At 40.1% G+C, this 144,179-nt stretch overlaps 7 protein-coding genes across 8 annotated transcripts; 4 read left to right on the forward strand and 3 right to left on the reverse strand.

Annotated features, from left to right (window-relative positions):
* Positions 1 to 23,855: 23,855 nt before the first annotated feature.
* On the reverse strand, positions 23,856 to 25,277 carry LOC128741586 (proteasome subunit alpha type-1-like). The gene is made up of 3 exons (XM_053837516.1): positions 25,162 to 25,277; positions 24,388 to 25,008; positions 23,856 to 24,330 (listed from the first exon to the last, which is right to left on the reverse strand). The coding sequence occupies exons 1-3, from the start codon at positions 25,162 to 25,164 to the stop codon at positions 24,118 to 24,120; spliced, it is 837 nt and encodes a 278-aa protein (XP_053693491.1). The 5' UTR covers positions 25,165 to 25,277; the 3' UTR covers positions 23,856 to 24,117.
* An 11,229-nt stretch (positions 25,278 to 36,506) lies between these two features.
* LOC128741337 (ribonuclease 3) lies at positions 36,507 to 41,032 on the forward strand. Its single transcript, XM_053837095.1, has 4 exons — positions 36,507 to 37,229; positions 37,293 to 37,873; positions 37,943 to 39,219; positions 39,345 to 41,032. Exons 1-4 carry the CDS (start codon positions 36,618 to 36,620, stop codon positions 41,006 to 41,008), a joined length of 4,134 nt encoding a protein of 1,377 aa, XP_053693070.1. The 5' UTR covers positions 36,507 to 36,617; the 3' UTR covers positions 41,009 to 41,032.
* Positions 41,033 to 43,305: 2,273 nt separating this feature from the next.
* On the reverse strand, positions 43,306 to 44,941 carry LOC128740566 (protein maelstrom homolog). The gene is made up of 2 exons (XM_053836117.1): positions 44,588 to 44,941; positions 43,306 to 44,526 (listed from the first exon to the last, which is right to left on the reverse strand). Exons 1-2 carry the CDS (start codon positions 44,939 to 44,941, stop codon positions 43,306 to 43,308), a joined length of 1,575 nt encoding a protein of 524 aa, XP_053692092.1.
* A 13,240-nt stretch (positions 44,942 to 58,181) lies between these two features.
* LOC128743065 (ribonuclease H1) lies at positions 58,182 to 59,655 on the forward strand. Its single transcript, XM_053839582.1, is given in 4 exon segments — positions 58,182 to 58,379; positions 58,454 to 58,643; positions 58,699 to 59,015; positions 59,177 to 59,655. Coding segments are annotated over 4 exon segments (969 nt in total). The 5' UTR covers positions 58,182 to 58,290; the 3' UTR covers positions 59,550 to 59,655.
* A 7,088-nt stretch (positions 59,656 to 66,743) lies between these two features.
* LOC128742477 (uncharacterized) lies at positions 66,744 to 78,635 on the reverse strand. Of its 2 annotated transcripts, XM_053838851.1 has the most exons (5): positions 78,277 to 78,635; positions 70,522 to 71,110; positions 69,779 to 70,448; positions 69,283 to 69,537; positions 66,744 to 69,200 (listed from the first exon to the last, which is right to left on the reverse strand). In XM_053838851.1, exons 2-4 carry the CDS (start codon positions 70,663 to 70,665, stop codon positions 69,287 to 69,289), a joined length of 1,065 nt encoding a protein of 354 aa, XP_053694826.1. In that variant the 5' UTR covers positions 70,666 to 71,110; positions 78,277 to 78,635; the 3' UTR covers positions 66,744 to 69,200; positions 69,283 to 69,286. The 2 variants fall into 2 exon arrangements, with proteins under 2 accessions (XP_053694826.1, XP_053694825.1); XM_053838850.1 differs by having other exon boundaries at positions 66,744 to 69,537.
* A 1,846-nt stretch (positions 78,636 to 80,481) lies between these two features.
* LOC128740567 (uncharacterized) lies at positions 80,482 to 93,688 on the forward strand. The gene is made up of 8 exons (XM_053836118.1): positions 80,482 to 80,533; positions 90,985 to 91,148; positions 91,472 to 91,626; positions 91,693 to 91,792; positions 91,906 to 92,238; positions 92,528 to 92,642; positions 93,175 to 93,302; positions 93,359 to 93,688. Exons 1-8 carry the CDS (start codon positions 80,482 to 80,484, stop codon positions 93,686 to 93,688), a joined length of 1,377 nt encoding a protein of 458 aa, XP_053692093.1.
* A 560-nt stretch (positions 93,689 to 94,248) lies between these two features.
* LOC128743004 (thymidylate synthase) lies at positions 94,249 to 95,225 on the forward strand. The gene has a single exon (XM_053839505.1). It carries the CDS (start codon positions 94,326 to 94,328, stop codon positions 95,223 to 95,225), a length of 900 nt encoding a protein of 299 aa, XP_053695480.1. The 5' UTR covers positions 94,249 to 94,325.
* Positions 95,226 to 144,179: the final 48,954 nt, after the last annotated feature.

Below are 144,179 nucleotides of genomic sequence, written 5' to 3' on the forward strand. Positions count from 1 at the left end.
CCTACGATACTATCGACCGTGAAGAACTATGGAAAATTATGGACGAAAACAGCCTTTCCGGGAAGCTGACAAGACCGATGAGGCCACGATGGTGTGTGAGAATTTCGGTGCGTTATCAAGCCCGTTTGAAACATGCAGCGGACTTCAACAAGGCGGTGGTATTTCTTGTCTACTGTTCAACATCGTGCTAGAAGGTGTTATGAAACGTGCGGGTTCTTACATGCGAGGCACGATCTTCAACAAATCTACCTAGAACCTAGCCAATTTAGCTGTTTCGCTGACGACGTGGACATGGACGTTCCAGGCGGTTGCTGAGAAGTATATTAAAGTGAAACGTGAAGCAATAAAGGTTGGATTAGTGGTGAATATGTGCAAAATCAAGTATCTGTTAGCAGGAGAAACCGAGCGCGATCGAACTCACATAGGCAATAGTGTGGTAGTCGACACGACGGGGACGAGTTCGAGGTGGTAGACGAATTTGTATACCTCGGGTCGTTGATGACGTCGGATGACAACTGCAGCAGAGAAATACGCAGACTTGTTCTTACCGGAAGTCGTGCTTACTGCGGACTCCACAAGACCCTAAGGTCTGGTAAGCTTCACCTCCGTACCAAATGTACCATATACAAAAAGCTAATGAGTTAGGTAGTCCTCTACGGACTATGAACCGAGTTAGTTGATGGAACATTATATTACAGACCAAATCCTAAGGGACAGCGAGCCAGACTTTTTATTAAATAAAACGAACGTCGACAATATACCAATAACATTCACTAATAATAAAATTCCTCATAAACAATATTTTATGTAATAAAATTATTGTCGGGCCTAGTTCAACGGCAAAAATCGGTACGTGATTCTACCCAACAAACATTCTTGTTCAATAGTAGCTTTTTTTATGTTTTGTCTTTGACCAATAGTAACACGCACTTAATAAGCTATTATACAACAAAAATGTTTGTTTGTTGGGTATGTTTCATAGTTATACTTAAACGAATAATGCCTGCTACTAGCAACTTTATTCTCATGGAAAACGTGACAGCATAAGCAAAACGATAGTAGCAGTAAGACTTGAAAGTGTTGTAATCAAAAAGAAATCTCTAGGTTTTCAGCAAATACGAATCGGAATATTTGGCATCGGACTAGGCGCCGAAACAAGGACGACGAATGGAAATTCGGTACTTGGAGCTCGAGATAGCTGAATTTTGCAAGTGGCGACCAGGAGCTGCTCGAACAGCTTGAATCCTGCAAACTCAGTATCATAGCTCTGCAGGAAATCTGTCGCAAAGGAGAGATGGGTTAGAAGCTCCGTGTTGGAAAGGCCCTGAGCGGTGGCATTACCAACGAACTAGGAACGGGCTTTGTAGGGTTGAGATCGTGTTATCAACGCGAGGAGGTGTCTATTGAGGATAAAGCACCGTTTCTTCAATTATAGCATCATCAACGTACACTATTTGCCCGACGATATTCGCAGTGGCTTACATCACGCTGAAGAAACGGACCTTTAGGAAGCGTTCAACGCGTTGGAAGCAACGTACAATAGCTGTTCGCCACGGAACATAAAGATCGTCATCGGGGACATGAACGCGCAGGTACCGACCGGTCGGTAGGGATTTAGGGAAGAAATGTATAAACCCCACAGCCTGCACAGCGACACGAACGATAACGGTCACCGATGTATAAGCTTCGCAGCTTCTCAAGGCCTAGTGATCCGACGCGTCTTTTTCTCGTGCAAAGCTATCCACAAAGCAATCTGGAGATCATCTGATCAACATACAATGGACCAGATTGCCCACGTTTTCATAAACGACCGGTGCTTCTCTGACGTCACGAACATACGTACCCTATCTGGATGAGCCACTGTCTCCTTCCGAGGAGTTAGATGTTTCAACTCTCAAAGACGGTTGTGGCAGAGTACGCTCGACTACCGCGACACTAGGTTAAGAGCCCCGGAGCATACGAAATAACTGGTTAGGGAAAACTTGGCCATATACTGACAATCAAGGCATCAGCTGACCACGATTCTGAGGAGTAAAAAGTGCCAGAAGAAAGACAAGGATCGCAAAGAACTAGAACAACTATTCCAAGCCACGCGTATGTTTTACCAGACAGTGAACCAAACGCGTAAGGGATGCACAACGAAAATTGACATGTGTATGGAAGAGGGGAGGGAATTTAATCAAAAACGAGCGCGAGGTGGTTGTCAGATAAAAATAGCTGTGCGATGAACTCGTTAATGGCAAAATTGCAGCAGGAAACGGAGCAGAAGTTAACCTAGGGCTGCCAATGGAAGATAGTAATGCAAGAAGTTAAACGAGAATCGGGTTGCCGAAGATCAACAAAGTCGCCGATAAAGACCGCATCCGCATGCCAGCTTTATAAACATAACTGAGAAACGCTGGCAAAAGCTATACACTGGGTTGCTCCCAAGATTTGGAAAGAGAAGCTACTGGAGGAATGGAAGTAATGGTTTGTCCTATCTACAAAAAAGGTGATCGGCTCGAGCTCGACTGATGCAACTATCGTGGCATAACGTTGGTAAACTCCGCTTATAAAGTATTCCCCGAGATCCTGTTACTCCGGCTGCCACCAAAGTTAGCCAAGGTTTCGCGCAAATTCGGACAAAATTTTCACCATCCGACAGATCTTGCAGAAATGTCACGAGTACAACGTGCCCACGCATCACATCTTTACTGGTTTCAAAGCAGCATACGATACAGTCGATCGAGATCAGCTATGGTAGATAAAGCATGGACACGGTTTTCCGGACAAAGCTACGCGACTGATCAGAGCTACATTGGATCGAACAATGTGCTTCTTCCACATCTCGGTGAGGGGTGAAAGAAGGTACCAGCTTATTCTGCATGCTGTTCAACATCGCTCTTGAGGGGGTGATCCACCAAGTGTGCATCGAGACAAGAGGCACGATATTCACCAAAGGTAGCCAATTACTATGCTGCGCAGATGACTTTTATACCATATTCAGGAAGGCAATCTATGCCATCCTGACTCTATACTGCTGACGACGACGACGACGGAATACGCTTTATGTCTGAGCAAAGTATCAAAAACTGGCTTGAAGGACGAAACCTTTCTATGTTTAGTTTCAATACCATCCCAGCAGTGACGATTGTTCATCTATTATTTAGTAGGGTCCTATAGCATTTAAAATTCAACACTTAATCGCTACTAAATAAACAGAGCATATCATTTCGCCATCCTTCACATTCACCTTCGTTGGTACCAATATTTAATAGCATGGTAGCATATCGAAAAGCTCATTCCCCGATGATATTCAAATAACACTGCCCCGGGTATAACTTTGAGTGATCGTCCGGCCCGAAGATCATGTGTACATGCCTTAAGCATACTAATAACATGTTGTCAAACGTATCGAACTAATCTTTGATTAGCCATTTGGTGGGTATAGTACACAAATGCAGATCAAGTGGATCAACATTTAATTAGGGCTGTGCGCATTCGCGTCAAGATAATCAATTTTAGTTATTTTCATTTCCTACAATCATGTGGGCTGCTCGCAGCCCAAGTCATGTCACGGTCACTGGGCGGAATATAATACCCATCCCTGCAACAATGCAACGGCAGCGCAAATAGAGTGTCAATCGACGCATATAGGATTTTACTAACCACGTGAAATTGATGCTGTTGCGCAACTTAATCAAGACTGAATGCCTGCAGCTGAGCTAACTCGGTGTGATATTGAAGGGACCCGAATCAAAGAAAACATCATAACCCACTAGTTGCGTGATATAATTTGAATAGAGACACTTGCCTTTTTTCATCAATCTAGCCATTTCTGGCGGGTGTAATCCACTTCACGCAACTGGATCGCAGTCGCAGCTGCAGCACGAGAGAAAAATGCGCCGATGAGCGACGCTTGGCCTAATAAGCAGCAGGGTATCGCTTCTGCATTACGAATAATCATCGCCGTCCGTGGTATGGAAAAATCAGTGGCGTTTGGTGCAAACAATTCCGTGAGGAGTAGAATGCACGTTACCGAATCGTTCTGCGAAGCATCGCCTCACAACGCCACCGTAACGGAGGTTGACGCTTTGGTAACCACCGCTAAATGCGCTTTAAAGTAAACACCGAAGAACATTGCATACAGGTACGAAGACACGCATGGCAAAAAGCTTCCCAAAACGGAAGATGCCGATAAAATTACTACAGCAAACTCTTTTTACTACCAACCACGCGGTTGTGGTTTACTGATTCATTCATCACCCGTACACCGACGTTGTTAAATCATGCCATGGTATTTATCCATAAGTGTGGCGTTGTTGGTGAGCTGTGTTTGCCCACCGAACCGAACGTAAACAGTTGGCGGTCACAATAAGGCTTCAACCAGCCGAGCCGGGGAACCGGTAGCCGCCCGATTGTTGTTATGTGTGCAGGGAAATTGAAATAAATACCATGCATGAGACAATGCACCCATCGAGGATCGATTAGTATGTCGATGACGCCTATCGACGTGCAACTGAAGGTGGCTGGAACACGAAAATAAGGGCAGTGCCTACCGTGGAAACTGGTTCAATTGGCCAAATCGTCTAGAGTGTGTGTATTTTGAGTAGGACATATAGTTAGTTACACGTAGGACGCAGGCTGTTATTTCGTACTGTGTAACCAATTTGCTATACAATAACAGAGATACAAAAGTCGGCTAAAATAGCAAATAAATCAAGTAAGAGGAATAGAGCACGATTCGATTCTCGAGTAAACGTAACATTGCATGGTATTTGACAGCAGGGAGAACACCTTGTAGGAGGCGTTGACCAGCGTAATGCCGCGGTAGTTAAGGCCCAGACACAATGCATACGGATTTTACTACGTTGCGGAAATATGACAGAAAACCCATGGAAAAACTGTCAAATTGCCGCAACGTAGCAAAATCCGTATGCATTGTGTCTGGGCCTTTACAGCAATCTAGCAAATCGCCCTTTTTGTAGATTCCCATCGTACACCTAGCGAAAGTCGGGAGACTACGGTAGGCCGGCCACGTCGCAGGGATGCCGGACGACTGTGCAGCGAAATCTGTTTTCTTTAAGAACCCCAACGACACCAGGAGTAGCCCATGGCCGAATACAATGGAGACAAGTTCTCAATACAGCAAGAAGCAAGAGGCAACTCCCACGCTTCGTAGAAGACTTCGACGTTATTACTAAATAGGAACTTTGAAACAACGAAGGCAATCTACGCTAGACTAAAACATAGGCTACAAGAATTAGAATGAAAATCAATTTCTCTTAATCCAAATATATGATTATTGACGGTAATGAACTTTTAGTGGTAGGTAGATGAATTTATATATTTGGAATCTTTGATCACCGACAACACGCGTAGGGAGGGAAAATCAAAAATACGTTCAAGTTGGAAATTTGGCCTTCTTTGCCCCCCGCAAAAGCCATCTCGGTCAAGGGTTAACTGCAGCACCAAGCTGACGATGTTCTACGCTATGCCTGCCTGAAAGGTCGGACTAAGCAACTTTAACGTAAAATTTGCTTTCACAGTGTGTTAGTACAGGTATTCACGCTTCAGAATCTGTTAACCTAAAAAATCAGAGAGGTTGTGTACAAGATACAACCGCATATATAGGTGACGCAGGACTACGTAAGTCTCTTTGTAGTGATCATTCGATTCTTCATGTATACATTCTATATGCGTTGAATGTAACATTTACCAAAGTAGTAACATTGCATACGTGCCATTCTCAAAAGATTTCGGAGTTATTTCTATGTGCATTTGGGAACAATTTAACAAAATCAAGAACACAAACTATTGTTTTCCTGCTACCTTACAAAAATTAAAGATTGTTGTTATTACCCATGGTTCCCCATGTTGAAGGGATTTTACCAATTCAACCCTATTTTATGAACAGCACATCTTTTCACTACACTTCTAATGAAACGGCAAGCATGCGTATCCATACAGAGTCATATTATAACCGAATACTACAACTGTAGCACATTTTTCCAACACAGTCATAAAATTCGCCTAGGTTTAATCGTCTCGCAGTAAAGTATTTGCGATCTGTTGGGACAACGAACTTGTGTCATTTTTTTCTGGCACACTTCCCTAACACAGACATCAAATTGGACTAGGTTTAATCGCGTTCGTAAGAAATCTGTTGGCACGAGGGGGTTTCGTCACTCGTTCTGGCATACTTCCCAAGCAAGGACATCAAAATGGTCTGGGTTTAATCGCGGTGTTAAGAAATCTTGTTGAAATGAGTATGAGGTAACTTGGTCACTTGTTTTGGCTTACTTCCCAAGCACAGCCACAGATATCAAATTGGTATAGGTTTAGATCATCGTAAAGAATCTTCCAACCAATTACGAAGCGAGAATTCTGGTAAAACATAGGTTCATTATTTTCAATTTTTCAATAGTGCAACATCAAGAATCCATACTTTTCTTCATTTGGGCCAATTCTTAGAAGATTTTCTAATCCATTGGTGTAAGGATATTGAAAATCGTTCGGGAAACCACTGAGCTATTAACGTTCAAAACCTGACCACTTTTCGAGAAAGATTTTTTGGAATGACTCCCTATACCAGCTACCTTCCTGATAGTCCTGACAGATAGAAAATGAAAAAAGTTATTCAAATTGATTTAAACCCAGTAAGTAATTCTTGACTGAAGTTTTTGGAGCGTCTTAGTAGAATACGAAATCTGGAATTAAATAAAAAGAAAACTTCTGTTTTCGAATACACACTCAGAAAAAATTAAACGTCGAAGCTATAAGGAAACACTTATAGAATGGTGCAATAAAGGATGGTCTTTGGAATCTATTAGACACCGAACATGAGAAGTATTATTCGCGCCGCATGCATTCTATGTGATATGAGCTTTTGACGTTTATGTGTACCACACATAACTCCAATGTGTCGTCACATTTAGTTCTATGTTTCATCAACATATGATTTATAATGCAGTCGTTTACGTTATATTAAGCATGCGCAATTCTGATAAATGTAAATATAAAATATAAAAAAGTTTTTGAATAAAATACATGTTATCTATATAATAAAACCAAGTTGGTTTGTTTGTTTGTAAGGGATAAACTCAAGAACGGCTTGACGGAATTGCATGGTTCTTTTTTCAGTTATTGTGTTTTGGTCTGCGTCAGGTTTATATGTTAAGAAAAGTAATAAAATTTCACGTGAAAAGCTGGAAAATAGTAAAAATCCGATATTTTACTTTTCCCGCCATCCATTGTATAGACAATGTTTTAGATTGCTATGATTATTATCGGTGCAAATCAGCCGACCCGCATTCAATATGAAGCCGCGTCGCGACGTTGCTGGGCAAACAAACACTTTGATGAAGATAACTTGATTGAATGGTGAATTTGTGCCGAATTTTCATAGAACATCTGTTCGTTATAACGGTGCTAAACCATTAGTTGGAAATGGTGTTCTTTCCAAAAACCGAATGATTACTGCCGAATATTCATTGGAAACATGTGGAAAATGTTAATTTTTCAGTTCTTAGGACTTGAGTCAAGCCGGCTGTCAATTTGTTTGTTGTAAAAGTAAACTCGATAGCTTTTGATAACACCTAATTCCGTTCGCTGTAGTTGATTGTCAAAATGATTATATTCAAACGAAATCTTATTCTTGCTAATAAACGATTTTATGAACTTGCAAGATTATAAAATAATAAACGTTGTATGTGTTATGGGTTCAGTTTATCAAATAGTCTAACTGCCTAGAGCTAATTCTTTCACCTCATTTATCAATTGCCAAAACTGGAAACTTTCTACATTAGGTGCGTATCTAATGCATGTTTAAAATTTTTTACACACTAAATTGACTGAATAAAATATACGTTAAGCTATCTGACTGTCAAGTGAACAATATATTTTATGTACTAAAAAAATGTAAATAAAATTTTGTATTGAAAAGGAATATTGGCCGGATTAAATTGGCAGTAAAAAAGTTTTATAATGATGGTAACCCATTAGAATAAATCGTATTTGAATATTGTTAATAATTTTTTGTCTTTTTCACTTCCAAGTGGACTTCTTACAAGTACCAAAGGAATAAAGAAAACAAAAAACGATTTAAAGCAAAACAAAGGTTTAATATCAAACAGAATTAAAGATCTAATAAATATTGATATCGGATACATATCCGAATTTACACATTAAAATTACTGTGGAAATCAAAACAAAGCTCTGATTACGATAGAGGAAATGTGATCGAAAGTGTCAAAAAATTATTTGTTTATTAAACCAACAATTTGCGTAAAAAACAACATGTAAAATTTCAACCTAATGGGCGAATGCACAAAGGCAAATAGAAAGCGTTTGAGGGCGGAAATGAAAATATATTGTGGGTGGCGCAATGATTCTGTTCTCAAAAAGTTTTGAATATATATTGCATATCGCTAATCGGTTAACCGCAGAAGACGAAATTAGACGCCATCGAGTTTACTTTTCCAAAATATAAATTGACACCCAGCACAACTTTTGAGCACTGCGAATTGAAAAATCGACATTTTTCACATATTTTTAGCGGATATTTGGCAATAAATGTTATGATTTCGTAAAAATTGCTATTCCCATCAAACATTTTATTTAAATAGTAGATTATTCAACCGTTATATAGCCAATGTTATATTAATAAGCAATTACATATACAGCTTTTGTTAAACGTTTGTTGGGTTTCTAACTAATTGCTAAACGATTGTAGAAAACAGACGTTCTGTGAAAATCCGGCATTTAATTAACCATTCCCTCAAACTTCTCAAAACAAGTACAAAACGTAACTTTTAACCTATACTTTAAATACATCCGCCATTAACAATTTACTTCTTTTAATACAATTTGTGGCAGTACGAAGTTTGCCGGGTCAGCTAGTCAAATATAAAATTCAAAGTTTAAATAAAATGAAAAATACATTAAAAATGCTTAACATGTATGGTTTCATATTTTATTGTTTATATATCTGTTGTGATATATCAATGTCCATCAAAAAAGTGCACAATTTTTATTAAGCATTTATTTCCATTTTCGAGCACGTTATTCAACACTGCTTCGCCAGTAGGAACACTAGTAGTTTAGGAACTGGCGTTAGAGGAAGGATTCTGCTGTCGTTTGTTGCTTTTCCTCTAGCCCCAGGCTGCTGTTCAATACGGCGACTCATCCGGTTGTGGCTGAGAAGCTAGGTGTCTATCAAAAGACTCGCTTGCCTGCGTTTGTTGATGATTGTCGTTGATAAGGACACATGGCGGATATCTTTGTTCGAGATGCGACTTCTGGGTAATATGCAGGACAGGATCGGGAATCGCCAGATTGCCTTTAGTTTTTCTGAAGTACCGCCACGTAGTTGCTAAGACGTATCATGGTTCTCTGTGGGAAAAAAGAAATTAAAACTATTTTATAGTTTTCTTTAGGAGATTCATCCCTCCTTACTTACGCTATCTAGAACGTAACGTTGAATACATTCTTGCAGATCCAAACAGAAACCGCTCAAAACGCTAGTCCATTTTTCGCATTGCTCAATAATGGACGATTGCAACTCATAAAAAGATTCGATGGACATCGACGCTTTTGCGGTATTATTCCCTGTACCTACATGAATAGAGAAAAAAAAATATTACCAATTCCAAATAAAACCGGAGCAGTAAATTAAAAAATGTATTGCTTACTTCTGTCCATCAAGACATTACAGCAAAGTGCCCAAAGTCCTTCCGTGTTGCTCCAATTTTTCAAAATTGGAACATATTCGACATTAAGACATAGGACTGGGTGGCAATCGATGGCGGTTACTGAACTATGATTGCTGAGGCGCCGGTTGTGGAGCAGTTGCAAGCAAAGCATCTGGTGCTGCTCGAGAAACTGTGAGATCTGCCCCCTCGGCTCTAATCGACCGGTAACTCAAAGATTAATGCCATGGCGGTTCATCTCGTCCGTGTCGAGCGAGGCATGAGTAGTAACATCAAACTGTTATGTTATGTTACCAATTTTCATCGGTCGTCCTGCTAACTAAATTTGTTTGGCTAATCTAATCTAGCGCTTTCTTGACATCATTTGCATTGTGGAACTGAAAAGTTGAAAAAAATAAAATAAATAAAGCTGAATGCGACAAATAACAATGAATACTTACTTACTTATGAAACCGTATCCCTTTGATCGTTCTGTGTTCGAATGCAGCTGAATACGGTCCATTTTTCCGCGAAGCATATCTTTAGTAATCAGTAATGTTGAAATGTAACGAAACAACGTACAATCTTATCGGGCCAGCTGTTACCTTTGACGGAGCCACTAGTGGTGAATTTGCCAATCGATTCTCTTCTGTCTTTGCACCGAGATAGGAATTCAAAGCGGCCGTTGGCCGAATAACCCCAAGGCCAGTGAGGCCGATTTGGGATCCTTGAACTCAATACACTATTCCTTTGAAAAACTTCGTTTTGTTGTGCTACCATTCGCACATTCGGTACTTTACAGACGCTGGAGAAAAATTCCTCCAAAGCACGGGCGCGGATTCGTTGCGCGAGCTGCAAACATAAAACGATTAAGCTCACAGAAACAAAGAGTGAAAATCGCGAAAACACATACCTCAAATCTCTGGTCTGGCTGCGACGACGAAAATGTACGAAAACAAAACACCAACCAAGATGCGAAGGTACAGTTACTAGTTCGCTTTTTTGCTATTTTGAGACAAAAGCGAAAAAAGGCCTAGCCTATAGTAAAATGATTAAATCGAAATAGTGACATATGTATATTCCATAGAGGCCCACACATATGTTAGATGTTTTTTGAATTATTGCATGGATCTATAACGATTTTTAGTTAATAGTTATTAGTGTTGCTATTGAACTATATATTTTCATTCACAATACAGTTTAACACCTCACATAATTACAAGTTAACATTTATAAAACATGATTATCATTTGAATAGTGACATTAGGGATAATTTTCTCAACTAATACGTTTTATGAGATGAACTATTAATTTGGATTCTATGTTGGAAATGTATGAAAGTTATATAGTTATACTAATAGAAAGCATGTTTGTTTTATTTATGTTTAATATTCATTAATACATAAAATGTAAAAACCTATGTAAATAAGTCGTAATGCTTTTGTGGTATGCTTTGAATGTTCCGTGCATTATTGGTTTCAAGAAAAATAATAATAATTGATTTGTTATGGGAATCATAATTCAAAAGTAAAAGGGGGTTGCTTTAAATTTATATGTAGTAGGATTACGGATTATGTAATTTGTCGGTATAAAACATCCCAAAGCTTTCACATAAAACAGATTACACGTTGTAACATGAATAAAACGTTTCGAATTTTTTGAGTGCAGACACTGAGGAAGCCTGCAAGTCGTTGGGGAAATGCGTATCTGTCAAGAATAAATACATAGTAGAATTAAATTGGATAAATTTTCTTTTTATTTAATTCCAAGTAATTCTTGTTGAAATGGGAGAACACTGACACGTGATCATAAAATATTGTAACTTTTTTGCTTAATTGATTGAAAATGGCCAAAAATTGAGAATTACATTTTATATCTCTCTAAACAGTCGATTTCTCGGTCGCCAAGGGGCCAGATAGTTTTCAAAAATAAAAAGTAAAATAATAATAAAAGAAATTGCTGAAAAAACAAACGAAATTACGAGCGATACAGTTTCATAAAAACAAACGATAGGGCTTTCAAATGAAGTGAAATGAAGTTTTAATATAAACATAAAACAATGTATAATAATTTCAATTAGTTTGGTTTTAAAATCCTACTGGTCATAATTTCGCTGCAAGCATAAAAAATTGCATTAATGGACACGAAATATCTATAGATAATAGTACCCATATAAGCCGTTCTACAAAATTTGACACAGGATTATCTATGCTCATTGATATGTTTCTTGCTTATTGACAAATGTACGGATATATAACACTCAGTAGCAATATCGCAGTTTCGCCGGTTTGGACCAATTTTTCGATTTTTGCTATGTTTCTGTCACATGTTCATATCACTAGACTCTGTTGAGAGTTGTGAACTTGTTTGCCTTGATTGACCGGTCCAGTTCCTAGTTGCTGGTCCAATTTCACCACTGATTATTACATCTTTACGTTCAATTCAATGTTTGGCAAAACTGCTAAACATACTGCTTTCAGATCCAGTTTCGGTTTCCAGCCATTGACTACCATGACATGACGTAAGATTCGGTCAATCGTAATATCCAGTTTGCCAAAGCAAATAGTCTACATGCCCGCGTGCTATCTCGCAATCGTGCATAAAATTGGTGCTGAAAAACATGCAACTCGTGCCGGCCGGGCATAAACTTCTCATAATCAGCCAGACCTAATCTTTCACTCAACCAGTTTCCACACTGACAGGACACAAAATATTCCCGCAAGGAAGGCACAGATTCCGTACGTTGAAGTAACTGCAAATAACGTTTCCTTGCACCGTTTCATTGGATCCACTATTCGAACCAAACGGCAATTATTTCATAAGCCATGCAAAGCTGTATGTATGAATTTTAATTTGCGAATTATATAAAATTCCACATGTTAAACTTGTGGCCAAAATGAAAAAATATAACAAAGTTTCATGCTTATAACGACCACATGATATTATAAATTTTTGCCATGGTGAATGTCCATAACTTTGTAAAATTATGTTGAATATTTCGTAAATCATTATTACCTACTTACTACAGTTATTTTTTCTATTGACTTGGACAAAACTCTGCAATGATACAAATTACCTCTAAAGTTGTACTATATGGTTTACCTAAAACAAATTATGTAAATGCCATATTACAGCTGAAACAAACCGAAACATTTTGCGTCAAACATCAATCAATGGTATGGTGATAAATAGAGTGAAAGACTGCTACAATGGTATCTAAGCTTTAAAATCGCTATTCAAAGCATCACCTTGCCTTCAGCTATCTGATTGTCGGTCCGAACAACGACCCTGATCATTTCAACGTAGGTAATTTCGTTAAAAAAAGACTATTTCATAACGCAACATCTACGAGTGCCAGTAGCTCATAAATGGTGCCATTCACAATTATTTAAAAACCGTCGCAAGCCTATCAAGTCGCACTTCCAAATGCTCAAAGGGCTTAAACCATTATACCAGCTGGGGGCACCATTTACCAATTAATAATAATGGTCCCTTCAATTGAGCCCGACGCCCATCCACAGCCGCTCTATCAATCAGTTTGGTGAGGTTCTTTCTCTTGCCGAGACAGGTAACCACCGAACCGAGTAAACTTGGGCCGTCAGCATGTTTCATATTACCTTCATACGTTTGGCCGTTGTCGAGCTGCTTGATGCAGTTCCCTCTTTTTCGCGCATATGGTCCACCTAGTGCCCTACATAATGATTTTACATCAGGTAATAGCTGCTCACCTTTCAAAATTGCCAACTGATCACGGCTGCTGGCACACTGATTTTTCATAACCTGCCGTCATCAAATGCCCTCAGCAATCGCGTACTAACCTATCTGCCACTTAAGATGCAACAGGGACCCACCACTGGTAAGGTAGCGACCAGCGCACTATTGAAATAGCCATAAAATGAAGCAATTAATTACATTCACTTTTCATTTTTCTTTGCTATCCTACCAGTAAACGCGTGTTCATTCAATTTGGGTCCCCAACCCTAGACCTGTTGGAATAAAATGTCCTATAAATCTTACCAAGGTTGGTTTTGCTAAAAACGTTGCGTTGTTTTGATGATACCCAAGCCTAATAAACAACACTAAAAGATGGGTTTCAGATGTGCGCCTGTCTGATGGAATCTCCGATGCAGGTTCGAGCGGCCAATCATCACTTCTTGTTTGCTCACGGGGCTTGCAGAGGTTGTTATGCGCTCGAGGTAATGGTCTTAGCCCAAGGCGACATTTCGCGCAAGGAAAGTTTGCCAAAGATACCCATCGTTCAAACGTTGGCTGGACGGTAAAACCATCCAGATCAAACCACGATGCTATTAGATAATCGATTCTGGTGGATGAGAAACTGCTACTGATGGATTGTGATGGGAATTGATGGTACGATTACTATTACTACTACTACTACTCAAAATAATCAGATTTTGCGTAGTATTTCAACCAATAAATTGGTAGTAGGAAATTAAAAGTGCGTTGCTTGTCACAGTGAATAATACGATTATCGGCAGCAACTAGCTAAAATGGATTGAATTTTTTAGCCAGAGTTTGAGTTTGTACACTTTAGGAGCATTTTGAGTAGTTTCAACCAAGTTTTAGCTAAATCCGACCTATTCACAGGTAGAATCATTTAAGAGTGTAGACCAACCTTGTCTTTTTGTTTGTCTCGGAAAATTAGCAGTCATTAACTTTTCATCGGAGAGCCCCATTTCGGAAGCAGTTTTTGGGCCCAAAAGCGGGGTTCTGCTTATAAAAATGTATTCACTGCTTTCTTCTTGATTCAAAAATTCTGCTCATGAAAATATATTCGCTTTTGTTTCAAACAAAAAACTGCTTTAGAAATTGGCAGAATCGATGACGACTAATTTCACCTTAACCTGTCATGAGGTGAGGCATGTATGATTACCCAGCTTACCGTGTAGCTGACAAATCCAGCAAAAATCGAGGTACAAATCTTTCACACGACGGAACGTGCTGCTCGAGCTACAGATGCTGATAGCTTCGAGGTACGGTGCTAGTCTAACAAGCCCGTCGTCGTACATTTGAATCTTGGCTGGGTGGGTAAAGTCGTTGCACTAGCCCCGTAATAGCGCTGTACTTTGACAACCGGCTGCGTAGTCTGTCGATAAATAGGTCTTAGAAAAGACGTTTAAGCCCAAGCAAGGCTTTACTTCTTTTCCTGCAGCCACGTCCAGTGAGAGTTTTGACTTTTGGGCCAATGAATTATAGAAAAAATTCGAACAAGAGTTTATGCAATGGATGGGGCGATATGAGGGGGCTAAAGCTGCCAAAAACAAGCTTTGTAAGAGCATAAGAAACGTTAGTACTGAAAAAAAAAATAAAACCATTGGTCTTTTTAGGCCTTTAACTTTTACCTTTCCGCTGTAACGCGTTATTTGAACAAATTTTCTTCTCAGCATCATGTTCATCGAAACCCCCGATCATGCTAGACCGAGTTAATCCATTCGAGTAACTCGTGTGCCTATTCATGTTAATAGGAAAACTCAAAAATATGCCCTATACAAAGTTGCGAAATCAAATTAGTTAATCTGACTGACCGCTGCAGTCTGCTGCTTCCGACTATTTAATGTGGTGTTGGTGATCGTTCAGTTTCAATTTACTCTACTAGTCTATCTATTACCTTCTTGTGCACTGTAAGTACCAAACCGTTTAAATAAGCGACACTGCAACAAGCAGCTGATTACTGCTTTACTCAGTATCTACCTACAAAGTCCACACAGGCTGCAGGATACTTCAGGAATTGCTCCTAAAATCGAACCAGGTCTATAAACAATTTACGTAATTACGACCAAGATTATAGGCACCATAATGATATAGCAGGAATTAACTCCACCACCGGGTGGTTGTAGAGAAATGGCGCGCTTTCCGATAAACCGCAGACAACTTTTTTGCACGCTGGTTGGTAATGTTGCAGTACGCAAAACAAAACGTTCAGCATGTTGACGCCTGCCGACATGCACACCCCCACGTTTGGATGGTGGACGGTTGTGGCTCAATGACGGAACAAAACAGAGACTCCCCAAAGGCAATCGGTAGTCGCCACATAGTGGCAAGCGCAGCTCAATTAACCCTCGAGATTAACCTCGTTTAAAGCTATAGAAGTGTTTATTGTTTATGTAGTCGGTGCCGAGAGTCCGGTTGCATAATTCAGCATGAAATCGTCCAGCCCCGACACGGGCACACATTCACATATGTATATGCTGGGGAGATCAATGTTCGCAAATCGATTTGGTTGATCCGATCATAGACTGCGCATTACGAAACGGAGCACATGTCTTCAAAATAAGGTCAGCGCTTTTTTCGACCGTACTCAGTTTGCTGATCAAAATAAACCAGAAATCGAAACTAGCTCAACAAGGAATTATGTAGAGTGTGCATGTCACCGTGGGCTCCTTACCATCCCGAAATTATCACGACTGGTTTGTAGGTTATTAAGGTTATTAGGTTAGTAAGGATATTAACACTGCACTGTGCGTACACCAAAGTTGCCGGTAATTTTTTTAACAACTAGACGGACGTAATTGCATTGGTCCTGGGCCAGGACCCGATAAACTTTTCCGGAAAATTGTTGCTTAAAGATGGAAGGTTTGTAGCGAAATGTAATATAATCAACAAAATGAAAGTTAACATTTTATTCTCAACTTAGTTCGATTTAAAAGCAAGGGTAAAAGTTCAAAAGTTTCAATATGTGCCAAGGTCCCTGTGATTAACCGGATAGTGATTAGGCTTTTTTGGATGTCTTGACATGCTTTTCCTAAACAAAAATTTAAATGAAACGCTTTCAAATGCATGCTAAACTACAGAACCACTTACCCTTTTCGGAAGCATTTTCTCATTGTGTCTGCAAACTATTTTACTTTCGGTATGATTATGTTTGGCAATGCATGTTATCCGCTTGAAACTGTCCGAGATTCTTACGCTGGCCTTACAACCATCGCGTTGACAGATCCACATGCTTTGCTTTGCAGGTAGGTCTCGTCTGAAGTAGTATACAAAGGAATCGTTGTAGATGAAACTTCGTTGTCTACCCGAATGAGCCAAAATGTAAGGAACAGTTTTCTTTTGTATGACGTTAAAAATGGTTCTATCCTGTTCTACCTGTGGCCGATGCTGATGCGATTCGTCGTTTAGTGACATCTTTCCATCCTTATCTTTTACCAAGCGAGCCTGGCAAGGAATCGAGCTACAAGCCCAAACTGTAGCTCCGTTTTTAATTTCTTTCGGTCTAGCGTACTGAAATCCGTCGTAGAACAAAGTAGGTTTTATATTTTTCTTCTGAATCGGCGAAAGTGATGCATTCAAATCGGCCTTTATGTCCAACACTTCCGAAGACAAGCGTCGTCTTTTAGTTTTATCCAATGATGCTGATACCGACGATTGACGTTCAAAGGCTTCTTTTTCGGATTTTTTGATAAAAATCCTTGGCGACCGTCTATGATCGAGCTAATAAAAATGAGATGTAGAGAAATAAATTGCTTTTAATGCAATCTTACCGAAAAGCCGCAAAATGGTTCACTGGAGTTTTCTTCACTAGTTTGCACTTGTTTGTTGGAGTGACTGGGATTGTTATATTCGACAAGCGTTTTCTCACCACTCGAACTGGTTGGAAAAAATATTTGTTCAGCTTGATTTAGCAAAGTTTCATCGTCTGGTTCTTTCACAACTTGCTGCTCGATATCTACGTTGTTGACCATTTGCAAATCACGCATATCTGCGCGTTGCATTCTTTCAAACTCGGCTCCAGCTTTATTTCGTTTGCCACGAAGGTAGTCATCGTTCGTTTGGCACTGTTTCTTGAAATTATAGAAAGAATTCACTTTCTCTTGACATTTCATACAGATAACAGAGCAAAAATCTTCCAGAAATGTTACCTGTGAAAATATCGCAGCTTAACCAGCTTAGAACAATATTCTGGATTAGACAGTACAATTTTACTTACATGAATATTTAAGCAATCAAATACGCGACTGAGCAGGTCATTCATCACACATTTTTCTCCCGGAGGAAACAACGGTTGCACGTCACCTCCTGCCGACAGGCACAGACGACATTGGATGTCCTCGAAAATATTCCCCAGTGTATTACTTACTTCGTTTTGCATTGTTGACACTTACAAAAGGAAAACCAAACTGTAAAATTCGTGTCTGAGGATATTGGACACGTTTTGTACCACCAGTTCCGGTTGTTGTGTTGTGTGTGTGTGTGTGTGTCGATGGTCTCGATTGGCCTTGCCAGCGTTGAAAGAGATTTCGTAGGCTGCTCGCACTTACAGGAAATCTCGTGCCGAACTGTCAACGCGTGAGTGTTGACAAAAGCAAAAATACTTCCCTTTCTTTTTTTCTCACGCAAAACCCTGAACAATATCAGCAACGCTGGCAAGGCCAATGGTGTAGTGTGTAGAAGTTGTTTACCTTTCATTTGTCGACCAACATTTGAAAAGGGCGGATAAGCCAACTGTCAAACAGAATGATAGTGAGGCTGTGAACCATTTCGCGAAATTTTTAACTTTTTGGTTAAAATTTGACAGTTCGATGGTTTGTCGAAAATAACCCTGCTCGGGAGCATGGTTAGTTTTGACCAAGGTTTTGACAGTTCGATGGTTCGCTTCAGAGCCAATGAGATATGCACAGGTGAGGAAGAGAGCTTCGACGTGTTTCACTGATTTTTCGTTGGATTTTTTTTACATTGGTATGGATGCTTATCGCATAATAAATTTGTTCAAACAATTTGGGTTGAAATGAGATGAATTTTAGCTATCAAATAAAAGCAAATGAACATCAAAAATTCATCCAATTCTAAGTCGGACAGAATAAACAATATTTTCATCCTCACCTTATATGCTCTCATTGAGCAAAAATAACTATCAATCCGTCAAATATGAAAAGGTTCGCATTCCGAAACTGATTTTAACCACTCAAGGAGAAATAACCATCAAACTGTCAAATTTTAACCAAAAAGTTAAAAATTTCGCGAAATGGTTCACAGCCTGAGAGTTCCGAGAGTTCATTTTCCTACACTCATAAAAAAATTTTTTATATACAGAGTGGCGACAATGTCAACTGTCATTCCAATCGAGCAGGCGACCTATCCAACGCGTATGCAGGAAAGAGAAATAAAAACCTTGGAAAACCCGCATTGCATACATTTGGGATGACTTGTCGCCGCTCTGTATATAGTCACTCTACTGGTAACGACAACATGTACTACAGACGCAATGAGGTTTAAAAAGGTGTGGCAGATTAAGACATTTGATGGTATTAGTAGCGAAAAATCAGAAAACGACGTCAAACTACAAAAACAAACCGCGTCGGACAATGGGGTTTGTTTTTGGAGTTTTACGTCACGCTTCATCGTGATTGGTCGATTTACGATTCCACCCACACCATGATGAAATTTCTTCATTGCACTAACACCACTTAACCAACATTGCCACACCTGTATATATCACATTGCTACAGACGGTAGATAATCTACAGACGCGCAAAGAGAAAAATTACCAATTCGGCAACACTTTTTTTGTTTATTTTATTTAAACAGTTTTGGCAACCAATCAGAATTGGATCAATCTTCCTATAATCAGCAGTAAGTTGCGTGAATCGCGAGGTATGTTCCATGGAACTTCGCGAATTACGACGCATATTTTGCAAATTGAACAAGCCAATTGAATTTTTAAAGCATTATATGATATATCGAGGGTAACTAATCCATATGTTGTTAGAAAATCAATAGTTAAAGTTTTAACATTTCAGGTAGATTACAAAACTTAGTCTTCCCTGCATATACGAAACACAAGTTTGTTTACTTTGCTCATTTGGTGTCTCGATTTGACGGTTCGATTGGTGTTTCATGCCACGCTCTGCGCGTCTGTAGATTATCTACCGTCTGTAACATGTACTAGTAAAAGAGAGACAGAAATATATTTGGTTTTGATGTTACAATTCTCTGAAAATTGCTTACGCGATCCCGTGTAAGTGTGAGCGGGTACCAGAAGTGTTTCCTTCTTCTTCTTCATAACAATGTAAACAACAACAAACTGCACTGCTCGAATATAAACCATAAACTGTCGACGTAAACAGCCTTATTGTGCAAAATTGATGTAAACAAAACAGAAGCAGATCATGTTGAAAAGAAAACAATCAAACACTGTTACAGCATTTTGCTCCGCAGCAAGTGCTGGCAGTTTTTGTACACTGATGGCAAATCGTTGGCTTTAGTTTCCACGTATCTCTTTACTGTGAGTATTTCTCAAGGGTAAGTCACTGAGAACCCAAGTAACCTTTTTGTTGTATAATAGCTTAATAAACTATTGTATGGCTAATTCGCGTGGAACAAGTGCATGATAAGCTATTATACAACAAAAATGTTACTTGGGAACATTCCGTTCACCTCTTTCATGGAAATTTTGTTCAGTCTGTGCCTTACTGTGCTGCCGAGGTGCTGATCATGTGAAACCTGTCAAATTCGCCAGCGCTCAGATTGACCGTTTGATCGTTTTGACATTAACAAACATTGGCAGGGCTGCCAATTTCTAACATTTCAAAATTTAAATGTCAAAAATGTGGGCCACAGTGTGCCATAAACTGTGCAATGAGTGTACCGCAATTGCAATCAATGAGGTCAGCTGTTCCCTAAATTGAGCCTGCCTCAATGTTCTAAGCGACTTACCCTTGGTATTTCTAAATAGTGTCGTGGTTAGAGTGACTATATACAGAGTGGCGACAAGTCATCCCAAATGTATGCAATGCGGTTTTTCCAAGGTTTTTCTTTCTCTTTCCTGCATACGCGTAGGATAGGTCGTCTGCTCGATTGGAATGACACTGACAGATAATTATCATTCCAATTTTGACATTGTCGCCACTCTGTACCAGGCGTATGAAACTGAAGGGTAAAGAAGTAGCTAACATCTTTTTACGCTTCCTACACGTCCGACACAAAAAGAAAAAAAGCAAAAAAGTAACTTTGTTCGGGAGCTTACCAATACAGATTCATCCGAGGCTGAAGTTACAGCGGGCTACTCACAAATACATTTTGTCCGAGGCAAAGTTTGTTGTGGGCTAGATGAGATGTTGGCTACACGAAAAATGTATGGGAATGACATTTGTGACAGCGGGGTGCTCTGTACATAGTCACGCTAGTCGTGGTGTCTGCTACTGGGTGAAGTGGCTGTCAAATAATTATCTGTCAGTGTCATTCCAATCTAGCAGACGACCTATCTAACGCGTATGCAGGAAAGAGAAAGAAAACCCTTGGAAATACCGCATTGCATACATTTGGGATGACTTGTCGCCACTCTGTATATATAGTCACTCTACATTTTCGATGTCCCACGCAAGGGTATGGTGTGTTGCTATCTCTTTCTCATGTAAGAGTGAAGAGAGCAACTTTCAAATGGTCCTCGGTAAAGGCGAATTCCCAGCAAATTTTTTGGTTCCTGTCAAAATTAACATTTTAGTACCTATGCGTGGGACATCGAAAATGTATGAATTTGACAGCCACTTCACTTTGAGGTCCCACCAAGGGTCCCATGCATAGGTACCAAAATGTTAATTTTGACAGGAACCAAAAAATTTGCTGGTAATTCCCCTTTACCGAGAACCATTTGAAAGTTGCTCTCTTCACTCCTACATGAGAAAGAGATAGCAACACACCATGCCCTTGGGTGTCTGGTGGTGCAGAGATGCCAGAAGTAAAGACGTGTCTTTATTTTGAAGACATTTTTGCAAGTAGCTGGTAGGCAGCCATGTTTTCGATGCCAACATGTTAGCGTTAGCGTAAACGAGAAATCATATATTCGCCACTCTTCACGCAAGTTAGCTCTTCAGCTGTCAGTGGGGCCCACGACCCCCACGACTCCTGCCTGAGCCCGCCTGATGTTTTTAAGCCTAGTATCGACCTGAAAAGTAATGGGCAAAAAGATAGGCCAAGAAATGCTGAAGAAAAGATTTTCCGTTTGCGATTTCTTTACCAGTATGCACCTCACTTCACTTCAGCTGGATACTAGGCTTTAGCTCTCGTCAACGCAAAGCAAATGAGATAAAGGTGCCAGTTAGCTGCATTTTTGTTACAAAAAAAGTGAAAAGTGAAAAGCCGAAGGAAGACAAAAATGAAGACATTTTTCCTTGATTAGTGAAGACTTTTCAGAAAATCACCTGGCATCCCTGCTGGTGTGCGTGTGGTTGAATCACCCCATCGACATCTCTATATCGAGCTGCAGTGAACGTCAGCGAGATCATGTCCTGGGGCTCAAAATTTGACAGCGGGCTCAAATCAGACTGCTGCCAGTTGAGTGAAACGCAGTGCTGACATGCTATCTCATTTTCACACACACGAGATGTTGGCGGCGAAAACATGGTTGCATGCCGATGGGTGGATTGAATCATTGAATTGTATTGCCCTTTGCATTGAAAGTTGGATTTTGAGCACACTTGTTCAGTCACACATTTTGTAGGTGAGAAAAGTTGCCAAAATTTCGTGGTAAAAACCCATGAATCTTGGTTGATTCCTATTTGAATTCTAATGCTTACGTAGAGTTGTTATCGACGCTACGAATAATATAAAAATAGTTTCTAAATACATAATTCCGCGCATAATTCATAATTTGAACAAATATGCAGTATATATGAAATAAATGAAAAATTAAATATTATTTGCTTTTCCTACAACTGGTACTGGCGCCACTGCTAAATCAAATGGCAGCTCAGATGGGAGAGTTGTAATGATGGGAAATGCCGATCAAAATCCATAACGATTATTGATAAAGTTTTCTTATCGTTAATAATTAATAACTATAATATGACAGTATAAGCAAAAATACGTAAGAAATAGAACAAAAATGTTAAAATAATAACAAGCCAAGAAGAAGATTTCATTTTAAACCCTCCAATTTTCGATACTTTTCCGTGACGATAAAGTTTGATGGTATTATCGATATAAGATTACTAGCGATATTATCAGTAGCACACTTTTCATCACAGTTTTGAAGGTTGCACTTTATTAGAGTGACTATATACAGAGTGGCGCCAAGTCATCCCAAATGTATGCAATGCGGGTTTTCCAAGGTTTTTCTTTCTCTTTCCTGCATACGCGTTTGATAGGTCGTCTGCTCGATTGGAATGACACTGACAGATAATTATCATTCCAATTTTGACGTTGTCGCCACTCTGTATATAGTCACTCTACACTTTATAACTGTGCAGTCCAATTGAGTGCGAAGAGCGCAATATTCGCTATGACGGCACCGCATGACCTCTTTTCCACCTACCGAACTGCCCGTAGCTGAATGCGTGAAAATTATTTTCGATATATTCTGTCTTTTGCCCTCTTTAACAAATCGCTATTCTGCTTCACGCAAACTCGAAACTAATGTAGGTGTCTCCACTGCGGCGCCGTCATAGCGAATAAGGATTGAAGCACACACGCAGAAAAAAAAATTGTAAATGCAAAAAAATTCTGTATCAATTCAACAAAAAATATTGTTGACTGAAGGCTAACCCAGATATTTTTTTGATTCTAACTGTTTGACTTTTTAGTTCAACAATAAGGTTTGTTATTTCGAATAATTGCTAGTTTCTATCAAAGAAAAAATTGTAGAATCAAAAATAAGTACTTTTGGGTTTATAAACGATCTAGTAGAAGCAAAAGGAGTACGAATTCAGTTTAAACAATATTTTTTTGATTCAAAAATATGATACGAGTTGAACTCAACAACAGGGGATTGTTGTTTCAAACTATCATCATTTTTCTGCGTGCAGAATATGAAACCAATTGGATTGCGAAATGCATCATAATTCTCAGATCATTATAGAGTAATGTAAAGGTAAACTGTAAACATATTGACAGCTAGTTAAAGTATTTTAAATTGTATAAAAAATATCCTACGGTTAAAAGTAAATTTCAGCTCGTCAACATTGCGCTTTGTTGCAAGCGAGCTAAGCCTGAAATGGATAGAAGGAATATGCTAAAGTTGCTGATGGGAACGGTGGTAACGCTGCACGTTGGATTTTATTTTATCAAACCGTTAATAGTACCTTCAAAGACGGAGAAAGAACCGCAAGCAAACCGGCCAACTTACTGACGATCGGTGACACTTAGTAAAATTTACTTAATTCTCAAATCAATGAAAATTGTAAATTAAAACAATAGTTTAGATAAATTTTATATGTACTGTGATAATGTTCTATAAAGAATAACAGTTCTGTAAGTTGAATATATTTAATTGTAAAAAGCAATGCCATCGACTGTGACCAGTGAACAACCATCCTCGAAATCGCGCTATTTGGGTGGGAGCTTAAAAAACATTTTATTTTTTAAACTCCCACCCATCTAAACATCCTATCTTTCAAAAACGGTGTCCTAGCAGAATCAGACGAATACAAATGTTGGTTGCAATCCTGACCAATATCCGAGGCAGATGCTCCATCGATTAGCACGGCGCTTTCACCTTCTAGGTCTCCATCGCAACGGCAGGGATCGGCTCCGTTGGTTCGTTTGGGGGTTGCGGTTGATCATCGTCTGCCGGTGGTTGACCCCCGCTAGTAGCCGCTTGGCCAGCACCTCCACCTCCGCGACGCACTATATTGGTCAAATATTGACCGTTTTCATTTTCCTCGAGAATGTGGAAAATTTCATCCTTTCCAACAATAGCAATCGAAATGTTCTAAAAAATATAAACGATTTGTAGCTGAGCCAGCTTTTATGTCTCAGGACCTGTTACCTTGTTATTAAGCTCAACTTCGTTTGGCAATGTATCCTGTAAGGCCTGAACGCCATGACGAATCAGTTCTTCTTTGCTACAATCTGGGAATTCATTTAAATGCTTTTCCAAATAAGTACGAGCACTTTGTGAACGAGATCCAATAGACATGGCTTTGCAGTCAAAGAAATTAGCACTTGGACATGTTTGATAAATATGTGGTCCCTGATCATCGTAACCGGCTACCAGCAAACCTACGCCGTACGGACGTCGGTCATATCGCTGGGTGCAAACTTGCATTTTGTTACCCAAATTGGCAATCAAGCGACCCACGGGATAGTTGTCATCGTACGAATACTTATAGTTCAGGCACTCTTGACGCATGTACCGGCTGAGGATTCTGGCATCCGCTGTGATTCCAGCAATGGAAATACCCAAATGGTCGTCAATAGGAATGATTTTCTTCTGATATGACGACAACTCCGACGATGCGCGCTTAAGGGCAATCAGTACAGCATAATCTTTGTTCTTCAGTCCTACAGTGGCCGAGCCAAGTTTTACGGCTTCCATGGCATACTCTACCTGATGCAGGCGCCCCTGGGGGCTCCAGACCGTTACATCGCTATCGTATTGGTTACGGAACTGAAAAGAGGTTAGATTTTATAGGCTTGCTTTTTAATACATGACACTCGCAAATTAGCCACTATTAGTTTGTAACTTGAAGAACCAATAGTGAACAAAGGTATATTGAACAACGTATAGGCATAATGCACAAAAATAAAGTTGAAAATTTACCATTTTCTCAGAATTGCACTGTCACTACGACTTTACTAGCTACCGGGATGATAATGCTGAACTTCACGCAAAAACAGAGAAACAAAACGAACAAAATCCGCAGCCTTAGAGTGACTATATACAGAGTGGCGACAATGTCAAAATTGGAATGATAATTATCTGTCAGTGTCATTCCAATCGAGCAGACGACCTATCCAACGCGTATGCAGGAAAGAGAAAGAATAACCTTGGAAAAGCCGCATTGCATACATTTGGGATGACTTGTCGCCACTCTGTATATAGTCACTCTACGCAGCCTATGTAGTTAAACTGTCACTGTCACAGGGTCACAGTCAGGGATGCCAGGTGATTTTTTGAAAAGTCTTCACGAATCAAGGAAAAATGTCGACTAACATTTGAAAGGGGCGTATAAGCCAACTGTCAAACAGAACGAGTGAGAGTTCATTTTCCTATGCTGCTCCAGCAAAAAATAACTCTCACTCGTTCTGTTTGACAGTTGGCTTATCCGCCCCTTTCAAATGTTGGTCGACAAATGTCTTCATTTCTAGATAGAATTAACAAAAGGGCGAATGTCGCAAATGTAAACAAAACGAGTGAGCGTTACTTTTTGCTGGACCAGCATAGGAAAATCAACGCTCACTCGGTTTGTTTCAGCGGGGCGGTGTGGCTGTCAAACTACATACATTGTCCATGTCCCACTCATTGGTTTTGGTTCTTTTGGTTCTGGTGCCTACTTAAAGGTTTATTCATTTTAAGACTACTGGAACTAATTAAAAAGCAGTTAAACACAGCCTTTTAACTATAATTCAACTAATATTAGCTGTTATTTTCGGTATACTGGCTGGTTCCAAGTTATCGCCGTCCATGGATGTTTAGTCCGCAAAATTTTGACAATTTCACACCCCTGGTTTGTTTACGCTTGCGACATTCGCCCTTGTGTTAATTCATCTTCATTTCTAGATAGAATTAACAAAAGGGCGAATGTCGCAAATGTAAACAAAATGGGTGAGAGTTACTTTTTGCTGGACCAGCATAGGAAAAGCAACCCTCACTCGGTTTGTTTACGCTTGCGACATCCGCCCTTTTGTTAATTCTATCTTCATTTGTCTTCCTTCGGCTTTCCGCCCATAAAGCATTGCACGCAGATGTCAGTGCGTTTTTTTCGTACCAGGTTTGACAGTGTTGTGGGGTTTGTTTTGATTACTTATTCGCAAGACCCAGAAGCAAAAAACTGCAAAAAGGACAAAAATATATGTTACACAGAACTGTTATCTTTTTCCTGCCTCGAAAAAGTCGGGTATTTCCGGTTTCCGCAAACAAGTGGTGCGAATTACAAGTAATAAACCCAGTAGCAATAAAATTAGGTTACAAAGGGAATCAAAACAAAACACACAAAAACGTCAAACCAGAGTTGAGGTTAGGCACCGTGCAAAGGTCTATTTAAATTGCATGGTGAAGACATGTCTTCAAGCGAAGACATTCCACTTTTTTGTAACAAAAATGTCTTCAAAATGAAGACATGTCTTCACTTCTGGCATCTCTGGTCACAGTTCACATCAGTGTCATTCATTTTGATATAAAAACGATAAAACAATGAAAAGCAGAGCTGCCATAAATTTTAATAAAGAAAATCTTAACACATGTAGAAAAAAAGTAAATACGCCCAAGGGGTTAATTCCTTTTCAGGATAATTTTACTACAGCTAAGGGTACCGCCAGAGTGCAAGCGACATGCGACGCGACGCGACGTGAAAAGTAGGAAGCAGCGAACTGGAGTCCCTCATCGTGTTCGTTACAATGACAATGTAGCCGAGTCGCAGTTGCAATCGGCAAATCTATTCTCATCCTTTTTGCACGCTTCGAGCAAAGTAATAACCGCCCACCTTCGTCTGAAGCGTATTTGAATAGTCTGCCGTGTTCGATTTGAATTTGCCGCTTTTCAACTTCTCGCTAAATGATGTTATGATGAAGCTGCGTTCAATCGATGGAGCTAAGGGCGCCGGACCGGATTACCTGCCACCACTGCTTTTTAAAAATTGTGCTGAAACGCTGGCAATACCTGCGAGTATTATTTTCAATCGATCGATGTCCGAAGGAGTTTTTCCAAGTGTGTGGAAGACCGCTGCAATTACGCCGATTCATAAAGCAGGTAGTCTTCATGAAGTCACTAATTACCGTGCTATTTCGATTCTGAGCTGTCTACCAAAGATATTTGAAAGCCTCGTCCATGATTTGCTGTACAGCAAAGTTTCGTTAATTGGTGGTTCGTTAATTGGGCGGTTCGTTAATTGGGCGTTCGCTAATAGAGGTTTTCCGTCAAAATTTTTTTTTCCACTAAATGTTCGGTTTTGACTCTTAGAAATGATACCCATATAAAACTTTCTTTATTAAAACCTCTAACTACTGTAAAAATGAAAAACTAAAATACGTATATTTCAACCCGTCACTTCTCGGATGTATTACATGCCTTTTTGTACCAGTGTCCTCTATTTTCACCACTTCGAAACCATTTATGCCACTCTTTACTCTTGTGGCAAGCAACGCACGAAACGAAAAAGAAGGTAATCATTAGCTTCATTCGTTTTGTCCTTTTCACTCAACCGCTGATACACATATGTCAATATCTGTTGTGCAATGCTGCCAGAAAATCTGAAAATTTTAATAAACAGTGCAGCCGAAACGAATTTTTTAAAACTCAACATTCGTGATTTGGTGAAAAGAAACTCACCATTCTTGCAATTTACATTGTTTGAAAAATCGTAGTAAATTCTAGAGTCAACGAAAAAAATATATTTTTGCACCATTATCACTCGTATTGGGAGTACTTTCGAGAAAAAATAAGAAAAGAAGGGGTATGATCTGACGGAAAACCTCTATTGGGCTATGTGACAACTTGAATGTCAAAATTGTATGGAATTTTCGAGTTTAGAATTTTCTAACAACTGTCAGTCGGCCCAATTAGCGAATCAGCTGGAGTGCAGTCGTGGCCCAATTAACGAATTCAGGCTGTATCTGGAAATTCACCACATTATTTCCGAATGGCAGCATGGGTTCGTTAAAAAACGATCAACGACGACCAACCTGATGGCTTACGTTTCATCGCTGATCAGTGCACTTGATAAACGACAGCAAGTCGATGCTATTTATATCGATTTTGCAAAGGCTTTCGATAAAGTGCCGCATATTGGTGGCCAAATTAGAAAAAATTGGATTCCCCGAATGGCTAACACGGTGGATACTGTATCTCACCGAGCGTACTGCATACTTCCGCATAGATGGAACGAGTTCACTTCCGTTTGAAATCGAATCGGGTGTGCCTCAGGGAAGCCACCTAGGTCCACTGCTGTTTATACTATTTGTAAACGATCTGTGCACCACCATACGATCTCCTAAATACATGTTCGCAGATGATCTCAAATTTTTTCGTGTAGTAACGTCAGCGGTTGACTGCGGTGCAATCCAAGCTGACATTGACGCGTTACCCAGGTAACCAATAAGCATTAAAATAAGCAGTAAATCAGTCGTTTATTAGCATCCCTGGCGTTTTATACTGCAGGTTGTTGTTTATCATCTTTTGTTAGGAGAACAACGGTTAACCCCTCAATACCGGCAGCACTTCCCTGCTTGCCGGTCTATCCCGCTTAGGCGCGTCCGCCAGAAATCGAACAAAAATCTGGCAGCGAAAAACTTTTTCTGCCAGGCATTCTGTCGGATTTCTGGCCTCCGTCACCCGTGAAAACTAGCAGAAATGCAACAACCGATTCTGGCAGAAATTTCGCCTAACGGTTTTGTCTGCCAGATTCCTGTTCGATTTCTGTCAGCCATGTCGAACAGAACCGATACCGAAACCGATTCAACCGGTTTGTGTTTTTTGCGTAACTTTTTGGTTAAAAAAAGCTGTCATCATAAACAAATACAATACATACATTTGCACATTTCACACTACTTTATTGTTCATTCTTACGTTCAGCTTATTTTTGTTAGTTTTCGGTGCATTTCAGAAGCTGAAACCAGATGAGCGGGACCTTTGGTCTGAAAACACAAAGAATGCACGGAGCACGCACGTTATTGGAATCGACCATTTAAAATGTTTCGTGAGGCTTTAAAAACAAACTAAATCCCGCAGAAACAGGTTGAATATTATTTTCTTACCTGTAATGCAGAACTGCAACATTAGGCAGCATCGTGTGAAGCACGTATCTCCCGTTTTAAAATATCATTTTTGACATACAGAAAAGCGAGCGAAAAACGAAGAAGATGAACCGGTTCTGAATGTTAAATTTTGCCGGCGCCATATTGATTCTGTTCGATTTCTGCCGGGCATCCGAATTTTTCCTAAGCGGGATAGACCAAATCAAGATGACGTCATCTGGCAGATACTGGCGCCCTTGTTTACAAACAGACCGCAGAATCCAAAAAAGTTTCAACTGTTTAAACAGCAAGTTTGTTGTTTAAACCGAGTTTAAACAGCATTAGGACTAAATCTAAAAGCCATTATGCCTGTAAAATGTTAAAAAACACGCTACATTCGCTATAAACGGAAAGGAAAGTTTTCTAAAATGTAAACAAGGGCGCCAGTATCTGTCAATTGACGGTATGATGATTTGGTCTATTAAAGCTACAGTGTCTATTAACTAATTACATGAGATTGCATCCAGAGTTGCCATTTTCACAGGTTTTTCTGTAAAATCACAGATTTTTTTGTCATTTTAAAGCACAGAATCTGTGATCACAGATGACAGATATTTTTGATTATCACAGATTTTCACAGATATGCTACATGTTGAAGAACAGTTTATCACTGGAAGCGAAATGGCACAAAAAATCGGGAGGCAAAGTTACAAAACCGAAATTACTACACATCAAAATCAAAATTTACGAAGCGTATGGATGATATTGAATGAACCATATTGTTCAAAAACATTAAAATGCTACTGTGTTACCTGACTCACTGCGAAATGCGTTGTATTCGCGGGATCGTGTTGGTTCGAAAGGTTTCGAAAAATATCGCCCTTGTATCGAAAATATCGTTAATTTTGATCACTAAAAATAACGTACTTAAACATTATATTTCATGTGCCAGTAGTACGCAATAATTGTATTGTGAAACTGAATTGTTATTTATGCAACTTTTTACAAATTAAATGCAGTAACAAAAGCACAACTTATAAAAAATCGTTTGTTATCGATATTAACTGAATATGCGTTATAAACGAATAAAACGTATGGTTACGTTTTATTTCAATAATACGCATATTCGCAGTGAGTCAGGTAAAACAGTAGGTTTTCTTCATGGGAGCATAATTATGTAACACAGATGTAGTAACAGATTTTTTTCTATAGTTTTACAGATTTTCACAGATTTTTAAACCAGAAACACAGATTTCAAAATGGCAACTCTTATTGCATCATCCTTTTTTGAATACATGTTTCGTAATCGCACCGCGTGGTTGTTTTTATTTACCGTTCCGATATAATCCGTAATAACTCCGTGTTTATCCTTCCGCCGGACGATAATCCGCTTTGAATCTATTCCGCCAAGCCCACAGCTTTTTGACTGCATAACTGTTGTAAATTGGCATCCACAATTCTATTTAAATTCTTTATGTTGGTAACTAGCTGCAAATAAGCATTGTCAGCACTATAAGAGGGCTAGCAGTAAAGTAGCCGCATATTTTGCCAAAATAGCTTTTAAGTAGCATTTAAGGCAACTTAAATGCTTATTGGCTTGCTTTTAAATTGCATTGGAAATGCTTATTGGTTACCTGGGTAGTAAACTGGTGTTCGCTGAACGGGATGGAAGTGAATGTACAGAAATGTAATACTATCTCTTTCTGCAGAAAAAGACGCAACGTTATAACATTCGATTATAAAATGTCTGCAGCAAGTATCAACCGTGTAAATACAGTGAAAGATCTGGGCATTCTACTAGACAGCAAATTGAGTTTCACACAGCATATTGCGTCTACTACTGCCAAAGCCTATGCCGCATTGGGGTTCGGTAAACGAAATACGAAGCAATTCCAAGATGTCTACTGCCTAAAGTCATTATATTGTGCACTTGTACGCAGCATACTGGAGTATGGAGTGCTTGTGTGGGCACCTTATCATGCTGTGCAAGTAAATCGCATCGAAAGAATCCAACGCCACTTTGTTCGTTATGCTCTACGACTCCTGCCCTGGCGTGATCCAGTTCGTCTACCGCATTACGAAAACCGATGCGCGCTTATCCATCTACCGACGCTGACAACTAGAAGGACGCTGCTGCAACGGCTTTTTGTTTTCGACCTTTTTGGCAATAATATCGACTGCCCCGACTTGCTGAGCCGTGTTCAACGTGCCTCCAAGGCTTACTCGCCAGCCTTATTTCCTTCGGCTTCCTGTGTATCGTACTCAATATGCCCAAAATAATCCGTTTAATGTTTGCTGTAGAGAGTTTGACAATATCTCAGAGTGCTATGATTTTAACATTAGTAAAATAACCTTTAAACATAGAATAAGTAATATGTAGTGACAGTCTGTACGAATTAGTCGAAGACTTGTAAATGTAAATAAATAAATTTCTTGCTGTAGTTATACGCGCAGCCCTTTTTCGCCCGAAGCAGGACTGTGCATTTAGCAACATGAGAGCGAAGTCGTGTCGCGTCGCTGTCGCGTTTACTCTGTACGGGGCCTAATGGTCGTACCGTAAATAGTTATGCCACAGAGAACAGATATCCATTCAGGAACAAATTTTTCGGGAATTCTTGGATAAAATTTCAAATTAAAATCACCTAATCTAGCGTCACCACCACTATAGTTTCCCAACTAAATGATTCTTTTGATTTGCACACTGACAACCTTTGGCTCCTCTGGCGCTAGTATATCCACCTTTTCGCGTGCGTAATGGCGGCTAGTGGGTACAACTTTCGGAAAACATCAGCATGTCTTTGGCAACTTTATACACGTCAGGTTGATATTTCCAGCCTTGATTGTTGTTGTAGAGCTTTCATGCGTACGTGAGCGGAGTTCCCGAAAGCAAATAAACATTGTCGAAAAGCGTACCCACTAGCCGCCATTACTCGCGCGAAAAGGTGGATATGGAGAATAAGCGTTATGCTAGCGCCAGAAGCTAGCTGTTGTGAGTTTAGTGTGGTTTAGTGTAGAATTTTATGCACCTTCAGCGACATCATCACTATAGTTTCCCAACTAATTTGACATAAGTTTTATCCAACTAGGGACCTTTCGCTTGGATGTCTGTTCTCTGTGATTATGCTGCTGTTGTTTGTTATTGCTAATTCTTTCGAGAACCAGCGATTTAAATTAGAGATTTTGAGTTTCACGATGCTACATACAATAATAACATATTCAAGGAACCTTTCGCAGAAGCTTTTATTTCGAATGATTCATGAAAAGCCGCTAAAGATTAAAAAAAAATCTCAAAAAACGTTCTCGGTTTAAGATGTCGTCTCGCTACCCAAGGAACAATTTTTGCTTATTAAACGTTTCACCGACAGCTTTTATTCAGCACATGCTGTATAGCTGCTTTTAAAGTATATCTAAACACCTCTGTTCAATGCTTATACAGTTGGTTTTGGAGAATTTAAACAGCACAGTGCTGAATATGGACGTGGAAGATGCGTTTGTATGACTGTTAATCAACGTATAGTAAAACGCTTATTCAGTACGCATAGAGATGTTTATTAAACTGCTGCTAATGACACTGAAGCTACGTTTATTCCACAGCAGTTCAATATTTAGATAAGCAAAAAGAATAAAATATGCAGGAAGTAGCTACTGTTATTTTATTTTGTGGGTTTCGTTATTTTCATGTTCACTTTTGTATTCGTATTTTTATAATTTAATGAGAGACTTAGTAGGAAATCGTTGGTTGACTCAAAATTTATCAAGCCTGCCATTATACTCTTTTCATTCATCCGGATTCGAACTTACATCCTGACGATCGGAAGCCATCGACGAACACATCTGAGATAATCTGACAGATGACAGGCGCCGAGTTTTTAGCCGATGTGGATTTACCAGTTTAAGTTTGTCAAGCGTGGAACAAAAATGGGCTAAAATACATTTAAGCGCTGAAGAGTAGTTTCTTAAATCATGTTTGGCATCTGCTGTACAAGATTGCTTTAGAAGTATTTATTCTGCACATGTTAAACATTTAATAAACTATTTGTGCTAAAGTATTTCGCTTGTACCACCAGCAATACAAGCAACATAACACACTCACAACGCAAAGTTTTTTTTCTCTTGAATATTGACGACGGTGAGCGGTGCTACTGAGTGAAATTCACTGGAAACTGGAAATCCAGAACTTTCGGCTAGCTGCGAACATTGTGTGCGATTCTTCAGTTAGTTAGCAGTGATGTTATTAGTTAGCAGCAGCAGTGATTAGTTAACAGCAGAAGTGGTTCGTGCCAGTACCGCAGAGGAATAGTACTTTGTACTTTGAATTGTCACCCCGTCATTAGTTTAAGCAGATAGTACTGCTTCCTGAGCTAAACGCTATGTATATTTGTCATCGGATCGGATTTAGTTTTTTTCATCTAAAAAACAAAAAGCAGCAGTTGATGACACGAGCAGAAGTGGGGTTTTTGCGCACCGGCAGCGGGAGCTGGTCACGCGATTACGGTACGGCGCTACCAGCAGTGGTGGTATCGCCACTATGCCACCCGACCATAACAATTCTGGCGGCTTTAGCCCGACGCAATTCATCTCGCTGAGCAAATCTATTGTGAGTAACTCGGAAAGCGTCAAGCAGAGCTGGTTGCCTTGGACGAGGGATAACGACACGCCGAGGGAGAAGATACATACCGTCCAGACAACAACAAATAATAGGATTGCCACGACCAGCAAAGACTTGTCTCTGCTAAAAGTTGTAATGCAATTTTTTTCTATTCTTAATCAGTAAAAAAAAGAAATAAAGTGTACCTAATATAAATTTATTTATATAAATTATAAAGTGTAAAGTATAAAGTGTCATTCAAGTTATTGGTGTTATTGGCTGCCATCAAGCACTATTTATTCCACACCTGCTCTTGGTGGTGTTACTGATACGTTTGTACGACGATTAATCGACACATATTTCACACTTGCTCTCAACAATGCAGCAGATACGTTTGCGCAACTTTCATTCGACCCTTATTCCATCACTATTCCACAGTTGCTCTCAGCAATGCTGCTGATTCGTTTGCGCAACATTTATTCCACTTTTATTCTGCACGTGCTGTCAGCAATGCTGCTGATACGTTTGCGCCACGTTTATTCCATCCTTATTCCACTACTATTCCACACGTGCTTTCTGTAATACTGCTGAAACGTTTGCACAATGCTTATTCCACTCTTATTCTACTTTTTCTCCACAATTGCTCTTAGCTGATACGGTAGCTTTTAAGCGACCGGTATTCCACACCTGCTCTTAGCTGTGCTGCTGATACGTTTGCACAATGCCTATTCGACTCTCGTTCCACACTTAAATAACAACATGTAGATGTTGATTAGAAGCTAGGAAAAATGTGGGATATAACGTTTAAACAACACGTACTTCAGCAAATTCGCTTATTCAGCACCGGATGCTACCACGCAACTCTTATTCCACACCTGCTCTTTTAACTGCTGCCGTTTTGCTCCTTGGGTATCTATTACCTATGTACACTAGGTACGGCAAACGCGGCATGTTTGTGTTCGTAATATGCTAAAAAGTATAGGTATGTTAGTGTCATCGTTGTACGGCACAATGTTTATGCTTTTTTTTATGCCCGTAGAAGAATAGGGCGAGATTGACGTCACCTTTGCTGTTTACATTATTTGCGCTGCTAACACAAACAAACGATACGTTGTACCACACCTCTACTACTTCACATCGATCTATTCGATCTATTACAGGCTCTCTATAGTCGTTACTAATTCCAGGCTCTCTAATCGGTATTTTGACAGGTCTCCTGTTTTTTTTTTAATGATGGCCCCGACCTTCCTTGGTCCTTGCCTCCACCCCTGTTCGATTGAACTCACTTTTGACACTGATTCTGTTCAATGGAATTTTTGCGATTTTCGATTTAAAGCCTAGTATTGACCTGAAAAGAAATGGGCAAAGAGATAGGCCAAGAAATGCTAGAGAAAAGATTTTCGTTTGCGATTTCTTTACCAGTATGCACCTGACAAGAAATATTGTTTTACTTTCAGATGGCGTAGTTTTACATGCTAAGTGAATTGAAACGTCAATTTTCGTACGGATTAATAACCGGCGCAATTATTACCACAAGAAAAAATGACAGATAATTGCTTGCCTTGCAGTTGTCAAAATTTCTTCGGTAAATACCAGGATTTTTTCTGGAGCTGTTGTCTTTGCAGCTGGATATTGCGATTATTATCTAAAATTTTTCTTTCGTCGGTTTAGTTGTGCGCCTAACAGTTGCGCGCAGCTCTGTTCTGGTTGCTCGCAGTCAAAGTATCTCTTTTACACTCTTACGAAATCTCGTAAGAAACTGTCAACGCAAGAGTGATGAGAAAAACAACAATATTTCTCTCTCGCTCATCAGCTGAATGCTAGGGTAGCTTGCTTCGTGTTTGCCCGTTCAAACATGGACAAATTTTTCACAAACGCAATCAGCATTTAAATTTTATCATTTTCGGTTAACGTAAGACATTGTAACTGTGTTGTTTGTAAGTCTGTACGTAATAGGACAAAACAAATGTTATCTAAGCAAAGAATAAGAGCATAAACATAAAAAACTTACACGTGCTTACACTGTCAATAATATATGATTTACCTTTGCGCACAACTATATTAAACTGGAAAACGAAATATTTTCTCGGGAAGCACAATATTATAAGCACAATACTAGGCTTAAGATGGCGACTCTCTTACGCTCTCTACCTAATATGGTCTACCCACGGGAATGACACTTCCAATACCAACCTGTACAAAAAAACGTAGCCAACATAGAGCGGGCCCAAGCTGACAGCTTCATAGATGGGCTCAAGCTGACAACCGAGTCGGATGTGTAAATTGTTAAATTTTGTTAGTTTTAGTTTGATTTTAGCCAAGGTTTTAGCATCATATAGCTAATGCCAGGAAGGCAATTGATGCAAAACACATGAAACTGTAAAAATGGTTAGGTAAATTCGTTTTGTGAAATCGCTTTGCGTTTGCCGCCTTTTTCATGTGAGCAACGAAAATGTGACGTCATATCAGCCCCCTGGGTCTACCTACCATAATTTTGAAAATATGGCACCACTGCCTACGTGTTCTGTTCGTTCTGTTTTGTCTTTTGTTTCTGTTTTGGTTGCTGCCTGAAACAGAAAATGTGTACCTAAGTGCGATTTTTGTATTTAATCTGAAAAATGTGAAAAGTATTAAGTATTTCGGGTATAACTTGAAATAATATCATGCCACATTTATCAGTAGCGTGCGAATAATTTTGAGATAACATATCAAGATATTTATCATCAGTGAGTTCAACAATGAGCTATAATAGAACGAAAAGTAGTTATTCCGGTTCTAACTACGATCGATATCGTCGAACTACTGAGAATCCGGCTTCGTTTAGCTTAACGAGTGGGGATCCACCTCCGCCGGGCACAATACCAGTATCGTCCTTACCGGTGTCAAACCAGTCGGCATATCCGATACAACCGAATTTCAGTGTTCCGCCACCGGTTTTCCCCTCGACAAGAACGTCAAAATCTGAACGTCTAGAAACATTGAAAGAAATAAGTAATCGTGAACGGAATTCGTCATATTCCTCCTATCAACGGTATAGGGCTTACCCAACTCCGTCCTCAAGAAGTTATGGCTCGCGAAACGAAGACCGTTCTTCTAGCAGGTACTCGGACTATTCGATGAGAAACAGCTACAGATGCCGGTCCTCTCCACCACATTCTGACAGACCGTCATATGGCAGCCGTAGCTATTCGGTCCCGCATCGAGATCAAGGCCGTCGCAGGTCCCGAAGTCGTGATCGTGATTATTCATCGCGGTATTCCTCGGTGCGATCCAATTCTCGTAAAAGGGACTCATCGCCGCCGCAAAGCGAAAACAAGGACCGTCCGCCGAGAGTTTCTCGATTCAAATTGGTAAGATTTATAATTATATTTGGAATGTCGAGCGGTTTATTGAAGTTCTTTTTATTTAAACAGGATTCCGAACGCGAAGCTATTCTATCGAAATGGCGCAAAAATTTCTGTGAAACTCCGGAGGATATCCGACGGAAGCTAGCTGAGTTAACTACGAACGAAGAGAAAAGCACTTGGGTTCGATCATCACCGGCGGATCTGTACTACCGTCGTGTGTCGGATAAGGTGGTCGAAGGAACACCAAGGTTAGATGCGCTTTGTGTTTTATTCGAACGGGAATTGCTGACCCGCGCAGAGCGAGCACGTGCGAAGCAGACGCCCTACCAGCCACCACCACGGAAGCATAAAATTCGCGTTTGTCGTCACAAGAATGACAAATGTTCCTCATCGGATTCTTCCGACGAGGAGTTGAATTTCGAAGACGAATGCAGCATGGAAGAGTTAACAGTGAAAATTAGACACCCGTATCGACTACATGTTGACTTGTGGTATAATGATCCCGGTGAAATGAACGATGGTCCGCTGTGCCGATGCTCGGCAAGGTCAAGAAGAACCGGCATACGACATGGGAAATATCCTGGCGAAGCTGGATTCACTAAGTGTTTGCCAAATTCTAATAATGCCGATAAATTGTATCACTACAGGTTTGTTCATTTCGTAAATTCGATAAACTTTAAATGTATTATAATATTTAAATTGTTTTCTATTTCTAGGATAACTATTTCTCCACCGACAAACTTTCTCACCAAAACGCCAACCATAATTAAACACGATCAGCACGAGTTTCTGTTCGAAGGTTTCTCCCTGCTCTCCCATCAACCGATCAAAGAACTGCCGACCTGTAAGGTGATCCGCTTTAATATCGAGTATACCATTCTTTACATTGAAGAACAAATGCCGGAAAACTTTACCATTCGTGAATTGGATCTGTTTGAACGGTTTGTTTTCAAAGAACTGCTAGAACTGGTGGACTTTTCCGTTTTTCCATCCGGTGCCAACCCCGAAGATTCCTGTCCTTCCTATCACTTCCTTCCGCGATTTGTGAGGGATTTGCCGGACAATGGTAAGGAAGTGTTGGCTATGTGTGAAGTTCTACGTCATTCGTTGGACAATTCAGGACCATTGATTGCGACGGATATTTTGAAGGAAATGCACGATATGAGTCAGATAGAGTGGCAAGATTATGTGGATTATGTGAAAGGAATGGTTGTCACGAATCCCGGCATGAAACCCTGCGCGGTGCGAGTAGACCAGCTAGACCGTAATGTAACAGATGTTCCGCTGGCCAGCTTAACGGATGAACAAGGTTTGGTGCATCCAGTTATTGTACACTTCGGAATTCGACCACCGCAGTTAAGCTACGCCGGAAATCCAGAATATCAAAAAGCATGGAGAGAATACGTCAAGTTTCGGCATTTGATAGCTAACATGTCCAAGCCATCTTTCGAAGACAAACGAAAGTTAGAGGCGAAAGAAAACCGTTTATTGGAGATGCGAACCCAGGGCCGAATGAAACGAAACATCACGGTTGCGGTGAGTGCCAAGGGATTCTATCGAACCGGAATAATGTGTGACATGGTACAGCATGCAATGGTTATCCCTGTACTGACCGGTCATCTGCGTTTTCACCGCTCGCTCAATGTGCTGGAAAAGTATATTGATTATACTTTCATCAACCGGTACACACTGCAGCTGGCATTGACGCATCCTTCGTACAAGGAAAACTTCGGCACCAACCCGGACCATGCACGTAATACTTTGACCAACTGTGGAATACGACAGCCTGAGTACGGGGATCGGAAGATACACTTTATGAACACTCGAAAACGCGGTATAAATACTTTGATCAGTATTATGTCCCGCTTTGGAAAAGAGTACGAAACCGATAGCAATATTACTCACAATGAACGATTGGAATTTCTCGGTGATGCTGTGGTGGAATTCATTACCTCCATCCATCTGTTCCATATGTTTCCTGATCTAGAAGAAGGTAATTTCAGACATGAATTTTTATTTTTATTTTTAATGCGGTTTTAACCGATTGGTCATTCTCCACGCTATACATAACAAAATTGTTTACTAAAAGGCATTTTTTTGATATTTTTAACATTTCAGGTGGACTGGCGACATATCGTGCTGCCATAGTTCAAAATCAGCATCTGGCGGTGTTGGCAAAAAAGCTGCATTTGGAAGAGTTTATGCTTTATGCTCACGGTTCCGATCTGTGTCACGAGCTCGAGCTTCGGCATGCACTGGCCAACTGTTTCGAAGCTCTGATGGGGGCACTGCTGTTGGACGGCGGCATCGAGACTGCGGATCGTGTTTTCGCATACGCCCTGTTTCAAGAGGATAAAAACTTACGCTCAATCTGGGTTAATTATCCGCCCCATCCATTGCAAGAGCAGGAACCCCTCGGCGACCGACAACACATTGAATCATTTGAGATGCTGAAAACGCTCACTCGGTTCGAAGATTCAATTGGGGTTCAGTTCAATCACATTAGGTTACTTGCGCGAGCCTTTACCGATCGTTCCATCGGATTTACGAATCTTACACTTGGCTCCAATCAACGTTTGGAGTTTCTCGGAGACACTGTACTGCAGTTGATATGCTCCGAGTACTTATATCGTCATTTTCCAGAGCATCATGAAGGTCACCTATCATTACTGAGAAGTTCCTTAGTAAACAATCGTACCCAAGCAGTAGTTTGCGATGATCTGGGTATGACTTCCTACGCGGTTTACTCTAATCCAAAAGCGGATTTAAAAACCAAAGACCGAGCCGATTTACTGGAAGCGTTTTTAGGGGCGCTCTACGTGGACAAGGGCTTACAACACTGTGAAGCTTTTTGTCAAGTATGCTTATTCCCGAGATTACAGGACTTTATTATGAATCAAGACTGGAATGATCCAAAATCAAAGCTGCAACAATGTTGTTTGACACTACGAACCATGGATGGTGGCGAACCCGACATTCCTATTTACAAAGTGATTGAATGCAATGGACCCACTAATACACGCGTCTATACGGTTGCAGTATATTTCCGAGGTAAACGGTTGGCTTGTGCCAATGGGCACAGCATCCAGCAAGCGGAGATGAATGCAGCCAAGCAAGCGTTAGAAAATTCAAAAGATTTATTCCCTCAACTAGACCATCAAAAGCGTGTCATTGCTCAGAGTTTGAAACGACAAAGGGTTCGCAGATCCTCGCTAGATGACCGATCGGAAGATCAACTAGATCGAAGAGACGGAGCATCCTCGGAGTCTTCATATTATAACGACAGAAGCAGCGAATCGCAGCGACGGAGACGAAAACGTGTTTCCGATTCGCCACAACTTCCCAGGCAGTATCAGGTACAGGACAGTGGAAGTGATAGTGATAGCCACGGGGAGCAGGATAAACGGAAAAGGCGTCCTAGAAAACCAAAAGTTAGTTCGCGAATTACCGAGAAAGCACCAGAAAAGTTCGAGCGACCGAAATTAATGCCATCTTATTTGAAACCTTCGGTGTGTCTCGTAGATCAGTATGAGTCGTTATCGGATGAAGTTGATCTTCAGCTAGAAGCCATTTCCGAATCCGAGGAAGATTTTGACAAAACACCGAAGCTTGCCAACGAGGTGCGCAACACGGGTGATGAGTTAAAAGACGCAATCAATAAACCAAAAGAAAAAGAAATAATCAAAATTCAGCAGGATACTTTTGCAAATTCCGTACTTATGTTTAAAGTTGAAGGTACAGATGACGTGTCGTCCGATCTGGAATCGGGCGAAATTGAATAGATAAGCCATGCATGTATTTTTAAAGAAATGAACAATAAATGAATCTAATCCAACTCTTTTTAATCTTAAATTTTCCTACGCTCATAAAGGCTAGTCCCAGTTCTGCAGGCACTTAGTCATCTTGTTCCATCTGGACTAGCCACATCCCTCCCTTACTTAATTAGTTGCCTTACCGTCCTAAAACATAGCCTAATGAACGAAGTTTCTCCAATTTACTCGCTTGTGGGCTATTGCTCTCCAATTCCTTGGACACCGTGTACTCTCCGTCCGATCTCGCTCCAACTGTTGCAACCATCTTTCTCGCAGCGCCCCTGGTCCGCTTGTTCCTACCGGCAGGGCTGTCCTGCACTCAGTGCACCTATTTTGCTAATTTAACTATAACATTTCAACCAAACAACCCCTATGTTGCAGGGTAGTAGTCCGGCCTTCGTGCTACATGCCCTGCCCATCGTATCCGACTAGCTTTTGCTACCTTTTGAATACTGGGTACCGCCAAATTACCAGCAACCTGCGACGCGACATTTCTTTCTGTAGTTATACGCAGAACCCTCTTACGCCCGAAGTAGAACTTGCATTTAGCGACATGTGCGCGAAGTCACAAGCCTCTAGAAACCTCAGGGACCGACCGTTCCAATCCAAAGACCGTTGTAGTTATGTCAATTGTTGCGACCCGAATCACTTCCTAGGTCGTTCGTTGCTTCAATTTTTAGTCGTGATCAAACCTGCATCTGTGTCTCGCAGGTTTCTTAAGTTACGAGCATCGCCAGGACTTGTGCAGAACACTTCTTTCAGTAGAAGAAAGCCCTCCTTACCTGTCAGTATGTGACCAGCCAGCACCAGCAGCAGCAGTGTTCATTCGCATTTTAGCCATTTTAGTTGATACCACCGTGAATCCAGCCGCTAACGAGGACACGGAGAATAATTTATTTGTATTTTATTTGCCAATTAGTATAAGGCCTGTGTACTCTGCTGTTAATAAAACCCGACGTCCATGACTGCAGACCGAACGCATTGTAGCTTGTAGAAAGCGCCGTTGATCGCCTCCCACGTTCAAGACATCTCGCACGTTGTATACAGTCGAATCGCGATCGCCATCGGAAACCATCTTCACTGTTGTCAGGCATTGAAATATTTGGTACGATTTTCAACAAAAGTAACCAATACCCCAAGGCTGGAGAGAAAACAATGTTCGCCCCCTACGGGCACTGGCCATCGTTGGCAATAAACTTGAAATAATTAAATGTTTTGGATTCTTAATCACCGCCGAAAACGCGAGTAAAGAAAGTCAACGGCAATTCGGACCTGCTTTACCATTCGCAAGACCTTTCGATCAAGGAACATATGGCGTTGCACGAAACCGACGGCCTGTAAAACGCTGACCAGCACCAGTAACAAAGAGAACCAACGATGGAGAAATTGGCGACGAGTAACCCCGTACCAACTGGAGTGGAGATAAGTTTTTGATACAATTCAAGCCAGCACAACTCTAAGTTGTTGAAGAATAAATCATTCGGAATTCTTATGACTTGCTCAGCCCCGGATGGTAAACTATGAATCGCACTCCTGCAACTGGCACAGTTCGTGCTTCGTTTGCCTTCTTCACGAAAACGAGTTCCTTTGTAATTACTAATATAATAGGCTATGTCATAGTATTCGAAAGAAAATTTTATAGGAGGTGCTCAGCATTGTGATCACGCAATATCTAATTGCAGCAGTCCATGTTGTCGCTCTTTTAGTGGGTTTGACTTAGAATAGGCGCGCAAATAAAAATGTTTGCTTTGTAGGGACTCATGTAGCAAATGCAGGGACACATTACACGGGAAAAACAGAGCTCATTATTTTCTTCATACGATCTCACCCCCTTCTTCCGTACCTACTCTTCCTCCTCCAGATCTTGGCAATTATCCAGTACAATGCTCTAGTTAGAACCTACTTATCTTTAACATATCACTAAGTCGTATTCGTATTCCAGTTTAGAAGACGCTCAATAAACGATTGAAGACCGTTTATTGTGACTGTAATATGTCCTTGCTGTGACGGTTTTTTAGTGGAGCTATGCCTGATAAAACCTACGGAACATTACTTCACCCATGAATAAAATAATGCTTTGCTTATGCTTAGAATAGCGCTAATCAAAGTAAAATTATGTTTTATTTTTCAGCAGCTTGAGAAACATTTCTGGAACTATTTTATAGTAATAGTTAAGGTAGTTAACACATTATTATGATCTAATTGAATAGATCCAAACTGTAATCCATAAAAAAAATAACAAAACTTCGGCTTAAAAACACCGCCCATCAATCTTCGTCGCTGGTGTATGCCATGTTCGAAGAAATTGTAGAGATATTACTAAGAATAGCGGATCCGCGACCGATTCCTCTAAAGATGGCCAGACCCAATGGCGAACCGAAGCCAGCCAGTGCGCTGGATTCTTTCGCAACCAACAAAGAGCCACGGCCGTGTCCAACGACTCCAATTTCCCTTGGTTGGCGCACAGTTTCCAGTTTTACTTGTCGGCTGAACGGGTTGTAGTGCATGGTCTCACTAGAAGCTCTCGGGTCAGTCAATTTCGGCTGCTTAGCTTCCGAAGCTTGTGGTTCCATTTTAAACTCATGGAATGGATTTGTTGAAACATTGCATCTATCTACTGTTTCTGTCGCGGAAGCTCCCGCTCGAGAGCTGTATATAATTGGAACAGACTCATTTTCAAGTCCACGGAATGGGCTTTTGCTTCGAGTTTTCTGTATTTTTGGCAGCGAGACGTGGGTCAGGTCTGATGACGAAACGAACGACATACGATCAGTTTGGCTTTCATGGAATCTCGATTCAGTGTCGGTCAAATCCGAACAGAGAGTTGTATCGGCGTTCATGGGAAGGTGGCGTCCGGCCACCATTTCAATGTTTAAATCCAGACAGCAGCTATCCGAAATTATGTACGAAAGTCGAATTATTTTCGACAAGCAGCAAAATCTAGAAACCTCCAGTTTCTCATGAAATTCACAAGCGATTCCGCTGGTATACTCATAATTATCCTTTTTCAGTAAAATATCAGCTACAGTTTTGGCAGGAAAGAGACAAATATCCAGTCCCTCATGTTCAGAAGCACGTTTGAGTTGGAAGAAAAAATCTCCCAAAGGACAAATTAAAAATTTATATTCTGATTTGGCCTCTTTGGCAAACTGTTCCAAAATGTTCTCCACAATAGGAACGTGCTTTTCCTCTGTGAACAGAAGGCGAAGCTTCTTACCTTTGCATTGTGCAAAATCGAATATCTTTTCAAATAGTTCTGCAAAACTGGTTTCCCCCATGGCATCCGGAGGAATTGGTATACGATGGGTTTCTTCGCTTAGTATATTGGCTTCATAAGCCAAACCGAGAGGAATATTACCAGGATTTATGAACGTATGTAACTTATCCATTACGCCCTGCTCTAAGCTATAACGAATAATAGCCATCTCCGCTGGGATGTACATCTCTGCAGTAGTTTTACAAAAGTAGTTGAACGAAATCAAGTAAACCTGTAACACAGTACAATTGACTTCAATAAACAGATAAAACATTACATCAAATGAAACGGACCTCCATCTTATCCAGAGCATTATTACCAACGGCCGTTTGTATCAACTCGGCCACTGCCTTCCGTATCGTTTGTTCCTTCTTGAGGCGAGCCTGTTTTTCTTTTTCGATTTGCGAAAACGGTATCCCCTGGGAAGTGTATTTTTCCCCGAAGTTCGCCTTCGGAGTCAATTTGTATGCCTTTGCCCGGTCCTTATAGACTTCGCGTTCTTCGGCAGTCAGCTTGTTCCAGTGCGGCCCTGCTGCATTCATGACTGCTTCCATGCCGCCAAAGCTTTTACCCTTCGCTTCCTCACGTTTTCGGAAGTCTAGCATGAAAAAGAAAAATGGACCTTTCACTGCTTGCTTTTTAGGCATCTTGTATTCGTAACTGCAAAACAATCGAGCAAAACTTAAACTGCTTGCTATTTCTAAAAAATAATAAGTGCTTTCTCACAATTTATTTCAGATTAGTTTCCAAATTTTACATAAAACCAAACCGCGTGCCTTACGTAAATCTGAAGAAGAGAAATAAAACTAAATCAGGGACAGGGATGCCAGATTGCCAGGTATTTTGACAAATACAAACAACTACTCGAAAGTTCAGTCAAAAAGCGTCAAAGGGCCTCTGTCAAATTGCCGCAACGTAGTAAAATCCGTATGCATTGTGTTTGGACCTTCACTCACGCGAAGTCGCGTCGCGATCAACGGGATGGCAAGGTTGTCATCTCCCATATATTTGGTGCGCGCTTGGGTGCGCGTAAAACGCGCGTAACCGACATCACTGGCACCTAAAGCAATGTTAATTCGGGTAACGAACCTCACTGTAAAAAAACAGCACAGTCGATCCAAATGCCACCTACACTTGAAAGTCAATAACGGTGAGCATTTCAATTTCACTTGTAAATCCCTACAAATTTCAAATGGAATCCACATCATTTTTGAATGATTTAGCACTTGCACATTTCAAGTGACTGGCTTATGATTTCGATGTGCAAGGCACTAAACAAACAAATGCGTTTACACTTCATTGTTAAAAATCTGCACGCTCGATTCAAATGCTATTCACACTTGAAAATCAATGGCTGTATCCACTTCACTATCACTCGTCCATCCATACACATTTCAAATGGAATCCACGTAATTTTCGAGTGATTTGCCATTAACATTCTATGTGGCATATATGCCATGCAAGCCAAATGTCGTTAGATTGATTTCCATATGGGCAACACCGAACATTGAAATGTTTCACCATTTGAATTTGTGCTATATGTAAGTGCATACGGTACTGAAGTGTGAACCACTTCAATTGAACGTGTATGGCTCATGACGATGCCATACTGCCATCATCGATATCAGTTTTAAGATGGTGTTGATTGAAAGCAGTACAGTGAACGAGAATTTGTTACAGCGGCCGGTAGCTGTAACAATAAATCGTTATAACTGAATATATTAGTGAATAATTAATGGTGAATAATAGTGAATTAATAATTAGTGAATAATACATGTAGGAAGTACCCGGATTTCCCGAATCAGTCACGGTAGGTATTTTTTTCTAACCGCGCTTACATAAGCAATCCAACCTATTTTTTGGGCTTGCAGTTCAGTAGTCGCATAGAAAAAATAAGTTTTGTTTATTAATTATTTTGCTTCGTAGACGTGAATAAGTTGTCGAAAGTGCGACTTTGGGTCGATTTTCGATATTGAATTGCAGTATAGAAGCAATTATTTATTTTTGCTCTTTATTTATTTTCTATTCATTGGCAAGTTAGGCTCTTCCATAAGGCCGATTGGAACAACAGTTTTCCACTGGAAATAAATCTTCTAGAACTTTCTCTTTCGATTTTCAGGTCTCCATAGATGCATATGTGCTATTTCCAACATGGAACTGTTTTATCTGTTGAACGTAACCAATTCTCGGGCCGAAGATTTATCCGCTTCGAATTAAATACAGAAATCGACCCACATGACAGAAAGTGAGGCCCCACTACCCGGGTTGGATGCGGCTAACGACAAGTACGGAACGTACGAGGAACGGATGCAAACGCACGTCGCGTATCAGTGTGATTGCCATCATCTTAATCGCCAGTATTATTGGCAATAGGACGCAGGTGATAATCTTTATGCGGTATGCGGTCATGCGGATCATTGCATATACGTAAGTTTTAAGTGAAATTTAAAAGATTTGATTATGAAGCATTTGAACGAAAGAATCTTTGTAGCAATATTAGCAATGTAGCAATATTGGATAGATATTCTATTTCATGTTGACTCGTTACCTTTTTAGAAATTAAGATCACAATAGGCCGCATGAATAAAAGAGTGAGAGTAAATGCTCCCATACGATTTAAACGGGAAAAGCATAGTAATCTGTTTTATTCATACGGCCTAATGTCGGTTAACGGAATCCAAAAATCTAGACTGCCATTTTGCCGACATTTGTTGCATGTTATTTTTATCCTAATAGACATGGATACTTGCTGAAAAAAATTTTGTGGGGTAAATTAATGTTTGAATGAAAATATCAATCCTTAATTTATGCAACCAAAATTTTTATCATGACATTCCAAAACGCCACAAAGGGTGAATCAAATAGGTAGATATCAGCATTATTAGCATAAAAACTCGAAAATCGAGAACATCGAAGCTTCATCGACATTGCAGTTGAGTAAGTTTCTATAGGGGAACTGTGGGTAAGACGAACAGGGTGGGTAAGACGGACAGCAGGTTGATTCTACCAGTTAAGCATTAAAATTCGTAAATGTTTTGATGGGCATCCATCCATTTTGCTATCTCATGATGCCTGAACGTTCCCATCATCATTTAGAACTTTGAAATTTTGATAAAGTACAGAAAAACTGGAAACTGGAAGTGATTCTGCGTTTGGATGTAACTTTTTTGCCATCGAAATTAAGCTTTTTGTGTGGTTTAATTCTAAAATGTTACTTATAACATGATGTATTTCATTTTAATACTTTTTCAAGTAACGTCTGCATTGAAAAAAATAGGTAACTTTATTTGCATATGAAAAATTGTGAACGCTTTAAAAAAATGTATAATGATGCTGATGATGTATAACAACTGCTAGTGTGGGTAAGGCGGTCAGTGACCATCTACTATATAAAAATGGATTTCTGTCTGTCTGTCTGTCTGTCTGTCGGGATGTTCTTTATAGAATCAAAAACTACTGAACCAATCGGCGTGAAAATTTGCATGTAGAGGTTTTTGGGGCCAGGAAAGGTTTTAGTGATGGTTAGAGACCCCTCCCCCCACTAAGAGGGGGGGCTCCCATACAAATGAAACACAAATTTCTGCATAAACCGAGAACAAATCAAGCAAATAGAACAAAATTTGGCATGTGGGTGTGTTTGGTGACAAGAAATTATTCTATGGTAAATTGGGACCCCTCCCCTCTTTAGAAGGGGAATTAGGACTCCTCTCCCCTTTAAGAGGGGGGGCTTCCATACAAATGAAATACAAATTTCCTCATAACTCGAGAACTAATCAAGCAAATGGAACCAAATTTGGGATGTGGGTGGTTTTGGAGACAAAAATTTTTTCTATGATGAATTGCGACCCCTCCCCACTTTAGGAGGGGGGCTCCTATACAAATGAAATACAAATTTCCTTATAACTCGAGAACTAATCAAGCAAATGGAACCAAATTTGGCATGTGGGTGGTTTTGGAGACAAAAATTTTTTCTATGATGAATTGCGACCCCTCCCCACTTTAGGAGGGGGGCTCCTATACAAATGAAATACAAATTTCCTTATAACTCGAGAACTAATCAAGCAAATGGAACCAAATTTGGCACGTGGATGTTTTTGGAGACAAGATTTTTTTCTATGATGAATTGGGACCCCTCCCCAATTTGGGAGGGGGGCTCCTATACAAACGAAATACAAATTTTCTTATAACTCGAGATCTAATCAAGCAAATGGAACAAAATTTGGCATGTGGGTGTTTTCGAGGTCAAGAATATTTTTTATGGTGAATTAGGACCCATCCCCACTTTAAGAGGGGGGGCTCCTGTACCAATAAAATACAAATTTCCTCATAACTCGAGAGCTAATTAAGCAAATGGAACCAAATTTGGCATGTGGGTGTTTTTGGAGACAAAAATTTTTTCTATGATGAATTGGGACCCCTCCCCACTTTAGGAGGGGGGGTCCTATACAAATGAAATACAAATTTCCTCATAACTCGAGAACTAATCAAGCAAATTAAACAAAATTTGGCATGTGGGTGTTTTCGAGGACAAGAATATTTTCTATGGTGAATTAGGACCCCTCTCCACCTTAAGAGGGGGGCTCCTATACAAATGAAATACAACTTTCCTCATAACTCGAGAACTAATCCAGCAGATGGAACCAAATTTGGCATGTGGGTGTTTTTTGAGGAAAGAATTTTTTCTATGATGAATTAGGACCCCTCCCCACTTTAGGAGGGGGGGCTCCTGTACAAATGAAATACAAATTTCCTCATAACTCGAAATCTAATCAAGCAAATAGAACCAAATTTGGCAAGCGGAGGTTTTTGGAGGCAAAAATATTTTCTATGATGAATTAGGACCCTTCCCCACTTTAGGAGGGGGGGCTCCTATGCAAATGAAAAACAAATTTCCTCGTAACTCAAGAACTAATCAAGCAAATGGAACCAAATTTGACATGTAGGCGGTTTTGGAGGCAAGATTTTTTTCTATGGTGAATTACGACCCCTTCCCCTTTTAAGAGGGGGCTCCTATACAAATGAAATACAAATTTCTTTATAATTTGAGTACTAATCAAGCAAATGGAACCAAATTTGGCATGTGGGGCTTTTAGGGGGCAGAAATTTTTTCTATGATGAATTAAGACCCCTCCCCTGTTTAGGAGGGGAGCGAAGGGGTCCCATACAAATGAAATTCAAATTTCCTTATAACTTGAGAACTAATCAAGCAAATGGAACCAAATTTGGCATGTGGGAGATTTTGGAGTCTTGAATTTATTTTATGATAGTTAGAGACCTCTCACCCCTGTGGTAGGGGGATATGGACTCTCATACAAATAAAACAGATTTTTTTGCGAAACTCAAAAACTAATCGAACTCTAGAAATTCGAGACTCTTCCATAAAACATTAGTCAATAACAAGACCACAAAAGCTATCTATAGTAACACTAGATCATTCAGGACGAGACGGCTGCGAGTGTTGCCGGTGACCCGTCGTCGGAAGCGCCGCCCACTGGGGGAGGCAACTCCCCGCAGAAATCACTACTGTCTAGGTTTATTTGTTTCCCTAGGTCTACCTGGGTTTCCTGGAACGAGCGACAGCGAGTAAGGAGAGGATCGCGAAATGGGACTTTCCACAAAAAAGTTTTCCGTGAAATGGTACATTCCACTTTACGTTTTTCGCAAAATGATATTCGTCGAAATGTTGTACAATCATGGCGAATATTACTATCCGCTTTCTGGCTATGCAATGAGGGGACAGGGGAGTTGTTTTCTACTTTACTGTATAATTTGTATATTAAACTACCCAATCCTGGTAACTAATAAGCATTCCCAGGTAACCAATAAGCATTTCCGACGCTATTCAAATGCAGTCCAATTAGCATTTAAGTCACATTAAATGCTACTTAAATGCTATTTTGGCAAAATATACGGCTACTTTACTGCTAACCTTCTTATAGTGCTGACAATGCTCATTTGCAGCTGATTACTGACACGAAGAATTTGAATAGAATTTTGGATGCCAATTTAGAACACCTATGCAGTCAAAAAGCTAATATACATATTGCCACTTCCAAATAATTTTCGATTGGTAGCCCCTGATTCCCTCCCAGTTGGCCTCGAGGTAAGACCCTGGTCTAATAATCCAGTCGTCGTATGTTCGAATCTCGGCTGGGAGAGGCTGTTAGAGTCAATAGGATCGTAGCACTGACCCCGCACTGTCCTGTATTCTAACAGCTGGTTGCGAAGTCTGTCGTATAAAAAACAGAAGGTCAAATTTCGATACTGTTCCCTTCAGTTTTTGCACGCCACACCGCCATATTTTACGTATTCAATTTGCTAAGAGTCATAAATAATATTATGCTCTCAGTTGGGACGATTTACAATATGTATCTGTCCATCTTACTCCCACACATTGTCCGTTTCACCAGCAGCACTAAAAAAATACTTTTTCGGACCATTGCATTTTTTTGTCCATTTTTCAGTTTAATACTCAAAATACACATTCAAAAACATTTTTTGTTAAATATTTCACTAGCTACTTTTGAAAACAATAGGTTAAGCCTCCCAGCTGACCTCGAGGTCGAGGTATGATGCTGGCCTAATAAGCCAGTCGTCGTGTGTTCGAATCTTGGCTGGGAGAGGTTGTTAGAGTCAATAGGATCGTAGCAACTGGCCCTGCAATTGTCCTGTACACTAACAGCTGGCTGCGAAGTCTGTCGATAAAGAAGCGTAATGTCTAAAGACGGTATAAACTCAAGGCTTTTTTAACCATAGAGGCGCTGGAGTCCAGTCCCGCTCTTTCTCTTTCACTCTAAAACTTTATTACTTTCTTCTACCGTCCCTTCGTCAATTGTAAAAGAACTACCGTTTCAAAAAATATTAACTTTTAAAGGGTCGGATAAGACGCCGTTGTGCAAAATCTTGCACGAGAACGCCTTGTACTGAGCTTCGATGATTTTGACTAGCTTATCTGGAACTTCTCTACGCCTAAGTGCGCCCCCAAATGCGCCCCAAATGTTTTCGTGGTTGTGTCGATCAAATGTTTATTCGAAGTCAACGAACACCAGCAGAAGAGAGTCCTGACATTTGTTGATCTGCTCCAATATAATGTGGAGCGTTGTGATATGGTCTACACATATGATCGACCAGCTTGCTGCCGCCGGAGAGTAGCGTCGATCTTCTCCTGGATTCGATTGAGAATTACCTTACAGAATACTTTGATAGTAATACAGAGCAACGTGATGTCACGGCAGGTACCGCATTCAGTTAGATCTCCCTTTTTAGGGACTTTTTTTACGAATAGAGAAATCTGCTATCAGACACCTGGGAAGACAACTCAGGGGGTATGATGGGGTTGGTCTAAAGTAAAGCCGTGGCCTCAACCATCATTAGACATTCTCTCTCCTCTGTTGGGTACTCTTACCACTGCGTCCATTATTTTGAACTATTGTGGTATGCCCCGTTTTATTATTATACTATACGCTTCAAGCTTACCTATCACTTATTGAGGAAGTGACAGGCTGGTAGCTGGAGCGAGACATGTGCCAATCAGGGATGACTAGGTTTATGAACCTAGTATCCTGATCGGCGACGCCAATCAGATCTCCCCGTTTTGAGATACTGCAGTCTGCGTACTATTTGTGCTCCACGATGGATAGCAGAGCAAGTGTTCCGAAGTTAAATATCATCTTGTATGAAACTGAGATTCCGAAAATGATATTTACTCGGAAAATGTCCTGTCACAAGACCGGTAAGCTTGCTGAGATCTCGCTTATTGAGACTCAGCAACTTTTGAGTAACCTAGGGGTGGATACTAGACGTTATATATTCTTTTATAGATTGTTTGAGCGATTGTACAGCCATCCTACTGGCCATAACTGTTCGGCTCTCCTTTTGTTTCAGCCCACCCTCCAGCACACAGTCTAAGATCAGGCAGAGTGAATCTCGACCCGTGAGTAGAGAGTTGGAGCCACATATTCGTTTGTCGACTCACAACGAGTCGACGTGTTGAGGATAGACGAGGATCAGGACTGAACCTCTGCTAGCGCATCGTTCAAGTCCTGCTCCTCCACTACTCTCCTCTCCGCCTCATTCGTTTCTTTGTTTTTCGGCAGAGAGAGCTTGCACGGTAAGAAATCGTCCACTGCATCAGTGACCGGCTTGATGCAGCAAGGGCAAATTGCTGTGGAGGGCGCCCTGGTACTCCACAGGCTCCGTTACGGCGAGAGAATTTATAGAACCCCCTCCACCATTCATCCCTCGGCACGGGTCGCGTCACACCTTGGATTAGGGGTTTATCCATTCAAATTTTTACGTAATAGCCATAGATAACAGCTATTACAACCATCTCCTTTAGGGGCTTTGGACCCTCTGCTTTGGTTCCTGGGAGTCAAGAGAACCGTCCTGCAGGCGGAGAGTTTACACTTCAGCTTTCGCATTAGTGCCCCCTTCTCTGTCCGCATACGACCCTAGTTTCCACCGGTTGTCCGATTTCCACTAAGGAACGTATCCCGGATGGTATCACGAGGAGGTCGAGATAGGAGTTGCTGAATAAGAGGCTGTGGAACCTCTCGGTGGTTCTGGAGCGCATTATTCAGCCATTTACCATCCATCATTAGACATTACTCTTCTTTATCGACAGACTTCACAGCCGGCTGTTCGAGTGTAGGAAAATTACGGGGCCAGTGTAACGATCCTACTGACTATCTAGCAAGTACCGCCTAGCCGAGATTCGAACATATGACGACTTGCTTGTTAGACCAGCATCGTACCTCGAAGGTAACTGGGGGGTCCGTTTATGTTGGTGTCTGACATTTGAAACTCGAGAGTATTTCAAAATGTTCAGTCCATCACTTAAGCTGTTCTGTACGGTCAGCCGGTAACTAACAGAGTTGTGGAAGGGCCGCAGAGGGGAAAAAACTCTAGAAAGTGTTTTATATAAAATCAAATGAAAGACGTGTTTATTACTTTTAGAGGCCACATTTGGAAGGAAAGAAATAGCAAATATAATTGACAGTTTGGTGTTTAGTGCTGCCAGTTTAACGGTCGCAGTAGATAGCAGTGTTGTACACTTAACAGTAACTGACCAGCTCGCTCTGTTCGTTAGCGGAGTCTTTATATTTATTCTGGGTCTGGCACCACTAAGGCGGCGATGAATTTCGTATAACAACCGTACGATAACCTACGGGATGAAGTGGCTGTCAAATTCATACATTTTCGATGTCCCACGCATAGGTACCAAAATGTTAATTTTGACAGGAACCAAAAAATTTGCTGGGAATTCCCCTTTACCGAGGACCATTTGAAAGTTGCTCTCTTCACTCCTACATGAGAAAGAGATAGCAACACACCATGCCCTTGACGATAACCGAGGTTACGTACCCCAGCCGGCACCACATGGAGGTAGAGATAGGAGGAGTTAGTGAATGAACAGAGGGTATGGAATTCACATTCTCACCCTTTGCCAGGCACTTCATTTGTATGTCTTGAGACCAATCGCGTTAACGGTTATCAATCACGTCTCCCAGAAAACAAACCCGTCTAATACTGATGAGCCACTGTCGGAGAAACCCTCAGACTGGCGGTAGCAACTCCTCTCCGTTCTCCGTTGTCGAGCTCTTGACCAGTGATCGCGAGTTTCTCGAACAAATTCTCCATTTCGCTAACGTCAGCTCCAACATCTTTACCGTCTTCATATTTTATCTGCATTATTTACTTTAGAATTGCAGTTTTGCTGCTACACTGCTATGCAAAAGTTTGGACCCACTTGAAAAAAAGATGTGTTTTTGTTAAATTTTATGCCTTTTTTGCGTAGTCAACGCCTTTGAGCTCCATGAACTTCCACAGCATCTCATATACCAGTAAAAGTCCCCCTTAAACTTCCAGTCAGAATAAGTCTCATAAGTTTTTTGATTCCTATTTTTTCCATATTAGTTTGAAGTCTTCAAGGCAGATTTGACATATCTTGGGTCTTCAGCTGTGTTCCATGGCCCACCCATAGCCTTATGAGAAAATGAGAAAACCACATCTGCTTGAACTGAAAGAGTAACTAAGAATGATTTTATAATTCTGAAAAACAACCAACTAATGTGAATAATATTATGGCTTGCTATTTCCGTTGCTCCTTCTAGAAATAAGACCGCAGCCTAGACCTAGCACTCTAGCAGCTGGCTGCGAAATCTATTGTACAAATAACTTAGCATAGAATTCACCCACAATAACCAATAATAAGCTTGGAAGATTCCTACAGCAGGCGATGTAGAAACATTTGGATGCGCATAATCAGAAAAAAATGCGGTTGCAGTCTGCGTTGCACAACCTTGCTTCCCAGTGCATGGGAGCTCCAGCTGTTAATGGAGAGTGGAACCGTGATTTCCTCAGCTAATTTAATCGATTTGCCGCTCTGCAGTTAACTGTTGGTGAAAGACTTGCCCTCATACTTGAGACCAATAAAGGTAAGTTTAAATACGTTAAAATGGGCTAACTGAAAATTTACAATGTGAATCATTACAGATTGTAATAGCCAAAATACACCAGCCACCAGGGACCGTTTCTGTTAACTAAAACTATAATTAAGTCCATAAAACTGACCAATCCGCTGCCGTTTGAGCTGTAGGCAATCGATATACGGCTATTAACAACGGGAGTTGTTTTTGAGTTTCCAAAAACGGTAATGCTGCAACCGAAATTGCTGATATCAGTTTCTTTTCACGGAACTGCAATCGAGAAGGGAGAGCACTTGATGGTTACAGCACGCACACACTGAGTGTTAAATCCAACTGCCGCTGGAAGCAAATACGGCACCGCCGGCTGAGCCATCCGCCTTCGTACTATGAAGATAGTGTAATAACAGAGCTTCCAAAGCTAGAACTTAAGACGAGCCTCCCTCAGACGGCAACTTTCTGCGGAATGCTCAATGTGGACTTCACCACGAGTGCCAGTATCACATTCTATAATGGTAAACGAGGAGAATGCATGGTAATACAATGGACTGTCGACCGAAGAAGTGATGTCGAAGCTGCCAATTACGCCGCAAGAGAGTTTCGATTTTATACTGGTCTTTTCATAGATTGCGAATTTTCTTAGGACTTGGAACGAGTCACCATGAGTATAGTTCGCCACACCATAACGGTATAAACCATTCCGATTCACCTAGTAATACCCACAGGCAGGGCTGTCATTCGCTCACACTATGCGCCCAATGTTCCAATAATATGCCTTGTCGCACAGAGCGATTCGGCAACACACCTCTACAGCTAATATGCACACAGCGTACGAGCGAAAGCGGAGTGGGAGCGAACGACAGCACTCGGTGAAAATCGCCCAGTGAGTGACAAACAGCACTTGGTGCTGCCCTTTGCCACACTCCGTGCGGAATTGCGCAAAAAAATTGTTTTGTATTTACAAATTTTCGGCCCTTTTAAAAGTGAAAATACACGCTGCACTGAACAACTAATATGGTCTATGTTAAGTTAGTATGGATCAGGCACCGCAACAGTAAAAATGTTTTTTTCAATCACACCACTTCAACTGACCCAGCGCAGGGTGTACAATCCAGCCGCGCAGAGTGCGGCTCTTGGTGTGGTAAAGCACGCAGCAAATTTATCACTCTGCGTTTGCGACTGCCTTTTCTTGGTGCGCATAAAACACGAAAGAGCGTGTTTAGCAAAAGAAACACTGAAGGGAATTTGTGGGCGAACACACACCGCATGGCGAGTGTTGTGTTGCTTAAGAATGTGTGTCTTTTGGTCTGCGCTGCGGTTTATGCCACCTCTGCCCACAGGCGAAACAATCCATTAACTTCAAGCCTCCGCTCGTCACACTCGAGCCACTCGTCGTTGGTAAAGCTAAGCGTAGCGATCGCTACCGGCCATATGCAACTGAGCAGTTTTGACAGCAGGGTGCTAATTCGTTTAGCTTTGAATTGCCGCTGAGGTCCGTAGATGTAAGTTGTATAAAAACAATATTTGAAGTTGAAAATTCAAATATTTTTTTCAGATCATTACAGTCCTATCTGGTGCTAGACGTTGTCGATCTAATGGTTCAGAAGGTATCCCTCAACTACACCCTCAAACAAAATAGTAGTCATCGGCGGGTTTCTTCCGTGCATATAACGGAAAACTTAAATCTTAAGTAATCATTGCTGGAGTTAGATTGCACCGGAGTTGCTTCACTTAAGTGAAATTACCGTATCGCACACGATGCTAGATTAGATTTGGTAACGCTGCCAATATAGCAATTGGGTTAGTCTGCGCACTTGTCAGTTATTGTTAATCAATTACTAAATATATTTTTTCTATTACAGAGCTCACAGTCAACAGTCAACCGGTGGTTCTAAATCCGAAGGTTTTGCCTGTGCGACTGGTTAGTTCAGTTCTAATCCTATCACTGAACAAGAACGAAAAAGCATTCCACAAGTGATCGGTACTGTTCTTTACACCTGGTCGCTCAATGGGCGAAAGCCTAACTGCTACCGGTCCTGCCGCCGCCCATCCTCATTGCACGTCTGAATTTATTCCTCCGATTGAAATTACCATCATCGACCAATAATAAAATAGAACTCCCTCTCCTGGGCACTCACTACCGTAGTACTTTAGAAACTATAACACAAACTGATTATTATCGTCAAATTAGTATACAGCAATTTAGCAAGCAATGTACTATTCAACATAAAAAGGAGTCCCATTATAGAGATTAGGTATCACACATTTATAATTCTGGCAAATTGTTAAATATTTTATATATAACTATGTATAATTAGGTAGTTAGTCGTTAAGGTGCTTGATAAATTTTAATTGGAATGTATAACAATACAAAAGTGAAATTAGGCTGCATTATCCGAGATAAAAATCCACGGTGTTACCTAAAAGATAAGATAACCTAAAATAACTTTTGTAAGGAAAACTATAAATAAAAAAGTTTTAATAAAAAAATGCAATATGAAAAAAAAACCATCCTATCACACAATCATGCATTTAAATATTACATGCAATACCGTTCTGATTCAAACTTAGAATAGTCTCAAACTTCGAACACTTAGAATAAGATGCTCACTAGTATCACTAATATGATAAAATACCATGCTTATTGTATACCACCGTGTTCGTAATGATGACCTCTATTCGGTGGTATATATTATGCATATATTTAATCATATTAGCAATACTAGCGAGCATTTTATTCTAGGTGTTCGAAGTTTGAAACTGTTCTAAGTATGAATCAGAACGGTACCATAAAAATCAATCGTTCGCATTTGATTAATAAATATAATTTAATTTAAAATCCAAATGGAAAATACATTGATTTTTATAAATAATGCATTGCGTATTCAACACACAGCATTTAGAATCCAATAATAGAACCATTAATATTCATAAGCATGACACGTGAAATCTTCGTGTTTTGGCTTTTGATTATCAAATGTTAGACACGTGAAATCTCAATGTTTTGCTTTTTGATTACCAAATGGATGACACATGAGATCTTAGTGTTTTGCCTTTTGAAATGCTGGTGTGCCATGTTGATTAAATTTCAAGTGTATTCCATTTGAATCTGATATAGTGTATCTTATAGCACAGATCTAAGTGGAATCCACTTCATGGCAACGTGTGGATTTTTTACAGTGCTGAATATTGGCTGCACCTAATGATGGCAGTTTAAGTAAATTTAAGCAGTTTAATGCAATTTACTGAATATTTTTGCGGTTTTGTAATGTATTATAGATTGTATAATATTTTTCTGTTGGATTATTATTATCTCCACTAAATATTAAATTTTATATGCCTATATGGGGTAATAACTGAAAATTTTGAGGAACCCTAGTTTATGCACGTATAAAATTTTTTAAGTAAACATAGCAACTCTGTTTAATATTGAACGTCAAACTATTGGAAACAAAAGAAAAGTATCAGCTGTTTGTGCTATTTGGTCAGAAAAGTGAAATATTTTGAGTGAAAAAACGAAAATTTCAGTTTTTGGCATTGTACGATTAGACATTCGTTTTGCTTACTATTGAATGATCCGAGGCTTTCTGCTGACAACAGTTAAAAGAATGCCCTTTTATGCTGTGGCAAAGGGACGGACTGTTGGTGTCTATCAAACATGGTATGTGTGCATCGATATTTAAGGTCATTTTAACTATTTAAGACAAATCTACAAAAACAAAAACTTTCCCGCAGGCCTGAATGTCAGAGACAAGTAAACGGATTTACTGGAGCAAAGTACAAAAAGTTTCCTACACGCCAACAAGCAGAAGTATTTATTCGGGAGAATGGTGGTAGCGTTTCCGCATCCAGTACCGATAGTGGTAGCAATTCCTAGACGGATTTTCAACCTATTGTCCCACCAGCAGAATCCGTTAGGGTGTTGGTAAGACTTCTTTTCATGAGTTGATAACAGTTGATTAGCATAGATTCTATTTTAGATTGATAACTATGATGAAATCAATGCTGCTTGCTCTAGGATCGAAAGTTTAAAGCGGGAGCTAGATGAATTAAGAGGATCTTCGGCATCTAGCGCTGCCGGGGACGCACCTAGCGTTTCGACATCAAAAGCTTCCAAGCGTCAGAAATTATCTTGCCCGATGAAACCGGTAACCAAACTACAGAGATTTGGTAAATACAGTTTTCTCCAAGACGAAGATGGGTTCGTTCATGTCTACACGGACGGGTCCTGCGAGGGAAATGGAACTGCAGCCGCTTGTGCTGGCCTAGGTGTCTATTTCGGCGAGGGACATGCTTTGTAAGTTTCAAATTTAGTCATGCTCCTAGTTCATTAACAGTAATAGTGTGCTATAGCATACGTTGTATCCCGATCAAAGCGTAATTTCGGATCGGATCCGGCTCCGATCGGTATGTAAAATAGAGACGAATATTGGTTTTAACATTTAATCATTTTTTTAGGAATATAGCGAAACCCGTTAGTGGGCGAGCAACCAACAACTGTGGTGAAATACAAGCTGCTTCATTGGCCATTCGCCTTGCCAAAGAGCATGGAATCAAAAGACTGATCGTCAACACAGATTCCAAATTTTTGATTGATTCCATTACCAAGTGGTTGCCCGGCTGGAAGCGAAACCAGTGGAAGTTATCCACGGGAAAACCGGTTAAAAATCAAGTGGATTTTATGGAACTGGATCGGGAGCTTGCGGGCAGTCAGATCCAGGTTCGGTGGAACCACGTCGATGCACACTGCGGTATCCTGGGAAACGAAAGGGCCGATGCCTTGGCTCGGGAGGGATCTGCCATGTTCCGAAAGCAGAAGACGACTCGTTAAAATGATTCCAGTTAGTTTAACATTCGTTTTTACTCTATCTTTAAATAAATATTGACCATTTTATTAGGGTACGTTTAGAGCTTACCGGTTGTAAGAAATTTTCAATAACGACAAACGTCATATGCGGCAAATTCAATCTGTAACTACAAGAAATCCTGAGTTCATGCAATGTTTTTATGGTTTTTGGAATTATCACTTTGTCTGAGTTGTTTATTAATTCTGCAGTTCTGTAGTCAAATATTGAGCATATTGCGAAGCCCTTGTGAAACGAAATTTTCACATTTTACATACTGTAAAATTTGAAGGTAAAACAAAGGCTAGATTCATTGTTGTCAAAATGTCGTAATCTGTTGACCAAACTCGTGATTTTAGTCATGACCTTGAAATGCGGTCAGGCATATATTAATATTTTTACATTTTTACATCGTTTCAAAAAAATAGTAATCTGTTGCCTTCTCTCGGCCTTTGATGCCGGTCCGTTGCTTTGGATGTTTCCTCGGGGACATCACCAGCAGCCATCATAAACATACAAACTCATCTATCACTTCTAGTGCGCAGCCGTCAGCAATTATCGCCGTTGAAGGCACACGTTCCTGTCCTTCGAGTCTCTAGTGTTCATGTATTTGGTTATCGACACAGTTATTTTTAGCCCAATTCTTCTAGCTCCCACTTTCAATTTAAGGTCTGCTATCTTAAAGTTATCGACTGTCGAAGTGATCTGTGAATCCTGGAGTTGGCTACTCTTGCTGAAAATCGTGCCACATGTGCCCGAATTTGAAGCATTTCCTCAAGAGAGATATTAAATAGCCATTATCTTGTTTTAGCTCTAGCCAGATACGAAATGGGGAAGGTAAACAAGAGAGCGACCAACATAGCTCTTGCCATCTCAAGCCACTACCTAGTGTCTCCACGCGGCCATACCCGGTAATGCTCTATTGCAGCGGTTGCCCCCTGGCGAAATTTCCTATATTATTTTGCAGCGAACTAAATTTTTGGCGAACCCCCATTTGGGAAACGCTGCTCTATTGAGTAGCTAAGCTAGAAGGTGCGATGCTGTGTGGCTTCCGACTGCCTGATTTCAAAACTGCGATTTTGGGCAGACGGCTAAGCCACACAGCCTTGTTAGCAGGTTAGCCGAATATGTCATTCTAATGATTTGTTTCGTTTTAGCTCACCAAGCCCCAACTACTGTACAGTGAATACTTTGGCCGTGACAAGTTTAAATAATGTACATGGATATTAGTAGGAAAAGTTAAATTAATTAATGGATATTAGATGCACTGATGGAAACCCAAATAACGTAATAATATTTCATTCGACGGATTGCTGGTGAGATTATTCTACTTTTGCCCGCATATGCTCCATTTCATTTTATTTTTAATATTATGTTCATATCGTGTATTACTGGGAACAAGAATACCTATGAAGATTGCGTGGGTTTTTGCGCATCTTCTTAAAGTAGGCGTTCAACTAACGTACACATTTCTACAATCGTAAGGACATGACCAGGTGTATGATGTACTTACGGGTACACCGTGTCAGCCACCCATGGTGTGTACGGTTGTCTATGCTACGCTATGCTATTATCTTGTCTTAGCTTTAGCCGTTTCTCGAAGGGACTCGAGTTCCTTCGCAACGCAAACGAAGGACATCACACAATTCAATGCTGCTCTGGTCAGTCCTGTCCGTGTGCGGAAAACAGTGCTCTTGTTTTTCCATATCTGCGATGGTGGGTGTCGATCGACAGTTTTCCCTCTTAGCACCGCGGTTGCGGCCTCGTTGACGGCCGAGCGTATCATACTCCATCCGTTTTCGAGGGTCGAAGATTCTAGCTCCACAGAGGAAGGCAGAGCTTCATCCAGTACGCGCGCGTAGTTTTCGGCAACTGGCGGGTTATTCAATTGCCGAATCTTTAACCGAGCAGGGCAGCTTTGTTGCGAGTATAAACCGTCGATAGTTTTGAGCGCACATGTACTGCTACTAGGTAATGGACCGAGTCGATATCCGCACTCCGTAGGGAGCGTATATTGGTGATGTACGTGAAAAACCGCCCCTCGATCAGAATATGGTCGATTTGGTTCGATGTTCGTTGGTCAGGTGAACTCCAGGTGGCTTTGCGGATATCTTTGTGAGGAAAGAAAGTGCTTCTGTTTACCAAGCCTCGGGAAGCTGCAAAGTTGACAACTGTAGTCTGTTGATGTTGAAATAATAAAATGAAAAATAATTGCTGATCACCAAGTCTTTGGTATTTGCAAAATTGATGCCTGTGTCGGTTAGCAGAGTATGGTTAAGGAAGCCGAAAGCTTCATTATCGAGTAAGGAGTTCAAATCCCCGATACAGCTGGGAGTACAACGCTTCCTTTTCGTCGACAGGTCTTCTTTCGTGCGGGTAGTATATGCTGATAATGCTAAGAATATGAATAATTATGAAAATGATAATTAAAGAAATGCTTAAAGACACATCCTCTTTTTGATCGTCTTCCAGTCCATCACGCGATCCTACATTTTGCCCAACACTACAAAGTCCCCACTTGTTGAAGGCCCCATCATTTTGCCAGGACACCGGACTTTCTAATTTCTAGCCACTCGAGTAGCCTATCAGCGCTAACGAAATTCGGCGATCTGCAGTTTCATGTTTATTGCCTGGAGCAATACCAAATGCTCCGTGTCTTGGCCAATCTAGTCAATGTATTTTGGTAGGTTGTCTTGTTAGAGCCACGTTGTCGTTACCGTCTTGGATTTAGCAGTTATGACGATTCAGTCCGCTTCAGATCAAACGCTGTCATAAGCCGCCCCTAACATGAAGCAGAGTCGCTCACTAGGTTGAGGAAACGATGTTCTGCGCTGCCAGCACATAGCATTTGCATATACGCCACCTTCATACGTCAGCATATGGCCTTGATTTCGACTGAGGTTGATTACTCGAGTTTTAGGTGGTACAATAAAGTGGTAGGGATGGAGTTGCAGGGTTTCATAAATAATGTGGAGAATATTGATTGGAAAATGGGTAGAGACGAGTATATTTGGAATGTCATCAGCAGGGCAGTAGAATACGAATACGAAGATTGAAACTAAATCCTGAGAGGATAGTGATAAGGAAATGGAAGTCACGTTCGTCACCATCATCTGATTGATGTATGTCTTTTGATGGGTGCGAAGTGTAGAACTTAAAGGAACCTCTGTATTAGTACCGTTCGATCACGGAGTTTCATAGATTTCGGAGATGGAACGCTGAACGCAGTCTTTTTTGGCTTATGTTCCGCCGTATTTTAGTTTCACAGTTAATACTTATCTGAACTGACAAATTTCTTTACGGAATTAATTAAATTTCTGATAAAATTATTACTAACTGGAACAGCACCAGTTTAACGAAAAAACGAAAACAAACCTGTTGAATAGTATTCAATAGTATTTTATTTTATCAAACAAATGTCCATAGAATATCCATATGCTTAAAACAGCATAAATTAAACTTAGAGCGTTATTCACCAATAATGTTTATAATTTTAAGATATTTTCTTGCTTACAATGTTTGCCTTGAAATAACTACAATCTAATATATAGCATTTGCTTTAGTACGGCGCTTCAATCACCTCAAAAATTTCGCTTCAATAATTACTACTAGGTAGGTTTGTTCAAAACCAATTAAATTTGAGGAAAGCTGCAAGGCATAACGACACGGTTAGGTGTAAATCGAGAGCTGGCGAAAAACGAAATTCAACACAAAATACGTATCTGGTGCAGCATTGAATTGGCATCGATTATTTGTTTTATCAGTGTGCGAAAGGGGTTCATATTTGCTATCGTTTTCTGCTTTTCTGTTTGTGCAAAATTTTCCAGAGTGGGTAAAGGTTCTGTTAGACAAATTTCAAAAAACCGCTGACATTGGGTTGCGTACGTTTTTTTTCGTTTTCATCCGCCCTGGCTGTGCAGGTCTTTGCTGGCAGCTGGACCGCTCTAGTTTTGGTACTGAATAAGCAATAATCATATATCAAATTTTGTTTGCTTTCTTATAAAATCTAGTTGTTCCTGGTCGCGTGCAGTTTTGGTTTTTGTTTTTTCATTATAATTCCAATAATTTTTGTTCAAGAGGCTGACTTAGATTGGCCTGAAAACTATACATTTTTATTTGCGGCTTAGTAACAATGAAACCTACAACGGTGACGACTTTGATCGATTTTTCTCTTCGTTTTAATAACGGTAACCCGGATTAGTTTACCTGTGTGCGGTTATTCTAAACTACTGGTTTCATTTATTAGAGTTTTGTAACTATTGTATTTAAGATTTGTTGCTTCCGACTAACTTTAAATATGTAGAGCATTTCTCTTAGTATTTGAATAATACTTGAATCATTACAATCTGATGGTTAATCTTTATGTGAGTTGTAATTTTTTTTACGAAGGATATGTGTTATGGGTTCCCTAGCAAGGGCGTGGCCGTACGTGCTCGTTTTCAAATTTCTGTTGAAATGTTACGCCAGAAACAGGCTTCTTTTTGAACGTGCATTCTATTCGTGATGGGCTGGCCAGAGTTGAACGCAAATTATTAGATTATTCGACTAGAAATGGTTGTAAGCTCGATTGTCGTTTAGCGGTGTTCATTGTTGAAAATTTTTGTTCAATCTGGAAACGAAATTTATTCGGTGCGAAGCTATAAACGGAAGCTGTTTGCAGGACACGCCAAAAGTAGAACGTGTTATGGGGCACTATTTCAACAGACTGTAGAGCAGATTCTTTACATCTACATGATCGACATGCGGGTAGTAGGAACCAGTTATGTTTCGGATGAATTAATGATATTTAAGTTAAATGCATCGATTTTCACTAGTGATGCATATTTGATCGGTTATGACTAAATATTTTAGTAGTTATTAACAATATGCCGGATTGCCTAATAGTTTTTTTCTTTTCCTATAGTAACGCAATTTTACTGCAAACCTTACGACCAGGTATCAAATATTTTTTCCTGTCTCCTAATTATCGCTAATGGTCGTTATGAATGAACTAACTGTACTACCAGTTGACAGTGTTTAATTTGCAATAAATACTTTTGTTTTATTGACATTTGGTTTGGCTTGTTTGAAGCAAGTTTTTGTTTTTAGCTTACATCATCCATTTTATCTGTTCGTTCGACGTTGTCGTTAAAATTTTCTCAGTTTGCAGCTTTCCATCTAATTAATTTTATTTATTTTAATTTTAATTTGAATTTTAATTCCATTTCGATATCTACTTGAAGTAAAACGAATCAATACATAATGTACAAATTCGTCAAAACTATATAATACAGCAGCATTACTTAAAATATATATATTTTCACAGCTTTTCGTTCGACATGTGGAAAGCGCATGATTTGAAACGTTTCTATGCCACACGCACGAGCGTTCCAAATTGTGCGTTTTCCCCTATCTATATTACACCAGAATCTTATTTGTTCCCGTTTTCTGTTCATAAACGTCCTGTGTGGGCTTTCCACTACACTCGTTGACCACTTTGCTTGGTTCTGTCATTTTGTCATACAGATTAAACACATTCAGGCAAACGCACAAACAAACACAAGCAAACAGAAGCGGCACATGGATGTGCTGGCGTTTTGTTTATAACTTTTCCTTAATTTTTGACGCTTTTTCAAAGTACCGTTAGTTCTATTAATAACTGTTAATTAAGACAATTAACGAAATACGATTATGGTGTTTAAATCTTGATGATAGTAGGTGTTTTGGGTTTCTGAACTTTTTCTGTTCAGTTCGAAACTTATGTCTGGTATAGAGGAAAACTTGTACGGCACGGTTCACGGATGTGGGAGGCTAAAAATTTGTTTTCTTCCTTAAGTGTATTTTGCCTTCGACGTGTTGGCAGGTTCAATTCTATTGGTTTCAGCCTTTAGTCTGATTTTCTTTTACGTCATCGTCTCAAAGTAGTCACTGCCAATCAGGTTTTCGAATCTTCCCCCCTTATTGGATGTTCTTTGCTGTACATACAAGTCGTTTCTATTTAACTTGGTCCATGGTTGCATGCCGCCGGCTTTGAAGTCTACCGTGGACTGTGCAGAGAACGTCCTGTTAAAAAACGCCAGAAGCTTTTCAGCCGCAGAGGACTATCGGTCTGATCAGTTTTCTAAAAAAAGGTAATGGATAACGACGAATTTGGTTGGCAAAGATTGTGTAACGACAGAGTCACTTATTTAGCTATAATAACTCCTATCCTGATTCTTCGTGGTGACAGCTGGAAAACGAGCAATCTTGGTGAAGACCCTAAGTTAGGCACGGCGAACAACAGCGACTGATCCGAAGCAAATTAGGCATCATAGACCCAGAATAATTTAGAAAACGAAACGTAACGAGATAATCGGTATAGTCCCAGGCGAACGAAGAGAGACGCCGATTACTGGAATCTCGGTACATACTTGGAGTGTCACGACTCTATTTGAGCCAGTTGCTGCAGAAGATGTCGAGGTTGCAACCATTCAGAAAGTTCGATGGTCAGACGCGGGAGAGCGCGAATTCCGTGTAATGAACTTACTGCGGCACGGCTACTGAGGGCACGACGTTCATCTACTCACTGGTGGCATTAAAACAGAGCATGGCGTCGGATCCATCTTCCATGGAAAACAAATGAAGCGTGTCACTAGGTGGAGGTCCATCAATGGCCGTCTATGTGTGTAGAGGATTAAAGGCAAATTCTTCAATTATCGTCTGGTCAATTTGAACGCAACGATGAATGATAAACTCGATGACGTGAAAGAGAAGTTTTATGAGTTTCTTGAAATGACATACGGAGAGTGGCCAAGACATGACACAAAGATTGTCATCAGGGATACAAATGAACAAGTAGGGTGCGACGAGTTCTTCCGTCTTGGTACTAGTAGAGAAAGTCTCTACGTTAGCCCAAACGACAAGGGCTTGGAGTTATTTAACTTCGCCGCAACCAGAGAAATGGCTATCTGTAGTGCCTATTTTGCACGATGAAATATTCGGAGGCATGCTTGGAAGCACCCTAGTGGAAAGGCCCGCTCTCAAATCAACCGCATTCTGGTTGATAGTTGGCATTTTTCGGATACCGCAGACGTGCGGTTCTTCTACGATTCGTCTCATAGACGCAGAGTGCCAGCTCCAGTGACCGACGGTGAATTTCTGAAGGTCTGGATAAAACGGCATTATTGTACAATCCATCTGGTTGTACTAAGAGCCCGAACAGATTTGCGTTGCAGTCGCTTTTACTCTGTACGGGCTCTAAAAGCGACTACGACTCCGCTCACATGTTACTAAATGCACAGTCCTACTTCGGGCGAAAAAGGGCTACGCGTATAACTACAGCAGGCTGCGCGTATAACTACAAAATTTTCTTGTCTTGTTTCACAGGTGGCCGTTGTAGAAAATCTTTGTTGACAAATACCAGTGCGATTTTCGAGTGGGGCGCTCCATGCGGATCAAAGGTTTACCTTGCGACAGATCTTCGATAAATTCCGAGAATTCAACTTGCAGGATCCCTATTTGTTTATAAACTTTAAGGCGGCGTACGATTCAGTTAAGCGAAATCAGTTGTGGCGGATTATATTTGTTAACATGGTTTTCTAACATAACTGATTGAGCAAATACGTGCTACACTTTATGGTTCAAAGCCAAGCGTCAGAACTGCGGGTGAGATGTGGGACTCATTTGCGTCATAGACGGATCGAAATAAGGTGACGGACTATCGAATTTGCTATTCAACATTGCATTGAAAAGTGCTGTTAAAGTTTAGGTGTACGGCGAAGCCGTCTTAAATTCCACTAGGGTTGACGGACAACATCGATATCAATCCGTAGAGTTGTGGAAAAGGCGCATATGCACCTTGTGCAGGAAGCTGCGAGGATAGAGCTTATCACAAACCCTGCAAAAACGAAGTAAATGGTGTCCGGTAGAGAGCGTGATAGCTCTTCGCAGGAGAGAGGAACTGCGGTATTGATGGATGGATATACTTTTGTAGTGATTGATGAATTGTCTACCTTTGTATGTTAGTGACATGCGGTAAGTATGTGAGTCATAAAGTAAAAAGACGGGTTGCGGCGGTCTTCTGCCAGCTTGGGTTATGCAACCTGCAAGTTCGTGCAAAGCATGCATTCCGTAAGTCGCTAATCCTCCCCGTTCCGAAGCTCAATTCTTGCTGGTAAATTAAAAGAAGGAATGTTGCGCAGGCATTACAATACCACGAAAGCTACCAGGTGTCTGAAGGTGCTGAAGCGAAAGCAATATGCAGCAGAGAACTAGATAGAAGCAGATGACTCCGGGACACACAATGTACCCGTTGGGATGTGCGCTGTTGTCGATCAGATGGTTCCAAGTGTTAGATGATTTCCGAGTGGTCTTGTGAGGTAAAGGGGGTACTAGGCCCGACTTACTTGCGCTTATCTCTTTGGTTGCACATGGAACGTTTTTTGATAGGCAATTAAGTAAGCAACATTCCGTTTGATTACATTTTTACTATATGATTTTGCATGGTCAAAAGTTTGTTCTAATTTTTGATTTCAAGAGGACAACGTAACACAACATATAAAGTTTGAGTTTTCGATTGCATTTTGTTATTTCCTATTGTATAAAGTGTTTCACTTTGGTTTAGGATATTTCACTATTTCAGATTCCCGTTGAGATTCATCCAAGATGAGTACTGTACTCACGTACAGCAATTACGACCGAATAACGCGTCTTAATAGACAATTAATCTGTCAAACACTAACAGAGATTCACTTTGGTGAGACCCCGAAGTGTGGAAATCGTATTTTAATTTATGAACACTTTGGGCGGCTCAGTTTGGTTAAATCTCGTTCAAATTAAACTGAGCTAAATTGCAATCAGCAATAAAACAGGAATATAGGAATATGAATGAGAACCGTCCAGCAGTGTTTACTTTATGTGCAGTGACTTTAATAAAAGAGAATGCAACACAACGGTGACTTTGAATAAGAATGCATCCAATAATGTGTTTAAATAGGCTTCCAAATGATAAACTTATTTGATAAGACTGCAAAAGCATCGAAACCATTAGTTCAACAAACATTAGGATGCAATTCTTTGAGACAAATGTCGGCCATTTCAGGATTATTTTGCTGTAAATTTAAATTTCAGAAACTGACTGAATGTCCGCACGAAGAATATATTATAATTACAAGAACAGCACAATGAGTCACCGGGTTCTGTTACAAAATTAGTCATGTTACAACAATATTCAGGAGAAAAATAAAACAAATTGTTTGCTTCAAGATATAGCGCTATTCAAAGATTACGACGTATTTAGACGATACTTGTGCGGCTCGTCCTCGGCGGCTGTTTTAGAGCTTGTTCCATCTATAGGTAAATTTTGTTATCCATGTATGTGCGGCTGTGTGATTTGTCTGTGTTTGCAGTGCATTGCCGGGCCGTATTTGTTCAAGGTATGAGTTTAATCTTTTTCTTTCGCACGAGCTCGGTTATCACCTTTTCGAGCATTGCATTGTTTGCGTTTGCGTCGTTCCCTATGCACCTGTCTAGAGCCATAAATATCCAAAACGTTGCAAATAAATAAATGGTGGCAAAGGGGCCTTCTTCCATTGTAAAAAGTACATTAAGTATACTCTAAGATAAACGACTCCAGTATCCCCTGCGTGCTGACCTTTGTGTAGTTCTATTACAAATAGAGGCTAATTTGGAGGGTAAACGTGTGAGTATATGCATACGAGCCTAGAAGAGATAGCGATAGGTGGTTAGAACGTGATAGTTCACCTCATTATTCGTCCGTGTAGGGATGATCTGATGTGTCGGTGATGTTTTTCCGTCGGTTCTCGAGAATCTTGGTAGCCTGCTCCTGACTTTCCAGCGTGTATAGACTCCCTGGGTCTTCGTGAGTTGAATATTTGCTCTCGTCGAAACCGAACGTCAGTCCAAGGATGATGTTAAAAGCGGAAGTATCGTAAGCGTGACATCCCGAGTAGCGATACTGAGGTTTTTTGTTATACTTGCAACCGCCTGACTGTGCACCTGCAAAGTAAAACGACTGATTAAACAAAACTGAAAAGCATGAGCCCGCAGTCACTTTTTAGCCCGAACGAAAAATGAAAGCAAACAATTTGTTGCGAAATCCTCGTCAAACAATCCATGACGATAAGTTTAAATATTGGTAGGGTGGTGACCGGTCGTATTTGATTTACATTTGACGTTATCGCACGGGATTGCGGATTCACCTCGCACCGATTCTTACTCATTTCTGATAAGCACTCACCTATAGGATGTAAACATTCGGGCGTCAGCATGCACCGTACCCACGGCAGCATAACCTTATCGTTAATGGTTGGAGTACTGACGAAGAACACGAGATCCAGTGAAACCATCGGCAGAAACAGAAAATTATCTGCGTCCGTGTCGAAATAGTCAAACATTTTCGGATGGGTCCGACTGGTCACGGCCTGTTGCGTGGTCCACCCCATGATGCCGCTGCCGTTTTCAGTCTTTGATCGTAGAGCTGCAAGTTCTCTGTCCGAGATCCTCAAACGAATGTTATTCTCAGTGAACAGAATTGTGTGAGCCCGCGTTAGGGCATCGTGAATGATGACCGGCCGAAAAGCATGCATGTTCTCATCGCCAACATACGAAGGCAGCGAGCTAACGTCGTAGGCTATCACAGAACATCGAGAGCTATTGCAAAACGATTGTAACGAGTGCAAATCCACCTCTGACAGGCCGAGATCGTAGATAAGCAGTTGTTCCATCGGTAATTTCGCAGCGATGTTTTGTGCATAGAGAATAGTGGATGCCACCTCACCGGCGAGGGCATACGTTACAACGGAAAAATTGGCCCGTGTGCCATTGTAGATCGATTGGGTAAACCCAAGCTGGGCCAGATATTTGGGATCAATTTCCGGGTGATGGTCGCTGGCTTCTCGAAGATTGTTCTGTAACGTAAGAGCGTATTATGTGCATGCCAACGCACGTTGGCTCGTAGACTGGAAAATATTTTATGCTTACCTTCAGATTCCGTAGTTGCTCATGCGTCTGCGAAACGATACTTTTAATCGAGTCATTTTGCTGACCTGCTGGGCCAAGTAATATCAACAGTAAGCTGGTCGCTATCACTATACAAAGAACCAGCAAAAAGTGTTTTGTTCTCATGGCTATTAGTTTTTGCAGCTGCACCGGCAGCTCAACCTATATCTAATTTCGAATTTGGCGAATACTTTGCGGACTTAGATTTTATATTTCTATTATATAGGGAGGCGGATTTAAGAAGATACGCCGCTTGATTTGTACAAAAATAACCGCTCTCCTGTACGGTGTTGGTCCTACACTACCGTAATCCTAACGCAATCTTTAAAATATGGTCAAATCCTGCTTACTATTCGATCTGTTCCTTACAGGAGGAGAGTATCTACGATTCACACGTTGGTCAACCGGAATTGCTGTAGCCGTCCGGTCTGTTTTGATTGACCACTTCGAAACGGTTCAGGTGAGGAATGTTGGTTGCCGCCTGCGATTTTTTTTTCAACTTTTCGTTTCGATCGTACTAGAGCACCTCTATATCGTTTCCATACCGAGCGCGATCGAAAGTGACTAATAACTGGAAAGAGTATAGATAAGCGGAAAATACATTAACAAGCTGATAAATATTTGCCTTTGCTATGTGAACAATACAATCTATTTTAATAAGTCACAAGACGTTTAAGTCACAACGTTGAATTGTAGTAACCGAGATTGTGTCACCACTAAGCAGCAAGGATATGCTAGTTGGATGGTGTCTGCTGTTTGCATTTTTATATATTTTGAAATATAGAGTTCACTATTCAACTAAGACGCTACTCACTTTTTTTAAAACGCATGCAAAAAAGGAGTGGTGCAAAAATTTTGGCACAATAGATCGATTGAGTCGCACTCTAATTCATTTAATATTTCGTGTGTTCTATGTAAGCATGAATCAATAAAATTATTACTTAAAAAAGTTTTTACATCCGTTAGTATGAAAGTTCTGGTACTCAAACACAGACAGCTCATGTTAGTATTCCTGAGACTACGCAAGCACGTTAACTTCCACATTTCATGTGAATGTTATTTTGTTCAAGTCACGTTACGAAGATATCACAAATATGAATCAATGAATTACAAGTAACTTTTTAGAACAATTGGGGGCGTACTCCTCAGCACGCCGCCTCATATTGGGTCGAAACTTCACAGTAATACAACTGTGAAGTTAACTTATTTTTACAATTTTGCCTTCTTCCAAATAATCGATGAAAATCACGCCATGCGAATCCCAATCATGGTACCGTTGTTTCTTTGTTTCCGACGACAAAAAACAATTAGGTGGACATTTTGTTCTTTTCCGAAATCAGTTTGCAGACATGATGGTCAATTGGATGAGCAATTTAGCTTATTGTTAATGTTATGCGCTTTATTCTTACGATATATTATGCACTTTATCCAGTATTTCCTGTGCAGTCTATTTTCTTGAAGTAGTCTAGATGCTGAACATAAAACATTGATAATTGTCCTAGTTTAGACTCTTTCAATATGAACTAAAACTAAACGAAACCACAAATGTAGGCAGATGATCAACAGATGATGGTGAGTAGATGAGTATCAGTAACGCTAACGCTATCTATTGTTTGGTTTGAGAACAGTAACGAAGGAAATAATTTTGTTTTCATTATCATCCTTAAATTGACATTAGGGCATTTTTCAAAACTATCGTATACCTCTTGATTGAATGGTCTCAAAATTACAGGAAATTTTGTCACAGCAATTTTTCTAGGAAACAACAAAAAGAGATAGGGTTGAGAACCGGTTTTAAGCAGTCTAAGAGGGTCACTGGCTTTAGCATGGATTTATTCTCAGGCCCCTCATTATCCTTGTACATGCTGAATTCTATATTATTTCGAGGAAGCCTATTGGCAGTGCGAAAAAGAGACCCTTATAGTTAAAGGCACTGGTAGCAGACCTGGTTGCGCCAGGGATTGGCTATAATTGGGGACAGCACTGTCATGTGGAGCAAGGTGGATAAAGTAGAGTAAGCATTGGAGGAAGGGTAAACCCCAATACACACAAGCACGCATAAAAAAATTTATATAAAAATCAGAGGGATTGTGTACAAGACACGACCGCATATGTAGGTGACGCAGGACTACATAAAAGTCTCTTACATGCTACATGCGTTGTATGTAACATTTATCAAAGTAGTAACATTGTATACGTCCACTGCTCAATATATTTCAGAGTTATTTCTATGTGCATTTGGAAACAATTTAACAAAATCAAGAACACACACTATTGCTTTCCTGCTACCTTACAGAAATTAAAGATTGTTTTATTATCAATCGTTTCACCACGTTGAAGGGATTTTACCAATTCAATCCCATTTTATCAACAGCACATCTTTCAACTACACTTCCTATGAAACGTTTAACTAATCAGAAAATGAACAGCGGTCACGTCTGCGGTTTGAATGTGGATATATGTCAAAATACTTTTCTGATTTCAAGTGGGACTTGGGGTAAAAAATTACCAAATCAAATGTGATTGTTGCGTTGTTCAGAAAGTGCTTTTATTCCGTTTAAGAATAAGGCCAGTACGGGGATCCCTGATAATTAATAGATGAATGTCTCTGTGGCTCATCCCTATTTATCACAGTTGTCACAAGTATCTCGGAAAAATGTCGCATTGACTGGGTTGGCCGGGGCGCAGGGTTAGTAAGGGGATGTACGCCGGATACCAGACCCGGTTTGCATACCGAAGAAACATTCTGCACTATAACGGGCAATGACAGAGGTACTAAGGGAGCAGATGGGAAAATAAAGTCAATTCTTATACTATATTACATTTAACCCTCTAACGGGTAAGACCGTCTGTAGACGGCCTTCGCTTTTGGACCTCCAGTGCCACATACGAAATTTTTCTTGAATTGACATGAGAAATATGTTCAGAATATAGTTACTATATATATAGTTCGGCGGATAGAAAACCAGGCGAATTGGCAACTCTGATTTTTTAAATTATGGAGAAATGTGCAGGTTTTTACGGAAAATAATCGCTAGTGGGTGTTGAAAATGACCAGTTCTCTGAAAATAAAGTGTGTTTATTAACATTAGTCCCACAATCCGAATTTTGAAAAACGTTTGGCTCCGCTTTTTACGTTTATTTGGCTCCCGATTTTTGTATCCGCCGAACTATATATATGGTAACTATAGTTCAGAACAGATTTCCTGACATGTTGATACTAATATTTATCACAGCATTCTGAGTATGCGTTCAAAAGTTATCATTTTTCAAAAATAAGAATTCCGAAAAATTCCGAAAAAAATTATAGTGCGAATATTCCCTTTTTTACGTTTGAAGAAAAAGGACATCTAGAACAAAATGTTCGATCTCAAATTTTTCCTATGAGTAATTTACATGCTTTTTTTTTCAATTTTGTGATATATTTAAACTGAAAAAATATTTGGGTAGAGCGTTAGGCATGAATAACTAAAAAGAGAAATTGGACTATTTCATACCTAGTGGTCCTCCAGATAAATATTTTCCCATGAAAATCAGTACTCGAGCTTCTTTTGAGTGTACTTTCATGATAAAGTAATCATTTGTTCAATAGCATCGTTTTTACGATGTTGCCCGTTAGTGCCAGTGGCCGCGCACCGGCAATATTTTCATTAATTACATAAAATTAAGATAAAAACATATAATTATATGCATACTGTTCTGTTGTTACACTTTTTTTGTTTATGTTAAAGCAAAATAGACAACCAGGCGACGCTTGAAGAAGTAAAGAAAAAATAAATACAAGCGGGTGATACTACAAGACGCCATGTTTGCAAATTTGTTAGCTGACAAACTAAAAAATTGCATTCTTGAATTTAAGAGTTTCTTGGGACGCGTAGCAAAAATATTCCACAAAAACGGAAACAAGAAGTGAACTAAACATTTCTTCATATGAAATGCTGCACATTTTGATCGTTGTTGCATTTTTCCTGGTATTTTCGAGTGTGCGACCATTCGTACAGCAAAAATATTACCTTATCCTATCGCCGCGTATGGGTCTTTAGAAGATAGCATCTCCTTATAGAACCAGGAAAAGGTTATGGAGAATGTTCTAATAGAATATGAACAACAGTTTTTCTCAAGGGAGGGATTGTTTTGCATTTGGATGTATATAGAAATATTTATCATATATTTTATATTATTTTGCTTTAAAAGACAAACACTAGAAAAGACCTATTGAAAAACATGTTTATGATAGTAAAATTTATAACAACATATTAGCCGTTGAATATAATATAAATGTTTATTGAAATAAATGAGTATGAAAAATCCGCGGCGATTGAACCATTGGTGCACTGCAATGGAAACGGAGCAAAATTATATGCGCGGGGATTGGTACATGTACATGATGAACTCGAAGTCGTGTTTTGTTGGTTAGTGGCAACAAAACGACGTTTTTAATATTTTTGCCTGAAAGCGTTATAAAAACACTAGCCGAAAATGTCTATTGCATAATAATATGTGAAAGAAATATTTTTATACATGCATTTATGTACCAGCCAACGTACCAAGTGCGCGGCGACTGGTGCTTCACGGTACTAATATTTGGGTCTTTGGGGTTTGGCGACGGACTCCCGTTATAAATATTGCGCACTAGCCCTTTTTATCGAAGGGATATTATCACTACGACCAGCATTTTGATCTATTATGATATCATCCAGGTGTTGTTCCGCACTTCGTTATTTTTGCACTTATCACTATAGAGTGAGTGAACTGCTCTATTATCCGTGCTTAAAGTTTCGGTGTTCTTAACGGCCTTTTTTCTACGCTTCGTCCTACTTTTCAACCAATTTAGCTCTAGAGTCAGAAAGTGCGGAGACCAGTTATAATTTGTGCTTGGACAAGAGGCTTCATTCGCACCTCGAGCAAATAGCATTCTTATAACCAGCCCCGGTTACAGGCTTCATGGTCGGTAAAGCAGAGTTCAGCAGAAAGTGGGGGTGTGTGTATATGTGTATGTGTTCCTTACTATTTTTTGCACTACCAATCTCGATCCTAGAATCCAGGTAGCGGAACAAGTTACAATTTGCCCTTGCACAAGAGGCTTCAGTCGCATCTCTTGCCCTGGCAATAGGCTTTCGTTGTCAGTAAATGCGGAATTCAGTAGGAAGGATGTGGAGGGGCCTGAGAATAAACCCATGCTAAAGCCACTTAACATCGAATGGCCTGATTCTACTAAGATTCGAACCCACGACCACTCGCTTTTCAAGGCAGACTCGGTAACCTTGCGTCTACAGAACCCCCGCGCTAGCTCTTAGGTCTCGAGGCTTGGGAGGCGGGTGTGACTCTATGTTTTAAAGCTTCTGCCGACTACCGCGAATGCCCAGGTTGTCTTGCACTCAATTTACTTTGTAGACCTATCTTGGGTTACTGCGTAAATACCGGGGGAATGAAAGATAAAATTTGTTCATGGGTCGAGCCCTGAAATGTTGATAACTACTGATGGTCCAAGATTCGTCTTCCTATTGGTTCATTTGTGGTTGTTTGTGTTGGAAAATTGGTGGTGGGTGCGCGGTTGAGCTTTGACAGGCATAACGCAATTTATATGCCGTAAAAACTCCGCATAAACTACAGACGCTCAACATGACTAACTTCGTTGTTCCATGACAGTTTGAAATCTAAATTTAAACCTAAGTATTTAAAGATTTTTGCTTTTTCAATTTCAGAGTTCTGAAATAAGGATGGGCTTCTACAGTTATTCTACAGTGGAGAACAGAAAATCCTATATTGCTTTTTTGAAAAATTTAGTGATATCTAGTAGATTATCGTTGAAATATTTAAGTAGTTCTGCAAACTTGATACTAATATTACAGATTATCGTTTGTTTGCTAAGTCCAAGGTTAAAGCGCGGCCATATCATGCGCAAATAACGGGCCAATATTATTCTCTTGCGGAAGACATTCTCTGCTACAGTTTGCCATTTTAGAAATATTTGAGCCCAAAAAAGTACTCTTATTCACCAGCAACGTGCAATATCTCTGAAAATTCATGAGATAACGGATAATTTACGTTTTTGTTTAGGTCCAACCTTGGTTTGCCCTAGTTCCAGTCGAACAACTGCCAAAACGTTTGTTTTTTACTCAAATTGAACTTAGTTTCGCTCTGATGGGTTGAACTTTTAGACGAAGGTTTCGCTCTGGCTTTATTTTTATAGTTTCAACCCCGCTATTAGCAATACACTGACAACCCGAATACGCATGTTTATTCTCCCGAAAATGTTTTTTTTATTCAGTGGTCGGGTTGGAACTAACCCAGGGTAAAAACAAAAACGTCAATAAAGATACACTTATAATACACTTGAGTTCTCACTAACTACTATTCTAGGGATCATTCTTACATTACATGTCCATCGTAATAGACAAACTCAATAGACATAATATTTAGTTATGTGAGAGAGTCATATATTCACTGTTAGAAATAAAATTATTACTACAATATCCAACAGAAATATATTACGATCTTCCTATGTTTCATGGACGCAGTAAATATAACCATGCGTGTAAATGCGGGTTTTGCCTGGTGTTTGCGACGAGTTGATGAGATTGTTTATGCGCAATTGAACCTTACAGGTATACGTTAGCCACATAAAAATACTTTTATTATGCTTGAGGGAGCAGTACCGTAAGTGCGTATTCCGCCCAATATAAAGCTATATGAACGGTTTGGTTTGCATAGACTTATTCGATAGCTGAATGTGAGTTAATCACCAAACCTCTACTGGTATGAAACTGAATTCATATATGTAGCTAATAATCAGTGGACAAAATTCTAAAGGAAAAGGACACCTCTAAATATTCTCCTGTACTTCTAAGTATAGAAAGTTAACAGGATACCAGTAACAGGTGTGTTCTCGCCAATAGGCAAAAAACGAAACAGGTAAAACATGTCGTGTCGAAGCAAAATCAAATTATCCGCTGCTGCACTGCAGATTGTAATTAAATTTCCATAGACGCCGTATCGTCTCCAGCAAATTCAACTTGACCATGCTTGAGTTTATAGCAGAACATACATAGTTAGTTTAAAAAAAATTGAAAATCCCTGCCGACTCAAAAATCAGGTGTCAGCCAGAAAGGCCTGAGCTTCAGTTTAGCGTTTTTATTGTTTTTTAATTGCCTATTAAAATGTAAACAGGTATTACAAGCGGAAAGCATGAAAGTACATATTCCTAAAAATAAAATGTCAGCGACAGCAGTGCTGTTTTGAGAGTTGGGCAATTAGCTCGGCGAAGATTACACAAATAATTGACCTTAATCTAAACAATTATTCCTGGGTCGTTGCTCATTGCTCCCTGTGTTCATTATTATAAGCGATATTCATAAACCGTGCGGTGGCGAAAATGGCTTGTGTCGCATATTCTAGATGTGCTGCCTAGATAAAACTGGCGACGGGCCTAAAATATAGACACCGTATGTATGTATCTACGCATGATTTACAAGTAAAAAATATAACGAATAGTGAGAGGCCATTCGTATCATTTTTTTCTTGTAATTCATAGTGCTAGGAGCAGTCGCTACGCTTAGTCATTTCAGCAAACAATACTTTAGAGCCGATCGCGTAACTATAATCATTATTTAGGCAATCTATCAGGTTTCTTTATGCTTTGTTTACATAAAGTATCACTGAGGGGCGTGTGAGGTGAGCTAGAGACTTTTAAGATAACACTCTCCCGTCTCCCGTAGAGCTAAACGTGATACTAACCTGCTGTTTCCGGAGCCTATCCTCCTGCAGCCGGATCATTCTGCGTGTTCTGGCCGGAACTTTGCTGCAGTCGAACTGCCAATTTTCCAAGCATGAAAAACAACTTACTGCCTTACAACACACATAACACTCTCGAATACGTCCGGAATGTTGAAGATGAAAATTTTGGATCTGATTCACTTTTATCTCGAGAACTGCGGCAGCGAAAACACTGAATCACTGTTTTAACTTCACACTTTTGGGAATCACATGGGGCCAGAAATGTAGTTTGAGATAATCACTGTAAATTTTCAAATAATTAAACTTGCAAGAAGATTGAAAATAACTTTTTTTCCTGTGTGAAATCGAACTTTTCTCGTTTTGTGCAAATTGCGAACTCTGACTGTTGCAAACATGAATGATAGATGCATGAATATGGTGACACACGAAAGATGAGAAAAAAGCAAAAACAGCGAGCAGGGAAACAACATAACGAAAACAGGGTGAACCTAAAGCCGAAAGACAGCTTCCTTAACGAAAGAATTTGACGAATGTTTTTCACCTGGTGGCGACTAGAAATACTCAGAGTATAGAGATACGCGGAAGCAGCCATCTTGGGAGCCAATCGAGCAGCGAGAATTGTCAAAAGGGAGCCAATCGAATACGCATACTGTTTGGTTAAATGGTTCATTAACAAGTATTGAAATAGTTATGAAATCTGCTTAAGCTATTGTCACGCACCTTGAATATTATACTCGGACACACCGTGTATAAAGCTTTGCAATGCATTTTACATTGATTAAGTTGAAAGATATATCGCTCTATTATGCAAAATTGATGTAAACAAAACAGAAGCGGATCATGTTGAAAACAATCAAGTCACACTGCTACAGCATTTTGCTTCTAAACATGTGCTGACAGTTTTTGTACACTGATGCCAAATCGTTGGCGTTCGCGTTAGTTTCCGCGTATCTCTTACTGTGAGTATTTCTAATGAAATCTGCTTACAGGCCGACCCCCCGGCACGTCGCCATTTTTCTGTGACTGAATCTGAAACGTCAAAAATACTGGGCGGGAAATCACTCCATAGAAAATCAATGCGACGCCATTGTTGTTAGCGATGTCGTGGAGGTGTTAATAGCGAATTAATAAATTAACCTGGCTCAGGTCGATTAGCACTCAGTTTTAATCGAAGTGCTGTCAAACCGTTCATAAATTAACCGAGATTGCATCTCGGTTAAACTGACAGCATTCAGTTTGAAGCGCAGGTTAAAACTGTCTAGCATTACGGTTTACGGGTCGATCTGTCAAAATGCGCGTATCGTTCATAAATTTCGTTGATTTATGAATTCGCTCTAAGTTATTGTCACGCACCTTAAATATTATACTCGGACACACTGTGTATAAAGCTTTGCAATGCATTTTACATTGATTAAGTTGAAAGATATATCGCTCTATTGTGCAAAATTGATGTAAACAGAACAGAAGCGGAGCATGTTGAAAACAATCAAGTCACACTGCTAAAGCATTTTGCTTCTAAGCATGTGCTGGCAGTTTTTGTACACTGATGCCAAATCGTTGGCTTTAGTTTCCGCGTATCTCTTACTGTGAGTATTTATCTCGGTATTTATATACCGATCGTAGAGTGACTATATACAGAGTGGCGACAATGTCAAAATTGGAATGATAATTATCTGTCAGTGTCATTCCAATCGAGCAGACAACCTATCCAACGCGTATGCAGGAAAGAGAAAGAAAAACCTACACACAAAACCAAAAGTACCCAAAGAGCACGTATTAAATACTCAAAATTAGGTAAACAAGACATAGTAACAGTTTGAGTGAAATTTCGAACTCAGCTCTGAGTCAATTTTGCTCAATTATGAGTTGTCGATAATGTACTAAAAAATAAGTAAAAATTTTGTTAGCCGAATTTTTCTCGCAACTCTGCTCTGAGTAAATTTTACGTACTTTTGGATGAAAAAAGTAATTGTGTTGTTTACACTATTCGTTGTGCATGCAGGACGCAAGTTAACCGTCACCGCTCACCGACACCGTCGCGGAGAATTTCTATGCGAAATACCAGCTATTTCCAGACAATAGTGAAGATACGTTTGCGGTAACGGTAAGTATTAACTATTTTACATATATTCATAATTGAATATGCTTCTGATGCTTTATTTATTTATTGTTTTAGATTTGATGCGACGTGATTCTCAGGACGTGATGGAACAGCTGCAAAAACAGCTAGATCCGGAGAGCTATCAAAAGCTTTCCAGTAAGTATTTATTTCGGTAACTTTTTATGTCTCATAGCTCTGTGTTGGAGAAAGGTGACGATTCGTATTTTCTGGACAAAAAAATACATTGTTTTTCGACGTTTTTCTAAACTTTAGTCTGAAATCTACAAGTCAGCAGTAAAAGAGGGTTGATTTTTTTCGTCGATTTTATGCAGCCAAGTAGCATCTAGTCCAGTGACGGTCAAACTGCGGCCCGCGGGCCGCGTGCTGTCCTTCGGAATAACCATCGGAAAGGAATTTAGGAAAGGTTTGAGCCGGAAAGCATCCACAACATGCACGAGTTATTAGGACTAAACTAAGTGACCCCTGTGTCATTTACTCATAAGTCCACCGTCCCTCAAATCAGTCAAATTATCCTGAAGGGCCGCAGTTTGGCCATCACTGGTCTAATTTATTCTTCAGGATCCTAAACTCTGATCCACGAACATTATTATCTTTAGATCGAATGTACCTGACAAGTACAAGTACAATATACAAGTACGAATATGTTGGCCGAAATTGTTAGTGACAGTGTTGGTGAATTTAGGTTTGGCCAACATACTCGGCTCTATAAGTTGGACTGGACATTAATGACCCGCAGACATTTTGTTTATTTCCAACCCAACATATGTGTACGTGCCTTAACATTCCGAATTTCTTAACAAATCATCGTTTTAGTGAAAACCCTTGAGCTCGCAAAAACAACAGTACAATCTGCACATTACGCAGAGCATCGTCAGCGTAGAGCCCGGATGGCTCGTCCTGTTTCAAGCAGTTGTCTCCATTCAACTCGATCTTGGATAATTCGTCGCCAATTTCCTAGCTGTCTCAGAAGTCCTAAGTCGTTTTCAACCTGGTCGAGCCATCTTGCGCGTTGGGCTCCTCTGCTCCTTATTCTGGTTAGGTTGTTGAAGGAAACCTTTTGCGCCGCATTGTCGTCCGGCATCCTTACAACGTGCCCGACTCACCGTAGCCTAATGAATTTCGCCAGATTTGCGATGGGAATTTACAGGCAGTGGTTGGACTATGATTCATATGCCTCCGCAACTCTGCTTTCATTTTGTACTCCGCCAAATATCGTCCCCAGCAGCTTCCGTGCGAACAAAGCAAGGACGCGTATGTCCGCTGTGAGTAGCGTCACTGTTCCACGTCTATAAAGAACTACCGGTCTAATGAGGGTTATGTACATTGTCAGCGTCGTATGGCGGTGTATTCTCCTTGATTCTACTTGAATCCGTAGGAAACGTATATTCGTGATGTTAAAGGAAAATCGGTCAGCTATGAGATCGTAGTCAATCTGATTCATTGTACGTTGGTCAGGTGGTCTCCAGGTAGTTTTGTGGATATCTTTTACGTTGGAAAAAGGGGCTCCAGATCATTAGGTGTTTTGCAGCTGTACCAAGTTTAAACCAGATTATTTTCTCTGATTCCAATGTATGTGACAAGAGCAATATTGCAGTTGTCACTCTTTCTCTTTCTTACTCACAGCATTCTCACTGTCGCACTTTTTGTGCCAATCGCATTTTAAGCCTGCGATGTCCAGTAAGGTGCAAAATGCGGCATATCTATCTGTAAATATCTTCCCTACCGACCTGGGCATTCATATCCTGGGTGATAATCTTGATATCCCTTGGCGAAGAGCTATAGTGTGTTTTCTACAGCCGCATGTAGAACGCTTCCTTCGCATCGTCCCGTCTACCTTCGTGCGGGCAGTGCATCGAAACGGTCCTTTATCCTAAATTGACACATTCTCTAGTTGATTGCGGTCCAATCTGTCACATGATCCTACACTCTACCAATCACTACAAAACCCGTTCCCAGTTCATTGTAGTGCCACCGTTCTGATAAAACTGCCTTTCCCTCGCAGGTCTTCCAAATCTTGATCAATCAAATAATGCACGAGTACGGTTTTCCGGACAAACTGACGCGGCTGATCGAAGCTACACTGGAGCGAGTGATGTGCTACCTGCGCGTTTCGGGGACACTCGCATACTTTCGAATCGCGCAGAGGGTTGTGGCAAGGGGACTGTCCTGCATGTTATTCAATATCGCTATTGAAGGTGTGATTCGGCGAGCGGAAATCGAAACGAGATGCACGATCTTCAGCAAGAGTAGCCAACTCCTAGCCTTCACAGACGACCTCGATGTCATTACTATTAATTTTAGGACGGCAGAGGCAATCTACGCCAGACTAAACACTGAGAATGGTTACAAATCAATGCGTCGAAAACCAAATCTATGGTAGGAAGAGGCTCCAGAGAAAGCAGGTTCTCTTTAGGAACCCCACCGGCACTGGAATAGAGGGGCCCAACGTGCTAGATGGCTCGACCAGGGGTGACATTGCGCATCTCGTTTCGAGTGATTTTGGTGCGTTTCGACCACGTTAAACAAATGGGCGTCTCGAATGAAAATCACTCGAAACGAGATGCGCAATGTCACCCCAGGTTGAAGCCGACTTGCGTCTGTCGAGACGCGCAACGAATTGGCGACGAGTAGCCCAGGACCGAGTACAATGGAGAGGAATTCTTCATACGGCAAGAGCCATCCCGGCTCTCGGCTGCTAAAGTAAGTAAGTAATATCCGCATCTTTGTATGCCATGGACCCCCGTTTGTTTGACCGTTTTTAATTTGATTCCCGCTGGTTTGCACGACGTGCAAATAAAAAGTGGTTCTAATGTCATTTTCAACATGACATATTTGTTTGTACTGACCTAGCGTGTTTATTCTGTTTTACATTGCATTTTTCCAACGATTATGATAGAAATCCGATCGGAGAATGAAATATTCGCTGCTTGCAACTGTCAACTAAATCAAATCACCAAAACAATAACAATGTTGATTTCAGATAATCACCGCCACCGCAATGTTTGTTCGATTTAATCGACGTTTTTCGGCGAAATAAGTACAGTTGACCCCCGTTTGAACGATTCCTCATGCAAACTAAAGGGGTTCGTTTTTAATTTGAACAACTAGCAACCCTAAATATGCTGAAACTTATATGAACTGGCCGCCCTGCTCTTTGTTATTGTTTTGGTGGTTTGATTTAGTCTCGTTTAGTCGGTAGTTGCAATCAGCGAATATGTTATTCTCCGATCGGATTTCTATCGTAATCGTTGGGAAACGGAATCTGAAACTGATTAAATTAGGATTAAACACGCTAGATCAGTACAAACAAATCGTGTTTATGTGCATTGTCTGCGAAGGCAAATGATGCCATGTTGAGAATGACATTTGAACCATTTTTAATTTGCACATTGTGCAAACCAGCGGGGTTCAAATTAAAAAATGTTCAGATTAAAAATGATCAAACGAACGGGGGTCCACGGTATGAAGATTTTTAAATACCAGTTAGTCCGGACGTTTCGAGATGATCAGCGAAGACCAGCAGTAGTTCGAAACGTCCGGACTAACTGGTATTTAAAAATCGTGATACCTATTTCGCCGAAAAACGTCGATTAAATCGAACAAACAAAACAATGGTGGCGGCGATTATCTGAAATCAACATTAGTAAAAATCGACAACAATAACAAAGAGCAGGGTGACCAGTTCATACAAGTTCCAGCATATTTAGGGTTGCCAGTTGTTCAAATAAAAAAATAACGCCGTTAGTTTGCATGAGGAAACCACGGTAAATTGTAAATTTCGTGCTTGGTACGCCTGCGCCACACTCCATCCTTTAATACGCCGCCCAATGTTGCGAATCGAGCCAGAAATCAACGATGCCACACACGCGAGTGAGTATGAGAAGCATAGCTTTCAACGCTTACACCGCTAACGCAGGCGTAAAAGAAACAACCTCCGTTGCTGTGTGCAGACATTTTGTTATCGAGGGGCAAGACACTTAATAATATTATCATATATTAATATATTAGGCCGTATTAAAGTCCTACAAATGTATAACTTTATAGGGCTTTAGGTTATATTATTGGTGAGAACGGTAAATATGTATATTAAGGTTGAAAAACTATTTCCATAGAGAAAAGTAATATATTTTCAACAGTGTCTTGCCCCTCGTCTGCTACCTACACTCTCGCGCTCGCACATCCTTACATCATCTTTCTGTATAGTTTATTCGCGAGTCAAATAACTCGTGAGTAATCAGCTGCTCGTGAAGCTACTGTTTTACCTGACTCACTACGAATATGCGTATTATTGAAATAAAACGTAACCATACGTTTTATTCGTTTATAACGCATATGCAGTTAATATCGATAACAAACGATTATTTATAAGTTGTGCTTTTGTTATTGCATTTAATTTGTAAAAAGTTGAATGAATAACAATTCAGTTTCACAATACAATTATTGCGTACTACTGGCACTTGAAATATAACGTTTAAGCACAGAGAACAGACATCCATTCAGGAAAAAATTTTTCGGGAATTCTTGGATAAAATTTCAAAATAAATTCCCCTAATATGCAAGCGTCACCACCACTAAAGTTTCCCAACTAAATGATTGTTTTGATTTGCACACTGACAACCTTTGGCTCCTTTGGCGCTAGTATATATGGACTATAACAGGGTGTCGATTTCCTGGAAAAACCTGGAAAATCAGGGAATATCAGGGAATTCATTTTTGGATCAGGGAAATCAGGGAATATCAGGGAATTTCGAAATTCAATCAGGGAAATTTTGTTCACGCGGCAATATTGTTGATCAACTTTGGAATCAAATCAATTTCCGTGTAAAATATACGCAGATTGATCGGTTGAATTAAAACTTGTTACATGTCTAGTGGCGATTCGATTATCTTTCAGTTTGCCGTAAATTTTTTATTTGTTTTGCGCCGTACAATTGTCAGACTTCACTCGCTGTAGTGCTCGGAATCGGCAATGGCAGGCCTCACGCACTTCACGGTGCAGAATCAAGAGTACAAAGCGGGACACATACTGTTATTTACACGCGATCTACAGTGTTTTCACTAATTGCAGAATTTTACACTCAGAAGCCCCAAGCATTGATCATCTTCCTTCAGTATCCATGATTCATGTCCGTTAAGGGTTACCGGGAGCATTAACGTTCTGTAGAATTTGCGTTTATGCGAGTTGGCAACCTTCGGGACTGGTTCAGCTGGATGCGTAATGCGCAGAAAGCTTACATGTTTCTCTGTTCTGATGTGATCCGCAGTGAGCAAGCGACTCTTGGCCTGGTTCTTCTCATCTGTCATTTTCTGGCATTCGACATCAAACAAGCTGTTACACTCACCCTTATTCTGCGAGGCGAGTAACGTAACTAATTTGGAGTCATCGCGAATGAGGTGATAATTGTCACCTAGGTGACTCGCTTTGTCACCTGGCGAGTCGCGGCGAGTGACAATTGCCGTATTGAGTCACGTGACTCGCAGAATAAGGGTGATTGTCTTCCCCACGTCGTGCCAATCCCTTCCCTCGTAGTTGTTGGCGCCATGGCGGATCCTCCACAGCCTACTTAGACTTAAGTCTTATTCCCTGTCGTCATGCTGTTCTGCGATTCGTTGATCAAGCTTTCTGGTGTACTCCACTGCAACGTCATATGCCGTAAACCGCTAGATGTTGAAATGCAACATCCTCTCAGTGCGAGCCGGCTGTTAGAGTACAGGAAAATTACGGGGTCAGTGCAACGATCCTACTGATTCTATCTAACAAAAACCGGCTAGCCGAGATTCGAACACAACTGGCTTGATAGATCAGCATCGTACCTCGAAGCTAACTGGGCGGTTCAATTCGTCCCTAGTATCATCGAATTTATGATTTGTTGGTGACTATACGTTGATTAAGCTGTAGTTGAAGAGTTTGCGTTAATTCTCAACGCCCATATACGGTCATCGGACCGAACGGCCGGCCACCGAACTACCTTCGAGTCAATGTTGCTCTCAAGCCTCGATAGTTGCAATCCGAAACCATGACACACAGCTTTAGTCTTAACTTCGCATACTGTCCACCATTGAGGGTTAAAATATTTGCCATTTGGACATTTTCTAACAATACATCTAGCTAAAGTTTTGCCGTACCTCGAAGCCAGTAAAACGCACATGTTTGTACCAAAAATCTTTGGGGAATCATCTCCTTAACCCCATACTTTTTGCAGCAAAGATAACAAGCTGAAACTTCCAGGAAAGTTTTGTTTTAGTTTAACTGAAAACCCGCAGATATGTGTCCATCTGCCAGCGGCAAAGTTACTAGTTTGAGCTGACTGAAAATGAGCAAGATTTGTTATGTTTACACGGCTGTAATTTTGTTGTATGTAACATCTAAGCTTTGTGCAAAAACAGGTCGATTAGATTATTTCTCAATCTTTGTTTCTTTGGATTCAAGTTGATACCTCAAACATAACTGTCGCTAGACTCGATAGAAGAGGGCGTTTTCGAAACGCTGATAAGAAATAGGTTAACAATCTTTGATATGTGTTCTTAAAACATGAAGAAATCTAGCTTTAGTTTTCAGCAGCTCGCATAAACCATGCTAAAGGGTTAAAAACTTAAGCCAGAAATCGCCCAAATAAGCTTGATATTCGAGTTTTGAGGGTCAGGGAAAAATATTTAAAGCATCAGGGAAAATCAGGGAAAGTCAGGGAATTTTATTTTTGGATTTGAGTCGACACCCTGTATAAGCGTTATGCTAGCGCCAGTAGCTAGCTGTTGTGAGTTTAGTGTAGAATTTTATGCGCCTTCAGCGACATCACCACTATAGTACCCAACTAATTTGACATAAGTTTTATCCAAGTGGGGACCTTTCGCTTGGATGTCTGTTCTCTGTGGTTTAAGTACGTTATTTTTAGTGATCAAAATTAACGGTATTTTCGATACAAGGGCAATATTTTTCAAAACCTTTCGAACCAACACGATCCCGCGAACACAACGCATATTCGCAGTGACTCAGGTAACACAGTAGTGGCGCACTGGGATACAAATTCAAATTTTGCATTACTTTTTCTTTTTTTTTATTTTCGCCCTCGATTCTACTTACGGGCGGGAGTGAGTCCTCGCGAGTAATCGGTATCAACAGCTCGGGCTGCAACGACGAACGAGAGCGACGATTGAAGCTGTTAGCTAAACACGCACTCGCAAAAACTCGTTGCAGTGCATGAATAAATAACAGCGAGAGTCCGAAAGGGGTGCTTATGCCGGCGGCGTATTCGCTAGAATGAGTACGCGTGTGTGAGAAAATTGGATCACAGGAGTTTGGGCTTCGCAACACTGATGCCGCCAAGAATTGATCGCAAAATTTTACGCTCAAAAACACCAACAGCTCGTCGGTCGCCTCTTCCAACGTCCAGCCACTGTTCGTGGTCGTAGAGCACTACGTGGAGAGTTAGCATCTTATAGAGCGCGAGTTTCGTGTGCAGTTACAGGCTACGGGATTTCAGATGGCTACATAACCCGTAGAAGACACTATTAGCAGTCGCTATCTGCACGTCTGCTCTTCGAATAGCACCTTTCAATGCAATGTTGAATAGCAAATTTGATAACCCTTGCTTCACAACTTCTAACATTCCAAACAAGTCCGATGTCTCACTAATGCCGTCCTTTGATAGCCGCTTCGCCATTTTCCAGCTCTCTAGCTGCTTTTTTAAATTCGTCCAAAGCTGGTGGATCCACTGCTTGTTCATCATCCTCAATCATTTTCATATTACTGTTGACAGCTTCATCTTGTTCGCCATTCAACAGTACATCAAAATGTTGTTTCCAACGCCTGGGTACCTCCGATCTTTCGGTAATCAGATTCTGCTCCTTGTCGTTGCACATAACAGGATTTGGCATGGTTTGGTTCCTGATTCCGTTAATCGTTTTAAAGAAGCTTCTCGTTGCTCGTTTTAAAGAAGCGCCTCCGCAAAAACGCGATCCCAAAGCGGCCATTTCTGACGGCGGTGAAGTCTCTTTTTGGCAGCTGTAGCATCTTGGTATCTCTCTGCTCTGGCATGTCAAATTTAAAGCTAATATGGGACTTCTGGCTCGATTCTTCTCATCAGTCACCCGCTGGCACTCTGCGTCAAACCACGCAAATCTCGCGCTGTAATACTGATCGCATCGTGGATGTGTTTCACTGCTCGTCCAGGTTCCCTTCAATTTGTTCACCGAACCGCTCATTAGGTTTCCGAGAGCACTCTACAGCAACTTTTTCCGCTGATAAACCCCGAATATTCAGTCATATCATCCTCGTTTATCTCGTTTTGAATACGTTGGACAACCGTGCCCGAAAGAGGGGATTGTATGCATTTAATTAAGCGATTGGAAGTGGCCATGACTTGTAAGTGGCCATTGTTAAAAAGCGCCACTATGAGAAATACATTCTCAATTAAACCCAAATTTGAAATGCCGTTACGGCATATGAAGTATAGAATACTGAGTGTTTTTTTCTATTTTACAACTTTTATTATTTTAATATCGACTTCTACAATGATTACGGGTACTGATAGGAGTTGCAATCGAGATATACAAACCAAATGGTTTACTGCGATTCTACAATGATTACGGGTACTGATAGGAGTAGTAAGGTAGCAAATGGAAAAATTTAGTGAATTTTTATACTATATTACATTTAATTCACAATATCAATATTTCTAGCGATCGATTTTTGGGGTTTGGTGACGAATCCGCTCTACTGCGTACTAGCTCTTTGGTCTCGATAGTTGGGAGGCAGGTGTGACTGTGTGTTTCAAAGCTTCTGTCGACTATCGCGAATGTCCAGGTCGTCTTGCGCTCAATTTTCTTTGTAGACCTATCTTGGGACACTGCATAAATGCCAGGAGGGTGAAAGATGAAATATGTCCCATGGGTCGAGCGAACAGTTGTAAACTACTCATGGTCCAAGATTTGTCTTCCTATTGATTCATTTGTCGTTATTTGTGTTGGAAAATTGATGGTGGGTGCACGGTTGAGGACAACCAGTGTTAAGCAGGACTGACGAGACCTCCACTTTTTCACTATACTACATACAGTGGACCCCCGTTCGTTTAAACGATTCCTCATGCAAACTAACGGCGTTACTTTTTAATTTAAACAATTGGTAACCCGAAATATGCTGAAACCTGTGTGAACTGGCCGCCCTGCTCTTTGTTATTATTTTGGTGGTTTGTTTTAGTTGGCAGTTGCAAGTACGAATATTGCATTTTCCGATCGGATTTCTATCTTAATCGTTAGGAAAACGACATGTGAAACCGATTAAACACGCTAGGTCAGTACAAATAAATCGTGTTGATGTGCATTGTCTGCGTAAACAAATGATGTCATGTTGAGAATGATGTTTGAACCATTTTTAATTTGCACGTCGTGCAAACCAACGGGGTTCAAATTAAAGTGTTCAGATTAAAAATGGTCAAACGAACGGGGGTCCACGGTATTATAACGCAAGTATCTCTCAACTCTCATCATCATTATCATCATCCTCATAATCATCGTCATCATCGTCATCATGATCATCATCATCATTATATTTAAAATATGACATTCCGGCCTTTGACAAAGAGATCTCAGAGTCAGTTCGTGGAAACCGCGCAGGGCCGGAACGCCTCCTCTTGCGGGCTTAGACGTGTCGGCTATGCTTGGGGCTCTATCTGTGTTTTAGTGGGCGCATTGCCTATCTCGTTAGGTAGAACTGGTGTTTGAGGTCTCCCTAACCCTTTGTTAATGACATAACAAAAGGGCCCAGCGCAGAGTTTTATACGCTCTTAAGCGACCAGCTGGATTACCCGAAAAAAAGACTTATAGGGTAATCAACGTAATGTACCCAACAGGAAAAAAAACGTATTTTGGACTGCATCAGCAGCTTTATATAATTTGGGCACTTACAAAAAAAGTGTCCAAATTATGTACAGCTGCTGATGGGGTGCAAAATAGGTTGGTTACCCTACTGGTCAAGTTATTTTATACTTCATATGAGAGAGTAAATGAAGATAGAATCAACAAAAGGGCGAATGTCGCAAGCGTAAACAAACCGAGTGAGGGTTGATTTTCCTATGCTGGTCCAGCAAAAAACAACTCTCACCCGTTTTGTTTACATTTAATGTATTTTTGTGAGAACGAACATTGGAAAAAGTTTTTCCTATATGCTCGTTCTTCACAAAAACACATCTTTCGGGTACTTTTTCATTTCGACGTATCTGATAATGAGAGATTCTCTTCGTGTCCCCTCTCTTCCGCTTTTTACGGTGATACTAATGCATTTTAGCACATCAGCTTTGCATGAATCGGTTGCCGAAGTCACTAGCTAGCTAAATGTTTTGAAAATTTTCTTTTCAATGCTTTTAGTTCCGCCGTAAAAAGCGGAAGAGAGGAGACACGAAGAGAATCTCTCATTGTCAGATACGTCGAAATGAAAAAGTACCCGAGATTTATTTATATTTTGTCTATTTGTTTATGAATAAACTAAACTTTATTTCATTTGTTTTTTAAAAATCTTTGATTTTGCTTACAAATATCCTGAGAATATTTCATTCATTAAAATTGATTTTTTTTTATTTTGTATTTTTCAGTGAACAAAATAACTTATGAATCCTTGATGCAACTGAATGACGATGATCTAATAGAGATGAACATACGAGAGAAAGGTCCGCGAAAGTTGATCATTACTTTCATAGAAAAGAATAAAGTAGAAAGCAACGTAAATGAAAACGCCCCAGATAACTTCCAACAAGAGGTATAATGACTGAAGTTTTTGAAGTGTCTTAGTAGAATACGAAACCTAAAATTAAAAAAGAACAAAAAACTTATCCAATTTAATTCTACTATGTATATTTTATTCACGACAGATACGTATTTCGCCTACGGCTTGCAGGCTCCCTCAGTGTCTGTTTTCGAAAACAGACACTGAGAAAGCCTGCAAGTCGTAGGCGAAATACGTATCTGTCGTGAATAAAATATACATAGTAAAATTAAATTGAATAAGTTTTCTTCCTTTTAATTTTAGAAGAGGTATAATGAGCAAGTATAAAAAAAATAAAAATACTATTTTTTTTATAGACGATTCGTTCCATTCTTGCTAAGGAACCAAAATTCCAAAAAACACTTACTCGTCAGCTTGACTACGAGATCGTACCAGATACAAAAGGATTGCTGCATTTGAATCGAATTCTGACGAACCACTTCTTCGAAGCTCGCATTCTTCAAGAAAGAAGGTTTGCGTTTCCATAGGGGAATGGAAAGTAGTAATTGATTTTGATATTTTTTGATTTTTTTTTAAGATATCCATCCTGGCAAGAAAAGCAAAAGCTGGCTGAACAGATTATTGAAGCTTTTCCACACCTTGATCAAACACGAGTAAACGCACAGGCACCAAGAGAGGTATGAAAAGGAAATGTACAGAATTTTTTACATTATTTCTGTGAAAGAAACGTGATGAATTTTAGTTCAGTATGTTTATACCTATGTTCATTTTTTCTCTTTTCGTCTTTTAGTCTTTCTTTTTTTGGAAAAATGGAGGAAAGGGAAAAGGTCCGCATCTCGGAATAATTGAAACGCGATGTTCGAACATGAGGAAGGACGTATCTCCTGAAAATCGTTTATTCCAAAGGCCTAAGAAATCAAGCATAGTAATTCCTGAAGGAATTCACGAGAGAGCAGTACGTTTGGCTATTATGACCGGAAATACCCAGAATGCGAAAATAATCTCCGACGAAATGATGCATTGTTTTCCTCTTCATCAGTATTTGCTGCAAAACAAAAATGAAAATGTGACACAAGAAATAATAACAACTTTCCCCCATCTCTTGGGATACAATGGAATGATGGTAAATATTGCACATACAGTGAAGATTTGTATAACGCAATGGGTGGTGCTGTACGCCCATCGCGATATCTCAGCTGTCCATTAACCAACAAAGTTGATTTTTGATAGTTGACTAGGTTATACCACATGCCAACAATGTACCAAAAATCAACTTTATTGGTTAATTGACAGCTGAGATATCGCGATGGGCGTACAGCACCACCCACTGCGTTATACAAAACTACACAGCGTTATGCAAATTTTTACTGTATATGTAACTCAAACACTCATTTAATTAAACACTTTTTTAGATACAACAAGCCTACGAACGATTACATATAAACTACAATAAAAATGCTGATTTGGAAAAGTTTCTCTCTATTGGATTACTAATGGATCAGGGCGGGTGGAACAACATTACTGATAGTATGTAATAATTTTATTTTATTTTTTTATTTAAAATGTAAATGATATTACATGCACAAATATGTTGGCTGAACACATTGGTAAACTCAGATTCGACTAACATGCTCGGTTCTGTGCGAACATCACGAAACAAACTAAGAGCTCAAAAATGTTCAACTCGGTGCACGGCTCTAATTAGAGTCATTAATGACTTGGTCGACATTTCGGCACTAACACCTACCTTCTCGCGTGCGCTGACTGCTAGTGGGCACAACCTTCGGAAAATATCAGCATGCCTTTGGTAACTTTATTCTCGTAAAGTTGACATTTCCACCTTTGATTGTTGTTGTAGAACCATCAAGAGTACGTGAGGGGAGTTGCCAAAAGCAAATAAATGTTTTCAAAAAGTATACCTACTAGCCGCCATTAGGCTCGCGAAAAGGTGGATAACATTTTTGAGTATGTTTCATTAGATTTCGTTGTTTGTCTATTTATTATTACTTTATACTAATTCTTATAAGTTACATGTGTTATCTTTTTTTAATGTTCACAGAGTGTCTCAGAGGAGCCTTACGAATTATGAAAAAATTAACAAACAGAGGTATCAAACGATTCGCCGAAGAGTCTACGTCCATGTCTTTGGAAGAAGTTACAGCTGCTCCCTTAGTTAGATGGTTGAAGGTAAATTTGATTATCATAATTGATTGTAGATCTTATTTAAAATTTCCAACTTACAGCCTGATCTGGAAACAACTCCAATACAGAGAGTAAAGATGGCCAACCTACAGAACACAGCCTTGCCGCATATCGCTTGTGTTGCCGAGAAGTTTCAGGAAGGAACCCTATTTTTAGTCGTCTACGGGCACATTATAGAGTGCGGCAGTTCCTCTATACAGGCGATCGATGCCTTCTTTAAAGCGTTTGATGTTCTAGGTGCCCCAGTGCCTGTTCTATTAAGAAAACTTTACGATTTTATTTCTGTACATTTATACAAAACGTTATGCTCATCTGGCAGCACAAAAGTTGCAGAGCTCTCTCTTATTTTCGAAGAATATGAAAAAGACTGAAGACTTAAAATTGTTATTAATCAAATAAGTGAATAAATCGCTAAAACTTAGCTTAATTGGCTAAATTCCAATTAAATGTTTCACTTCGTATACTTCTTCAAATTTTCAGGAAATGCCGAAAAATCCTTTTTCAATGCCTGCGGAAATAACCTAATTTTTGAGTAGTATTTACTCAAAATTCATCTTTAAATTTTGAGTAGTTTTTACTTATAACTGAGTATGGCACCAGATGCCTAAAATTGAGTATAGAGCTATAACTCAAATTTGAGTTCCCACACCGAAGCATCGATTTGAGTAAAATGAACTCAAATTTGGGTACCTTTGGTTTTGTGTGTAGGATTAACAGCATTGCATACATTTGGGATGACTTGGCGCCACTCTGTATATAGTCACTCTAACCGATCGTACAGAGTGTTGACTGAGATCTGGATCCCCCGGCTCATCGCCATTTTTCTGTGGCTGAAAACAAACGTCAAAAGCACTGGGCGGGAAATCACTTCATGGAAATCGAAATCGGTCCGGTTTTTAGATGGCGTAGTTGAACGATTGGAGAAAGCAGTTTCATTTTTTGTCTATTAAAAGTATAGTTTGTGAAGAAACAAAAAATAAGTATCATTTATAAATTATAATTTGCAAAATGTCTAAACATGAGGATGTTGTTTTGCTTGAGAATAAGGACGAAAAGCAATATCTTGATTTAATACGCAAAATATTGGAAACTGGAAGCAAACGATTAGATCGTACAGGAGTTGGCACTTTTTCCATTTTCGGTACTCAAATGCGGTACAATTTAAGAAATAATACAATGCCGTTGTTGACAACAAAACGAGTTTTTTTCCGTGGTGTGGCAGAAGAATTACTTTGGTTTATTAGGGGAAGTACGAATGCAAAAGAGCTACAAGAAAAGAATGTTCACATTTGGGATGGTAACAGTACGCGTGAGTTTCTTGATTCGGCAGGTTTCGCTGATCGCGAGGAAGGAGATTTGGGTCCAGTTTATGGTTTCCAGTGGCGTCACTTTGGAGCAAAATACAAAACTTGTCATGATGATTATTCTGGACAGGGTGTTGATCAGCTGGCGGAAGTGATCAAGCGTATACAAACAACTCCGAATGATCGAAGGATTATAATGAGTGCGTGGAATCCAATTGACATTCCGCAAATGGCGTTGCCGCCTTGCCATTGCTTGGCTCAATTTTATGTTGCGGATGGTGAGCTTTCTTGTCAGTTGTATCAACGATCTGCAGACGTTGGACTTGGTGTGCCTTTCAATATTGCCAGCTACGCTTTACTAACACACATGGTTGCACATGTTACAGGATTGAAGGCAGGTGACCTGGTTCATACAACTGGAGATACTCATATATATCTCAATCATGTCAAGGCTTTGGAGGAACAATTAGGTCGCTCTGCAAGGCCATTCCCAACCATTCACTTCAAACGTATTGTGAAAACTATCGACAATTTTCAGTTTGAAGATTTGGACCTTCGCGACTACAACCCATATCCAGCAATTAAAATGGAAATGGCTGTTTAACTATGAAGTAACGTATTAAATGTCTTTAATCGTATTGACACAATTAGTTTACTTTTTTAACCGGTGGAACTAAAAGAAACTTTTAATATATAACAGATAAGAGTCTTCAATTGCGAAATAACTCATAAACGTTTTATGCATGGATATGCTGTTGTATGGTAGAAATATTTCCTGTTAGTGAAATCAAACATTCATTTTCTTTTTCATTTTAACTAGGCTTTAAGATTGTCTTTGAAACATAACTTGTGTCATTGGGTTTACATTTATTAAACAACGATTTGTAATACAAATTTTCTAGAATAATTACCTCTCCGAGTATTACCTTATAGTTATTCGAGTTTCGACTTTAGAGATCTTGATATTTTATACACTATCTCGATAATTCACTTTACTGTACTCGGTGACAAAATTTAGCGTGAATTACTTAATAAATTTTGTAAAGTTGTTAAACAAAACTGAATAGTTTTACGCATCTTCTCGTAATCAGAAAAAAGATTTTGACAAAATAAACATTTAAAATTGAATAAATGGTTTATTGACGTTATTATGATCGGTCTATAAGATTCTTGGATTATTGCATAATTTCTGTATGACTAACATAGCTGAAACTGACATGAAAGATTATGATGTAAATTATAAAAAATGAATGTTATCCTCCGTTAAATCAGTCTTACATATATAGATACAGCAGATCACGATCATCCAACTCGAATAATAGGGTTGAGTTGTCGTTAATGTAGGATAATTTGATAGGTTATAAATTTAATTTACCGCAATTAAATTCCTTGATAAACTCTTTTAAGGTCACTACGTTGCGAAAATTTATTAGCCCTTCAGCCAGCTCATTTGTTCTGTATGTTGCGTTTACAGTTTTACCTCCCACGTACTGTCCGTTGGTTGCAGGATTAAAGCCGAGCTGAATCAGATTGTTTACAATCGTCCATCGATACTCGCCATGATCGCGTGCCTGCCCCTGCCGTGGTCAGCGTATGAATTCCTCTAGATTTGGGACGAATGTTCGACTGCGACCCGTGCAGGTAATTGATAATTTATAGCTTTTTGATACTGACAAGTGCATTATTGAAGCCATTGAAGCACTTCGTTGACGGGTACCCTGCAGGATGCGTACATATCTTACAAACCTCAATCTGTATGGTATTTTAAATATTTTTTTCTGCATCCTTCGCTGAAATTAAGTGATCGAACAAAGTGCTTAATCGGTAAAACAAGTTTATTTTAAAATTATATCATTGAGATCATATGAAAATATTGAACATAATCGAATACACTAGGACAATTCTAGAATAAACATATTATTACTACCATATCTTGATATACATATAATAAAGTTTGTACATTGAACTCTACCACTGGTGTACCGATTAAGTCATTGAGTAGGGTCGAATCTTGAGTGCCTTTTTGCGCGCTGTCACACAATTGAATCATAATTCATCATCCTCGTGGAGGCGCACCGCCACGCAGGAGGACTGCAGTACAGAATCGCAATGAACTCACTCCATGATCGTTTCGTTCGTAGTCTGATGGAGGATGGAGTGTAGTCCAATGAAACGTGAACGTGATGTATCCTTTCTTCTAAAGCCGTTGGTACAAGTAGGCGAAGCGCAGCGCGGGTGATTGCGAAAGACTGCGTTGAGGACTTGAACAGCGCTGTCGACGTACAAAATAACATTGCAAGGAGAGACAGTTCTCCGTGTAAGAGGATAGTCTGCTAGATAAGGCCATAAACGAAGACAAAGTTTCTTGTTTGACCTGGAAAAACATTGTAATCAAACACTGTCACAGGGTTCTTATATTCACGCCGTATTGGCGTGAGAGACTTTGGTGACCGGCAGTGTGGTATGGTTACGTATGGAACGGCGTTAGAGCTGAGTGATGTTCATTTTACAGTACATATAATATTTATGCATAAAGGAGTATATTGGCGGCATCCAAAAATGAACAGAAATATTTCTAATGAGCAAAACAAGTTTTCTGGTGTGAAAAGCGATAGTAATCTGCATTGCAGGCTCTCCGTTGATTGCTCAGAGAGAGAAAACATCACATAGATTACAGGAAAGCATTTTCAGCATGTTGCTAAATTCAGCCAATTTTCTTTTTCTTTCGCTAAATAAATACTTTGCTGACATACAATTTTAATATATTATAATTATTTTCTCAAGAATGTAAATAATCTGCTTTTTTTGTTAAAAGAAATTCAAAACCACCTGTTCTTCCACTAGAAATAGACCTAGGCTGAAGAAATAGAGGCAATCGCTTGATAGGGTGAGGGTGTTTTCACATCGTACTGTAGTTTTTTAAGAAGTGGAAAATATTCCGAAGCATTGGATGTTCTATTAAAATTGAATCTAACTAAAAGCATCAGAAAATATATTCTTTGTCGTGGCTTATCCATGATTACGAAGTTGCTGATATTTTTTGGTGTTTGGGTGAGAAAAAAGAAAAGCAAGTATTTTTGAGTTTGTCATCATGCAAAGTTTGGCAGTTCGGCATGTGTGTTCGTGTAAGTGCGAACTGGCTCAAAAATCTCTTTTAGCTTTATAGTCGCGAATAGAAGTAAAATCTGCAATAGTCATGTTTGAAACATTTGTAAAGCTGAATGATATCATCAGTTTTTTTTATTTAGATTCAGTGCGATTTTGATTTACGCGGAACATACCCTTTGCGTAAAAAGCGACTTGAGTGTATATAACATTTAGCTCTACAAAGATTTCATACACAATTTTTTATAGATTTTGTTTGGCAATGCAGCCAAATGGGCATAGCTGAGCTTAGTTTCTTGTTTTTGTTCGAAAGCTAATATAGTTATCTAGTCTAGAGGAGTTCCAGATAAGCTAGTGCATCTCATTTAGGCTCAGTACAAAGCGTTCTCGTGCAAGGTATTGCACAATGGCGTCTTGTGAGACAGGGCTGCATATTATCACTGCTGCTGTTTATCTTCGTAATGGAAGAGAGTTGGAGCTATGGACAGTAGTCTTAATCGAGGATTGCCTTGGAATCCTCTAATGATGGAACAGCTAAGCGACCTCAAGCAAAGAGCAAATGCTCCCATACGATTTAAATGGGAAAAGCAAAGCAAACTGTTTTATTCATACGGCCTATTGTCTTGCTCGCGCAACGCTGAATCGATGTGCAGAGTAGAGATGGTCGGGTTTCATATTTTCCAAGCCCGAACCCGACCCGGGCCCGAAAATTTTTTTGCTGTCAAACCCGGACCCGACCCGAACCCGAATTTTTATTTTCTGTCAAACCCGAGCCCGACCCGAACCCGAAATTTTATCTTAAGTCAACCCCGAACCCGACCCGAACCCGGATTTATTTTTTTCGTTAAGCCCGAACCCGACCCGAACCCGAATTTTTTTCGGCCAACTGAATTGAAAATTCTAAAAAATTAAAGTATACACTAGAATCGTTTCTTTTACTTTTCGCGGGAATATCTCTTAAGTTTTCTATGAAACCTGTAAAAAGCGAAAACAAAAATTTACATGAAAAATTATTTTGAAATGCTTGGATCTTGTTTCATTATGTTATACCGGTATCTAATAGCCGAAAGCTAGTTCTTAGTCTAAAGCACTAGCACCTTAGCTTAAAGGTAGCAAACATAAAAGGGATTGATTGTAAGACTAAACATACCGACTTCACTCTACGAATATTTTTCGCGAGAAGACCAGAAAACCCGCGATTATCAATAGATTAGCGTTAATATTTTTTTCGATAAAAAAAGAAATAGTAGAGGACCAAACTTTGCATTATGTTTTAAATATATTTTCTAATAAACGTAGCTAAACAGAATTGTGTTATAACGCCGTGAATATGAACCAAAAAAGCAATGGGTCAAATGACTCCTTCACGGCAGAGCTGCCATAAATACAGATATTTGTGCATGCATAAATGAAGGTTTATGAAGTACTTAAAAATTCAGGAACATTAGTAGAGCCAGAAATCACAGCAACTGAAATAATTGATGGGTCCCAAATTTATGCACGCACAAATATCTGCATTTGTGGCAGCTCTGCTTCACGGTATGTTTAGTGTTAAAGACAGCTAAACTTACAACTATTCCGAGGCACGAAACTTTTTGGAAATCGGAATAGAAACCAATAATTTATGATAGCAGACAATTCTAGTCTTCTGTCAGTCCACCCAATCACTAGTTTGGGCATAGTTATGCCATGATTCAACTAACGAATTCTGGCGAATTCTGGAATATATAACTTTTGGTCTAAACTCGATCTAAATCTGAAAACACTAAAGCATCTAAAAAACAATCAGTCCAGTGTAGCTGATATCTGAGTCATACTAAATATCATTGAAGTACTGCTTATTTTATTATGTTAAAATAATATTTTTACAAGAACTGAATGTGGAGATGGTTCGGTTTTTCATTACCCAAACCCGAAACCCGGACTTATTTTTTTCGCTAAGCCCGAACCCGACCCGAACCCGATTATTTTTTTTTTGCCAAACCCGAACCCGACCCGAACCCGACACCTGGTAAAAATGTCCAGTCCGAACCCGACCCGAACCCGACGGGTTCGGGTTTTTTTCGGGTTTCGGGTCTGAAAACCCGAGACCCGACCATCTCTAGTGCAGAGTAAGTTAGATGAGCTCTCCGAGAGTTCCCATGCAGCAGTGCTCATAGTCATCGTAGCAAAAATTAAGTCTATGGTAGTAAACACGGGAAATCCCACCAGCTGATGACATCGACGATGGAGTTCCTCATTAGCAGGCTTGGCACGATCTCTTCGCTTCGTTTTCGCTCTTGATAACTGCATCTCAACCAAGCAGAATTTGAAAAAGTGATGAGTGGGGCATTTGTAGAATTAGTTATTATCTGCTATATTGGTGAAGTAAGTAAAGCTATGTCTTTTGTATTTATGGCGTTATAAAGCTGCTGTTAGTAGCAAAAAGAGCGCTCTTTTTGCTACCAAAGGCATTGCAACCCTATAACGCCGTGAATATAAAAGATAAAATATTACTTTCTTCACCACTATTGTAGACACTTATTTGCTCTACAAAAGCTCCATACACCACTTTTTCAAATTCTGCTTGGTTGAGATGCAGTTATGAAAAGAGCAAAATCGAAGCGAAAAGAGCATACCAAACCTGCTTATTGGATGTTGTCCCGCTACTGAAGTTGATAGGATTATCAGTGTTCACTACCATAGACTTAGTTTTAGCTACATTGACTGTGATACTTGCTGCCTGGGAGCTCTCGGAGAAGTAATCTAACTTGCTCTGCACATCGTTTCGGCGTTGTGTGAGCAAGACAATGTCGTCGGATAGGTCGAGGTCATTTAGCTGCTCCATTGTTAGATTTGGTCTACTGCCAGTCGCTCCTACTAATATCTCATCCATAACGACGAGAAACAGCAGCGGTGATAAAATGCAGCTATGTCACACACCAACAGTAACCTCTATAGGGTCGTACAAAACACCATTATGTAACACCTTGCACGAGAACGCCTCGTACTGAGTCTCGATGAGATGGACTAGCTTATCTGGAACTCCTCTACGCCTAAGTGAGACCCAGATGTTTTCGTGGTTAAAACGGTCGAACGCCTTTTCGAAGTCAACGAACATCATCAGTAGAGAGTCCTGGTATTCGTTGATCTGCTCCGATATAATGCGTAGCGTTGTGATATGGTCTACTCATGATCGGCCAGCACGGAACCCATCTTGGCTGCCGCCGTAGAGTAGCGTCAATCTTCTCCTGGATCCAATTGAGGATTACCTTAGCGAGTACTTTGGGAGTAATATAGAGCAACGTGATGGCACGCCAGCTACCGCATTCAGTTAGGTAACCTTTTTCAAGGACTCTGACCAATATGCCCTGCATCCAGGCCACCGGAAAAGTTGCGGTTTTCCATATATTGCTAAAAAGCTGATGCATCATCTGGGCTGACAAAGATGGGTCAGCTTTGAGCATCTTGGCCGAAATACAGTCTATATCTGGTGCTCTATTGGATTTCATACTCTTGATGGCTGCTTCAATTTCATCCAGCGTCGGCGCTTCCGAATTGACGCGATTAATTCACAGGAAGGCCAGGGGTGCCTTTGTAGGTATGTGAAATAACTGGTGCTCAAATCAGATCACCAGATCAACTACATACGAATATCATAATTTTCAACTCAAGCGTTATATCCGTATTACTGAACGCATGTGAAATGGGGTGCGTCTCGGTGAAGACAACGCAAAAACGTTAAGTACCTATTCATGAATTGACCTGCGTCTGTGAAATATCAAGCGTGCTTGATGGCCTGACAATTGGATATCCGACGAGGAACTCCATCGTCGATTAACGGCCGATAGTAACAGGACTGGTAAACGGCTGGGTAATGCGTGCCATCGGTGCTTTGCGCACTGGGCAGAAAATAGTCCCCACAGTGGTCCAAAGCCTCTTACCCAGCAACTCCTACCCATACCTCCTCGTGGTACAGGCCGGGATACGAGCAACCCGGTAGAGATCGGGTAACCAACCCCGGTGGAAGCCAAGGTCGTATGCTGACAGGGGAGGAGGGCTCCTTCGAGCTACGTTGGCCCTCCGGCGATACTGTGGGGTTGGTTGCGGGCTTTGCAAGCCTGAACCACTAAAAAATCAAAGCAATGGACTCCGTAAGTAATAATAACTTTAATCGGAAAAAGTTTAAAAGCTGCTTAGCATTCTATGCAGCGAACTCAAGACAACTTTAAAGTTCAGTAAAGTAAAACCCCTTATAGCGAATTCATAAATTAACCTGGCTAAGGTCGATTAGCACTCAGTCTTAATCGAAGTGCTGTCAAAGCGTTCATAAATTAACCGAGATTGCATCTCGGTTAAACTGCCAGCATTCAGTTTGAAACGCAGGTTAAAACTGTCTAGCATTACGGTTTACGGGTCGATCTGTCAAACTGCCCGTATCGTTCATGAATTTCGGGTTCGAGTTACCACGAACCCAGGTTAATTTATGAATTCGCTATTAGTTACTTTCAAGTTGCATGTTGAACTTTCAAATTGCTACAAATATCAACGATACTTTATTGAGAATGAAGTTCGGATTACAAATGTAGTGTCTGGTTGTTCAGCAAGAAAGTTCTGCGGAACTAAATTTGAACCAAATATGAACTTCCAAGTTCGTTCCTTAAGTGAAATTCGAACTTTTGGTTACTTGGGCACTTCTTGTAAGTCCAATGTATATATTTTCCGTGTTTAATCTAACGCAAAAAATATATTACAGTTTGAGCATTACCGAAAAATAATCGGTTGCTACAAAACACTGGTTCATATCCGAGCAACACTAAACAAAAGAACTTTGAATTAACCATTGTTTATTTAAAGTAACTTTAATTGAATTAACAATTCTACTAAAAATGCAGAACAAAAAAATTATTAGTTAACAATGACACAAGCGCAACTTTACTACCTCACAACATCATACAATACCACCAGATAGTGGCTGCCACAGTGTAAGTATGAGAAAGCTCACACTGCCCTGCTGGCTCGCTCTATCTTCTCAGGGTCGTAGCGTGTTCGGGGGACTCAGCACATTCGACTACTTACCGTCACAATCAAGCAAAGCGGAACAACGAAAGAAAGTTCAGGAGGAAAAGGGATCGGCTCTTTGAACTTAAAACTATTATTACATTTTAACTATTTATTCATCCGGGTTTAAAGTTCACTAATCACGTTGCGGTACCGATCACGAACACGACGCGTTGGGGCCCATCGATGACATGCAGGAAACGACGAAAGAGAGAATGTACATACCTCGACCGCTTCACGGTCGAATAGCTGAGGTCGGGCACGATGACATATACAGGCGAATGCACGAAATGTAGGCTCTTAGTTTCCACCGATTTCCAAGAAAAACGTCCAGAACATGTAGCAAGGCCTTACGATATTCCGCCGTACAAAAAAGATAACGTTGCTCTGTCCTCTGCTGTCCAGTGTGGGTAGCGCGGCCTTAAAACGTTCCTGGTAACACCCGTGGTAGAATCGGGTCAGTTTCACCACGCACTACTGTTTCCAAGCATTGCCGCACGACAAGTCAAACCTTTTTACGTTGGTTTAGGAGCTTAAGCCGTATTATAGATGTTCACTTTAATCAGAAGGCAAATCGCGACTTCAGACTGGTCACGCCATTTGGCGGTACTAGATTCCGTGTACTCTACCATACGGTTCGAGCTCGACTACTAAACTTCTTTTAGGCCTTTCCACAATCGACCTTCCTTCATCCTCTATCTCTCTCGCCGACTATCTCCCTTCTTTCTTCACTAACCGGATCCAGTGGGTGCGTTTGGAGTTACCCGAACCGGTTAAGAGTTCCCAGGGTTGTGTCAAGATCAAACGGTTTAGTTAGTGAAATGGCTTAAAACTATGTTAAACAAAAATTAACAAAATTTTAACAACAAAAATTTTAACAAACTAACAACAATGTATAATAGCCGATAAACAAACAAAACAAAATATTTACAAACTTACGAACTAAAGACGCTAAACTGAACAAACTTTCCATTGTGCCGATCGATTTGAAAATGATCGGTAACAATCTTCCCCAGGCCGGTGAAGAAAAATTATGGTAATAATTTTTCGTCTATTTCTAAACTATTTTTACATAAATACTTCGGTTTGACTCGCTGACGTAGCACGACTGGACCATTTATTTTTAATACCACCTGTTGCTCACTTCAAAACTCCTCTCGAATCCGTGAATTGTCCTGCCTTCGCGTGGATTAATATTTAATCTCTACGTATTGTTGCAAAATCTTTCTCCTTACCATTCTTCCTTCTTTATCTCTAATGGGAAAATATTCTATTTTACTCCCATATTCATTTAATTTTACTCCTTTGCATTACGCTAAGGAAACCTATATTCATCTATTTCTTCATTTATTCTAATTCTTTCATACATTTCATTCAATGGACATGTCCTCCCAATTCATTCATTCCCCCTATCTTTCATTCATTCCTGTTTGTACTTTCTTTATTCCTAATATTCCTTTTATCCTAACTTTAGTGACAATACATGGTTTCTGTCACTAAAAGTATTTCCATTTCTGGCAAGGCTTTTATTTTCCGCCTTGTTTATTTGCTTGATTGATAAAGTTGATCTAGTCACTCCAGAAACTGCTTTCGGGGTCATAAGGCATCAACGTCGATTCAACAACTCCGCGCTATTTTGAGGGTTACTTTCTGATACTGGAAGTCCCTGTACTGACCTTCATCGTCGCAAGACTCTGGTCTCCAGCGAAAGTATTCTTCTTGAGTGATCTAGGCCACCCATCAATTCAAGACATTAAATTTAATTATTTTACTTCAACCGATTTGAACCCTGGTTTCCAACGGTGAGTATAATTTTTTCGTGCCCCTCGAATTTCGAACATAAAGTCGAAATGCGAACCGGTTATTTCGGGCAATGATTCGACAGCTGTCAATTATTTCTGTCAATCAGATTCTTGCTCTTCAAGCTAAGTGACTCGTGCACATTATTTTCCTTAATAATATCATTAATTGCTCTGCTTTCAATTACTCAAATTTAGTTAGCAAACATAATCGACAAATGGGCAGACTATTTCACGGAGAATTCCGGTGGTGGCAACGGTCTAACGGGCGGGACAGGCATAATTTCGGCATTCTATTTCTTCCCCGCTGGCAGATGCAGGAGATAGATCCGATAATTTATAACCCCATTCTTATCATTTCTTCCAAGTCGCTCTATCATCGGAGTTGATATTTTATATTCGACGACCTGAAGTGAAGTAAGTTCAAAATTTAGCGTAACAATGTTTTCAACATAATACTACAAAGGGTAACATATCAGCTGGGGTGGGCTATGGGCCACCCTTCCAGGTTCTTCACCTGTACGTTTTGGCAGTGAATTCTACCAATAGTTTCGTCACCTAATTCTAGCTAGCGTTTTTCGAAATTCTAGCGGATTGATTTGTAGCGGAATTAGTACGAGTTTAATCCTCCTTTTTCAGAGAGAACTATCAACTTTCATTCGAATTTATAATCACCTGGGTGATTTGAAACAGATGTAAATTTGTATAGGGCGCCATCGAATGGTTGATATTTCACCAATTTTTCCCGAATGTTGCCATCGGCAGATCTTAGCTCTAATCTATCCTGAAGTGGTTTAATGTTATAGTGATCTAAGTGTTGAAATAGACCCTTGCTCATACGAGTACGATTGCTATCAGAATCTAGCAACCGTTTAATTTTAAAATTGTTTACTTGGACCCATACATATGATCGATTATCGTTGCGGTCCGGAAAAATAATCTCTAATCTTTGAGGCGATTGAGTGGAATACATTGTCGAATCCAATAGACTCCACTTTAGTGCCTCTGAATGAATTTGTGAATATTTTAGTCAGATTTCTCTGATGACCAGCGATTTTCGTACCTAGTTTTCTAGTTTTTTCGAAAGTAAGGAAAGTTGTGGAAATCGAATTCTTTTAAGCCACACACGAAGCAAATTGGGCCTTTAAGTGTTCGGTATTGTTCCACCTGGTGGTTAGGTGAGCGAAAATTAACACAGATGTCGGCTGCAGATGGATTCAAATCAGTGAAAAGAAAATCATTTTTCCCCTGCGGTACTGATAACGTTCGATGACCCGTCGTTACCATCGGACGCGATTTGAACTGGCTCTCCCTTGATTTCCCAGCGTGATGGTAAGCAATACCGGTCTGAAATCAGATTGTGTAAACTCACTACGTCCTTGATTGTGAATATTCATTGATTGCCAAGGAAGAGACAAGGAAACGAGGATTTGTTGGACGAAATTTATCTGTCCAGTAACCGTATTCGGTCGGTAGCAATAGTTATTTTGCTGATCATTACTGAGGGTAATTTGAGTCGGTCTGAGATCCATGGCTTTCAGAAGTTGGAAAAAGAAGTTCGCTCCCACCTGAGTAGTCAGTAATGGCAAGCCTATCCAACGATTAACTATGGTGGATTTATTCTCTAGTAGATTGTAGCTAGCACCGTTGGCTATCGGTGTGCTTTTATTTGGCTGGACTGTGGGAGTGGTAATCGGTCACTGTAGCTGTAACTCACGATCTAAATCATCTACATCAAGAAAATCTACACGCATTTCAAAATATTCTCCATTGTATAATTATTTTCTATAGCCGTAGCCATTGTTAAGAATTCTTTTGTTCTCCAACTTCCACGTGTACAACTAATTCAGAAAAGAATGGTAAGAATTGCTGCAAATTCTGTGCTGCATAAACCTAAAATTATCGCGTTTTTCGAGCTAGCATTACAATTCACGGATTCAATTTGATCATGCGTCGTTTGCAACAGATACGGTTATCGCGTTTTCACTTGATTCTAACAATCGGCCACGTGCAAGACCATCAAAGGAAGTATTCATGCAAAGAACAATCGAGACAAGTACCGACCTGTACTCGAGTCTCCCCGAAACACGGCAAAAATATTCAAATCAAGGATTTGGATATTTTTATTTTACGCGGATCGCCAATTGTAAGTATGAGAAAGCTCACACTGCCCTGCTGGCTCGCTCTATCTTCTCAGGGTCGTAGCGTGTTCGGGGGACTCAGCACATTCGACTACTTACCGTCACAATCAAGCAAAGCGGAACAACGAAAGAAAGTTCAGGAGGAAAAGGGATCGGCTCTTTGAACTTAAAACTATTATTACATTTTAACTATTTATTCATCCGGGTTTAAAGTTCACTAATCACGTTGCGGTACCGATCACGAACACGACGCGTTGGGGCCCATCGATGACATGCAGGAAACGACGAAAGAGAGAATGTACATACCTCGACTGCTTCACGGTCGAATAGCTGAGGTCGGGCACGATGACATATACAGGCGAATGCACGAAATGTAGGCTCTTAGTTTCCACCGATTTCCAAGAAAAACGTCCAGAACATGTAGCAAGGCCTTACGATATTCCGCCGTACAAAAAAGATAACGTTGCTCTGTCCTCTGCTGTCCAGTGTGGGTATCGCGGCCTTAAAACGTTCCTGGTAACACCCGTGGTAGAATCGGGTCAGTTTCACCACGCACTACTGTTTCCAAGCATTGCCGCACGACAAGTCAAACCTTTTTACGTTGGTTTAGGAGCTTAAGCCGTATTATAGATGTTCACTTTAATCAGAAGGCAAATCGCGACTTCAGACTGGTCACGCCATTTGGCGGTACTAGATTCCGTGTACTCTACCATACGGTTCGAGCTCGACTACTAAACTTCTTTTAGGCCTTTCCACAATCGACCTTCCTTCATCCTCTATCTCTCTCGCCGACTATCTCCCTTCTTTCTTCACTAACCGGATCCAGTGGGTGCGTTTGGAGTTACCCGAACCGGTTAAGAGTTCCCAGGGTTGTGTCAAGATCAAACGGTTTAGTTAGTGAAATGGCTTAAAACTATGTTAAACAAAAATTAACAAAATTTTAACAACAAAAATTTTAACAAACTAACAACAATGTATAATAGCCGATAAACAAACAAAACAAAATATTTACAAACTTACGAACTAAAGACGCTAAACTGAACAAACTTTCCATTGTGCCGATCGATTTGAAAATGATCGGTAACAACAGTCATATTTGTCCACTTCTGAATCAACCCTAAACTCTAACTAATCTAATCATTGGAATAACTGGTAGTCCGCTATTGTGAAACGGCAGGAAATGATGATAGCATTGCATCGCGCGAATGACTAAAAGTCCGCGGCCGGCGGCGGTGGCGGTGTCTTCGAGAAAAGACAGTTCGAGCTCTATCAGCGTCATTCAAGGTTAATTCCTTGCCTTCACAGTGCATACAGACACACACACACCGTTCCGATTAAAATGCCGGTATCATCGCTCAGGTTCATGTTCAATAACGCACGACTGGCACGCATATAACCCTTTAGGGCCCAACTGTGCGGAAAACAAAAATATTCGTGAAACAGCTTAGATTAATTCAGTTAGAGGTATTTTCTAATTTAAATACCGAAAAACATGGAAACGAATGGGCCAAAAAGTCGTGAATGTCACCAGATACTGGCGCGGAAATTACCATCTGCGTTAGTAATTCAGCTCGATATTTTTTGAATCTCGCGGCGAAGGTTCGACATTAGATATGCTAATGGTTGATATGAATCGGTGAATGCAGTCATAGAAGTCATTTATAAACGCTGATATGCGGTTTGTAATAAGATTATCATTTTTAATTAAATAATCTCTAGTCAGATTAATTTTTGCAATTGATTATGATGATGTTACAAATAAAATTATATTGAACATGCTCTTTTCAATAACTTTTTGTATTTGCAATTGGTACCTACAGATCGGTGGGTTTATACTTCAACTTTTTGCATTCGCAGATTTTTACAAATCTGGTTTCGTTGGCTGGATGCCATAAATTCTCCGAAGGAATGCTTTGGCTCATTATATAAATGCGACGACGAACTGATTCATGTACCTTTTTGCTTTAGGTGGCTGTAATCCTAAAAGCACTCTTCTTCGTGTATCGTTTATCTTCACTAACCTGTTGTCACTTCTTATCAGAAAGGTGGGTGCATCTCGCCGAACTTGGCACTAAGATTTTGGCCAACGCAATCAGCTGCCCCATAAATATTCCAACCCCGTAGGTGCCGATTATGTAAAAATATTGCACTTACGGTACAGGTAATGTCAGAAAATCAATTAAAACCAGCGTCCGCGTGTCCGCGTCCTCACCGCCGTCGCCCACGGCTAGTGACCACCAGTGGACGTCGCTCCATCGATTGACGATTTGAGGCCATTCCGGATAGTTGTTTTCAGCGGCAGTGAAGAAGTGTCATTTCATCTTCTGCCCGATTGCAGACGTTTTTTCACTTCTGTGCAGCATCAGCGTCTCCACTGTGTTTCGTTTGCATACGCTTTTATAATGTAGGTATAAAACATGGGCAAAATTTACGTAGGAGCATTTAAACAAGTAGACAGAATCACGCTCTCAACGGTGTATAGTCGCAATAATCACAAATATCGCGCTGCAATCAAAGTGTCAAATTAAGAATGCGTTTACCCGACGTGTCCAGTGTTGGCGTAATTCAGTTAACGTTTGTTTTGTTAGTCTTATTCAACGTCGAAAGTACCGAATGACAGCATGCGCGACCGGGTCGCGATGGGCAGCGTTTACATGGAATGCATTCTGTATGGTCATGTTCATTATAACACACCGCTAAGGAATCCGATGAATTTCAACAGTATCGTGCCGAGGAAACCATGTCCACGATGTAGATACTGCCATAATTTGATGTTGAAAGTGAGCATTCTTGTGGCACGCAAATCGTTCGGGAGCAGGATCCCTGCTCGATCCCCCACGGGCTGGCGTTTGCCCGGGTGTCATAATTCATACCAATCGCCCTTGGGATTCGGACCGACCAGTGCAAGCAAGAAGTTGAAGTTGACGCATGTATAAAATTTATCTGACACGCGATCGTCACGTCCCGAACGTCCTCCGGTAAATGGCTCATAAGAAGACGTGAGATGCTCTACAAGTATTTTGAATCCCGGTGAGATAATTTCATGTTATTCATCCAGTATTATTTATTCGATAGTTCGTTACTATGGTCGGTACGACGCTGTACACCCTAGCTGGCTTTTAGGATTAGATGTCTGATTAGGCCATTACAAATATTTTATAAAGTTTTTGCCCTTCCCCCTTCCGCTATTGGGTAACTGAAGGGGGTGTAAAAAGCAGTTTTTTTTTGCGTTTGAAGCGTTTTTTTATTTAAAGTTTTAACGTCAAAACCAAATCTATTCTTGCTTCTCATATATACGATATTGTTTTTCATGCAAAAACCTACAAAACGAAAAACAAAATCGAAGGAAAACATTTTTTTTGCCGAAATTCCATTGTTTGAAATTTTATTTCTGTTTCGTGTTTGTTAGAAGCGTTAATACTTCGTACACTCATTTATCGAGCTCTTTAGGTCGTAAAGCCCACAAAGAATTGAGGTTATGAAAACATTAGGAGGAGTGCGTCACTTGATCATAAGGTAGTTTTATAGCGATCATCAGAAAGTTCTGGTAGAAATCATAGTTTTATTAGCGGTTTATGAAATTGGTCATTAAAACCACTATAGGAACGTAATAAGACTTAGAATTGTTACCTGGGCATAGCTCGTTGTGCTGTATTTTACTCAGCTGAAACGAATGTTACCAGAACAGAAGACAGAAAACAGAACACAGGAAACAGAAAACAGAAAACAGAAAACAGAAAACAGAAAACAGAAAACAGAAAACAGAAAACAGAAAACAGAAAACAGAAAACAGAAAACAGAAAACAGAAAACAGAAAACAGAAAACAGAAAACAGAAAACAGAAAACAGAAAACAGAAAACAGAAAACAGAAAACAGAAAACAGAAAACAGAAAACAGAAAACAGAAAACAGAAAACAGAAAACAGAAAACAGAAAACAGAAAACAGAAAACAGAAAACAGAAAACAGAAAACAGAAAACAGAAAACAGAAAACAGAAAACAGAAAACAGAAAACAGAAAACAGAAAACAGAAAACAGAAAACAGAAAACAGAAAACAGAAAACAGAAAACAGAAAACAGAAAACAGAAAACAGAAAACAGAAAACAGAAAACAGAAAACAGAAAACAGAAAACAGAAAACAGAAAACAGAAAACAGAAAACAGAAAACAGAAAACAGAAAACAGAAAACAGAAAACAGAAAACAGAAAACAGAAAACAGAAAACAGAAAACAGAAAACAGAAAACAGAAAACAGAAAACAGAAAACAGAAATTTTCTGCCCTTAAAAGCCCCACATGCCAAATTTGGTTCCATTTGCTTGATTAGTACACAAATTATAAGGAAATTTGTATTTCATTTGTATGGGAGCCCCCCCCCTCTTAACCCTTTATAAGGCAGTGGCAACTATATTGCCACCAACAAAAATTTTTTATTTTGCTTCTATAATTATATTGATGTCATTATAGACGCAAAACAAATATTTTTCGTTGGTGGCAAAATAATTGCCACGGCCTTATAAAGGGTTAAAAGGGGAAGGGGTAGTAATTCACCATAGAAAAAATTACTGCCATCTAAAATTCCCACATGCCAAATTTGGTTCCATTTGCTTGATTAGTTCTCGAGATAAGAGGAAATTTGCATTTCATTTGTATGGAAGCTCACCCTCTTAAAGGAGAGATGGGTCATAACTCGCTTTATCAAGTGGGGAGGGGTCCCAATTCATCATAGAAAAAATTTTTGTCTCTAAAAACACCCACATGCCAAATTTAGTTACATTTGCTTGATTAGTTCTCGAGTTATAAGGAAATTTGGTTTTCATTTGTACAGGAGCACCCCCTCTTAAAGTGGGGAGGGGTCCTAATTAACCACAGAAAATATTCTTGCCCTCGAAAACCTTCACATACCAAATTTGGTTCCATTTGCTTGATTAGTTCTCGAGTTATGAGAAAATTTGTATTTGTATTTGTATTTGTATAGAAGCCCCCCTTCTTAAAGGGGAGAGGAGTCATAATTCCCCTTCTAAAGAGGGGAGGGGTCTCAGTTTACCATAGAATAAATTCTTGTCACCAAAAACACCTACATGCAAAATTTTGTTCTATTTGCTTGATTAGTTCTCGAGTTATGCAGAAATTTGTGTTTCATTTGTATGGAAGCCCCCCCTCTTAGTGAGGGGAGGTGTCTCTAACCATCACTAAAATCTCTCCTGGCCCCAAAAACCTCTACATGCAAATTTTCACGCCGATTGGTTCAGTAGTTTTTGATTCTATAAGGAATATCCCGACAGACAGACAGACAGACAGACAGACTGACAGACTGACAGGAAGACAGACAGACAGACAGGCAGACAGACAGACAGACAGAAATTCATTTTTATATATAAGATTCAGTAGAAGGCCAGTAACTTTTAACGCAAATGATTTGAATTTGAGTAACATTTCCTACAATAGTGATAAATCGTGCCCGAATTTCAGTCCTCGTCACTTGAAGCAGTCACCAACTTCAGCTGATGCTTGCATGAAACGTTCTAGTCAACAAATGAAACTAGTCGCTTCATGTACGATGCGAAGGTAAGCGAAAGTCAGCTTCATTTATTTGTTTCGACGATGTCGTGCCCTGATGACCACCCTAATAATGCAAAAAGATAGAAAATAACCCATTACTAAACTTGGCATCCTACTTTGAGCAAAAAAAAATTTTCCGATTATATCAGCTTTCCAATTATGTCAGTCCAAAATTCACGGAAGGGCTGATGTAATCGGAACAATACTGTATGAATTTTCCTTGGGTTTTCTTGTTTGATTCAGTAACTATAATTGACATATAGTTTTTTTTATCCAGTTTGTCATTTGCCAACAGGATATTTACAACAGCTGATCACTTTGAACAGCTGTTTAAAGAGTTTGGATACTTTTCTATCTCGGTGGTGGGGCGAGAAAGGGCGGGCAGTTAAGAGAGATCCTTGAAGGCCTAGCAGTCTGACAACAGAAAAGTGAAATCTGTTTTGATTTTTGTATTTGTCATTTATGATTTCAATAAAATTTATACATTTTTTACTGCCAAGGAGTTGGACCATTGGGCCTATTATTTTGAATTACTGTGGTAAACAAGCCATGTTAAAAACTAATCAATCAGTACAAAAGAGTTCTCGTAGCTTGTGACAGTACATTGTTCTGAAGTCCTTACATTTTATTTTAAAGCTCATAAAAGTCATAACTTTAACTAGCACATACCTGTATCACTTACTTGACATGTTAATAGGCGAGTATTGAGTGAGTTATCTTCACTGTTTTACTGCAACTATTTTAGTAAAATATTATTTACGAGTGTTTTTCACCTAAATGTTGATTGGAGGCTCATGTTAAACTTCATGATTAACTTTAACGCACATAAAAAATTTACGTCGATTCTCTATATTGGCACGAAAGGTCAGTCCAAGCTGCATGCATAGAAGCAAAAGTAGGGTTACTTTTTCAACTGTATCCATTTTTACATTGTTTTTGAGTATCATAAACGCGCGAGGAGAAAAACATAACCATTTCAAGGGGTGCCCTTAAAAAGCAGAATTTTGAGGCCACGGGCACGGGTAATATTTGCATGTACAGTTTTACGTTCCATGTTTGCAAACGCCTTGGTTTCGGCAATTCGATAAATCATGTCACATCAGTTACTTTCAGTCGGATTTCGCTAGGGTTGTTCAGTTGAACAACTCTTGATGTTTTTGTAGAAGTTGATTTCGAACAAAAGTGGCGTACTAGCACTTTTTTTCTTCGTTTAGAATGCTACAAATTACGATAAATTCAACCAGCAAATCATCACGATGATTTGTCTTGGACACCTCTTTCTTAGTGCATTAAGGCACTGCTGAACCTGAAAGCGTGAGCATATGCAGCATGAGAACTTTTTGACGGATCATTTTTTCTAATGTGTATACCCTCACATCCGAGAAATGAAGGCAAGACTACGCAGCGAGCAGCAACCGTCCAGCAATATGAGTTAAAAGCAACTTACCTAATGTGTGAAATTTAAACAGAATGGAATACTTGTACATACAATAGCACACGAGGAGGGTAAGCCGGTAGCAAAATTTTGCATAGTGCATACCAACTAGCTTAAGTGCCTTCCCCACAAAGCATCAGCTCTGCAAGAGGTGCATGCTAATTTGAAATCAATCGAAAGAATTTAGTGTGGGAAATTAAACGCTGGTAAGCCACTAGTTTTTGTTCCGCTTTTGTTTAAAAAGTATAAAAAAAACAAGCATGCATTTAGTTGTCTACCGCCGATTTGCTAGATTAAGCCTAATTGCCAACTTCCGTGACTGAGCGATGGTACCGGTTCTAAATGACATTGTAATTACAATTAAGACGTTTTACGATCAAACGGGTGAGGCTATCGAAACTCTCACGATTTTTGTTTACAAACGCAGAAACTGATAGAATGCACCACGTGCATTAATAATTCATGTAATCAACGAAATACATACTAATAAGAATACTAAGCTGTACTGTGATTAATAAGAATGGCCTTTGAATAAAAATCGTATTTTTCGACATTCCGATCCGATTTACGCAATCTTTCGTTACGTCTGTAACGGCGCATCACGCTTCTCACTCGTAGGTAGCTGTTTTCTGCCGGACTGCTGCATGGCACAAACAAACTTGAACTTGCACGCACAGCATCTGATTAAAATGCCAGTTATCTCGCACGTGTATCCACCGACTAGTCGGTGTAGACCTGTTTAGAAAAGAAGAGCTTAAAAAAAGTTGCCCTTCACTGCCGGCCGCATCTTTAAATTATCATGGCCATCCGTCAGCACCTGCTGGTTTGATTTGAGGCGTCCCTTCGAGGGCAGCCAAATAACAAAACAAAACAAAAAAGACCTGCAATTTGACAGCCTTCTAGGGGTAGCAACAGAAGCGTTCATTTTTTATTCTTCACCCTAAATCAAACTAAGCTTGCGCGGCCTTTCGAAATGCGACTCTTGGTACTGTTTTTGTAGGCTCCTTGTCAATTTGCCTACCTGCCTTATAGATTTCGACTGAAGGGAGTGAAGGTTACGATGTTTCAATTGGAAACACTAACTAGTTTTTGGTTAATCACATCGATACTAACAAACTGTAAGAAATACGATTTTAACATCATACAATGCCGACTCTTAAGCAACATATAAAGCTTAGCATATGTCAGTCAGTGGTAACGGGGAAAAACACAATGTTAATGCTTTGTTGATACAAACTGTGTGACGAATTCAATGCATATATGGTAGTTACTAAAAAGTCGAATGTTGATGAATGAATGTACCCGTTTCAAATCTACAAATTAGCGAATTAGCTTTTCAGCCACATGTTTTACTTCAAGTGAATATATATCACCGCTCGTGGACAGAATTATTTCGCATTTGTATAGTGTATACCTGCACTAAATTCCGGCTAACAGATTGTCATCAAACCATCCATTAGCGAGTGGATGACCGACCTCCAGCAATGAGTGCAGCAATTCTGGCAGAACCTGCTGATTTCATTGCATTTCGGAAGTATACGTGCTGATTAAATAATGGAGGAAAGAGTCCGACTGGTATTTATTGATTCTGCCAATAGATTTAAGTTGCTAATGCGTTGACTCGTCTTTTTTCGCATGGCTGATATGAATGCTAAGATAGTTCTGCACGTCATGTTATCTAGAAAATAATATACCATTAAAATTTTTCATACGAGTTTCATTAGTGGGCTTGGCTGCAAAAGTTTTTCCGTTGTGTGTAATTTAATTGCATTTCTTTCAATTGTATGAAATTTCATTAAAACTTGAACGTTAATCAAAATGGACTTAAACTATTAAATCTATCCGTTTCTGGTGCTTGTTATAATGAAATAAGTTGATTATGTTGAAAAAGGTCACACTCAATAATTCATAACAAAAGGAGGCGAAGGAAACCTTGCTGAGTAAGGCGCCTCCATCGGTTCTCATATAAGAGATATACAGTGCGCTACTACAGTAGTCCCCCGAATAACGCGGTTTCGAATAAGAACGTTTCCAATAAGGACGGTCTCGAGTGATTCCATTAACGCGGTCGAACGTCCTTATTGGAGTCTACGTAGCATATGAGAATTGACTTAATTGGTTCCAACATGGTGTCTTCGACAGAGTTGTTCAGTACATCAACGGGTTTTCATTGGATTATATTATTGCGGAATTGTCACACTACGTGGCGCTAGCGTATATGTAATTCTCTTCTGCAGGCTATATCTTGCGCTGCTGGCTATCTAGAAAGTTGCGGTCTTCGGTAAGGTTGCTCAAATGACTGACACCTTCAAGATGACAGGAAAAATAGCGCAGAACTGACTCACTACGTGGCGCTAGTGTCTACGTGATTTGTTTATACAGGCTGTATCTTGCGCTGCTGACTATCTAGAAAGTTGCGGTCTTCGGGAAGGTTACTCAAATGACTGACACCTTCAAGGTGATATGGTAAATAGCGCAAAACTCACGCACTGCGTGGCACTAGTGTACATATAATACTCTTATACAAGCTATATCTTGCGCTGCTGACTATCTAGAAAGTTGCGGTCTTTGGGAAGATTCAAGATTCAAGATTGAAGATGGTCAAGGTCAAGATTCAAGATTCAAGATGGTATGGAAAATCGCGCAGAACTGACTCACTACGTGGCGCTAGCGTATATGTAATACTCTTATACAAGCTATATCTTGCGCTGCTGACTATCCAGAAAGTTGCGGTCTTCGGGAAAGTTGTTCAAATGACTTCCACCTTCAAGATGGCATGGGAAATAGCGCAGAGCTGACGCACTACGTGGCGCTAGTGTATATGTGATATGCTTAGACAGGCTGTATCTTATGCTGCTAACTATTTAAATAGTTGCGGTCTTCGGGAAGGTTACTCAAATGACTGAAACCTTCAAGATAATATGGAAAATCGCGCAGGACTGACACACTACGTGGCGCCAGCGTATATGTAATACTCTTATACAAGCTATATCTTGCGCTGCTGACTATCTAGAAAGTTGCGGTCTTCAGGACGGTTACTCAAATGACTGACACTTTCAAGGTGGTATGCAAAATAGCGCAGAACTCACTCGCGGCGCGTATATGTAGTATTCTTATACAGGCTGTACCTGGCAATGCTGAACGTTCAATGCTCAATTTTATTCTCTAGCAACATTTAGACCATTGCAAATTATTTTTAAAGTTTTTGACCCCCCGCCCTTCAAAATTGGCTTTAAAAATCGGGAGGCAAACACATTTTTGTTAAACCTGAGAAATTTTTTTTTGTATAAAATCATTGATCTCTGGGTTTTGCAGCCTAAAGAACTGGAAAAAAGAGTGTACGGAGTGTTGCCGCTTCTAGCACGAAACAAAAGTGGAAGCACAAATAATGTAATTTCCGAAAATCGGCAAAAAAAATACATGAAAAGCAAGAATAGATTCGGGTTTCACGATTAGACTTCAAGTAAAAATTCCTGAAAATCTCAATTTTTTTTGATTAATAATATTTTTGTTTTTTTTTCGGCTAGTTACTAGTTAAATAACCGCTGTCACTTAAACAATCTTTCCGGAGAAAGCAACTTCTTGTACATTACCAAAATCATGAGTTTTATGGCAAACACAAAAAAAATCACAAGTACACTAGAGCCGTCCGTTGAGTCAATTCCGCATTATTTTCCATACCATTTTGAAGGTAGCAGTCATTTAAGTAACCTTCCCGAAGACTGCAATTTTCTAAATAGTCAGCAGCGCAAGATACAGTCTGTCTAAGCATATCACATATACACTAGTGCCACGTAGTGAGTCAATTTTGCGCTATTTCTCATGTCATCTTGAAGGCGGCAGTCATTTGAGCAACTTTCCCGAAGACCGCAACTTTCTAAATAGTCACAGCGCAAGATACAGCCTGTCTAAGCATATTACATATACATTAGCGCCACGTGGTGAGTTAATTATGAGCTATTTTTTATGCAATCTTGAAGGTGACAGTCATTTGAGCAACCTTCCCGAAGACCACAACTTTCTAGATAATCAGCAGCGCAAGATACAGCCAATACAAAAATATTACATATACGCTAGCGCCACGCAGTGAGGTAATTCCGAAATACTACGATCCAACGAAAAGCCCTCGATCTGCTGAACAATTTTGTCGAAGACAGCAACGTTCTATACGGTCAAGATCACGAGTTATTCCATGCTGGAACCAATTAAGTCAATTCCCATATGCTATGTAGACTCCATTAACACGGTTTCGATTAACGCGGTCCCTATTAGCGTCCTTATTGGGGGGAATACTGTAGATAATGCCAAAGATTGCACAATTAATAGATACTTTCGACGATTCTATCTAAACTAGTTAAAAAAGTAATAAGCTAACAAGTTTGCAATCATTTCCTGATGGCAATTAAGGAGTGCAGTGCACAATTTGTCGCACTTGAAAAGGTTACGAGTCGGGACCAAAATACGCATATCTGTAAGATAATTGTACGCTGTAGTAGATATAAATGGAAGTTGCTCTAAATTATACATTTTTTGCACAGTTCCATAACTCCTGGTACGAAACCAGGCAATGTTGTGATTGCATGGTAAATTGGGTTGCTGCATCTAAGTCAGGTGTAGTAAGCAACGAGTCGTCTGTCAGCTAGTGTAGCCGAATATCGCATAAACTGCAGCTTAGCATGCAACCTTTAGAGGATGATGAAAATGGAAAAAGAAGCGTGCAGGAGAGGAACTACGTATTCCAAAGCTCCAAGTAGAAACCCAGTTGAGGAAGATACAGAAGGAGTAAAAGTACTTGAAGCAAAGGTGCAAGTTGATGGCGCAGATAGAAACGAATAGGATTTTTTTTAGTAGGAAATGTGGTGTCAGGCTAAAGAGTAATCAAGATCGGCTCGCCAAGGATGCTCAAAGGGATCGAAATCGGACAGTCGAAGCCTATATCTGGACAGAAATCAATCTGTTAGTTGCAATCGTTAGCAGTGCTCGGAAAAATTGATAGCCCTGCATAAAGGCTTATATAAAACGCATTATACGCATACAGTTTTACCCCTGGTGGTATTCTTTTATCTGTCAGTCCGTGGACATGACTACTGAACTGCTGACAGCGTATGTCTTTCTCAGTTTTCTAGCATTCAAAACATTCATGAATTGCAGTACCGATTAATTGCTCGACTAACTAGGGAGGCCCACACTAAAGAAGCTTCTAAAGAATAGGTCTTTTAACTTGTAAATTTTTATCGCTATTTATTTATAATGACTTTCAAGAATCGCTTGAATCTAAAAGAAAACCACCACAAGTATTGATGAGTTTACGGTTGCCTTCTCAAAGAACACTTGCAGTTGGATACAAATGAAAATAGAAAATAAAAATGGTAATAAAAGCAACTGCTTTGTTGCTACTTAAGCCATTTTTCATTCCATGCTCAGTTTGTCGATGTTTTGTAACATAAAAGTTCAAAAATTTTAAGAGGCGCCGATTATTTATGCTAGCTTTTTGAAAATTTATTAGCTTCATTTGCTTGAACCCCTCCAAACATTTTCCAAGCAAAGACACCGTCTAATAACCTCTATATTCAGTTTAAAAAATACGAACAACTCTAGAGGAAACCCGCACCACCTCTGGCAAAACATGTAGTCGAACCAAATTTATCTACTTACTCACTTACTTACTTACTTACTTACTTACTTACTTACTTACTTACTTACTTACTTACTTACTTACTTACTTACTTACTTACTTACTTACTTACTTACTTACTTACTTACTTACTTACTTACTTACTTACTTACTTACTTACTTACTTACTTACTTACTTACTTACTTACTTACTTACTTACTTACTTACTTACTTACTTACTTACTTACTTACTTACTTACTTACTTACTTACTTACTTACTTACTTACTTACTTAATCAGTTTCAGGCCATAGTTTCCTTTGCTGTACGAAGAAGTCGTCTCCAATCCACTCGGTCCATGGCCGCAATTCGCCAGCCACGTAGTCTGCGTAGGGCCCGCAGGTCGCCTTCCACTTGATCGATCCATCTTGCTCGCTGCGCGCCCCGCCGTCTCGTTGCAGTCGGATCATTATTGAGAACTTTTTTAACCGGGCGGGTACGTGTAATGATGTCAACGTCGTCAGCTAAACCAAGAAGCTGGACGGACTTCGTGAATATTGTGCCACTTGTGTCTATCCCCGCTGTTCTTATCACACCCTCCAAAGCGATGTTGAACAGCAAACATGAAAGCCCATCACCTTGCCGTAACCCTTTTCGAGATTCAAAGGGACTCGAGACTGCCCCTGATACTCGAACAACACACATTACTCGATCCATCGTCGCCTTGACCAATAGCTTTAGTTTGTCCGGAAATCCGTAGTAGTGCATAATCTGCCATAGCTGATCTCGATCGATCGTGTCATACGGCGATTTGAAGTCGATGAATAAATGATGCGTGGGCACGTTGTATTCGCGACATTTCTGCAACACTTGCCGAAGCGCGAATATCTGATCCGTGGTGGCATGGGCACCCATGAATCCCGCACGAACTCCTTTGCAAATGGTGATAATCGACGACATAAAAGTTGGGAGAGTACCTTGTAGGCGGCGTTCAACAGTGTGATTGCGCGGTAATTACAACAATCCAACTTGTCGCCCTTTTTGTAGATCGGACACACGATGCACTCCGCCCACTCCTCCGATAGTAGCTCCTCCTCCCAAATCTTGACAATGACTCAGTGCAGCGTTCTAGCCAGTGCGTCACCACCGTATTTCAGCAGCTTGCCGGGTAGCTGATCAGCCCCAGCCGCTTTAAAGGGTGTCCCACATTAAATTGCACCACGGAAGAAACACTGTAGAAAATTACCCATTGGGTATTTTATCTTGAAAATTTGAGTAGAAGTAGTTTAAAGTGTATTGTTTACACTCTATTTTTATCACGATCAGTTTACCGAAAATTGGAAAAAATGGCGTCACCCGAAAAGCAACGTCGCGAATTTATTTTGTGCAAACACCTGGGAAATCCTCAATTCTCTCATCATGAATGATGATACCTACGTCCAGGCGGACTGCCGGCAGCTTCCGGGGCTACTTTACTTCACCGCCCAGCATAAGTTTGATCTTCCGCAGGAAGTAAGGATGCAGAAACTTACATAGTTTGCCAAGAAATACATGATTTGGCCAAGAAATACATCATGTGGCAAACGGAGTCCGCCGTTCGTGACTACCGGGATTGTAAACGGGCAGATCTACCTCAAGGAGTGTTTACATAAGCATCTGTCTTCTCAGTCGAAGCAACACGAGGGCCCTACGGCCCTGGCCGGATCTATTTTCATGCCAATATTCAAAGTATGTATTGGAGTGGTACGAAGCCAACGGAGTCACTTTCGTACCCAAGGACATGAACGTCTCCAACGCACCGGAACTAAGGCCCATCCTAAAATATTAGGATATTATGAAGCAGGCACTACGGATGCATCCAAAGGAGGTCAAGTCTGAGGAAGAGATGAAGAAAAAGTGGATTTCCGTACAGATGAAGCAGCAGCTAGGTTGTACAAAACTTTTTGAGTGGAGTTGAGCGTAAGGGGCGAGCATACGGTTATGGTATTGGGAGTTTTGCCCAAAGTTAAACGCGGTCTATAGGAAACACCGCGCTAGAACTGTTGCCAGAATGTGGTAAATAAACATGATGTTCACATAACTGTGTCGCCAAAAGTAACTAAAACTTTACGATTTCTGTGTAATTTCTTCCAATAATATCAATATCGACCCGGCAACCATGAAAGAGCATTTCATTTTTGAGTGGTGCGGTGGTTAACTTTCAATGAAACTCACAATATTGAAGTTGAATGAAACAAATATGCCAAAAGCTTACTAATGGGTTGTATTTTGTTGTCTAAAAGTTTGAAAAGGATCGGTCAATTAGGTAGAAAATTTCTTTCAGCATTTCTTTTATGGTGCAATTTGATGTGGGACGCCCTTTATTGTTCTTCAGCTGACCGATCTCTTCTGCTACCTCCTGGAGGTCGGGGGCTGGTATTCTGTCATCTTGTGCACGTGCTCGAAGATCTATTGCACATCGTCATCTTTATGTTCAGCTGCATCACTGTTAAGCTACTCGTCATAATACTGCATCCACCTCTCGATCACCTCACGTTCGTTCGTGAGAAGATTATCGTCTGAGTTCCGACACATATCGGTCTGCAGCACATAGCCTTTGCGCGAATGGTTTAACTTCTCGTAGAACTTCCTTTTATCGTTAGCACGGTACAGTTCTTCCATCGCCTCGCGATCTCGTTCTTCCTGTTGGCGCTTTTTCCTCCGCAAGACCGAGTTTTGCCTCTTCCGTGCTTGTTTATATCGCTCCACTTTCACCCTCGTACGGTGTTGCAGCATCCTCGCACGTGCTGCATTCTTCTCCTGCACTAATTGCTCGCATTCGCCGTTGAACCAATCGTTTTTTCGGTTCGGATTCATTGTACCTAGTGCCGCTAGAGCAGTACTATCGATTACGGTCTTAATGCCTTTCCAACCATCTTCAAGAGTTGCTGCGCCAAGTTGCTCTTCCGTTGGTAGCGCTACTTCCTCGCGTGTTATACACCGTCGAGAGTTTTGAGCGCATGCAGACTGCAACTAGGAAATGGTCCGAAATCCGAATCTATATTCGCACTGCGGTGGGTGCGAACGTTTATAACATCAGAGAAGAATTTATCGTCGATTAGACTATGGTCAATTTGGTTTTCTATTCGTTGGTCTGATGATCTCCAGGTGGCCAAAGATATCCACTATCTTTGCGGGGGAAGAAGGTACTTCGGACTACCATACCGCGGGAAGCTGCAAAATTTACCGTCACCGATGACGATTTTCACGTCCCGTCGCGGACAGCTATCATACACCTGCTCCAGCTGTGCGTAGAACGCCTCCTTCTCGTCATCGCGTCTCCCTTCGTGAGGGCAGTGCATATTGATTGAAGAAACGGCCCTTAATCCTTAACTTGTACATCTTTGCGTTAATCGGTTGCCAACCAATCACACGCTAACGCATCTTTCCCAGTACTATAAATCCGGTTCCCAGGTCGTTGGTGGTGCTACAGCTCTGGTAGAAAGTAGCCGCTCGCTGTCCGTTTTTCCATACCCTCTGTCCTGTCCAGCAAAGTTCCTGCAATGCTACGACTTGCAATTCCATGTCCCGAGTTTCCAATCGTAGTCCTTATTTCGTCGCGTAGGTCGACGCCGATTGTTCCGATCCCTATTTTCTTCTTCGTTATTGGTAACATTTTATTTGTTATTGGAAACATTTTGCTTGTTGGGCCTGCCCCTAACCCACTGTATCGACCATCGTGCACAGCATTGTTTAGAGTCTCCGCTGGCACAAGGACGAGTATGATAATCAGCCGCCCCTAACATGGAGAACAGACGCTGTTTGAGCCGCCTCTGCGACTATTATTTTGTTCTGTTGTGGTATACTTCTTCGGTTTATAGGTATTTGTTGGCGACAAAACATTATTGATGGAAGTGCTCGTCATTGTCAATTCATACATTGCACTTCTTGCAAATTTTATTACCTGATTGCGATTTGCAGAACAGTTTTCGAAAGGTTCCATTGTTCCTTTACCGAAGGTTCTTAGTTTGCGAAGCGTGAGTGCACTGTCCAGCCGACCAATCATTTTGAGATGGCGTTTGCTAGGACAATAACCGACAAAATTAGTTCTATGATCAAAAAAGCCAAAAAATAGTCCTATTATTTTATCTAGTTCTTTTTTATTTATACTGTTTTCGTCTTATTGGCTCCCCATGGCTTTGGGGTCTTTCTCGCGGTGATATTTCGATTATCGATCAGATCGATGACCTTTTTGGACTGGAGACTTTCTCAATTGTTAGTGGAACACGGTGTATGTCCTTTTCCCCTTGGATTGGGACACCGAAAATCAGCCAAATGCAAGAGATGCGTAATTTATTTTGATTATGAAGTTTGCAGTATCTTCCCGACTCACATCTGCGGTTTTATTACATCCAACAAGTTGCTAAATATATGTTCTTAATTCTAAAATAATTAAAATCTGACTATTCATAGCTCCATAATAAGAATTATTAAGTTAAGTTTAGGTGTTCAGCAGACTACCGCGTCAGCATAATCGTTAAGATTAGAGCACCTTAGCTGCAGAAGGTTAAGTTCAATTTTTTTCCAAAATTTCTTTTTTTTCTGTCGCTTTTTTCCGACAGTGTAGGGTGCAATAAACGAAGAAGGGACGGGGCTTGTGAAGGGTGGATTGACGATAACTAAACTGGAGCTTGTGTGAAAAAATTATCTTGTTTCTAACTCACTTTAAATGATAATTTCGGTAATTTGCTTCCGAAATTTAAAATAATCAAACTATTCCAACGGGGGCGGTTCGCTCGTAAAAGTACGGATTTAAAGTAAGACACACCATTGTTTACTTCAAAGGCTGCGTTTCGAAGTTTCGAAAAAACAAATATACTAACTAACGCTTACTGCAGGTTCACCCACCACTACCGTTTAATAAACATAGTGATCTAATCTCAACAAAGACACTCCTAAATATACTGACTAAATCGCCTTGCAGCTAGTTGAAAACGCACTCCCATTGTTGTACGCATCGATTTAATTTATGCTACAATAAATTAAATGCAAACAGCAATATCCATTCCAAACGCGTCGGAAGCTCGAATTAGTGCGTATTAAAGATTCGGATTTGCCTAATCTTATTCGTAGCTAATCTTGATAGATGCAATGAAGGGCTTCAGTTCAACTCGAAGCAGTCATTCAAACCTTGAATCAGCGTCATAAATTACCGGCCCTCTTGAAGCTCTCCGTTCAAACCGATGCCTCAACGTGACGTAAATTTCACTCGAATAAAGTCAACTGATCGTAGCGCTGCTTACTAGAAATATTTTTCAAGTTTATCAAATGCTCAAGCATAGACCCTGTGAAACCAATAATTTGTAATTTTAGAACAAACTATTAGAACAAAAAAGTGAGCACCACTTTGCGAGTCCTTTCTCAGTGTTACTGCCTTCGCATCGACGCCGAGATTGTAAGCTGCCATCGTGCCTTTGCTTTTAACCAGCATCCAGAGCACTGGGATGTCGCGCGCGGCTTAGAAGCCATTAATTAAATTGTCGATTCGATGACTAGCCGTACCACGATGAGCATATCTTCAGTATTCACAGTTTCGAACGTGTAAGGACATTCATTTTCAGCTGAGAGCCTGAGGAGAAAAAGCTATGTTACTAACTGAAGTTGACGTTTTAAAGGGGCAAAAACCACGTAGAAGTCAAAAGGGTCGAACGGTTTGACAGTGAACACTATAGGTGAGTGAGTTATTTACACGAATCAGAAGGTTGAGAGATGACCTGCTGGGAAACGGTGAAAGAAAAAATAGACCCGGGTGTATCTTAACACGTTTGTTGATGCGTAGTCGTCGTGGTTTTGTGGCTAGCGATGCTAAGTCGTTTGGTTTTCCATTTTGTCGTAGACGCTCGATATTTCTTAAAATCGAATTTGATAATCGAAGTCATTAGAAGTCCCCCCCGTGAAGTTAATTAAATCAATTTAACATCAACAACTCAGAGCTTATTTTGTTTATTTTGTATTCATAAAATCTAAATGGCCATATTAGGAGCTATAAAGTTGGTTGTATCTCACACGCGCCATTAGGACTTTTTAAGTTGTTTTTATCATCTGAGTCCCCCGAGTGTCCTGAATGCGCGGACGTTGAGGAAACTGCAGAACATGCTTTCTTCATATGCCCTCGTTTCGAGGGCGTGAGAAGCAACATGATGGCAGTTAGCGGACAGGACACTACTCCGGATAACTTAGTCCAAAGGATGTGTTCTAGCTCGGACGTCTGGGGTGCGGTCAATGCGGCTGCTACCCAGATCGTACTTGAGCTACAAAACCGTTGGAAAGCCGATCAACGGCGAATAAACAGCCTAACTACCATAGTCCAGTAGTTATCTAAGAGCGTGCGTTAAGCACAATAGCCCCTCCCTGAAGTAATACCGAGAAGGTGGTTCCAGGGGGGATTGAGGCTGGAGACTCGAGTAGGGTTTTAGTGGGTCTGGATCTCCACGATCTTCACGGGATACCAGACCCCACTCCCTGAGCTGTCTTCTCAGGTGTCTGATAGCAGATTTCCCTACTCGTTAAAAAAAAAAAAAAAAAAAAAAGTTGTTTTTATCAGACCAGAATTTCAAAGAATAGTCTGTGCGTCAGTGAAAAGCAAAAATACTAATTTCTTTTATTTAATTATAGCGATTTTTTGCGAACCATTCACATACAATGCAATGGTTTTAATTTTTGGCCTGAATGAAAAAACCCACCGCAAATATTTAAACAGAATTTTTGCCAATAAAGTATTTATTCATCACTTTTCATGTTGAGTACATCGCAGTACAGTACAGCACCTAATGAAGTAGGTGTGATGAAAATATTTTGGATCACTTTTATCGTTGCTTCATTTCATGCGATGAACGAACATCTAATCAATGCGTACAACGTAACCGGCCGGCGCGGCGGCACGGCGATGTCAACTCGGCCGCCGCCAAACAGAACCACATCATTAATCATGATTCTTTCCAAACATTTACATCAAACAGTTCTCATTACAGCCACTTCTTTGCCCGCGTTATCTGTGGAAGATATCGCTTTCCAGAAGGAGAGCTCATTTCTCATCGTGGCGCAGAGCAGCATCACCAGCCGGCGAACCGGCGCATATTGCACCGCCCGCTCGGGATGAAAAGGTAATATTTCTTAACCGACCAAACACCTATTGCACTTTATCATACGGAGCTACAGGGTGCAACATTGCGGCCTACTTTTGCAATACGTATATTTTCAAAGCCATCAGCTGAGCTATCTGCTGCTATCCTGCACTGCAGGCTCAAAAGTTATGTAAAATGTTTAGGTTTATCACCGCTTAGCCACACAATTTCAATCTCGTTGCATTTGCGGTGGATTTACCGACGAAAACGATACTATCTACAATGCACCGACAAGTTAAAAATCTTCTGCCCCGCCGAACCCAAAAGGCTACAGTTACATATAGTCACGCAAGAAGAGCCATGCAGGAAAGGTTATGAATCGAAGTACATGGCTGAACTGGCAGACATGGCATATGGCAAATGTTCCCATTAGTTGTTTATCATGTAATCGTGAAGGCTTCGAAAACGACCTTGCGATTTACAGTCTTGTTGCTCAGCCTTAACTCTCGGACTACCGACGATTGATACTAAATTTGTCTTGAGCTGGCATGACAAAATACTAGTATTAATCGAAAACATAGAACTTGTTTTTACCGGACACGGTACGCTTCAGTTTACAGAAGTTTACTTGAGCTGTTTCACGTAACTTCAAGTGTTTAATGGTGATTAATATTTTGCTTGACAAAACATGATAGAACTACACTGTAATTGAATTTGTGTTGGATAATTCAATTATCGTTTAAGCATCTATTGCAGAAATAATGCAAGAACGATTATTAATCATCTCCATCCTACATGTTGATCGGATTCATTCTGTTTAGAATTGCTTTTTTTAATCGCAATCGATTAATTTTGATCTGAATTAAATTCTGTTTGATAATTTTATTGGGTGTAAAAATTAGTTCGGTCTGCTTTTAAAAGATGGCAGTAGCTGTTTTAAATGTTTTTGCACGACAGCTGATCTTGCTGGTTTCAGAGAGGTTTCTTCGGTTTATATCGCTTTATATTCGATTGATATACCTTGTTGGTTTTTATTGAGAAAATGTCGAGTTTTGTTATTATTGGCGGAAAGTTTTAATTTTCTGCTTCAATGGTATAGAGCGCGTCTGGAACGTTTGTGGAAGTCTATGGCGACAATGGTTTCACTTAGAGTGACTATATACAGAGTGGCGCCAAGTCATCCCAAATGTATGCAATGCGGTTTATCCTAGGTTTTTCTTTCTCTTTCCTGCATACGCGATGGATAGGTTGTCTGCTCGATTGGAATGACACTGACAGATAATTATCATTCCAATTTTGACATTGTCGTCACTCTGTATATAGTCACTCTAGTTTCACTGATGATCCTGAGAAGGAGAGAACGCTAGAAAGAGGACAGAGATCGTGCAAAGCTACACTCTTAAATGATTCTACCTGTAAATAGGTCGGATTTACTTAAAGCTAGGTTGGAACTACTCAAAATGCCCTTAAAGTGTACAAACTCAAATTTGAGTAGTTTATCAACCAAAAAATTGGTAGTAGGAACTTAAAAGTGCGTTATTTGTCATTGAGAATAATTCAATTATCGGTAGCAAGTAGCCAAAATTAGTTGAAATTTTTACCCAAAGTTTGAGTTTGTACACTTTAAGGGCATTTTGAGTAGTTTCAACCTAGCTTTAACTAAATCCGACCTATTTACAGGTAGAATCATTTAAGAGTGTAGAACAACTATTCCGGGCTAATGGCACGTGCAAGTTCTATGAAATTGTGAACAAATCTCGAAATATGTATACTCCGAAGTCTGATATCTGTAGAGGCGAAGATAGCAACAGGATCACAAACGAGTGCGAGAAGCAGTTTTTGGTGCGCATCTCAATGGCGTTGTGACAGAAGAAGGCGAAATGGAAGTGAACATAGGAGTGCTTACCATGACAACGTTCTGGTTCCCGTTCTCGAAGAGATCCCGTGAGAAATCCGATAGCTGAACTGAAGTTTTTGGAGTGTCTTAGTAGAATACGAAACCTGAAATAAAATAACAAAGAAAACTTATCCAATTAAATTCTACTATGTATATTGCTTCGCGACAGCTACGTATTTTGCCTACAACTTGCAGGTTTCATCAGTGTCTGTTTTCGAACTCACGATTTCACGATAGCTGAAGATTACTAGAGATTCCAGAAAGGACCAACTTCCGGCAGAATTCTACAAATTATTTCCTTCAAGCTTTTAACCGGTCGACGTGTAGTTTTGTGCCTCCATACCAAAAATATGGCAAACGTACATTATGGCTCCCGTTCATTATGGCAAACATACCTTATGGCATTCAACTTTATGGCTTCCGTCCATTATGGCATATATACATTATATACATTATGACATTCGTCTTTATGACTTCCGTCCATTATGGCATTTATACATTATGAGATTCGTCTTTATGGCATTCGTACGCATGGCAACCGTCCGTATGGCAAACGTATATATGACTAATGGGGTGACAAAAAGGGCGATCAGCCGTTTTGCTGTTATTACCGCGACATTACGTTGATCAACACCGCCCACAAGGCGCCCTGTCAGATCTTCCTACGTCGTCTATCCCCAATACCAAAAAGATTTCGTAGAACAGTATGATGCGGGTCTTAAGGGGGTCCGTGTGACTATGGATTCAATTTTCATGCTCCGGAAAATCTGCCAGAAATGTCGGGAGTATCAACGTTCCCACGCATCATATTTTGTGGACTTCAGGGCAGCATACGATACAGTCGAACGTGAACAACTATCGCTGCACAGCGATGTCCTGTGTTATTATAGTGTTTACTATAGTGCTGGCGATGTACTGCGTTATTAAACATTGCTATTGAAGGTGTAATACGGTGAGTGGGAATCAAAACAAGAGGAATGATTTTCGGTAGAAGTAGCAAACTCGTAGGCTTCGCAGATGGCTTTGACGCCATTACTAGAAATCTCAGGTCGACGGAGGCTAGGAGGATTAGGTTACAGATCAACACATCAAAAACAAAATATATGCTAGGTAGAGGCTTCAGCGAAAACAACATTTACCTCCCACGGACAGTAACTATTGACGGTTGATGAAGGTATATAATCGGGATCTCTGGTCACTGAAGACCGTCTAGTTAGTTTCGAGGTGAGATGCTGGTCTGACAAGCCAGTCGATTTCTATATTCGAATCTCGGCTGGGCGGTGCTGCTAGATAGAGCCAGTAGGATCGTTGTACTAGCCCCGTCTTGTACTCTAATAGCCGACTGCGAAGTCTGTTGATAAAGATGGGTCAAGCCTTAGAAGCTCAAAGCGTTGCTTTGCTTTTGGTTATTGAAGACAATAATACGAGTAGGGAGATTCAATGACGTGTAGAAGCAGCTGGAGGTAGGGTCTATTTTTTCCTCCGCAAGACGGTTCGATCAAGAAGTATACGCCGTCACACAAAACTGACGATGTACAAAACGTCAGCTAGACCGGTAGTCCTCTACGGAATTGAGATTGTCCTTTACTTACGGAAGACATACGTGCGCTTGCCGTCATTGAAGATGTTGCGGAGTACACACGAAAAGCGGAGAGTGGCGGCGGCGTATGAACCACAAGCTGCCGGACCTACCTGGAGAGATTCCCATCGTACATCTGGCGAAAGTCAGGAAACTGCAGTAGGCCGGCCACGCCGCAAGGATGCCGCACAAAAGTGCAGAGAAATATGTTCTCTTCAAGAACCCCACCGGCATCAGGAATAGACGGGCCCAAGCAACGTGCTTGATGGTTCGAGCAGGTTGAAGCTGATTTGCGTGTGTCAAAACGCTCAACGAATTGGCAAAAAGCAGGCCCGGACCGAGTCAGTGAAGAGAAATTCTTGATACAGCATACGACACTCCGGCTTAATGTTGCTAGAGAAAAAAGGAGAGGAGGTTTACTGATGATTTGTGTAGGGAATGGGCGTTTCAAGAAAGGAAGCCACTGATTTCAGTGTTGAAGAGTTTCGTTCGATGTTCGAAGATGAATAAGAATAGGTATTACTCGATAAAAATCCGAGTCAAATGCAAGAGGAGCTTGCTGAATCATTCGAAGTGACGTATAAAGTAGTTCCTGTGCGTTTGAATCAGTGAGAAAGATTCAAAATTAAGAGAATTGGTTGGCGCACGTACTGAAACCGAGAGACATTAAAATGTGATTATTCACCTACGATCAGCAGATATAAAGGCCGTAAAGATAGAATTTTTACATTAAATTGAGACCGGACATACGAAAACCCTATGTCCGTTCAATTATTGCCATCGATCTCGACTTCAACACCAAAGTCAAAGAATATTCATGGTACAACCCTGCTAGCACCAAGTCGTACATCAATGTACGAGAATTATCGTAAATACCTCCTAACAAATTCGGATCGTAACGAAAGCTTAATAAAGTCCGCCCAAGTTAGTTTTCAATCGTAAATAATGATAATAACTGATACACATACGATATTTAGCACAGAATTGTATAACGGTACGGAGGGAGTCGCGCCTAATCGGATATTATCATATATAACTACGTATATAGATGAAATACGCAAAATTATTCTGAATCACGTGCTGATTTCTTTTATATACATACATACAAATAGAGGTCATGGGGCTCGTAAAGGTCACGGCATCTGTCCCACCCTAAAGGATGTTTCATATTATAAGCTGCCAAAGTCTGATGATTCCATTACCGGCGATCGAAACAGACTATAATTGCTTCGATTGAATAGTACATTACGAGAAAAATGACCAGAATACGCGAAAAAGACTTGATAAAATTGTTCTGCTGCATGGCAATGCTCTATGTCGTGTCGCAAAAGTCATGGAAAAATGTTTGAAATGCTCTACTGAGATGTTTTACCTCACCGGTAGTATTCTCCGGATATTGCTTTTTTCTGATTATTGGTTTGTAACTGAATTTTTGTGAATTGGCCCGCTTGCGAATAGAAAAACAACGTATATTTGGCTTATTTGTGTCCTTTGTCAAGCATCCTCTCTTTTGTTGTAGCTGTTGATGGCATCGGCAGAGCTATGACGATGGGGCGGGTCTGTAACGAATCAATAGAGGGATCGGTGAAGTTATATTCACCTAATTAAATGGTTCTTGGGTGGCTTTTTTGCTGTTATCTGTAGCCTTTCGCCACGGATTCTTCCAGGTGGCTGGAGTAACGGATGCGGTTAATGGACCGGCTTGTTAGGCGTTTCACTGGCACTCGCGGAACCTTATCTAAAGAAATAGATCTACTTATACTCATACCCATACTATTACTCAGAAACCGTCGCAGTGTCTGTCTTGAGGTGTCCTGAACCACCGGGATTGGCGCACGAAAAGACATTCAACCTCCAAATGCGAAAATCAACTCATGGTTTCAAGATTCTAGCTTACTTACTTACTTAATTGGCCTAACGTCTTACGACAAGGCCTGCGCAGTATAATTTCTCCATCTGTTTCGGTCCATGGCAACTGATCTCCAGTTCCGCGGGCACCCAGTGCTCGCCAGATCTCGCTCCACCTGGTCTTGCCACCTCGCTCGCTGTGCCCCTCTTCGTCTTGTTCCTACCGGATTTGATGCGAAAACCATTTTTGCAGGATAGTTGTCCGGAATTCTAGCAACATTTCCTGCCCAACGTATTCGTCCAGCTTTAACCACTTTCTGAATACTTGGTTCGCCGTAGAGACGCGCGAGCTCGTGGTTCATTGTTCGCCTCCATACACCGTTCTCTTGCACTCCTCCAAAGATGGATCTTGGCACCCGCCCACAGTGGTTCAAACAGCGAAATTCGTGATCGTGTGATATTGCGCCGAAACGTGAAGTTTTTCGCATGTAGTGTCTTTAGGAATATTTCTTGGTATAACAAGCCCCTTCGTATGAAAGAAATCTTTGGGTGATTAATTCCCTTAAAAGTGAGATACAAAATTTATTTTCTCGTATATTCGAGATACAGGTCTGGTACTTTCGGTAAAGTTGTAGTAAATATCAATATAAACAACTTTGTGAAAGACAGCATACTTGTATCTCTTCATAGAAATTATCTATGAAGCGTTATTCGTGGACAAACCCTTTAAAACAGTTTTTAACCCCTAACTTATTTTGGTCAATTTTTACGTGTTCATAGTGTTCTAGAAAGTTGTTTATCTTGCTAAAATCAACGTTTCTGTAGAACATTATTATATGTTATTTTCTAAAGTTTCGGAGATTTTGAGCTTTTTTGGTGAAAAATAGTACTTCTTTGAGCTTAAATATTTTCCAAGGTGGCAAATGGTGGCAGATCAAACAACTCCTACTTAAAAGTACAACAAAAAACCTGTAAAAGCAAGTGTCAATTGACTGTATCCGTTTGTATCCTCAAAAGTTATAGTTGTTTTAAAAATCCATTTCAGTCATATTTGCAGAACAATCAAACTGTACTTCGGATGCAATAAACGCCATTTTGTTTACGTTGACAATCTCTCTCTAACAAGTTAAGTTACCAGAAATTTTTTCGCCTATTTTCGATTTAAAAATGAATGTAGACTTAAAATTATTTGACGCAATTAATAAGAGAAAAGTTTCCAAATAACTAACTTATGCCTATTTTGTTCAATTCCTTCGAGTGATGTCTTTTCGAAAGAACACACCCATAATGAGCTGGTATCGAATGGCCGAAACACAAATGGTCGAATCACGAATGGCTGAAATCCAAATGGCCGAATTTCAACAAAAGTCACCAAAGACCGAGTCATGAAAAACCGAATTTTCTCGGAATGACTAAGTAAGCAGTACATCATATATAGTTAATTATGTTAAATAAAGGTGTAGGTGAGATGATTCATCATCAAATGTTGTTTTGGAAATATGCGGAAGGAGAGAGCAATGCAAAATTGAACAAAATAAAGTTATTTGGAAGCTTTTCTCTTATTAATTGCGTCAAATAATTTTAAGTCTGCATTCATTTTCGAATCGGAAATAGGCGAAAAAATTGTTGTTAACTTAACTTGTTAGAAAGCGATTGTCAACGTAAACAAAATGGCGTTTATTGCATCCGAAGTACAGTTTGATTGTTCTGTAAACATGACTGAGGTGGATTTTTAAAACAACTATAACTTTTGAGGATACAAACGGATACAGTCAATTGACACTTGCTTTTACAGGTTTTTTGTTGTACTTTTAAGTAGGAGTTGTTTGATCTGCCACCATTTGCCACCTTGGAAAATATTTAAGCTCAAAGAAGTACTATTTTTCACCAAAAAAGCTCAAAATCTCCGAAACTTTAGAAAATAACATATAATAATGTTCTACAGAAACGTTGATTTTAGCAAGATAAACAACTTTCTAGAACACTATGAACACGTAAAAATTGACCAAAATAAGTTAGGGGTTAAAAACTGTTTTAAAGGGTTTGTCCACGAATAACGCTTCATAGATAATTTCTATGAAGAGATACAAGTATGCTGTCTTTCACAAAGTTGTTTATATTGATATTTACTACAACTTTACCGAAAGTACCAGACCTGTATCTCGAATATACGAGAAAATAAATTTCGTATCTCACTTTTAAGGGAATTAATCACCCAAAGATTTCTTTCATACGAAGGGGCTTGTTATACCAAGAAATATTTCTAAAGACACTACATGCGAAAAACTTCACGTTTCGGCGCAATATCACGCGATCACGTATTTCGCTGTTTGAACCACTGTGCCGCCGTTCGAAAACTCCGAGTGGTCGTAGGTCGTCTTCTAGCAGTGTTCACGTTTCGTGCCCGTAGAGGACTACCGATCTTATTAACGTTTTGTACAGTGTGCACTTTGTACGGGGGCTCAAATTGTTCGACCGCAAGTGTTTGTGGAGTCCGTAGTAGGGCCGACTTCCGCTGATAATACGTCTTTTAATCTCACGGCTGGTATTGTTGTCCTCTGTTGCCAGCGAGCCAAGGTATACGAACTCGTCGACTACCTCGAACTCATCCCCGTCGATTACCACGGTACTGCCCAAGCGGGCTCTGTCGCGCTCGGTCCCGCCTGCCAGCATATACTTCGTTTTAGACGTATTTATCTCCAATCCAATCTTCTCTGCTTCGCGTTTCAGTCTGGTGTACTGATCTTCCACCGCCTCAAATGTTCTGTCGACAGCATCCACATCAGTCAGCAAAGCAGATAAATTGACTGGATTTATTGAAAATCGTGCCCCGCATTTCGATCGCCGCTCGTCTTATAACACTTTCAAGCGCAATGTTGAATAGCAGACAGGAAAGACCATCTCCTTGTCGAAGTCCCCTTCGAGATTCGAATCGGTCCGACAATCCACCCGAGATTCACACACAGCACTGGATCCCATCCATCGTAGCCATGATAAGTCTAGTAAGCTTACCCGGAAAGCCGTTTTCGTCCAAAATTTTCCATAGCGCTTGTCGGTTAACGCTATCATATGCGGCTTTGAAATCGATGAACAGGTGGTGCGTGGGGACTCGGAATTCGCGGCACTTCTGGAGGATCTGCCGCAGGGTGAAGATTTGGTCCGTTGTAGACCGACCCTCCATGAAGCCGGCCTGGTAACTTCCCACAAATCTATTGGCGATAGTCGATGAAAGAGGACTTGGGACAGCACTTTGTAGGCGGCATTCAGGGTAGTGATGGCTCGGTAGTTCTCACAATCCAGCTTATCACCATTCTTGTAGATAGGGCAGATAACCCCGTCTTTCCACCCCTCCGGTAGTCATTCCGTATCCCAAATCTTGACAATCAGTTGATGCAGACAGCCAGCCAACTTGTCCGGGCCCATTTTAATAAGTTCCGCGCCAATGCCATCCTTTCCCGCTGCTTTGTTGTTCTTCAGCCGCTGGATGGCTTCTTTAACTTCCCTTATCGATGGGGGTGGCACATCTTCGTCGCTTGCTGCCGAGTGACCAATGTGGTCACTTCCTCCGCTATCATGGTCTTCCTCCTGCACGCCATTCAGATGTTCATCGTAGTGCTGCTTCCACCTTTCGATCACCACACGGTCGTCAGTCAAGATACCTCCATCTTTATCTCTGCACATTTCGGCCCGTGGCACGAAGCCTTTGCGAGAACCGTTGAGTCTCTGGTAGAACTTCCGTATGTCGTGAAAGCGGTACAGCTGTTCGAGTTCTTCGCACTCATTCTCCTCTTGGTGGCGCTTCTTCTCCTTGAAGAGTCGGGTTTGCTGTCTCCGCTTCTGTTTGTATCGCTCCACATTCTGACGGGTGGCTCTACGCAGCATTTGTACCCGCGCTGCGTTCTTCTCAGCCAATATCTGCTGGCATTCCTCGTCAAACCATTCGTTACGTCGATTCGGTGTCACACGGCCTAGGACGTTCTCCGGTACGCTGTTAATGACTGTTTTCACGGCATTCTAACAGTTCTCAAGTTGGGCTTCATCCAGCTCACCCTCTTCCGGCAGCGCGGTTTCGAGAGATAACGCGTAGTTTTTGGTGACCTCCGGTTGCTTCAGTCGCGGTAGATTATACCGTGGCGAGCGGCGGTATCGTATGTTGTTCACAACAGATAGTTTTTGACGTATCCTTACCATCACTAGGTTTGGAATATGGAGAGCTTTGGAATATGGAAAAAGAGTTGCGGGAAGAAAAACAGATCCTGAACTGAAGGGGTTGTTAGCGGAGAAGCATTTGTAGTGCGTCCAAGAAAGGGTAATGGAAGGTGGCAAGCTAAGAAGGTAACATTTGGCCAATGATCGAAGGACAGATGGCAAACTTCGCTTCACTGGAGGCATACCGTTTTGGAAAGAGCCAATTTCATTGTCTTAATTGTTGTGAACATCTGAGTTTTCAGGCCATAACTGTAGATGCCCTGTTAGACCATGAATTTCCAAGTGAATTTATCAGCAACACATATATATTTATTTTTGACAGCAACATTACACCAGGCCACTATGTAAGAGATCGGATTGGTTGCTTGCTGGCTCAGTAGGATATAAAACCGCGGCAATCATTGTCTGCTTTTGTGTTTTTTATTATTGGTATGAAGCAATAGAATGCAAAAAAACTGTGTATTTCAAGTCTTTGTAGCGCCACCAAACCTTGGTGAAATTTAAAGCGTAAATTTGAATAATATTTCTATCGGCAGTTTCGAGTCGTAGCTCAAGTCAGTATTTTTAACTGAAAATAAAAGATAACCCTCTTCAAGCAAGAAATAACATTCGCATAAATATTCGCAGCAAATGGGGTGCTCACAGGCCGATAATTGTTATTTATCTGCATTCCAAGAGTGGCACGTATCAACTAATCATGCGCATGCCCCGGTCACCTGACCTTGCTTCGAGCCATTTGCCCCAAACGCTTTCAATTCGTCAGCTTCATTATTCAAGCTGCACAGTCGCTGTAAATCCTTAACATTTGACCAGAAGGAGCCTGGCCCCGGCCTGGCAGTTTATGCCAGCATTTTCACGCTTATAAACTGCGAAATTTCTTCCAAGGATAGCAGCTCAAATAGCAGCCAATCGATGGCGACAAAGATCATAAAGATTCGCTTGGAGGTTAGTGCAGGCACGCAGGCAGTCGGCGCCGTTTCAGCCAGATCATCCATTATTATTGTCCATCGACAGCCGCTTTCAATTGATTCTCCCCGAGTGAGCGCGCGATCGTGCGGTGAACCGCAGCCTGCGCGCCAGTTGTCGCCAGTTGTCAGGCTCGTCTAACACACGCACGGACAGCGCGTATTATAACAAATCGAATGAAAAGTTTCGCACCAACCACCAAAGAATGCCACCCTCCGTGTAACAGAAAGTGCAGGTTTTAAATCGCATTTTAAAAATAATTAATTTCTGTCAGTATTGATTGGTCAGATGATTAGTTGCTTTTTTTCAGTTTCTGAGAGCTACAGCTGTAAGGTGATGTATTTTAGTTTCGAAAAGGATTCCACCATTAGCATCATTTTAAGAATTCTACCATTACTTTTTCAATGCGAATTAGAAGATATTTATGATACAATGTGTTGTACTGTTAAACTTAACCTGCTTGTACTGGTGACATTCCGAATAATTATGCTGCAAAAAAGAAGACAAATATTATTGCACCAAGGCGTTAATCATATTTATATTCTACGGCCAATTTACAATTATCCCATATTCATCAGCTCGCCTTTCGAGTTTGGAACGGTAAACTGACAGTAAATAATGCAAATGAAGCTGTTTGCGGACGATCTGCAAGATGTCAAGATGTAGGTAAGTTAGCCTGAAGAGAAAACGGCCATCCATGCTTGCACTTGAACCGGCAGAGCAGCATCAGAACAAGAAGCTGCCACGACTGGACCGAACCGGACCGGACAAGACCGCTGTGAGTCAGAATCCAAACTCTAGGTAGGTAAGGTACCTACACCGATTGAGTGATTTATGGTCTGTGGTGTGGTGACTACGGACGAGCGATTTTTTCAAAACGAGCGTGATTATTTATGACTTCTGCGCACTTCGTGATGATGAAACGAGCCTGCTTGCCCGATTGTCACTTGTGCCCATTTTTTATGCCTCCTAGTCGAAGCCTGTCAACTGCACATATTCAAGTGTCTAGCGCCATCAGCTATCAATAGGTTCGTTAGTGGGTCAATTTCGGGCCGACGATGAATTCTTTTTATGATTGTATGCAGAACTGCAGCGGAATGAACAAGCGGCTGTGGGTCGCTTAACAGCCGTTATTAACAGATCAATAAACATGATCTGGGCAGTGAGCTGATCAAACCAGTAATTGTAGGTACATATAGCATAATCATAAACAGCACCTATAGCTGATTGAGATAAAGCTTTATGGCACCCGTTAAAGGTAGAATGGATTTTAATTCACATTTGATCAAGGCTAACACGACACGTTCGATACCATCCGACGAATTAGCATGCGATTTTTACTGGTCCTCACATTTCTGCAAGGGTTAGAAAGCCATTGGTGCAAAATTTAACCCGTCATCATCACCTCAGAAACGATCAAAAGTGGGATTTACACAACCATCCTTACTAAGCTTATAAGAAAAGTGAATTGGCTAAACATAAAATACTGTCGAAAATATGCTATTTCTAAATTCAGAAAACATTCTGATTTCTAGTTCATTCATTCTAGTAGCAGTAGACAAACAAACAAAAATAACAATTATGCTGAAACTTTGCGTAACGAATTATTAGTTTATGAACAGTTACGCTCATCAGTAAGCTTATTGGCACATGATTAACATCAAACGCACTGACGGCAGTTCGGGCTCCAGCGTTCACTAATGAAGATCAAAATTCAACGAACGAACATTCTCCGCTTGTGGCCCTCACATTCCATCCGTCCATTCGAAGCGATGAATTTTGCCGGCTTCTTAAATATGTAATCCTCCTCTCTGCAATCAGCTGATCAGTGAGTGTCGATTATGCGTTTTTGTGTTCTCAAGAAACAAAAGGAAACATCTTGCGTGTTACCAAACCAAATTTCTGTTTCATAAAGCTAGCGGCATTGCAAAACGGATCAACGGATGATGAAAACTTAAGTCGCAACATTTAAAAAAATGAGTCAATGACAGCAAACGATCAAGAATTTCCTTGGCTATATTTTACCCTAATCACACTACATAAATGTTTCAAACCTACGGGTGGTAACTAAAATTTTGGAATTTTTTCTCAAGTTGTCAAAAAAGATAAAGATACATTAAGAAGATCTGATGTACCGAAATTAAAGAAACATTACACAGGTCTGCATCAAAAAAACTGGATAGGATTTTTCAACTGATACTTATAGATTTTTATCCGCTGAATTCAGAAATAATAATAAAAATTGTCCATCACGTCACGTTTTCATGAAATACTTGTTGAATAATCGTGAAAGTAGGTTTTAGACATAAAGCAGTAGAAATATCCCGGATGTAATTTACATTAAACAACTAATTTTTACCTCAGAATTGTATTTATTAATCTAAACCCTTCCATGTTTTGGAAGAAAACCGTATATGATGGCGAAACTACAGAGAATATTATTTTAAAGCAGATTTGGTGCGCTCAAATACGCCCACTTGCGCTCAGTCGACTGTATTGCCTTATAGAAGCAAATTCGGTAAAAGTCATGTATGAAACATTTGTAGAGCTGAATGCAATCTGCAATCTTTCTGAACTGAGTATTCAATTATTTTTTGTACTTACGCAGTAATAATGTTGCAACTTTATCCATAGCGCAAACAAATGTTCTATTTATATAACAAGATTTAAAGGCCGTTTCTATTACAAATGGAACAAATAATGCACTCTATTAAGCAAAATTGTAGATTACATTCAGTTCTACAAATGCTTCATACATGTTTTTTACAGATTTTGCTTCTGTGAGGCACTGCAGTTGAATGTGCGTAAGTGATCGTACGTGAGTACAGTCACCCTGTGCTGAAGACAAAATTAAATAGAAAAGATAAAATATTTCAGCCCAGTAGTATTTTTTCTATGTTTATTAGGTAAAAATTTACAAAAATAATCAAAAAAGATCTTATTTAGGTTTTTTATGACGAATCTGTGATAATAATTTTCCACCTAATTTGTGACTTTTCCATATAAGAAGCATAATTTGCAAAAAATCTGTACGTGATGGAGAAAAACGGAAATCAGTTTTGGATTCAGCACTCTAAAAACATATAATTCATCTAAAATATCTCATGCGTCTGAATAAAAATTTTTTTTGCAGACCTCTGATTATCCATTGTTGGAAAAAAATTAGTGTACATTTGAAAACGGTCCGTAATTGGCTGTTCGGCGCAGCTTCCGTTTGATGTCGGAAAAGAAGCGTTGTACGGTCGTCATATCAACTTTGCGAATGCATCTCTTGATTCTACTATTCAACTGTTTGCAATTCGTGGCTCTCCAGTTATTTGTACAATACCAAGGAACTCAAAATTCCGTAGAAATCTTTGATTGGGCGCTCAGAGATAGATTTTTCGGGGCGTGGTTTTGGGTATAAATGGAATCGATTGTGTTTTTTTGGCGTAATGCGATGTTGCTCTATCGGGCCAAAACATGTATTGTCCATCTTTTTTTTTCAAACATTCGTCTGGTGCACATCTTAATTGATAGACAAACCAGAGGGTTTGTTGTTGAAGACACGAGAAAGAGAACGATGTCCTTCTGCGTCGATAATTTTGGCTGGTCTTCCACTACCTTGCTTGCGAATAGTTGTTGGGTATCTTAGGATATGGTAAATAGTCGAAGCCGCAAGATATTTGCTTTTTGAATGTTGTACCTTTTATATACTTCCGAGATTTCCAGTTCGTAGAAGTGTACAACGCGCTCCCGACATGCTTCTTCTTTCGACGCCATTTTAAGTAAAACTAGGCAAGCATAAACAAAATGAAAAATATTGACAAGAGAGAGAGAGAGAGAGAGAGAGAGAGAGAGAGAGAGAGAGAGAGCTAACACATACATACTCTCATTTCTCTCTGAGCTCGTTTGTTCTTGAGTATAGGGGCCGCGAAAAAAATCCAAAATTTTAGTTGCCACCCGTTTCCAGAGTTATGAATTGATTTCTAACGATTGATAGCCATAAACCATACAGAGCAGCAAACTTTGAACGCGTTTTTCTCGAAATCCGCACTTTGTCACTTGGTTCGGTCTGACTACCGACCATTTGGTGTCCAATTTCAATTTATTTGTGATGTGATTTGTCATTAATTTTTTTGATAAAATTCATCCGACAGGTGTGTCTTAATGAATCTAATTTAATTCCAATTTTAACTACAGTACGACTCTAGTTTCAAATGCAGTGTCAGATTTAATGTACGTCCAATTTCAAATCTTATTTATAGTGCGATTCCACGTTTTATTTCAGTCCCTATTCAAGCCCTATTTCATGTCTTATTTCAATCTCAATTTGAGATCCAATTTCCAGTTCTGTTTTAAGCCCGATTTCAAATAAGAGTTTAAGTCAAGTGGTGAGCCTAGGCTGGTGCACGTTTTCCACCTTCCCTATAAAATTTAATGTAATGAAATCTCGTAACCTTACTCGAAAGTCCGAAGTTTTTAACCTAACTTAACCTTTATGTCCAGCGTTTTACGATGAGTAATTTGATTGCGTAAAAATAAACCCACCAGTCTACAATTATTTGGTGTTTCCAGGCAAGCAAAATGTAACTCTAATGAAAATATAATATATGTACAAAGAACATATATTATACATTTCCCTGACATGGTATAAATACCAGCGTGCCACATCCTCCCCCTGCATGAAATTTCCAATTCAATATATCTAAAATTAAAAAAAGAAGAAAACTTATCCAATTTAATTGTACTATGTATATTTTATTCACGACAGATAGGGTAACGACCCCAGAATTCGCCCCTTTTATCAGGTTTTTATGCTGTAAAATGAATAAATCGCCATATTATTATAAAATCAGCCCTGAACTCAGACAAGTAGGACTATATATTAATATTCTATCTATTTTGGCTATTCGGAATCGCGAAAATTGAAATTTGATAGCAAAAAACCCAATTTTGTGCAGGAACCTCTAGTACCACATTTCGCCCATAGCGATCCAAAATTCGTCCCCCATGTGACCCAGATTTCGCCCACTTGTTATTTGTTGCAAATTTCCCAAATAACCTCAATTATTTTGTTAGAATTGTTGTTACTATTATTTAACTTTAAGATTATGTCAATCCAGTGCTTAATATGGCAATCAAATTGTATCAGGAATTCGTTAAATGTAAAGCTAAATTGAAATAAACTGATCATCATCACCTCCTGATACCTGATTCAGTAAAACTAAAAAACACAGAGAAGGTGGGTTTTTACTAAATGTTTATTTTCATTGCAGTAAAATAAGGCTTTTGCCACTCGTCAAAGATATTTAAAATGAATGGTCCTGTTGGTGCTTTTTCTGGTCCTTTGCTGAATTCATTTTCACTATTGATATGTGGGATATCAGTGCCTACAGAATGGTACAATGTTTATTTTAATAGTTTAAATAACCTTAATGATTACTTATATCATTGTTTAGTATTTTTTTGGGAAAGAGTAAATGTTTACTGTGAACAATAAAAAATTAGATGAACTGGAAAATCTTGATATTGGGCTATATATATTGACTAATCGAAGGTGAGACTCGAATCCACAACCTAACTTCTTCCCCAAGAAATAACTAAGCTTAACTGCTATATAGTCAATAAAAAGTTGAAGAAAAACAATTGTTTAGTAAATTACTGTCTGTAAATGGGTATGCCGGTTTACTGTATTAAATATTCCTGGTAACTGGTAAGCATACCCATCTTACCTACTCAACTAGGATATTTTTGGACATAACTTGGAATTCTTAACTAGCATTTTTGGTTAGACCGGGTTTGTAATGCTAAGATATTAGAGTTTTCATGATATTATCGAAATATTCTATTTTATCACCACGATTATTTCTTTGTTGTCTGCATTCCACATTAAATACTTTTCATGACAACAATTTTATTGCGCTTATATGCTTTAAAATAGTAGACGGATTTTTCGTGTGATTTTTCAATAGTCAGATTTATTCTCATGACAAGAAAAATTGTGATTTTTAAGAATATTATGCGCGTCTTATTAATTCGTGCGGTTTTAATCTTATCATCAATTTCGATGCCGATTATTGCTAATTCAACATTTCGCTAAACCCCATTAGCCCATGTTTAGCAGGTAATTCGTTTGTTAGATGAATTTAAATGAATATGATGTGCTTTCTGCATCAAAATATTATTTATTCGATACTTTTACACACCATTTTGATAAACATAAATCAGCGAACAAACTAATCGATTGTGACTTGCTTTTGCTTATGTGTGGCATATTTGCATATATTTGATAGATGAGGGCGAAAACTGGTTCACGCAGTAAGTTCGGCTAAGTATATACAGATTCGACCCGGGCGAATTTTGGAACTCATATGATTTACAATACCCAGTTTTCGCCCAGTGCATTTATGTTCTATTTTCAGCAGAATTGCGATAAAATATTAAAATAAAAGCACAATTATGAAATTTGAAACAGATATAACAAAATTGATGCGAAAAAAGTGCAAAGAGATACGATTTTCCATTACTTTTCCTCAATTTTATTTTTCGTGCTCGTTCTTGAAAATGGAAAAATCGCGTCTTAAATACAATACCTATTTTTCAAACCACATTAAATCATTAAAATACATAAAACAACACAACGAATTCTATTCAAATAACTGAAAACTGAGTTAAATTGAATATAAATTAAACTAACAACTTATATTTCAACTATATATTGAGTTAAATCACGGGAATACCAATGGGAGGGCGAATTCTGGGGTGGGGGCGAATTGTGGGGTTCTTACCCTACGTATTTCGCCTACGACTTGCAGACTTCCTCAGTGGCTGTTTTCGAACTTCGTCAATTACAAAACGGAGAGTGATTTCTTTACAGAACAAGTATGAGAGCTAACTAATTTCGATATATCAAACAAGAATAGTTTGACAACTATAAATAATCTATAATTGACCTGAAATAATGTCATACATTAAAATATTTATTTTACGGGGGAGGATGTGGCATGCTGGTATTTATACCGTAATAGAGGAGTGTGGGTTGCACATTATCTGGGCAGTTGATGGTAGCGTGCAGGTGCAGAGAAAAAATGTCGGGATTGGTAGACCGCTTTCCGTGTTAAATGGGATCGGGAGTTAGTTGTATAGATGGTGCACCACATGGCATCGCAGTGATTTTTCAAAATCATCGTTTGGGCCGAAGAGATTCATAATTTAATGAAACGTTAGGCACTGACTAGTTTATACACTTATGAACGAACCAAAATGAAACGTTAAACAT

This window comes from Sabethes cyaneus, chromosome 3, assembly GCF_943734655.1.
Source record: "Sabethes cyaneus chromosome 3, idSabCyanKW18_F2, whole genome shotgun sequence".
Taxonomy (NCBI): Eukaryota; Metazoa; Arthropoda; class Insecta; order Diptera; family Culicidae; genus Sabethes; species Sabethes cyaneus.

Excerpts from the sequence above, each read along its gene's own strand:
- LOC128740566 (XM_053836117.1), bottom strand. The coding sequence starts at position 44,941 with ATGCCTAAAAAGCAAGCAGTGAAAGGTCCATTTTTCTTTTTCATGCTA. Across the intron at positions 44,527-44,587 it reads ATGCTCTGGATAAGATGGAG|GTTTACTTGATTTCGTTCAA; the intron begins GTCCGTTTCATT and ends ACTGTGTTACAG.
- LOC128741337 (XM_053837095.1), top strand. The coding sequence starts at position 36,618 with ATGAGCTATAATAGAACGAAAAGTAGTTATTCCGGTTCTAACTACGAT. Across the intron at positions 37,230-37,292 it reads GAGTTTCTCGATTCAAATTG|GATTCCGAACGCGAAGCTAT; the intron begins GTAAGATTTATA and ends TTATTTAAACAG. Across the intron at positions 39,220-39,344 it reads GTTTCCTGATCTAGAAGAAG|GTGGACTGGCGACATATCGT; the intron begins GTAATTTCAGAC and ends TTAACATTTCAG.
- LOC128743004 (XM_053839505.1), top strand. The coding sequence starts at position 94,326 with ATGTCTAAACATGAGGATGTTGTTTTGCTTGAGAATAAGGACGAAAAG.
- LOC128740567 (XM_053836118.1), top strand. The coding sequence starts at position 80,482 with ATGGAACAGCTGCAAAAACAGCTAGATCCGGAGAGCTATCAAAAGCTT. Across the intron at positions 80,534-90,984 it reads GAGCTATCAAAAGCTTTCCA|TGAACAAAATAACTTATGAA; the intron begins GTAAGTATTTAT and ends TGTATTTTTCAG. Across the intron at positions 92,643-93,174 it reads GTGGAACAACATTACTGATA|AGTGTCTCAGAGGAGCCTTA; the intron begins GTATGTAATAAT and ends TAATGTTCACAG.
- LOC128742477 (XM_053838851.1), bottom strand. The coding sequence starts at position 70,665 with ATGAGAACAAAACACTTTTTGCTGGTTCTTTGTATAGTGATAGCGACC. Across the intron at positions 70,449-70,521 it reads AGCAACTACGGAATCTGAAG|AACAATCTTCGAGAAGCCAG; the intron begins GTAAGCATAAAA and ends CTTACGTTACAG. Across the intron at positions 69,538-69,778 it reads CGAATGTTTACATCCTATAG|GTGCACAGTCAGGCGGTTGC; the intron begins GTGAGTGCTTAT and ends TTTACTTTGCAG.
- LOC128741586 (XM_053837516.1), bottom strand. Across the intron at positions 24,331-24,387 it reads AAGTTGAGCTTAATAACAAG|AACATTTCGATTGCTATTGT; the intron begins GTAACAGGTCCT and ends TATATTTTTTAG.